The sequence below is a fragment of the Melanotaenia boesemani genome, chromosome 24 (assembly GCF_017639745.1).
Source record: "Melanotaenia boesemani isolate fMelBoe1 chromosome 24, fMelBoe1.pri, whole genome shotgun sequence".
NCBI classification, from domain to species: Eukaryota; Metazoa; Chordata; class Actinopteri; order Atheriniformes; family Melanotaeniidae; genus Melanotaenia; species Melanotaenia boesemani.
In genome coordinates this window covers 24,158,500-24,301,470 of record NC_055705.1, presented here as the reverse complement: position 1 = coordinate 24,301,470, position 142,971 = coordinate 24,158,500, and the positions used below count along the sequence as shown (strand labels likewise).

General features: G+C 46.7%; 6 protein-coding genes and 1 pseudogene across 10 annotated transcripts in view; 3 read left to right on the top strand and 4 right to left on the bottom strand.

The window, feature by feature from the left end:
• Positions 1-8,398: 8,398 nt before the first annotated feature.
• Positions 8,399-23,873, bottom strand: LOC121635530. Its single transcript, XM_041978732.1, has 19 exons — positions 23,709-23,873; positions 20,518-20,881; positions 20,325-20,431; positions 18,546-18,761; positions 18,390-18,464; positions 17,374-17,476; positions 17,152-17,284; positions 16,651-16,897; positions 16,411-16,555; positions 16,233-16,332; positions 16,087-16,149; positions 15,807-16,009; positions 11,421-11,552; positions 10,746-10,933; positions 9,779-9,933; positions 9,460-9,705; positions 9,222-9,384; positions 9,026-9,123; positions 8,399-8,849 (listed from the first exon to the last, which is right to left on the bottom strand). The coding sequence occupies exons 1-18, from the start codon at positions 23,871-23,873 to the stop codon at positions 9,079-9,081; spliced, it is 2,850 nt and encodes a 949-aa protein (XP_041834666.1). The 3' UTR covers positions 8,399-8,849; positions 9,026-9,078.
• Positions 23,874-32,137: 8,264 nt separating this feature from the next.
• Positions 32,138-55,121, bottom strand: LOC121635529 (annotated as a pseudogene).
• On the top strand, positions 54,775-55,502 carry LOC121635528 (collagen alpha-4(IV) chain-like; the record flags this gene model as incomplete). The annotated part of the gene is made up of 2 exons (XM_041978731.1): positions 54,775-55,003; positions 55,402-55,502. Coding segments are annotated over exons 1-2 (330 nt in total), but the record flags the coding sequence as incomplete, so codon positions are not given.
• Positions 55,503-71,718: 16,216 nt separating this feature from the next.
• sumo1 (small ubiquitin like modifier 1) lies at positions 71,719-76,078 on the bottom strand. Its single transcript, XM_041978549.1, has 5 exons — positions 75,942-76,078; positions 75,508-75,582; positions 73,878-73,955; positions 73,736-73,807; positions 71,719-73,339 (listed from the first exon to the last, which is right to left on the bottom strand). The coding sequence occupies exons 1-5, from the start codon at positions 75,951-75,953 to the stop codon at positions 73,271-73,273; spliced, it is 306 nt and encodes a 101-aa protein (XP_041834483.1). The 5' UTR covers positions 75,954-76,078; the 3' UTR covers positions 71,719-73,270.
• Positions 76,079-76,525: 447 nt separating this feature from the next.
• Positions 76,526-97,226, top strand: map3k2 (mitogen-activated protein kinase kinase kinase 2). The gene is made up of 17 exons (XM_041978548.1): positions 76,526-76,908; positions 80,875-80,947; positions 83,601-83,719; positions 83,809-83,849; positions 83,930-84,029; positions 84,147-84,260; positions 85,538-85,634; positions 85,711-85,841; positions 86,626-86,705; positions 86,783-86,847; positions 87,231-87,323; positions 87,404-87,640; positions 87,720-87,868; positions 87,961-88,092; positions 89,645-89,774; positions 89,843-90,020; positions 93,232-97,226. The coding sequence occupies exons 2-17, from the start codon at positions 80,893-80,895 to the stop codon at positions 93,449-93,451; spliced, it is 1,941 nt and encodes a 646-aa protein (XP_041834482.1). The 5' UTR covers positions 76,526-76,908; positions 80,875-80,892; the 3' UTR covers positions 93,452-97,226.
• Positions 97,227-99,654: 2,428 nt separating this feature from the next.
• On the bottom strand, positions 99,655-101,615 carry s100b (S100 calcium binding protein, beta (neural)). The gene is made up of 3 exons (XM_041979039.1): positions 101,491-101,615; positions 101,053-101,244; positions 99,655-100,178 (listed from the first exon to the last, which is right to left on the bottom strand). Exons 2-3 carry the CDS (start codon positions 101,188-101,190, stop codon positions 100,032-100,034), a joined length of 285 nt encoding a protein of 94 aa, XP_041834973.1. The 5' UTR covers positions 101,191-101,244; positions 101,491-101,615; the 3' UTR covers positions 99,655-100,031.
• A 13,388-nt stretch (positions 101,616-115,003) lies between these two features.
• Positions 115,004-142,971, top strand: part of LOC121635874 (SH3 domain-binding protein 4-A-like) — a 42,554-nt gene continuing 14,586 nt past the window's right edge. For 4 of the 5 annotated variants that reach the window (XR_006009558.1, XR_006009559.1, XM_041979241.1 and 1 more), the window contains exons 1-3: positions 115,004-115,262; positions 126,249-126,377; positions 127,211-129,534. Coding sequence is in view for 3 of the 5 variants with exons in the window: in XM_041979241.1 (XP_041835175.1) it covers positions 126,257-126,377; positions 127,211-129,534 (2,445 nt within the window). In the remaining 2 variants the exon portion in view is untranslated. Of the gene's footprint in view, positions 115,263-126,248; positions 126,378-127,210; positions 129,535-130,594; positions 130,770-142,971 lie in introns of those variants that run through there. The other variant, XM_041979243.1, reaches the window with a different exon arrangement.

Here is a 142,971-nt window from a genome sequence, read left to right as displayed (position 1 = left end):
CTATGAGGAATAAACATGGTCTGATCAGGTCGTGTTGTATTTTAGAAACCAGATGTTTCTGAAGCTCCAGAACCAGATAGAAGCTGCAGGTAAAACCTGGATCTGGAGCAGATAACCAGTCCTGAAGTAAACCTCCTAAGTGAGTCTACTGCCAGAGAAGTGGGACCTAACTTTAGAGCGCCATCTGCTGGTTTTTGTACACCAGCCATCCATTAAATGGAGTGAGTCCCTCCCTTTTCCCTTCAGCATGAACAGGTCTGCTGGTCAACATGTCATCAGCAGGTTTTTACCGAATCAGAGTTTAAATGCTCAGTTTATGGAGTTGGACTAAATATGATGTATTATTAAAGCAGGAGGATCCCAGCATCAGGAAGATCTCAGGCCTCAGATGTCGTAAACACGTCTCTGCTTTCAGGCGTCTCCCCTCAGACCCTAAAAACAGCCGTCATCAAGCCACTACTGAAAAGAAAAACCTGGACTCGTCCCTCATGAGCAGCTACAGGTTGATATCAAACCTCCCCTTTCTTAGTCAGGTTCTAGAAAAAGCTGTCTTCCTGCAGCTACACAACTTCCTGACACTAAATAAATGTTCTGATGTCGACCAGTCAGGTTTTCAGCCACACCACAGCACTGAGATGCTCCAGGTAAGTTAAGGAGGAGGACTGAAAAGAAAGCAACCTGAATCAGGTGGATGTGGAGCTTCCCGAGTTCCTGTGGAAATCCTGAGCTCAGATCAGCTGGGACGGTTTTTATGGTATTTCAGGACCTGTGTGTGTGGTTTTACCCTCATAGAGGTGACTGGTGTGTGCATCTCCTTCCTGTTGAAGCGGAGCCTCAAAGTGGACGTTAACTCTCGGACTTGATGGGTTCAGGAAGACCAGAAGCTCCTGGAAACCAGATCCAGCTCCGATCTCTGATCCTCTGCAGAGTTTCTGCTCTAATAATTATTGTTGGTGCTGGATGAAGACCTTTCTGTCCTGCTGGATGCTTTTTAGATTTAAAACAGTTTGAACTCATTTCAGTCTGATTTCTGTGAAGATTCACAATGTTTTTCTGTCTTTTATTTTCTTGTTTCCCACATTTTCTTTTGTCTTTTATGGACCTGGTGGTTTAACTCAGACAGAAAACCTGTGCTTAGTTCAGAGCAGCTTTTCTTTCTCGTGGCTCTGGCTGATTTCTCCTCCTGCAGATGATGCTAATGTAACATGCTGCTGAACCCAGTCCTGTTTTTTACCTGCTAGCTTTTCATTGCTCTGCTTTTAGCTGCAGAAACCCTGAGGAGACTCAGCTGCTGCTTCTATAGAGGCTAAAGGTCTCGGTAGGTTCGGACGTGGCGGCTGAAGCCTCCACCGCCGTGGACCGATGCGGGCATGCTCCTGGCTCCAGATGGTGAAGAACACTTCCTACATGAAGCCATCTAAAAGACATTCAATAAAACTGTGAATAATGAGCTGGAGGTTGTTGCGGTTTGGTTTTTGTCTTTGAATCTGCAGCTTTACACAAAAAGAAAAACCAAAACTCCCCAAAAGCTTCGTGTCCGGCCTCCAGCAGGCCACGAAGGCAGAACGGGGAAAAATATCCAGACCCAGGAGGTAATAATCCAAAATAAAAAAGTCATGTTTAAGTCTGGAAAGCTATAAAACATGCAGGACCGGGTCCCGAGGACCAGGACTGAGAAGCAGGAATAAGGTGGCCATCCAGGCCGACACACCTGCGACCAGCAGAGGAGGCTTTTCTGTGCATGAAGAGGAAATAATCTGTGTAAGAGAGGAGGACTAGAAAAATAAAAACAAGAAGATCTCTGATCAGACCCAACCAGTTCTCCAGACTACCCTCATCCCATGTGGTTTTACTGCAGGAACAGATCTGGATCATCCTACTTTTTTCCATCCAAGTTTTTCACATTTTACAAGTTTTATTCCGACGTTCATCTGAACCAGGGAGACACAGTCCAGGTCCTGGAGGGCCGGAGTCCTGCAGGTTTTAGAGGTTTCCCTGCTGCAGCACATCTCACTGGGATTAACGGTAATTAGGTGAACCTCTACAGGTGGAGGCTGGTGTAGCTTTATAGAACAGAACAGCTCACGTCTTTTTTTCGTTTGATCAAAACCATTTAAAGATCATTGATCCTCATATCTGTGACCTGAAGACGGTCCAGCGTGGATTAATGGACGCGTCCTCAGCCCACATAGCGATGACGTCTCCGTGATGTGCAGAAGGCACAGGAAGCACGTCTGGATGGGAAATGCTAGAAGACCGGCCCTGGAGGACCAGGATGAGGATCGCTGGGCTGGTGTTCATGCATCAACCAGGAGAGCAGCATGTTCTACCAGACTGGCTCGGAGAAGTCCAAACGTGGAGCTGGAGAAGAAACCACCATTTTTCCATTTCCAGCTGCTCCATCAGCCCAGGAAAGAAAGATGAGAAGATGAAACCTGGAGCTCAGCCTGCACTGACGGAGGAATCCTCCATCCAGATTGACTCTCCTGTAAGATTAAAACACTTTGACAGTTTTCCATTTTTCCTTCATTTCCCACTATCCACTGGAAAAGAGAAAATTCCACAACAATCCTGGAAGTCCTGGCAAGAAGCTAAAGATGTGTCCTCTGCTTCTAGAGGGACTCATCAACATGTAGACCAGCTTTATCTCCCGTACATAGTCCAGAAACCAGAATCTGGACGAGACCTTTTGGGCACGACTGATAAAGACGACCAGACTTTTTCTGTGGTTGAAGATGAAGGTTGAAACTTTATTAAAATCCTGGACAGACTGACAAGGGTCAGTGCTTCAGCCGGGCCCTGGAGCGGTCGCTATGGCTTCATTTGTCCACCAGGTGGCACTGCAGCCTTGAAGCTTTGTATTGGAAGCTGATCCTCAGAGCTTCATGAGGCTTCACCTGCCCGCCACAGGTAGACGAGGAGATGTTCTGAGAAGAAGACGAGGAGGAACCGGGTCGGTGGAGACGATGAGGAGGATCTGGTCTGGACCAACAGAAACCAGAGGGTTTAGACTTTGCTGAACAGGAAGCAACAAAGGAGCAAACTACAAAATAAAGCAGGAAGTGAGACAAACAGGAGCAACATGACCAAGTAGAGACACAAACCCTGAAGAACTAAAACCAGAAGCTGGGTCCTGATCCAGGTCTAGTTGGGATTATATTCTGCTTTCCTCTTTGCCGGCAGAAGCTGGAACTTCCATGGCTCGGCAAGGTAGAGCGGTCGTCTTGTAACCCGAGGGTTGCCGGTTCGATCCTCGGCCAAATCGAGTTCATGACGAGGTGTCCTTGGGCAAGACACCGAACCCCTAATTGCTCCTGATGGGTCGTGGTTGAGATCCTTGCATGGCAGCTTCTGCCATCAGTGTGTGAATGTGTGTGTGATGTAAAGCGCTTTATAAATACGGACCATTTACCATGTTCCTGCCCTCAGATGCTCTCCGTTCTCCTTTATTCCAACACAACCTGGTTTAGAGCAGAACTCATTCAGACCTTCGTCGGGACATTTCTCACATTCCTGACGGGACAGCATGGAGGGATGAAATTCCATCTAAAGGTCAGAGAGGAGGTTTCTGGAAATGGGGCTAAATGAGACGTTCAGGGGCTGCAGGACACCTCTGAAGCTGGAACACCTTTTCTCTGAACGCTGGGACGTGTTTACTGGACCTGCAGTATTTTGCCTGCATGCCGACGTCATTCAGATGTGATTAGTTTTGCCTCTAAGCAGAGAATCAGGCTTCAGGCTGGAAGCCAGCTCAGGTCAGACTCTTGGACTGGTTTCCAGCAGCGTCCCCTCAGAGGAAAATGTTCTGGTGGAGCCTCATTTTTAAGCAATGAGTTTCTGAGAAACAAAGGAGCAGCAGAAGCTCTGAGAACCTGCTCAGACGGCATTCCTGGGCTTCTCTGGGAGCCAGGACGTGATGGCTACCTGATACTGAGGACGTCTGCACCGGGACATCCTGGGGGTCCAGGTGTGGTGGGTGGGTGAAGTAGCGCTCTGCTACGTTAAGGACCACAGCTGAAGATAGAGGAGCAGAGCTCCTGGCTTTCCCTGCTACTGGTTTTAATGTTGTGGCTAACTGGTGAACATCCCAGTCCCACTGGTTTTAGTGAACATGTCTGTTTGCCACCAGTCCTCCAGAAGTGGGTCTACAGAGCAGATAACAGCTTACAAGATGTTTGTACGTCACATGTCTGGAAGCTCAGATGGAGCTTAGAAAGCCACCGAATCTGGACGAATGAAAGCAGCCGTTGGATCAAAGCCACAGCTGGTAAACATGCAGGTGTAGTCAGCTGGTTATCATCTTCTTTAACCAACGTCCAGGTCTCCGTCTCCTCTGAAGACCAGTCGGGTCCCAGCAGAGCAGTTGTGTTGAGTCTGAAGCTAAAGCTGCTGTAAATCAGATCTTTTAGTGTTTCTGGAAGAAGGAAACAGAAGGAGGCGCCTCCATGTCTGAACTCCTGCAGCCTGGGCTGTGGTCTTCCAGGGTGTAGAAATATTTCTGCTGTAAAACGTCCGACCACACCTGTCAGCCTGAAGGCACCACCAGGACACGAAGACCAGACTTCTGCTGTTTAGACTATCTGGTGAAGCCATAAAGAGCCGAGTTCAATGATGTCATTATCATCATCATCATCACCATCATCATCATCATCGTCACCGTCATCATTAGTCCATCATCAAATCAAACTTTTTATAGCGCTTTCACATACCAAGAGCTGCTCGAAGTGTTGCCTCGGTCCCCGTCAAGAGACGGCAGCTGAGTTCTGGACCAGCTGTAGATGGCGGAGACGGGTCCATCCCAGAATAAAGGGAGCAGCAGAAGTCCAGAAAAGACAAAAGTGTGAATGAGCCTTTCCAGGGTATCACGAGGAACATAAGGCTTCAGTTTACTAATAAGCCTCTGATGATGAAAACTAGACCGACTACTGCACCGACCTGCTGCACATTTGAGGTTAAAACAAAACCCCAAGATTTTCCAGGGTGGGTAAATGAGTCCAGAGAGCCACCAGCACACCTGCATCCAGCCAGCAGGTCCGTTTTCCCAACAGTTTTCTTTTCATGTATACAGAGGAAGCTCATTTCCACCCATGTTTAACGTCCTGCAAGCAGTACTGTAGCTTCTCTACACATCCACCTCCAGCAGATTTTAGCAGATAAATCTGGATGTCGTCTGCATAACAATGAAATGACACGATGTGTTCTTTAAAAATGGACCCAGAGGAAGTAAATAAGTGAAAATAAAATAGGGAGCCTTGAGGTACCCTGTTTTAAAGTGAAACCTCTGAGGAACTGTCCAAGATGTACAGAAAAACTATTTCTTACTTTGTCATTAACTCCAACAGACTGTTGCAAATGTAGTAATAAAATGTCGTGATCCACCGAATCGAGAGCAGCAGAGAGATCGAGGAGAATTAAAACAGGAGAAGCTCCAGAATCAACAGCTAAAAGGAAACCATGACAAACCCTGAGAAGGCTCTTTCAGTGCTGAGACACGACCTAAAACCAGACTGGAACTTCTCATGGAGGTCATGGTGTTCCAGATGTAACTGAAGACAAACCACCTTCTCTAAAGTCTTAGAAAGAGAAGGCAGAAACTGGCTAAAGTTTGAGAGGAGGTTGGGATCCAAGTATTACGGTATTAGCCGTGTGATGTCTGCTGTGCCTGGGTGAGTCATCTTTTCTTATAAATGGTCTCTGGGGGTGTCTACAGGGGCCAGTCGGCTGTCCCAGGGCATGTGTCACCTGCTGATTGGCTCCTGCTGGACAGCAGCCATTTTGATGTGAACAGTCTTATCCACGCCCAACAAACTGACCCAACACTGGCTACTTGTCTCTGATGCCAATTCAAGCTCCCATGTCACTGGTGCATACAGCATTAAAGATGGCATACTGGTCTGTAACTGGAGGCCTCCCACATCTGGTGGTTTAGACTGGGATTCATTTCAGCAAGTTGTTGCACCCAGCGGAGCTAAGCTTCCTGATTTAAGCGTTTTCTTCCTTCCTTTCTGCAGAATTATTTTTGTATATGCCGTTATCCTTTATTTGCTCTGTTTTGCAAAGCCTTTTTCCTTATTAGGTCATTTACCTGTCTGTCAGGTATGTTCTTTTACTTATTGGTTAAAAACTACAGGTACTCTCATCTGATTGGATGGGGGACTCCTCCTCACATGGACGCAGCTGCAGTAGATCAGCTGATTGATGAGAAAAAAGTTGTCCAGAGGAAAATGGTGCGTCCTGGAACCGAGGATTCGGTTCAGGAGGAGAAAAGGGAACGTGCAAGACGACCAGGGATCAATAAGTCCTGAGTTTTCTTACATCTGACCATCCTGGTGAGTTTAGAGAAAGTTAGCGCTGCTAGCTTAAGTAGCAAGCATGGCTGCCATGTTTCATTTCCACTGGTGTGTGTGTGTGTGTGTGTGTGTGTCACACATGCGCGGATGATTTAGCTGTTATTTAATTAAGGTAGTAGAGGGTATCTTCTACCTCATCGTTTGCCTGTGAGGAGCCACATGCTGCCAGCACGCTGTAAAAAAAAACCTGTTAAAAGTTTACTGTAAAACGTTTCGTTAAAATAGTTTGAATGCTGCTTTCAAAATGTAAAAATGCGATTTTGTAGTTTAAACAGTGATTCAGTTGATCAATGTTGATTGAACTGGATTTTAAAGTAAATTTAATTCATGATTCAAGACTTGGAAGATACTTTTCTGGTTAATTGATCAGAATTAACTGGTCACAGTTTAAAACATTTATCATTCTGTGAAGGTGGAAATCTAGCAAACCTTTGTGTCAAATGCAGATTTGTAACGCTGCATAAGTTCAGCAGTGTGTGAAACTTTGAATGATTTTGAAGATGTACATATTTGTATATAGACATGTTCACGCTGTGTGCTGAATATCAATGCTGTGTGCAATAAGGGAATTTACTGCCATGCAGGCTTTTTTTTAAACCGCCCCCTTCCTGTTGGTGTTGATCTGGATGGACTTTGTGATTTTGGAATCTCTCCACTTTGAGAAGATGGTGAGCCACCCCAGACTCCAGGATTCATCTGCCAAGAAGAGAAAGACCTCACCTTTCCCTGAAGATCCACGGTGTGGTAGGACCTCCCTGGAGCACCCTGGACCTCCCTGGAGCACCCGGGAGCACCCTGGACCTCCCTGGACCACCCTGGACCTCCCCGGAGCACCCTGGACCACACAAACACTGACTGTAGGAAAACAGTCTGACATCAAGCTACTTGATGGGACGTTTTTTGACTTTTGGACTTGAGACACTTGGACAGGTGACTTGACTTCTCTGGGATATTCAGTACCGTTATTGATACGCAGCGTTCTCTTCAAGTCGTCTCTCCGGCCAGCTACTAATCGTTTCACTGTGTCTCGAAGCCAGACTTGGTCCACCGGAGGCTTCATTCAGGCCCCGGTTATTCCAGACATTTCACACTCCCGTTTGCACATTTATGCTGGACATTTGGGAATCTGGAAAACTTATAAGCACATTTTGCTTCTTCTGGCCGGGTTTGAGGTCTGACGTCACCAAACACTGTCGTTCCTGTCACGTCCATCAGGTTAGTGGTAAACCAGATCAAGTTATTCCCTCGGCTTCATTTTAGCTAATTCCCGTGATAGGACCATTTGAACGTATCATACTGGACTGTGTTGGACCACTTCCCAAAACAAAATCAGTCAAATATCTTTGCTGGCATCACTACTAAATGCTGCGGTGCTACCACCCAGACACAAGGAGCTCCTGAACATTTCCGGTGTGAAGTCAGTTAGGAAAGGGCGGGATGAGGGTTGACTCCTCCTCCTTGCTGCATGAGAAGGTGTGCAGGAGTGTCTAGGTTTCAGAGTTGGTGTTTGGACGCAGCTTGGGACGTTATCGGTCCATCACCGCTGCCGGTGGCTGTCTGTTATTTAGGGAGCGACTCCATACGGCATGTTAGACTGCAGTAGTCTTTCTGTTTCCCAGCTTTTACAGGAAATCTGTACAGAGACTTTCAGGTGGGGGACAAGGTGTTAACTCTTCCCCGATTCCTGCTTCGTCCCTTCATGCAACATATTTCTATGGACAACCTGAGTGATACTGACGTTGTTGCCACCCCCGACCGTAGACGACAACCTCGTGTGTTAAAACACTGAAGTCCTATTTTACCGCCATCCCTTCTGCATCCGCCCGCCCGCATAATGAGGTTAATAATCCTGAGAGAAATAAGATTGTTTCTAACATCTATCTGTGCTTCTACAAATAAACAGAAATATGAACAAACACATAAAGAACAAAAACTTCCTTTAATGTAAACACAGTAATAAAAGACGAAATGACTGAAACTTTAACTTCACCACTTTTTTATTCTGTTCATTAAGTTTAATAAGAAAGTCATAACAGCTCAATATCACGACATCACCAGCACCTTCACCAGGTAATCCCACTTTCATAACTTATTATTAAACATCCTTCAAAGTTCATATTTCAGCTTCTCAGTTTCATCTCAAGATTTACATGTTTCTGATGAGGATCTTTGGCATTAGAAGCATCTGCTGCCATTCATCAATAACATCTGCATTACTGTCCTGACAACATCTGGTCTGGCCTTTACTACACGATCAATAAATCCCTACCAAACAGATAATCACTATTACGTAATCGCTGTTTTCAAACCACCGCATTATAATCTGGATTAAGTCCATATCAGAATCATTCCCACCACCAGTTCATCACAACACCTTCATTAATCTCCCATTTTTATATTTAGCCTCCATCTCGTCATCCCAATAATCCATCGCTAATCAAAAATATTGATAAGTGCTTCCAGCAGTTTACAGATCAATAATTTCAGGGGCTGAATCTCCTGAAAAGACAAGAAATAAAATCATAAATATCAGTTGCTGAAAAGATCCATTTCTGGTGGATTGACATGAAATTTCTGATCATTACATCTAATCAACTGATTAATGACTTATTGATCTTTAGCTTTGATCTCAGAGCGAGATTAGCGTCATCCGGTCCATAAACAGTTAAACTTACTTCATCAGACCAGGAGGCGTGGTCAGTCCACCGGGTCCACGTCCTGGTCTGCCTTAATCTCTTCGGCCAGATCTGCGTCTCCTTCTCTGACCGCAGACCTGAGAGAAACCAGACCGGGAAGAGGGTCAGGATCCAGGAACCAGTACGTCCTAAATTCAACACCAGTAGGATTAAATCCTGGATCAGCTGGTCTTACCTTGATGCAGGAGTTTCCCTGTCGGAGACACAGCTCCAGTCTGCAGTGCAGATAGATTCCATCTTCATTCCCAGGAAACTCAAACATGTTGAAAGAGAAGTGGTTGGACGTTCCTGCTCCATTGACGTCCATCTGGACGGTCTGGTCTTTGGTGTTGGGACATCTGCAGGCCACATGATGACGTCAGCGCTAACAGCTTCATGCTAATGGCGGCTAACAAAGACTTGGTTTGTCTTACCCCTGGACGATGAGGTCGTATCTCACGCCTCCATCAGGTGACGGCTGGTTGGTTGACCAGCAGGACTCGATCACCAAGGCAACGGTTTCCTCGTCCAGCCCTTCTGCCATCAGTTCCACCCAGATCCTCTGGTTCAGCCCGATCTCCGAGGTGGGGTCGATGAGCTGCGTGCGGCCGGGGTCGGTGTAAGCGTTCATGATCAGCGTGTAATTCCAGATTCCAGCGACAATGTGCTCAATCACGGTGCTGCAGAGCAGGAATGCACAAGTCAGCTGACCTTGCCGGCTCACCTGTCTTTCACCTGCCGGCCTTCACTCACCTGTCTTTCACTTTGAAGGCCACGGTCTTTATGGCTGGCTTGTCGTAGTAGCAGGAGAAGTCAATGTCAACCTGACTGTGGCGAGAGATGACGCCTTCTGCGGAGCTGTTCCTCGCCATGATGCTGTTCCGGTAAATGACTTGGCTGCTGTTCGTCTGGATGGGACATTCAGAAAAGCAGCAACGACTTGTTGATCGCTTGTCTAGTTATTCTCTCACACAGATTCAATAAAGACAAACACCAAGAATCTTATTTTTCTTTCCATCAGTTCCGACTGGGAAAGCCCCGTTTGTCTCTGAAAGGGACAAAGTCCAGCCTCCATAGATACGGATTCTACCAAAAGGTAGAATATAAACACATGCAACTCACAAGAAAAACATGTTCCCATGCGAAACACACAGGATTCACACGTGGATCTCATGAAAATGTTCCACAACCAAATTTCCACCAAATCTTTCCAGTTTCTACATGTTCCAAATTCCACATGTTCCAAATTCCGCATGCACATTTCACATCTGCTTCACAGATCTTGTGGATCAAAGTGCTCCACATGTTTCTTTTTTTACATGTTCAAAAAACAAACTCGTCATATTTCAAATTTTTACATTTCAAACTTCACACGTGGGACCAGCATGCGTCGCCAGACCAAGCTTCACATGTGCTTTACATACAGATGTGAAAGCACATGTGGAAACAGGGTGCTTGACGTGTTTCACATTAGATCCACCTGTGGAAGAACACGTGCAGGTAAATTTGCATACATGTGCAGAGTTTTTCGCTCCACCTCTGTTTGTGTTGATGGTGATGGGAATGAATGAAAATAAAACTACAAACAGAAAATCACGATCTAGAGGAGCTGGTAATCAAATCAATCAGCTCTAATTTAGAAGATTCCAGATTCCAGGAATGAAATGGAAGTGACCATTGAGAAGAAAGGGTGTGGCTTGTGTGGCTTGGAGATACCTACAATGACCTCCGTCCCACAGCTGTTGTTGAGGCCGAAGCTGAAGGTCACCATGTGGGTCTGCTGGTCCACGAGACCTGGGCAGTTCATGTCAGCCAGTTGTAGCTGGGTGTAGTCGATGCCTTTCTCCTCCAGCAGGCAGCCAGCCAATGAGAGCGTAGCAGAGCTGTGCATGCAGACGGTTGGCTCACCTGGACAGGTAAACTGCTTTAACAGCTCATTCAGATCTGTTAACAGCTGCATTTTCTACTGTTTTACTTTCTGTTTCAGATCTTATGAAACATTTTTCCTCAAATCATTTAGTCCAGATTAGTACAAGACGTCAGAACTTGTCTTGGTTTTAAATCTCTATTTAAGGGCTAAAGTGGTTTATATTTGACCAGTTTAGATGTCAACCATGACTGAAATGCCCATGGACAGAGTTTAATATGTATAAATTTAATGTATAAGTTTCCAAAGAAGAACTTTGGAAAGTCCTTCAAGGATCCTGGAGAACTATTCTGGTAGACTACTAAACTGGGATGAAAAATATTAACCTTAAGCTCCTTAGAAGTGGAAATACTGGATTTAGATGCTGGGACATGTTTTAATAAACCTGGAAGAGTTTAAAGAAAGAACCGGTCTCCTGCTCCGGTCCATGAACAGATCTTTTTTCCGGAATTTTCTGTGTTGCGTTACCTAAAGCGTTTGTGGCTTTGTACTTGGAGGCAAAGTTGGCTCTGCAGAGGCAGCGAGTCTGAGCGTTTTCTATCCCACAGAACTCGTGACGGCTGCAGAAGACGTCCAGGCAGGGAACCGGAGCAGCAGCAGCTGCAAACAAACACATGATGCACATAAAACATCCCGTTTCTCTGCTTTCCCTCATTCTACTGCAGTCAGCTGGAGATTATCCACACATCGGCATCCAACCTACACTGTAAAAAATAAACTGTAAACTTCCTGTAAAAAATACTGCAAGCAAAACCAAAACAGTAAAATTCCATAAAAAACGCCGCTCATATCTTTACCTTTTGTTTTATTTCAGCTTTTTAATGTTTACTGAAATATGTCGCCGTTTATAAAATACTACAGGAAATGGTTTTATTTTGCTATATTGTGGATGATTTTTGTATTTAATCAATATTTAATGTAATAAAAATATCTATCATAAATAAAACATTTTATTTCAGATATATTTTATTGATCCCAGTTGAGAAAACCGCCCTCCGGTTTTCACTCAGCGGGAGCAGTTGGGGGTTGAGGGCCTTGCTCAAGGGCCTACAGTGGTTCCTTCATGTTACCTGTCTAGGAGTTGAACCTCTATATCCACCGCTAGACCGTGTCCATTTAATTTACTAGATAATAAATTCACAGTAGAACAACAAAGTATTAAGTTTTAAACTTGAATTTAGCGATTAAACTATTTTTAATTACATGTAACGAAGATTATGGTAAATATAAAAATCTTTTTAATGTGAAATCATGTTAAATTTCTGTTTGAATATTTTTATTTTCTCATGTTACTTTACATTAGAAATGTTGCTCAGACCTAGAATTAGAGAAAACAGGATGTAAAGCAGGTTTTTTAAGCTTGTTGGAGAACAGATGGGACAGAGTCTGGACTAAAGCCGCTACTAATGAAAGACAGAAGACATGGACCAATGCTGTCCAAGGTCTGTATCTTGAAGGGAATAAAGTCCAGATGGCAGCTGGTGGGTCTCAGTTGCTGAACCGCCGCAGTTGCCGTGGCAACACTGATGGAAGACATCTGAGGCCACCGGAGGACAAACACCTGAAGACGCAGAGCGTACAGTCTGTTCGACTAATGAAGCCTGTTTTATTAACACAGTAGTAAGAAAGTCATTAAGGCAGACGGAAGGATTTATGGCAGAGTGAACGTGTTAGACCCTCGGCTGGTTACAGCTGGTGGAAGTCATATCGGAGAGAGACTGAGACCTGGCCTGGTTAACAGCATTTTGGTAGCCATGGAGAGGGTCCTTCTTCCACCTGCGTCCTACCTGTCTGCAGCACCGTCTCCTCAGTAAAGTTCTTGTTTTATTTCTGTGGGTGACATAGAACAGCACACAGCAAGGGGCTCGCAGGCTTTAGCTAGCAGCCAGACCACCTCCACGACCTGACGCTCGCGGAGATTCTGTGAGGCCCCGCCTCTGTGAGGCAGAAACAAACCGCACCGGGGCTCACTGGGAGGAGCCACTGATAGTGAAGATCCAGGAAGACGCCAAATTCCAGAGGTAATCTATACGAATAACAGCTATGACTCCTCCTCTCTTTCCATGCCTCCTATGATGCTCGTTGCATGGCAACGCCCAGAAAGGCGCCATAGATAGGCTGGCGCAGACTCTAGGAAGGGTGGCGGCATCTTGGCGTGTCCAATGTTAACCTAATCCGGTAAACTGTTCAGCGGGTTGTGGATTCAAACGATCGTATGGCAGTAACAACCAGAGTTGGGAAAGTTCAGTTTCTAAATGAACTAGTTCAGTTCATAGTTCATAACTCAAATCTTTGAAACTAATTTATAAAAATGAACTAGTTCATAGTTTTACAAATGAACTAGTTCATAGTTCTAAAAATGAACTAGTTCTTAGTTTTGAAAATGAACTAGTTCATAGTTCTAAAAATGAAATAGTTCTTAGTTTTGAAAATGAACTAGTTCATAGTTCTGAAAATGAACTAGTTCTTAGTTCTTCAAATTAACTAGTTCATAGTTCTGAAAATGAAGTAGTTCATAGTTTTAAAATGAACTAGTTCATAGTTCTAAAAATGAACTAGATCATAGTTCTAAAAATGAAGTAGTTCATAGTTCTGAAAATGAAGAAGTTCATAGTTCTACAAATGAAGTAGTTCATCGTTCTAAAAATGAACTAGTTCATCATTCTGAAAATGAACTAGTTCATAGTTCTGAAAATAAAGCAGGTCATAGTTCTACAAATGAACCAGTTCACAATTCTACAAATTAACTAGTTCATATTTCTACAAATGAACTAGGCTGGTGTTGCCAGATCTGGTGTTTTTATATATATACCTCTATACTGAGGCCTGTTTACGATGTGTTTTAGCTGGGATTTAGCCTGGAAGGCACCATGGAAATCTGGAACTCTGGAACAAAATTTAGCTGTGAGAGAACACCGTTCACACATGGCAGAATGAGCGCGTATGAGGCTGTAAGACAGAATGTTCAGTTCATGTTCACCCAAAATGTGAACCAGTTCATGAACCATGAACAAACGGACTGCGTGCCATCCACCACCATCCATCTTGGAATGTCCGGCTGCGGTCATCATCCACAACGCCGCCATCTTGGAATGTCCAGCTGCGGTCATCATCCACAACACCGCCATCTTGGAATGTCCGGCTTGCGGTCATCACAACGCCGCCATCTTGGATTGTCCGGCTTGCAGTCATCATCCACAACGCCGCCATCTTGGAATGTCCGGCTGCGGTCATCACTCACAACGCTGCCATCTTGGAATGTCCGGCTTGTGGTCATCATCCACAACGCCGCCATCTTGGAATGTCCGGCTTGCGGTCATCACAATGCTGCCATCTTGGAATGTCCGGCTTGCGGTCATCACAACGCCACCATCTTGGAATGTCCGGCTGCGGTCATCATCCACAACGCTGCCATCTTCGAATGTCTGGCTGCGGTCATCATCCACAACGCTGCCATCTTGGAATGTCCGGCTTGCGGTCATCACAACGCCGCCATCTTGGAATGTCCGGCTGCGATCATCATCCACAACGCTGCCATCTTGGAATGTCCGGCTTGCGGTCATCACAACGCCGCCATCTTGGAATGTCCGGCTGCGATCATCATCCACAACGCTTCCATCTTGGAATGTCTGGCTGCGGTCATCATCCACAACGCCGCCATCTTAGAATGTCCGGCTGCGATCATCATCCACAACGCCGCCATCTTAGAATGTCTGGCTGTGGTCATCATCCACAACGCTGCCATCTTGGAATGTCCGGCTTGCGGTCATCACAACACCGCCATCTTAGAATGTCCGGCTGCGGTCATCATTCACAACGCTGCCATCTTGGAATGTCCGGCTTGCCGTCATCACAACGCCGCCATCTTGGAATGTCCGGCTGCGGTCATCATCCACAACGCCTCCATCTTAGAATGTCCGGCTGCGATCATCATCCACAACGCCGCCATCTTAGAATGTCCGGCTGTGGTCATCATCCACAACGCCGCCATCTTGGAATGTCCGGCTTGCGGTCATCACAACACCGCCATCTTAGAATGTCCGGCTGCGGTCATCATCCACAACGCTGCCATCTTGGAATGTCCGGCTTGCGGTCATCACAACGCTTCCATCTTAGAATGTCCAGCTGCGGTCATCATCCACAACGCTGCCATCTTGGAATGTCCGGCTTGCGGTCATCACAACGCTTCCATCTTGGAATGTCTGGCTGCGGTCATCATCCACAACGCCGCCATCTTAGAATGTCCGGCTGCGGTCATATTTGGTGGATTTTTGTTTGATTGGGACGTTCGCTGCACCTGGTGGTTTGTAACTTAGTTGTTTGAGACATTTTTAAGATTTTAAAACGAACTCTTTCTTTCAGCACCAGAACTGAGAAGATGGGTTCCCGTAAACATGTTTGTTTTCACACTAAACACATCAAACCTGTTCCTGCTTGGATTTGATGTTTTTCAGGGGATTTTAGGTCCAGTGTGTAAATACAGATCAGAATGAAAAAATACCTGTACAATAACGAGAGTTTGAGCTGAAAACAATTCAGCTAAACAAGGCAGGTAAACTGGTTAAAACGGGTTTGGAGATAAAGTTAAAATCTAAACGACCGATTAAACCTGCATGTTAAGGTTAAGTTTTTTTTTTGTTTTTTTTTTTGTAACTAATTCATATAGTTTTTGCAGACTTTCATCCTGGAACAGACGTTGGAACTGGTCTGGGACCAGGAACGGCAGCGCCTTCCAGTGGAGTGACGATGCAGAACTTTTATCATGAACATCCAGGATGAAGTGAGTGATCCACCATGGGACTGGGACAACCTTCATGTTTGACTCTGGTGGACGAGAGGAAAACGTGAACTTACGGCAGCTGAGCGCCGGCCTCCAGTCCCCCAGCTGGACGTTGTCCTGCAGGCTGCAAGACTTGGCGTACGCCTCCAGGAAGCGGCACCTCAGGCCGTCCACCGCCGGGTAGTTGCACAGAGTGGTCTCGCAGGCGGTTATGAAGGGTTCTGGATCAGCATGTTCGTGGCAGGCTGTGAAGGGGGGCTGCCTCATGAGATCACAGCTGTTCAGGAAGAAGGAGAATTTATTAGCGTCCGTCTCTGGAAGAGGTGCAGGATTCAGATGATGCTGAGTGCTTACTGCTGCCTTGTGCTGTTGCAGTCGATGGTGGGATCAACAACGTCGGTGTACTCGGTGTCACATCTAGGAGGTGGAGAAAGAGCAGCAGAGGATGAGAAATGCATGTGGGACGAGTGGAGGCCAGCTGTGTGGTGGAGGAGTCGTACCCGGCCTCGCTGTAGGATGTGGATCTGGCCGCGATCAGGCTGATGTTCAGGCTGGAATCATCTGGGTTTCCACACAAACCCTCCACAGATGGAGGCTTTCCTGATCCGGCACACAAGAGTCCAGATTAAAAGAGCACACACATTTCATCCTGGACCAGCTTGATCTAGTTTCCTTTACCTGCCACATGTGCAGCGCTGCCATCGAAGTAGACGGTGACATTGGCCCCTGGGATGCTGGCGGTGACCCCCGTCTGGTCCTTGGAGAGCTCCACGCCGTGGACCAGTCGAGACGTGGCGTTGAGCTGCAGAACTTCCTCCTCCACCTGCATCACATTAACCACGTTAAAGCAACTTGTCCAGCTAAACCCTTCAGCTAGACCGGACCGGTCTACCTGACAGGATTCCTCATGTACCTCACCTGAACTCTCCCGCCCTGCTCCAGGTAAATGGTCACGTTTGGACCGCTCAGCCACAGAATCAGGTGGTCCAGAAACATCACGTCTCGTCTCCGTTGTTCCCGGAAAGCCGCCAGCAGGTTAAAGGCGGAGTCTCCTCCTGCTGTCATCAGAATGTAAACACACCTGTTGGTGATGGAGTGGACTCTGCTGGAGAAGTCCATGACGGTGGAGCCGATTACAGAGCACACAGAGGGCCGTGGAGCACACCTGGTGGAGAGGGAACACAAGCCTGTCTCATCAAGTGGACTAAAAGAAGTCCTGATCAGCTCTTCATGTTCTGAACTTCCTGCAGGATCGGCTCTGGGAAGCACGTCCAGACATCCCGGTTTTAATCACAGTTTGATCAATGAGCAGCTTGGAGGTGTATTACTGATGAAACACCTCCTCTGTAGATGGATGGGAGCTGAACGTAGCCTCCACCAGCCCGTCCCGATCACACACATTATTCCAGATGTAATTACCCGCCGTTGCTCATGCACATCTCCACGGCTGCACATACGCTGACAACTCCGAGGACCGCTGACTGGTTGCAGACCAGGTTGGAGCAGCTTTCCGGCTGGAACGTCACTGAACCGGATGACAGCACACGGTCTCCTGGGAGATGACAGGAAGTTCAGACAGTCAGGAAAATAAAAGCCTGTTCAGAGACCAGCTTGTTACTTTGCGGTCTGCCTCCATCAGACCTGATCTGCAGCCGCTGACGTCCAGGATGAGGCCGTTCTGCCAGTCAGAGCTTTGAAACGAGTGGGAAAAAAAGCTGTTTATCCCAAAGGTCACAGAAACGTTCTGGGAAAGGAAAGAGCAGCTGGTCAGTCCGAGTTAATGCAGTGACTCTGCTGCAGGAAAACCGGCTGGAAAACGATCGGCCATGAAAACACCATCACACATTTTTACATGCTTCATTTAACCTTGTGGCTCGTTTTAGCTTTTAGCTTCATTAGAGGTAAAAAATGTCTAAAAACTGCCAGAAAAACATGTTCAGAGATTTGACCCTTTTTTCATTTCAAATCTTCCAGTAAACTTCAGTCCTGATCAATAACCAAACGTGTAATTATTCTCATTTTTTAATCTTTTTAAATTTTATTAAGTTATTTTTTATTTAATATTTAATCTGTACTGTTTATCATTCATTATTAGTGAAATATTTTAATAATTTTAATTATTAATTATTATTTTTGGATAATAAATGTGTAGGGCTGCACGGTGGTGTGGTGGTTAGCACCGCGGCCTCACAGCAAGAAGGTCGCCGGTTCGAATCTTGGCTGGGGGGAGGTTCGAACCTTGAGGACGGTGGCCTTTCTGTGTGGAGTTTCTCCCCGTGTATGCGTGGGTTCCCTCCGGGTTCTTCGGCTTCCTCCCACCATCCAAAGACATGCATGATAGGTTAATTGGTTATTCTAAATTCTCCCTGAGAGAGTGTGTGTGAATGGTTGTTTGTCTGTCTGTGTTGGCCCTGTGACAGACTGGTGACCTGTCCAGGTGTACCTGCCTCTCACCTGTTAAAATGCTGGGATAGGCTCCAGCTCACCCGCAACCCGTAATGGACTAAGCAGTTAATAGATAATAAATATTTTTTAAATGAATTCAATTCGATTTGAACTTTTCTTCCTGTATTTATGCTGTTTTAATAAAATAAATGGAGGGTAAACTGATGCGGACACGTGTTGCTATGGTAACAGACTCTGCCCTCCATACTTACGACGGGACTCTCGAAGTTTGTTGCGTTGAGCTGCAGAACTGCCTGTGATCCGAAGTTGTAGAGGGAAACTTGTAACTGGAAAATGAGCAGATGGAACTTTCAGACTTTTAGAAACAGATTTTAAAGCTTCGGCTTTTATTTGGGGGACAGACTCACGTGAGTGCTGTTATCTTGGTCCTGCACTTCCACTTCTACCCAGCAGGGGGAAGCAGACTGGATGTAGGGCAGGGCCGTGTGGACTTGTGATCCAGGATTTGTTGCCTTGGCAACAACTTTTACAGACGCTTGCTGAAGCTGTGGATTCTCCAAGTAGAGGCAGTCTGGACTGGACCCGACCGAGCAAAACGCCAGCTGGGAGGCGTCGTAGGAAACCTGCAGGAGTCACAGGAGGATATTTAGCAGCTCTTCACGCTCCGAGTCCCACCACAGAAATCCAAACCGCACCAAGAATCAAAAGATACAAGGATGAAAGTCTTTGGACTTCAGGCCGCGGTGTCCACGTCCTCCACCTGCTACAGGTTCAGGGCGGCGCTCCGGCCGGAGCTTCCTGAAGTCCGTAGGAAGAAAAATTCCAAACATCTGACCGTTTAAAGGCTGAATAATTAAGATTTTTTCCTTAAAAATAATTTTAATTGTTCTCATTTGCTGCGAGGGATAAAAGGAAGCTTCTCTATAAACAATCTGTCTCTACATCAACAAAGTCTTTGTCAAGTTTTACTCCTTGAAAATAAGAGTTCCGTGCTGGAATAACTTGGGTTCACCATGTTGCTCTTTCCAACTTCCTGGTTCCTTAACCAATCATACGCGACTCCCCATGGTTGCCAAACAACAACAAGGCAGCGTTTGGTATTTTATGTTGGTAAAAGAGTAGCACCGTGCAGGTATGGAAGCTGGTAAAAGAAGCGACCAGAAATAGTTTCAGAAAAACCTAAAAAGTCTCGGCATCCTGCTAAAAAAGCAAACCACTAAAAAACAGAATAAAACGAGGATCAATACTGGAAAATCTTTTGAAAGTTTCCCCTCGACAGGTAAACACCGGAATTTTGCTTAAATTAACCGAAAAGTTTATCTTGATTTACAAATATTTTGTTGTAATTTATTTCTCGGAGCTCATTAAATGAATGTGTGTGACTGTATGGACGTATTAGTGGAGTAAACTGGTGGCCTGTTAGTTTACAACAACAAATGTAATGATGTTTGGGCCAAATGAATACTGTGTTTGTCCTTATAAACTTATTAAATTACTATCAAATTCATTTATTAAGTGAGACTGAGGGAAAACTGCTGCTGTGTGGCATTTCTTTATTAATGTAGCTTTTTTTTACACTCTATTTTATGCTAACGTAAATTAGCGCTAGCATTGCAAAGCATAGCAACTTGGTGTGTGTGAATCATCTTCGCTCCTCATCATGATGTTTGCTGGCGGTTTGTTCTCCGTCCTTCATAGACTGTTTATAAAAGAACCGTCCTCTGACAAACCGGAAACCTACAGAAACTCTCCGAGGAGGAAGAACGCTCTCCGTGTTTTTCCCTTTCGACTGCAGTTCTGATTTGAAACACTAGGTGTCAGTGCTACCTTTTTTCCTTTAAAGGTGACTTTCCAAGTCGGCAGGAATCTCGTTTTAGTTGCAAACGTTCCAGCATCACATGATCTGATGTGGATGTTTCTGCAGGAATGTGAACTGGATCAAAGTTTTAGGTACTTTAGTGATCAACGAGTTAAAAACTTTTTTACTCCAAGAGGGAACGTATGGAAGTGGGAGTTAGAAAAAAAAGCTGGAGAGAGTCCGTAGATCGGAGTCTGGAGATTTTCTGGCTGTAAGTAAAAACATCATTTCGAGAAATCAGCCAGTAAAAGAAGAAGATGGAGTCCAGACTTTATTTTTAGGCTCCGTTTCCAGCCGAGAGCTGGAGGAAAACCAGCATCTCACTCACCTCCATCTCTGAGTATTCACGTCCAAATAAAGTGATGGGACACTGGCTGATGTCCACCTGTCCTGCTCCAACGGCCAGGGCAGACAGGTGGAGGCCAACCTGGCTGGCTGTAGACACAAACAGAAGAGACGGCGTGAGACATGGGGGACGTGTTGATCAGGACTCAGAAAGATTTCCCACTGATGGGGTTTACCTGCCAGTAGGAAGACCAGCTGTCCGGGTTTCAGCATGCTGGAGTCTGCTGGGGACAAACCAACTCGGCAGCAGGAACCACAGAAGAAGAATCTGGATGATGCTCGGCTGCAGGGAATGAGACGTCCAGATGAAGGCGGGAGGACGGAGGAGGATCTGGGTTCCAGCTCTGGCTCTGATGCTCGTGTTGGAGTCGCTCTGCTTTTATGCTGGTCCCCGCCCCTGAAAGACCGGTACCGCAGATCCTTGAACTTGTTGACTTTCCTGAATCTGGCCTTTTGGTGGCTGGACCGGTCGGTCACGACCTGCAGGTCTCCTGGTGAAGCTGCAGGAGAAGCTAGAAGGAGGTCGGTGAGGACACGTCCCTTCAGGACAAACCCTCGCCCACATTGTGATGATTCCTCTGGCTGTTCGGGTTTTCATCTCTTTAGACGCTGATGAACCAGTTTCAGCAGAAAAACTTAGTTTCTCCTCATTTACTAGAAAATCTAGCAAGTGGCTCATTTATTGATTTAACTCTTATTTATTAATGAAATCCTTTTATTATTTAAAAGTTATTTGACTTTATTTTATTCATATAATGAATTTACTGGTTTAAATTGACATTTTATTTGTTTCATGTATTTATTCATAACAAGGTCAAACTTGAATTTTATTCATTCATGTATTAGAAAGTAAAACAAAGAAGAGAATAAAACGTTGGGACACCTTTTTATAGAAAAGGGTGTCCAAACTTTCGAGTGCTTTATTGATGTCACAGAAAAAACAGACGATAAAATAAAGTTTCTCCAGTGATGACGAATAAATTTCACTTGTTTCAAACGAATGAAAATAGATTCAAATTCTACTTCATCCTGAAAACTCTTCATTCATTTATTTTTATTTATTTACCTTTATTGTTTTATGTCTGAGAAAAAAAGATGAAGATGATGAGGATGATGAGGATGATGGTGATGATGGTGATGAGGATGATGAGGATGATGGTGATGATGGTGTTGATGATGAGGATGATGGTGATGATGATGAGGGTGATGATGATGATGGTGATGATGATGATGATAACGACATCATTGAACTCGGCTCTTTATGGCTTCACCAGATAGTCTAAACAGCAGAAGTCTGGTCTTCGTGTCCTGGTGGTGCCTTCAGGCTGACAGGTGTGGTCGGACGTTTTACAGCAGAAATATTTCTACACCCTGGAAGACCACAGCCCAGGCTGCAGGAGTTCAGACATGGAGGCGCCTCCTTCTGTTTCCTTCTTCCAGAAACACTAAAAGATCTGATTTACAGCAGCTTTAGCTTCAGACTCAACACAACTGCTCTGCTGGGACCCGACTGGTCTTCAGAGGAGACGGAGACCTGGACGTTGGTTAAAGAAGATGATAACCAGCTGACTACACCTGCATGTTTACCAGCTGTGGCTTTGATCCAACGGCTGCTTTCATTCGTCCAGATTCGGTGGCTTTCTAAGCTCCATCTGAGCTTCCAGACATGTGACGTACAAACATCTTGTAAGCTGTTATCTGCTCTGTAGACCCACTTCTGGAGGACTGGTGGCAAACAGACATGTTCACTAAAACCAGTGGGACTGGGATGTTCACCAGTTAGCCACAACATTAAAACCAGTAGCAGGGAAAGCCAGGAGCTCTGCTCCTCTATCTTCAGCTGTGGTCCTTAACGTAGCAGAGCGCTACTTCACCCACCCACCACACCTGGACCCCCAGGATTGTCCCGGTGCAGACGTCCTCAGTATCAGGTAGCCATCACGTCCTGGCTCCCAGAGAAGCCCAGGAATGCCGTCTGAGCAGGTTCTCAGAGCTTCTGCTGCTCCTTTGTTTCTCAGAAACTCATTGCTTAAAAATGAGGCTCCACCAGAACATTTTCCTCTGAGGGGACGCTGCTGGAAACCAGTCCAAGAGTCTGACCTGAGCTGGCTTCCAGCCTGAAGCCTGATTCTCTGCTTAGAGGCAAAACTAATCACATCTGAATGACGTCGGCATGCAGGCAAAATACTGCAGGTCCAGTAAACACGTCCCAGCGTTCAGAGAAAAGGTGTTCCAGCTTCAGAGGTGTCCTGCAGCCCCTGAACGTCTCATTTAGCCCCGTTTCCAGAAACCTCCTCTCTGACCTTTAGATGGAATTTCATCCCTCCATGCTGTCCCGTCAGGAATGTGAGAAATGTCCCGACGAAGGTCTGAATGAGTTCTGCTCTAAACCAGGTTGTGTTGGAATAAAGGAGAACGGAGAGCATCTGAGGGCAGGAACATGGTAAATGGTCCGTATTTATAAAGAGCTTTACATCACACACACATTCACACACTGATGGCAGAAGCTGCCATGCAAGGATCTCAACCACGACCCATCAGGAGCAATTAGGGGTTCGGTGTCTTGCCCAAGGACACCTCGTCATGAACTCGATTTGGCCGAGGATCGAACCGGCAACCCTCGGGTTACAAGACGACCGCTCTACCTTGCCGAGCCATGGAAGTTCCAGCTTCTGCCGGCAAAGAGGAAAGCAGAATATAATCCCAACTAGACCTGGATCAGGACCCAGCTTCTGGTTTTTAGTTCTTCAGGGTTTGTGTCTCTACTTGGTCATGTTGCTCCTGTTTGTCTCACTTCCTGCTTTATTTTGTAGTTTGCTCCTTTGTTGCTTCCTGTTCAGCAAAGTCTAAACCCTCTGGTTTCTGTTGGTCCAGACCAGATCCTCCTCATCGTCTCCACCGACCCGGTTCCTCCTCGTCTTCTTCTCAGAACATCTCCTCGTCTACCTGTGGCGGGCAGGTGAAGCCTCATGAAGCTCTGAGGATCAGCTTCCAATACAAAGCTTCAAGGCTGCAGTGCCACCTGGTGGACAAATGAAGCCATAGCGACCGCTCCAGGGCCCGGCTGAAGCACTGACCCTTGTCAGTCTGTCCAGGATTTTAATAAAGTTTCAACCTTCATCTTCAACCACAGAAAAAGTCTGGTCGTCTTTATCAGTCGTGCCCAAAAGGTCTCGTCCAGATTCTGGTTTCTGGACTATGTACGGGAGATAAAGCTGGTCTACATGTTGATGAGTCCCTCTAGAAGCAGAGGACACATCTTTAGCTTCTTGCCAGGACTTCCAGGATTGTTGTGGAATTTTCTCTTTTCCAGTGGATAGTGGGAAATGAAGGAAAATGGAAAACTGTCAAAGTGTTTTAATCTTACAGGAGAGTCGATCTGGATGGAGGATTCCTCCGTCAGTGCAGGCTGAGCTCCAGGTTTCATCTTCTCATCTTTCTTTCCTGGCTGATGGAGCAGCTGGAATGGAAAAATGGTGGTTTCTTCTCCAGCTCCACGTTTGGACTTCTCCGAGCCAGTCTGGTAGAACATGCTGCTCTCCTGGTTGATGCATGAACACCAGCCCAGCGATCCTCATCCTGGTCCTCCAGGGCCGGTCTTCTAGCATTTCCCATCCAGACGTGCTTCCTGTGCCTTCTGCACATCACGGAGACGTCATCGCTATGTGGGCTGAGGACGCGTCCATTAATCCACGCTGGACCGTCTTCAGGTCACAGATATGAGGATCAATGATCTTTAAATGGTTTTGATCAAACGAAAAAAAGACGTGAGCTGTTCTGTTCTATAAAGCTACCCAGCCTCCACCTGTAGAGGTTCACCTAATTACCGTTAATCCCAGTGAGATGTGCTGCAGCAGGGAAACCTCTAAACCTGCAGGACTCCGGCCCTCCAGGACCTGGACTGTGTCTCCCTGGTTCAGATGAACGTCGGAATAAAACTTGTAAAATGTGAAAAACTTGGATGGAAAAAAGTAGGATGATCCAGATCTGTTCCTGCAGTAAAACCACATGGGATGAGGGTAGTCTGGGAGAACTGGTTGGGTCTGATCAGAGATCTTCTTGTTTTTATTTTTCTAGTCCTCCTCTCTTACACAGATTATTTCCTCTTCATGCACAGAAAAGCCTCCTCTGCTGGTCGCAGGTGTGTCGGCCTGGATGGCCACCTTATTCCTGCTTCTCAGTCCTGGTCCTCGGGACCCCGGTCCTGCATGTTTTATAGCTTTCCAGACTTAAACATGACTTTTTATTTTGGATTATTACCTCCTGGGTCTGGATATTGTTGTGGAATTTTTAGTTATCAAAGATCACACACTAAGTGAGAATCGAACAAAGTATTTTTATTAAGAGCTGATCAGCAATGAGAGTCGCACAGTCAAAGGAGTTTGTCTGCGTGAGTCTGGCGAGATACAAGTGAGCTTAGTTAATATACCAGCATGAGCTGATAACATCACAGTAGGAGGGTCATTGTTTTAAATTTCTCACATAGCTGTTAACAAATGTTACGGAGTGAAGGGTGCAAAGGAGGAAGCTCACTAAACTCTCAACATCTGTTGAGGGGATGAGAGAGGGGGGAAGGTGTGAGAAGGAGTTCTTATCTAAATACACAGACATACAAAGTGTAACGTACAAACTATAAGGGTATATGAATAAATTTTCCATTACAATCCACCCCTTTGATTAAAATGCAACATATTAATCACACACAAAGAGAAAATTTACTCAAAGAACTTCAAACCACCATATGGAGAATACAAGAACCACTAGTAAGCCAGTCCCAGAGATCAGTAAGGGCATCATGGATCACAGACAAGTTAACAGATGTATCAGGGACAAAGGCACAACACTGATCTCCAATCAGAGCACAAGTGTCACTTTGTGTAGCTAATAAAGTCAAGAGCCATCCTGTTTTATAGAGACATTTTCTCAAAGCCTAAACTTCCTTTTGCAGCAAACTAAAGCCAGAATCCACTAAAGAGGTTAAATTTTCCAAAGAGATTGATAGATCTTCCACAGCCCAAACCAGTTCCCCAACCCCCCACCAGGGCAAAGCCATCATAAATCCTTTCATCTGTGGAGAGAAGATACCGCGTTTAACAGATGGGGGTGATAAAAAGGGTCAGGAAAAGGCCGTAATGTTTAAACACAACAACTCCTAAGTCTCACTCTGTAGAAAGAGAACAGTCAGGGAATAAATCACAAGAATTTAAGGTGAACGAGTCAGAGCGTTTGGGGCAAGGTGAGGATATACATGAGACAGGAATAATACGCTGACAAACTAGAGTGTCTTAAAGAGAATAGTGCATCTGTCCCATTTCGCTGAAAACAAAGAGGTGGAGAAGAATATGGATTTGTACGATCCCTTAAGCGGAAGACAGTTCTGGATGAAACACAAGTGGAGTTTGTGTTGCTGGAAAACTCAGCTGGCCTCCTCCAGGAGAGGGGACGGCGCTGGTGTGGCCAAGTAATGTTCCTAGGGTGTAATCTATTACCCATGATCAGAGTCCACAAAGTGGTATTCAAAGGGACTGGATATGGAATAAAAACTGATTGAGTGGGTGTGGCATGCGGCACCAGTCCACAAACATAGCAACTGTCATTTGTCAATTTATGAGCAGACATATTGGCAACTTGCCACCAAAGATTTTTCAGTGTGATCATGATGCTGGAGGATGTGGTCATCTCGGCGGTGTCTCTTGAAGGAGGGTGCTTCTGTCCCTTGCAGTCGTCTGGCGGGTTGGGACGAAGCTGGGGTGCGTTGTGTCAGGTGAGGTCCGGTTGGATCCAGGTACCAGAGGAGGGAGGTGACAAGGATGAAGAGGATGACGCACGACCATCCCCTCACGGCAGTCTGGGTGTACTTCATGTTGTCACGTGGAGAATGGACTATCTCACACGGGGCTGACCTCAGGGATTATTCTGCCCTGTGGTTGAGAGGTCAGCTGGAGCTCGGGTTGGTGTACCTTGGAACCTCCTACAGTGGGATGTGTGAATCCACGTGGACCTTTCAGCGACCTTCACTGCTGTATGAGTGACCAACAGGACCTGGAATGGACCCAGCCACCTTTCAAAACGCCAGTGCTTTCTTCTCGTCTCCCGGACCAAGATCCAGTCTCCCGGAACCAAGGAGTGGAGTAGATCTGATGCTGGCGTGGCAGGCCTTCCTTACCCACACTGTGCACCTGTGAAAGAACTTTCTGTTCAAAAGGAATCAGAGATGTTATTGAGAATACCACCTCCCTTTTGTCACATGGTCCACCCCATGTGACAACCTAGTGACCCAAGGGAAGAATGATAAGAAAGGCAGGGTTGTCCATCAGTAGCGCGCACAATACCTGCAGAACCAGAGGTGCATGGTGGAATAGTCAATCTACCAAAAAAAAAAAAAAAAAAAAAACTGATATACATCCCATCTGTGTAAATATGTCGCATTATCCTAGATAAGAGTGAAATTGTACACAAAACATCAAAATTCTTGTATGCTTGAATCCTGAAGTTGCCTGTTCCGGCATCCCCCTGTAAAAACAATCCTCATCAGCATAAGCACATGTGTACATGGTGATATATTCCACTCCACCTGTAAAAGTTTATCCCAAAATGTCATGAGGGTCAAGTCATTTTTGATTTTAAAATGCACATACACATATTTTACAAAAAGAGATGTAGAGTAGACGTCTCCTCCTCCTGTAAACAGATTATCAGACCTTCTTTTCATGACAATAAATGTGTGTAACTGTTAATGGCAGCAGAATTAACAGCGTTATAAAACAGCAATCAGCCTTCTGTGGAAACAATCCTGGATAAGAACCTGCTGGAAGAAAAGTTCATTCAATATCAGTCCATCAGTGGTTTGTCGTCAGGTCAGAGTCAGAAACTTTGTCAAAGTCACGTCAGTAGTTCTGCGCAGAAAGGCCAAATCAGAGCAGGTCAATTTTCCTGCATTCATGAGGATCCTTAAAGTTCATTTTGAAATTGTTTGGAAAACATTAATTGTTTTGGAGATTTTTATTATTAATGCTTTCAACTCCAAGATGATATGGACGTAAACCCAATTAAAATTCTTTTAATGATGTGTCCATCATCAGCCAAATTTGCTCGAGCAGCGCTTTCCTCTTTTAGTCTTTTACAAAACCCTTTTTCATTATTATTATTTGTATAAGAGAATCAGTTTAAAATATCCATGGATATCAGACCAATATGAAACAAGTTTTAATTTTCTTCTGGTATCTCTGGTCATCTTATAGTGCATTTTCCTGTTTTAATGCAGAGCTAACAATGACCTAAACGTAATTTTATCTGCCTCAACATTTGTTGTTTTAGTTTTTTAAGGTTTTCTTTGTTCTACTAAAAGTAATTTGCATACAGTTACATCTGATGACAGTTAATAGAGGAGCTCCTTAATGTAATTTAATTCATACATCAGCATTTTCTTTAGGTCTTAGGAAATTCCCTCTAAGCAATCTATTTTTTGATTCATCTGTTTTCAGACAGATTCAGATTTTTTAGTTTGCTTGACTGAAAATAAATCTATTATGTTTTCAGTTCGTATCGTTAAAACTGTTTCAGATTCAATTCTTGTTTAATATAGATTATAGATACAGTACCAAGAGTACTAAAAACCCTAATCTAAGCCATGTGTGAAAGATAAAAATTTAAAATATCAGGACCCAGAGACACATGAACGGTTTTGGTGCAATTCACGCACTACACTTAAGGTTTTCAGGAAATCAGGGGACTTGCAGTTTGCATCACCACACAGAACCAAGCATGGAAACTGCCATTCAGTATTACATAAATGTACATAAGGATCAGTATGTTGACATTTCCACCTCTGGCAGGAAGGTTTTACTCACTCTCACTACTTCAGCTGTAGCAATGAGAGAGATACCATCTTATCAGATCCCGGGTCAATAGTTAGCCGGTAATCTGGAGAAATATAAATTCATGTGTCAGTGAGTAACCATTAGAATGCATCTGAAGGGATAAAATAAATAAAACATTATTTTCATTTACTCATTTTCTTCTCCTCTATAAATGAGCCGATCAGTGTTGGATAACTGAGGAAAGGTTGTTGCCACCAGCTTGCTAAAGCATGTTCTGTTCTTTCTAAATCATGAAAACAAACAAAACAGGGTTAGTAGCTCATCATGTCATGTTATGTGATGTCAGTAGTAAGCAAGTACTTCGTTGCAGTGAGCTGTGCGTGTATTTGTGCATGTAAATGTGTCTCTAGTTCCAGCTGTGAACGAGTCTTTTGTGTGTGAAATGTCTAGATGTGAAGCTTCTTCTGTTTACTCTTTAACACTTTCTTTCCATAAACGATGTAGATCTGCTTAACTTCATAAAGATTTTGAATGAAATCATTAATTATTTGTGGTAAGAAATCAGAACAATCTCACCATCATTGTTTTAAACTGGTCACATGACTGCTTCCATCCCCGAGTCAGCTCTGCCGTGGATCAAGTCAGACGGCAAACCGCCTTTTGATTTTATGGCCAATGACCCTTTTTTCACCATGTGGATGTTCTCTCTCTGGTCAGTAGAACCGGATGGTTTTTTCAACCTCGGGTCTTCAGCACCCACCTCTTGTTCGCCCCTCAAAGTTCCAGCAGCCACGCCCACCTCGGAGCTGGGACTACAGAGCTCACAGTACGTTTCTTGTCCCAGTTAATCTTCTTGTCCTCTGAACAAAAGCATGATCAGGGTAGACGTCTGTGGAGGATGGTGCCTACCATCCAAAAACAGATGTTTACGCGTCCATCAAACATCTGGTTTCAGTCTCTTTGAAACTAGAAGCAGAGGAACTCTGGTGGTAAATGTTGGATATCAGATGTCTTTGTTTCTTCTCTTGAATCTTGTAGAACATCAGGTGGTGTTGGAGATGTGGGCATCCCGTATCAGTTCGTGGGACATGGTGGTGATAGAAATTTTATATATATATATATACATATAATATATATCGGTGGGTCTCTGCTGACTTTTATCCGGTGGAAGAGCTGAGTCGGGTCAGGTATGCAGCCTGTGAGCTTCATAGGACAGGGTGTCTCCGACGGAGACGGAAGGAAGGAGGAAAAGAAGAAAAAGAAATAGGGTCAATATTTATCCCTACAGAGATTATGCATGTGTCTGAGGAAAGTTGCAAGTGTTTTCTCTCAGAGATTTGACAAAGCTAAAAATAAATCTTCAGTGTGTGTATCTAATTTCCTTTAAGGTAAAAAATTGTTTATGTTTGACAAGTTTTAAAGAACACACAAATTAAGTAGAACGAACACAATAAAATTAAAGCATTGTGATGAAGGGTGTCCTAAGAAAGGACTGAAAGTCTTATAAAAATATTTTTATAAATGCAAATACAAGTCAGCTGATAGACTCAAAAACTATGGTTTTCAAACAATCAGCTTTTACAACCCGAAGGTGTCCTTGTATGTATTAAGTATTCTGGAGCAGAGCAAAAACATTTCCTCAGCCTGATCAGATCATTTTTTCATTATCTGATCTTTTCCAGACGTAATTTTAGCATCTCCTGTCTAATTTAGTTTTACTGTAAAAAGTACCCATTTATTTCTTCATGAGATTTTCTCAATCCTACTTAAAACTGTTAGACAGTGGCTTCATTATTACCGGCAGCGTGTCCTCTCCTGTCTGCTGCTTCGGAATGTGAGGGGAAATCTCCAACCACACACTTTAACACTTTAACTCTTTCGTTATCTTCTTTAGTTATTTTATGAGGTGCACCTATTTGACATTTTCATATATTTATTTTATTACTTATATATATCCTTAAATATTATTGTTTGCCCTTTTATTTATTTATTTATTTTTCCTTTGTTAACATATTGGGGAGTCCCATTTACTCTCCTTCCCCGTTTACAGCTGTGTTTCCCATTATGCAGCTAGGACGTCTCCTGCGGATTTTCTCTCTGTTTTCGGGTTGTCAAACCCAGGCACAAAAATTACTCAAAACGCCTCTTATTACACTGAAGTTTCACTCCAGTGCGGACTAAACTCTACTCTACCGCAGTAGAATAGTGACCTACCTTGCCTCACAAGATAGTGGGACCCCTGCCGAAAAGGAGCAGTAAATGGAGTCCGCTATGAAAACTTCTCACCGTGTGTGATCTGGATGTTGCTCACACGCAGACTTCGTTCTGGATATCAGTGGTGCCTGAACGGAGTCCCTCCACCGTCCCCTGTCGGTTAAGGCTGACCCAGGGCTGAAGTATCCTTCAGGATGCGCAATCACGGGTTCTGGTCCTCCGGTCAGTCACTCAAGATATCCTGTTCGTGGACGCCAAATTGTTGTGGAATTTTTAGTTATCAAGATCACACACTAAGTGAGAATCGAACAAAGTATTTTATTAAGACGCTGATCAGCAATGAGAGTCGCACAGTCAAAGGAGTTTGTCTGCGTGAGTCTGGCGAGATACAAGGGAGCTTAGTTAATATACCAGGCATGAGCTGATAACAATCACAGTAGGAGGTCATTGTTTTTAAATTTCTCACATAGCTGTTAACAAATGTTACGGGAGTGAAGGGTGCAAAGGAGGAAGCTCACTAAACTCTCAACATCTGTTGAGGGGATGAGAGAGGGGGGAAGGGTGTGAGAAGGAGTTCTTATCTAAATACACACGACATACAAAGTGTAACCTACAAACTATAAGGGTTATATGAATAAATTTTCCATTACAATATTTTTCCCGTTCTGCCTTCGTGGCCTGCTGGAGGCCGGACACGAAGCTTTGGGAGTTTTGGTTTTTTTCTTTTGTGTAAAAGCTGCAGATTCAAAGACATAAAACAAACCGCAACAACGCTCCAGCTCATTTATTCACAGTTTTATTGATTGTCTTTTAGGATGGGCTTCATGTAGGAAGTGCTTCTTCATCCATCTGGAGCCAGGAGCATGCCCGCATCGGTCCACTGCGGTGGAGGCATTTTCAGCCGCCACGTCCGAACCTACCGAGACCTTTAGCCTCTATTAGAAGCAGCAGCTGAGTCTCCTCCAGGGTTTCTGCAGCTAAAAGCAGAGCAATGAAAGCTAGCAGGTAAAAAACAGGACTCGGGGTCAGGCATGGCCATGTTACATTAGCATCATCTGCAGGAGGAGAAATCAGGCCAGAGCCACGAGAAAGAAAAGCTACTCTGAACTAAGCACTAGGTTTTCTGTCTGAGGTTAAACCACCAGGTCCATAAAAGACAAAAGAAAATGTGGGAAACAAGAAAATAAAAGACAGAAAAACATTTGTGATCTTCACAGAAATCAGACTGAAATGAGTTCAAACTGTTTTAAATCTAAAAAGCATCCAGCAGGACAGAAAGGTCTTCATCCAGCACCAACACTTAATTATTAGAGCAGAAACTCTGCAGAGGATCAGAGATCGGAGCTGGATCTGGTTTCCAGGAGCTTCTGGTCTTCCTGAACCCATCAAGTCCGAGAGTTAACGTCCACTTTGAGGCTCCGCTTCAACAGCAGGGAGATGCACACACCAGTCACCTCTATGAGGGTTAAAACCACACACACATGTCCTGGAATACATAAAAACCGTCCCAGCTGATCTGAGCTCAGGATTCCACAGGAACTCGGGAGAAGCTCCACATCCACCTGATTCAGGTTGCTTTCTATTCAGGTCCTCCTCTTGGACAAAATCTGTATTAACCAGCTACTTAGAGACAACTAATTCTTGAAATGATTTATGCCATAAGGGACAGTTTCTTGGTATTTTCCTTCCAGAGTCCTCATCCACGAAGTCTGGATGAATAAACCAGAAGCCTGAACCAGGAAAGCTGAACCAGGAAGCTGAATGGCGTAAGTTACCATGTATGAAAGTATAAAAGCTCCGCCTCCGGCCAATCAGATCTCTTGGAAAGTGCCCGCCCATTCCTAGAAGATCCCGTCCACGTTGGTGGTGGCTGGTGAGAGGAGGAGTTTAGAGACAGATGCATCGTTAGGTGAAGGAACGAAGCCTGGTATCTGTGAAGGATGTTTCTGTGCTGGTTCTGGTTCTCGTTTAGCTAACCAGGGCTAATTATAACGCTCACATGGGGCGGAGCCTCCACAGACCTGGGTGGAGATTATGAAGTAAGGAACTGAGGAAGCTCCGCCCGAAATGTCTGGGCCGTAATAATCAGTGATGTCCCATCAATTAATGTCCAATAGTCTCACCAAGTTACGCTTTAACAGAGCCAGCGTCCTTCCTGGCTGTTTGCTACGGCAACACTGATGCTTCAGGCCAGCTTCGTAGTATCCTGAATGTCTGGTACGTCAGCCAGGTAACCGAGATATCCGGGGGGTTAACTACGCTTCCTGGTTCAGGAATCTGATGAGATTAATGGACACATCTGCAGCTGATCTGGATAAAACTGACTCCACCTTTATTTCTCAATAAAACACGTCAGATGGAAGCATTCTCCTCGTGTCCACTGTGGTTGTCCCGTTGTCCTCTGGTTGTCCCGGGTTGGCATGTAGTCTCAGAGAAGTGTCCTCTGCTCCAGCGGCAGACTGGTCCACCAGGCACTTCAGCTGCTCCTCTCCCAGCTTGATCTTGTCTTCCAGCTTTTACGCTGCTCGATGATGAGGGCCGACTTCATCTTGACGAAGTGTCTGTAGTCGTCCAGACTCGCAGCATCAAAGTGGACTCCATGATTCCGGATACCAGCCGTTCCCTACGGTCCAGGTTCTCCTTTAGCTCCTTGGCATCCTCGTGGCTGCCTCATCAGTAGTTACGTTTCTCAGTCAGAGTTCGCTGATGGAAGACAAAACCAGGAATATGATCAACAAGAAACAGCTGATTGCTGCTCAGACACACAGACGTGACCAGAATAGGTGACAAAAATTGACATTATTGGCTTCATTACATTTATTTATTTTCTGATTAGATGTTTAATTCTCTTCTGTAAGTCGTAACTTTATATTAATGAATAAAAAACTGACATGTTTAACAGCCACCTTATGAACTTGTGTGCTCGAGGGTTCAGGTTTAAGGGCTGGGGGGTCATGTTCAGGATCAGGGGTCAGGATCAGGTTCAGGGTTCGGGTTCAGGGCTCGGGGGTTACCTTCTCCTCTGGCGGAGCCTCCACCTCCAGGCTGTTGAGGGCGTTCTCTAACCCGGGCGAGTCTCACCCGACAGCGACAGCAGCAGACTCACCGCCTTGTCCAGGTCACCTACGAACATGCGGAACTTGTCGAGCTGGTTGGGTTGGCAGAGACGCGGACGGTGGCCTCCACGTCGTGGGCCCAGAGCCTCATTGTCGTCCACCGTCCTCCTGCAGACTCTGCCGAGCCTCCCGCAGCACTTCCAAGCTTCCTCGCCAGGCTGGAGATAAGCTGTTGCTGGACAGTGAGGAAGATCATGTCACTGAATGCCAGCAAACCCAGCGTCTCTCCGTCTGAGAGGAATTAAATTCTACCGTTTTACTGACGAGGTCCACGTCCAGCTCGTCCTCAGAGTCCTGCTCCTCCAGCTCCTCCTGCATGTCCTTCATCTTAATGAGGAGCTCGGCTTTGGGAGCTGATGTGTTGTAGTAGGAGGAGCTGGGTACCAGGGAGGCTGCTGCTGAAGCAGAGACCTCCTCTCCTCCACCCTTGATGGACACAAACACAGAGTCAGAGCTCCGGAGGCATCTCAGGCCAAAAACAGGAAAAATGGACTTCTCATATTCATCCTGAAACCTTTCTGATCTGAGACAAGGGTGTGTGGTGTGTGCGTGTGGTTGTGTGGGTGTGTGTACTGTAAGGGGGGTAGTGATGAACTACGGGGGCTGCTGGGGAAGAACTGTCTCTGATTCTGTCTGTGGTGGTTTTAATGCTCCTGTCCAGCTTCCTGGATGGAGGCGGTACTAACAGGGTGTTGCCCGGGTGGGCGGATGCGGCTGCAGTGCATCTGGCCCTCTTCTGGACTCGGGTGGTGTAGATGGAGTCCAGATCTGGTAGACAGCGGCCCACAATCCCCTAACCTGTCCTCACAACCCAGTTCCTCTTGTGGAACCTCCTAACCTACTGCTGGAATTACAAACTTAAACATTTTATAACATCAGGTTTATAGATGCGGTTCTTGGTGGTGTCTTCTAAGATTTAATTTAATAAAACGATTTGCCGGCTGGTGTGAGACCAGTGATCTGCAATGAAAGCCGAGTAAGACAAAGGAGATGGTTGTAGACTTCAGGACGAAGTCACCCCTACCACCCCAGTGAACATCCAGGGAAAAGACATGGACTCTAACAAGTACAACCTGGTTGTGTTCACCTTAACAGTAAACTGGACTGGACCACAGACATCCTGTATAAGAAGGACCAGAGTCAACTCCATCTGCTGAGGAGACTGAGGTCCTTCAGAGTCTGTAGACTCTGTTAAAGGACATTTTATGGTTCTAGTCGTAGCCTTGTCCTCTAGGTCTGCAGGGGAGCAGTTGGTCTGCAGTTGGTCCGGGACACTTATGTATATAAGTATGTCCATAGATATCGATGATATTATCTTTTTTAATATTTCCATAATCCTTCTATAATGCACACTGTGTATGGTGGGGGGGTGTCCCACCTTTTGGTGCTCCTGGGGGGACAAGGTGGGCAGTCTGGACCCTGCAGAGACCCTCCTTGCGCTGCTGGGCCCCCTCCAGGATTTTCTCCTCTGGGGGAAGAGTCCTTCCATCAGGTCCATCGGTGGTCTTCCTGCCCCTCTGGTCCAGGATGTCACCAGAGATTTGTATTTTCCCATGATGTCCCTCGCCAGCTTCTCCTCTTGGCGTCTTCCGCCAGGTGATGGACAACGGCCGACGCCCCAAATCGGGTTGTGGTTCTTTGCACAGCCTGGCGGGTGTAGGCGCTGAAAAGGGACGATGCCGGCCACTTCGGAGCAGGCCCAGAGACGGGGGGCAGGACGGAGGCTCGGTCATGCTGTAGGTGTCGTTGACTTTGAGGCAGGTAGGCTCGGCCCCCCCCGCTCCGAGCTGTCCTCGGCGTGAACAATCCTCACGGGGACTTTCCTCACCAGACTACTCATGTCCATCACCGTCTGGAAGGTCCTCCTCTGATCTGGAGGTGTGAAAACTATTGTCAGGATCAAAGTCATCAATATGTTTATTAATTATTGTTTAATTCTGAGCATCATTTTCTCCACATAATGTCCAGACAGCCCAGAAATGGATGAGTTATAATAAAAATAAAATAATAAAAAAAAATAACATTTTCTTGTGGCATAAAAAAGTATTTTTAATTTCATTCATGTGATGGTCGTTCGATGGAAACATCAAGTTTTTACTGCGGGATAAACCAAACGTCTCATTTTTCATGTGTTTAAATCCACAACGTCTCCAGTTCTGACGGACGACGTCGTCTCCGACCGAGGCCGATCAAGGACGCCAATCGATGGCTTATCAGTCCCTGTCTCCATTGTCATGGTTTCGCCTTGGGGTGTTGAGGGAAGCTTCTCCTGGTGGAACAGAAGAAAGTCTTTAGGTGACAGGAAGTCTGCTTACCGGAGCACCGAGCCATCCCTCGTAGACACGGGGGGTGGTTTGTCCGTCAGCCTCAGAGGACAGAACTGTGGGGACGGAGAGCGTCCTCCATCAGTCCCGGGAAGAGGCAGAGCAGCTGTGGAGGAGAATGAGGGGGATGGGGAGGAAGGTGGTGCTGGCTGCTCCTCTGGAGGAGGGGAGCCGGGTGTGACGGAGGAGATCTGGGAGCTGGGCCGAGGTGACCGGGATGCAGCTGGGAATTCCTGGGAGGATGATGTGGTTTCTGGACCTAAAAGTGGCCTGGGTGGCGTCTGGGCAGTCTGCCTAGAGCTGGAGCTGGGGCTGAGGCTGCAACGGCTGGGGGACAGTGTAGTTTTGGTGGGACTGGCGGTGTCTGGTCTGACTCTGTGGTCTGGAGAAGCCGGGACAGAGACCGGAAGGACCAGCGGTGGGCTGTGGTCAGACCTGCTCTCTGCCTTCATCCTGTAGGTCAGAATAAACAAAAATAAACAAACGTCTTGCATGAGGAAAACATTCCTGGATCTGTTCAGGTCCACCATCCACTCTACCTCCCACTGGGAGGCGGTGCAGAGCCATAAAACACAAGCTTCCAGACAGAAACAGTTTTCTGATGCCCCGTGTCCTCCTCCCTCCTTCCATCTGCAGCTTTTATATGTATTAGTTTTACTGCATCTTTAACGTGTCTGTGAACTGATGTTTCACTGCAAAGAGCAGAAAACGGGTTCTGATGCCACTTTCTGTTGAACAAAGCTGGCTGGAATGAGATGACAGAGGTCCACATGCTGCTGTGGGAGTGTCGCCTCAGAGGGACGAAACCAAAACCAAACACTGAGGATGGATTACATGTCAGCGGAAGCTTCCAGAAGCTGTCTATGAGATGTTTCTACCAGCGCTGACGGTGTTTTACTGCCTTAGTTCTCAGTTCTTTTCCATGTTTTTAAGGTCAAAGCTTCTTTATTTTAACTTTCTGTTTACATAAAGAACGAAATGTGTTCCTCTTAAAGCCCAGGAGAACACAGACAGTAGATGCAAACAAGATAAAAGAAAGAAATAGAAGATACTAAAAACCAGGGTTGGAATTACGGGGGATCTAAGGGGAGCTTGGCCCTGAAAGGCAGAGGATCCCTTAAAGACATTCAGCTGATTCTCGTGTTCAAGCCGATACGAAACGACGCAGGTGATGCGCTCTGCTCCTTCAGCACCATGGACAGCGGCGCTATGTGCCCTATCATGCGTGTGCACTAGGCTCTGCATCTTCACTGCTTTCACGAGTTGATTTGATTACGATGATCTTGTCGAGTTGAACCAACGATACTGCACATTTCCACCTTCTTCATCAAAGAGTACAAGCAGTCAGATCATTATGAACCTTATTTATAATTACGTCAGAAATCAATCTGAACGTCCTGATATTGACAAACATCATAAACATGTAAAAATTATGTCATTTTCAACTTCATTATTGAACTTTATTGTTCCAGAAATCCTTACTGTGATGTTCTGGTGAAGCTGCCCTCTAGTGGTGACATTTCTTGCAGGAGAACAGTGTGTTTTGTCCCTTCAGTCTTTCCGTAGTCAGATCAGACAGAATAATGACGTTAAGATGTTTTCATGTTCTTCTTCATGAAAACATTTGCCTGGAAGTATTCTAGTCAGTTTGTAATTGAACACAGAATATTGTTGAGGTAAACATTTGCTGATGGAAAAGTTGTTTAAGCCCTTTAGTCAGTTTACCGCTAGCCTGCCAACGGTATTAGCTTTAAGCTAACATCGGTATTTACACATTTTTATGTTTAATCTTACATGATTTCACTGAGACAATGAATATATTTCCAGTGGTGTATTTTCTGTATGTCTGCTCAGTTTTACAAGTTTCCTAAGTGACGGTTTTGGATCAGCTGAGCTTTTGCAGCAGCTAGTTCAGCCACACCCGCTAGAGGCGGCAGAATATTTACATTATATTATTATAATCCATGGTGTTGCATCAATGCAGAACTGTCCATGTCCACATCTCAGTGCATTTAGAAACCATTAAATTCAACACCGCTAGTGTGCACGTGACTTGTAAGGCTGCCCCGAAAGCCCCGGTAAATAATCATGAATGAAACATCAGACTTTGGATGCTGAAATGAATCCTGTTCATGAGTCCAAGCAAGAGAAGACGGGAAGAATCTGAGCAGCGCTTCAGAAAAACGCCTCCAGAGTAAAACAAGCTGAAAGACGAGGCTGAAAGCTGGAGCGTCTCACCTTGTTCACGGCAGGTCAGCAAGCTGTGGATTCATTTCAACGTTTTACAAAGATACCGACCAGGCACACACAGGTAAGTGTTCCAGGAAAAACCAGTCCTGTCTCCTCCACTGTAGATAACCGGGAATAATCTAGATTTATGTTGCAGGTGGAGTCCAGGAGGAAACACCAGCTGCAGATGAAGTTAGAACCCCATCAGAAAAGCTCCTGCTCCATGTCGGCACAGATCGACCATTCCAGGAAACTTCCTGGTGTTTCCTCCTTCGTTACCTTGTCTTATTCATTACAAGCCGAACTTTCTGAATCACTTAACAACCAAGTAAAGAAACCATGAGCTCTGTGTGTAATTATTTGGGTGTGTTCTTTAACGCTTTGATGGAAACGTAAATCTCACCTGGCTGAGCTGCTCTGCTGGGACTGAAGATCTCTCCATGGAGACTGGATATTCTGCAAGAAAAAAAACACATGTAGGGTTTCCTGGCCTAACATGGCTCACCACTTCATACATGCAACGTCCTAACTTCCATCTTCTCATGCACATGATTGCTTGCTTGTCATTGGACGAAGGCAGGAGTGATGTAATGCCCTTCTCCCTGATCCAAACATGAATGAACATCTCCTGCCTACCAGGGACATCCAGCTACTGACCTCCAATCCCCCTGAAAGATGAAAGCAGGTGTAGTTTAGCTCACCTGAGTGTAGAAGTCTGCAGATGGGGACGACCTGGACCGCTCGTGGATGCAAACGGTCTTCTCCTCAGCACCTGCATCCAGGATATTCTCTGCTGAGTAATACCTCCCCTGTGTCTTGGTCTCTGGTGATTTTTTCTGTTGATTCCACGTGGCCAGGTAGTCGGCGAAGGTCCCGAGCCTCTGCTGCTCCAGTAAGACCTGATTATGTCCAGGACTCAGGTGACTGGGGTCTCCAGGTGGGGTAGCCTCGTCGCACTCTCTAGACGGGGGTCTGTCTTTGGGTTTGCTTGAGTTGTTGGGGTCTGTGTTCGGGTTTATGGCGTGGCATGACCTCAGCGCAGGCTTGGAAAAGGCCGGTTTGGGCTCCTCTGAGCCTGTTTGGGATTCTCCTTCCACTCCCACCTTATCCATCTTATCAGGCTCTGAGAAGGAGTGCGTCCTCTTCGCCGGGTGGAACCGCCTACGGCCTCGAACGCGATTGTTGGAGCTTCTGAAAGCTGGCATCTCTGGTTCGAGGGGTTCCAAGTCTCGTCTCTGGAAGGAGGTGGCCTGCAACACCCTGGCTTGAGCCTCTTTTAAATGGTCCTTGTAGGTATTAGATGCGGAAGCCTCCATGGAGGGCCACTCTTCAGCCTCCTCGTTCTCTGCGGTCAGTGTTGCGGCGCTGCGACTCTTCTGCAGCTGCGCTCTCTTCTGCTGGATCTCCTTACGGAGTGTGGTGGCGTAACGGTCGCTGCGGCGATTCGCCTTCCCGCTGCTGGTTGTCATGGTTTCACCGGCATCCTGAGGGGGCGTGACGGAGGCGGGAGTAGCTGCTGGTTGCCTCTCAGTTAGACTCTGACTCTCTCGGGCTAAGGAGTGGAGGAGCGGAGTTTTCAGGGGAGATATTCGGTGATCTTCCTGAAGGACCCAGGGGTCCCGGAGCCCTGAAAGGTTAACCTTATGATCACTACTCTGCTGGGACGGAAAGAGTCGTTTTATATCATGAGAGTTTCCTTCGGTTCTCTTTGGATCTTCTGGGCTGTGGCTTCGGAGAGGAACCTCATAGGAATGGTGGTCTAAGTGGAGACCATTCCCAGGATGGGGATTACGCTCCTTAATTTCAGTGTGAGGCACCTGGGACTGAGGTACGGCATACTTTGCCTTAACGTTTGTCTTTAGAGAACTCTGGAACTCACTGCTTCTTAGCCAGTGGGGTTTCTCCATCTCCCCCCTCCAGCCCTCAGTTTTTCCCTGCCTGGCCTGTTGCTCAGCAGTGTGGACCGGATGCTTCCCTGCCAGGCCGTAGTACCTGCTGTGCCCCCTGCTGTCCAGGCCGGGGTTGGCCATGGACGCTGCGGAGTGCCGTACGTGTTTACGGCTGAAGGCGGTGGTGGGCAGATCCTGCAGGCTGCGATAGTAGCTTCCTACGCTCTGAGTCTTGGTTGGGGGAGGCGTCCTGGTCTGCAGGTAGAAGGGGCTTTCGTCGCTGTACTGCCTCTGGTGTGCCGGCAGTGCAGTGTAATGAGACGGTCTGACGTCGCTGCTGGACGAGGAGAATAGCTTGTTTGGGTGGTTCTGGGATCGGAGGCAGGTCCGGTTGCTTTCCGCCAGTTTCTCCAACGATCGGCCGTGGCTCTTTGCCGAACCAGATGGCCTTTCCGAGTAAGGAAACACTTTCGTGGCAGCAAAGCTATCACTGCGGAGTGGGGGAGGCGGCGAAGGAGGAGACTGAGACTTCTTCTCTGGTACCTGCCACACCGGACCGACACTTGGCCTCCCGGCCGTGGGGACCTGAGCTGCAGGCTGCTCTTCAGCTGGTGAGCCATCCCAGCCTCCGTTGCCAAGAGATGTCTGCAGATGCCAAAATCGCTCATCCTGCTGAGATCCGTCATTCTGGACAGCCTTAAAGAAAATGTTTTCAGAGCTGGTGCCTTTCCTCCCAGATCCAGGAGGGCTGGAGCCACTGGAGAAACAGCTGAACCCCGAGTCTCGCTTGTTTCCAGTGAGATGCTCGGCACTGCTGATGTATTTTGGAGGGGACAGTGGAGCCGGGCGGTACGGATGGGAGGGACGCTCCAGCCTCTCCATGCTGCTTACTGGACCTGGATGACAACTTTCCTCAGGCTTCTGGTCCCCGTAAGTAGACAGTTCTTTGGACCTGCCACAATCCAGAAAAAAACAAATCCTGAATAATTCTGCCACATTTTCTCTCTACTGCATGTTTGTGTTTCTGTCTTAGAATAGAAAAACAAACATGATCTAAAGAGATTTTATACTTTTGTATAATTTATTTAATTATTTATATAATGTGGACATTTTATTTTGCAGTCCCATTTTTATTTTGTGTTATAGTCAAATAAAGGGGCGTGGTTATCTCTGTATAGGCGTGGTTATCTGTAACCAATGTTTCCCTGACCGGCCTGCTGCTTCTTCACGGTTGCTGATCTCAGATGAAATAGTGCTTTTTAGGCTTACTTCTGTCATGACGAGTTTTCCTCATTTGCAAGGCCGGGTATGCAGTACAATAGTAATATGTATGTAATACCTGGCAAGTATTTTAATGGACTAATAATATATCACGCACCCCTTGGTCATGACAGACTGACAAGTGCTGGCCTGTCTGCATAATTCACACTTGTTTTATCCTCTTCAGCATGAAAGGACTAAAAACTAATTCCTTCTAGAGGGATGATGCTCTGATCCCAGCGACGCCCTGCAGGAGGTGGTGGACAAGGAAGAAGTAGAAGGTAGGTCAGGAAATGAAGGGTATCTGTGGGCTTTAGTGAATGTTTGTGGAACATCTAGAGAACTCTTCATTTTGACATTGCAGGAGACATTTCCTCTGGGTGTGTGCACCGCGGTCTCAAGAGCTAACCGTGGGAAACACTTTGCTGTGATTGGTCAGTCGAGTTGAGAATTTACAGATGACTTCCTGAAGTGCAGCACAACCCCAGACAGATAACACGCCCCTTCATTTCAATGTAAGAACTGTAAGTAAACGAGCAAAATAAAAGTTCCACATTAAATGAAATGCCATTATAAAACAAGTAATAAAAAATCATCAATGTGTCATTACAAAATAAATTTAAATTTTATCAATTTATTTATATTTATGGGATTGTCTTTAATTTGAGTATTTATTTATTATGAACGAAAACCAAACATCTAACTTATAGAAACTATGTATTAAATCAAAGATCCAACATTTACTGTCCTGGAGGCTGGAATCTGACCTGGAAGGTAGAAATCTGACCTGAATCTGAACTGAATCTGACCTGGAAGCTGGAATCTGACCTGGAAGGTAGAATCTGACCTGGAATCTGACCTGGAAGCTGGAATCTGACCTAGAAGCTGGAATCTGAAATCTGGAATCTGACTGGAATCTGACCTAAAGGTAGAATCTGACCTGGAATCTGGACTCTGACCTGGAAGCTGGACTCTGACCTGGAATATGACCTGGAAGCTGAACCTGGAAGGTAGAATCTGACCTGGAATATGACCTTAGAAGCTGACCTGGAAGGTAGAATCTGCCTGGAAGGTAGAATCTGACGTGGAATCTGACCTGGAAGCTGGAATCTGACCTGGAAGGTAGACTCTGACCTGGAATCTGACCTGGAAGCTGGGATCTGAAATCTGGAATCTGACCTGGAATCCGATATGGAATCTGACTTGGAAGGTAGAATCTGACCTGGAAGGTAGAATCTGACCTAGAATCTGGAATCTGGAATCTGACCTGGAAGGTATAATCTGACCTGGAATCTGAAATCTGACGTAGAATCTGGAATCTGACCTGGAATCTGACTTGGAAGGTAGAATCTTACCTGGAATCTGGAATTTGACCTGGAATCTGACCTGGACGGTAGAATCTGACTTGGAATCTGAACTGGAAGGTAAATTTTGACCAGGAATGTGGAATGTGGCCTGGAATCTGACCTGGAAGGTAGAATCTGACCTGGAATCTGACCTGGAAGCTGGAATCTAAAATCTGTACTGTGAGCTGGAATCTGACCTGGAAGGTAGAATCTAAACTGGAATGTGGAATCTGACCTGGAAGGTAGAATCTGACCTGGAAGATGTTATCTGACCTTGATTCTGGAATCTGACCTGGAAGGTAGAATCTGACCTGGAATCTGGAATCTGACCTGGAATCTGACCTAGAATCTGGAATCTGACCTGGTATCTGACCTAGAAGGTAGAATCTGACCTGAAATCTGGAATCTGACCTGGAATCTGGAATCTGACCTGGTATCTGACCTGGAAGGTATAATCTGACCTGGAATCTGACCTGGACTCTGATCTAGTAGGTAGATTCTGACCTGGAATCTGGAATCTGACCTGGAATCTAACCTGGAATATGACATGGAAGCTGACCTCAAAGGTAGAATCTGACCTGGAAGCTGGAATCTTACCTGGAAGGTAGAATCTGACCTGGAAGCTGGAATCTGGAATCTGACCTGGAGTCTGACCTGGACTCTGACCTTGAGCTGTAGTCTGCCCTGGAAGGTAGAATCTGACCTGCAATCTGGAATCTGACCTGGAATCTGGAATCTGACCTGGAAGCTGGAATCTGAAATCTAGAATCTGACCTGGAAGCTGGAATCTGACCTGGAATATGACATGAAAGCTGACCTCAAAGGTAGAATCTGACCTGGAATCCGGAATCTGACCTGGAAGCTGGAATCTGACCTGGAAGGTAGAATCTGACCTGGAATCTGACCTGGAATCTGGAATGTGATCTGGTATCTGACCTGGAAGGTATAATCTGACCTGGAATCTGACCTGGAATCTGGAATCTGACCTGGAAGGTAGAATCTGACCTGGAATCTGGAATCTGACCTGGAAGCTGACATCTGACCTGGAAGCTGGAATCTGACCTAGAAGCTGACATCTGACCTGGAAGCTGGAATCTGACCTGGAAGCTGACATCTGACCTGGAATCTGGAATCTGACCTGGAATCTAACCTGGAATATGACATGGAAGCTGACCTCAAAGGTAGAATCTGACCTGGAAGCTGGAATCTTACCTGGAAGGTAGAATCTGACCTGGAAGCTGGAATCTGGAATCTGACCTGGATTCTGACCTGGACTCTGACCATGAAGCTGTCGTCTGCCCTGGAAGGTAGAATCTGACCTGGAATCTGGAATCTGACCTGGAATCTGGAATCTGACCTGGAAGCTGGAATCTGAAATCTAGAATCTGACCTGGAAGCTGGAATCTGACCTGGAAGCTGGAATCTGACCTGGAATATGACATGGAAGCTGACCTCAAAGGTAGAATTTGACCTGGAATCCAGAATCTGACCTGGAAGCTGGAATCTGACCTGGAAGGTAGAATCTGATCTGGAAGCTGGAATCTGGAATCTGACCTGGAATCTGACCTAGAATCTGGAATCTGACCTGGTATCTGACCTGGAAGGTAGAATCTGACCTGGAATCTGACCTAGAATCTGGAATCTGACCTGGTATCTGACCTGGAAGGTAGAATCTGACCTGAAATCTGACCTGGAATCTGGAATGTGATCTGGTATCTGACCTGGAAGGTATAATCTGACCTGAAATCTGACCTGGAAGCTGGAATCTGAAATCTAGAATCTGACCTGGAAGCTGGAATCTGACCTGGAAGGTAGAATCTGACCTGGAATCTGGAATCTGACCTGGAAGCTGACATCTGACCTGGAAGCTGGAATCTGACCTGGAAGGTAGAATCTGACCTGGAAGCTAGAATCTGGAATCTGACCTGGACTCTGAACTTGAAGCTGGAATCTGCCCTGGAAGGTAGAATCTGATCTGAAAGCTGGAATCTGACCTGGAAGCTGACCTGGAAGGTAGAATCTGACCTGGAATATGACCTAGAAGCTGACCTGGAAGGTAGAATCTGACCTGGAATCTGACCTGGAAGCTGGAATCTGACCTGGAAGGTAGACTCTGAAATCTGGAATCTGACCTGGAATCCGATCTGGAATCTGACTTGGAAGGTAGAATCTGACCTGGAATCTGACCTGGAAAGTAGAATCTGACCTGGAATCTGGAATCTGACCTGGAAGGTATAATCTGACCTGGAATCTGAAATCTGATGTGGAATCTGGAATCTGACCTGGAAGGTAGAATCTGACCTGGAATGTGGAATCTGACCTGGAATCTGACCTGGACGGCAGAATCTGACCTAGAATCTGGAATCTGACCTGGAAGCTGACATCTGACCTGGAAGCTGGAATCTGACCTGGAAGCTGACATCTGACCTGGAAGCTGACATCTGACCTGGAAGCTGGATTCTGACCTGGAAGGTAAAATCTGACTTGGAAGCTGGAATCTGGAATCTGACCTGGTATCTGACCTGGACTCTGACCTTGGAGCTGGAATCTGACCTGGAAGGTAGAATCTGACTTGGAACCTGGAATCTGACCTGGAAAATGACCTGTAATCTGGAATCTGAAATGGAAGCTGGAATCTGACCTGGAATATGACATGGAAGCTGACCTCAAAGGTAGAATCTGACCTGGAATCCGGAATCTGACCTGGAAGCTGGAATCTGACCTGGAAGGTAGAATCTGATCTGGAAGCTGGAATCTGGAATCTGACCTGGAATCTGACCTAGAATCTGGAATCTGACCTGGTATCTGACCTGGAAGGTAGAATCTGACCTGGAATCTGGAATCTGATCTGGTGTCTGACCTGGAAGGTATAATCTGATCTCGAATCTGATCTGGAATCTGGAATCTGACCTGGAAGCTGGAATCTGAAATCTAGAATCTGACCTGGAAGCTGGAATCTGACCTGGAAGGTAGAATCTGACCTGGACTCTGACCTGGAATATGACCTGGAAGCTGAACTGGAACATAGAATCTGACTTGGAATCTGGACTCTGGCCTGGAATCTGATCTGGAAGGTACAATCTGACCTGGAATCTGACCTGGAAGCTGGAATCTGACCTAGAAGCTGGAATCTGACCTGGAAGGTAAAATCTGACTTGGAAGCTGGAATCTGGAATCTGACCTGGAATCTGACCTGGACTCTGACCTTGGAGCTGGAATCTGACCTGGAAGGTAGAATCTGACTTGGAACCTGGAATCTGACCTGGAAAATGACCTGGAATCTGGAATCTGACCTGGAATCTGACCTGGAAGCTGGAATCTGACCTGGAATATGACATGGAAGCTGACCTCAAAGGTAGAATCTGACCTGGAATCCGGAATCTGACCTGGAAGCTGGAATCTGACCTGGAAGGTAGAATCTGACCTGGAATCTGACCTGGAAGCTGGAATCTGACCTGGAATCTGACCTAGAATCTGGAATCTGACCTGGTATCTGACCTGGAAGGTAGAATCTGACCTGGAATCTGGAATCTGATCTGGTATCTGACCTGGAAGGTATAATCTGACCTGGAATCTGATCTGGAATCTGGAATCTGTCCTGGAAGCTGGAATCTGAAATCTAGAATCTGACCTGGAAGCTGGAATCTGACCTGGAAGGTAGAATCTGACCTGGACTCTGACCTGGAATATGACCTGGAAGCTGAACTGGAACATAGAATCTGACTTGGAATCTGGACTCTGGCCTGGAATCTGATCTGGAAGGTACAATCTGACCTGGAATCTGACCTGGAAGCTGGAATCTGACCTAGAAGCTGGAATCTGAAATCTGGAATCTGACCTGGAATCTGACCTAGAAGGTAGAATCTGACCTGGAAGCTGGACTCTGACCTGGAATATGACCTGGAATCTGACCTGGAAGGTAGAATCTGACCTGGAATCTGGAATCTGATCTGGTATCTGACCTGGAAGGTATAATCTGACCTGGAATCTGATCTGGAATCTGGAATCTGACCTGGAAGGTAGAATCTGAACTGGAATCTGGACTCTGACCTGGAATCTGGAATCTAACCTCGAATCTGACCTGGAAGCTGGAATCTGACCTGGAAGCTGGAAACTACCCTGGAAGGTAGAATCTGATCTGAAAGCTGGAATCTGACCTGGAATCTGACCTGGAAAATGGAATCTGACCTGGAAGCTGGAATATGACTTGGAAGCTGAAATCTGGAATCTGACCTGGAATCTGACATGGACTCTGACCTTGAATCTGGACTCTGACCTGGAATCTAGAATCTAACCTGGAATCTGACCTGGAAGCTGGAATCTGAAATCTAGAATCTGACCTGGACGCTGAATCTGACCTGGAGCTGGAATCTGACCTGGAAGCTGGAATCTGACCTGGAAGCTGACATCTGGACCTGGAAGCTGGAATCTGACCTGGAAGCTGACATCTGACCTGGAAGCTGGAATCTGACCTGGAAGGTAGAATCTGACCTGGAAGCTGGAATCTTACCTGGAAGGTAGAATCTGACCTGGAAGCTGGAATCTGACCTGGAAGCTGACATCTGACCTGGAAGCTGGAATCTGATCTGGAGCTGACTCTGACCTGGAAGCTGGAATCTGACCTGGAAGCTGACATCTGACCTGGAAGGTAGAATCTGACCTGGATCTGGACTCTGACATGGAATCTGGACTCTAACCTGGAATCTGACCTGGAAGCTGGAATCTGAGCTGAAGGTGAATCTGACCTGGAATCTGGACTCTGACCTGGAATCTGGAATCTAACCTGGAATAGTGACCTGGAAAGCTGGAATCTGACCTGAAACTTGAATCTGACCTGGAAGTAGAATCTGACCTGGAAGCTGGAATCTTACCTGGAAGGTAGAATCTGACCTGGAAGCTGGAATCTGGAATCTGACCTGGACTCTGACCTTGAAGCTGGAATCTGACCTGGAATCTGACCTTGAAGCTGGAATCTGACGTGGAATCTGACCTGGAAGCTGGAATCTGACTTGGAAAATGACCTGGGAAAATTATCTGGAAGCTGGAATCTGACCTGGAATCTGACCTTGAAGCTGGAATCTGACATGGAATCTGAAACTCTGAGCTGGAATATGACCTGGAATATGACCTGGAAAATGACCTGGAAGCTGGAATCTGACCTGGAATCTGACCTGGAATCTGACCTGGAAGCTGGAATCTGACTTAGAATCTGACCTGGAAGCTGGAATCTGACTTGGAATCTGACCTGGAAGCTGAAATCTGAGCTGGAATCTGACCTGGAAAATGACCTGGAAGCTGGAATCTGATCTGGAATCTGACCTGGAATCTGACTTGGAAAATGACCCTGGAAAATTAATCTGGAAGCTGGAATCTGACCTGGAATCTGACCTTGAAGCTGGAATCTGACATGGAATCTGAAATCTGAGCTGGAATATGACCTGGAATATGACCTGGAAAATGACCTGGAAGCTGGAATCTGACCTGGAATCTGACCTGGAATCTGACCTTGAAGCTGGAATCTGACTTAGAATCTGACCTGGAAGCTGGAATCTGACTTGGAATCTGACCTGGAAGCTGAAATCTGAGCTGGAAGCCTATTCCGGAGACTGATCATCGTTGCTTCATTATGAATGTTTCTGTCAGTTTTCTGGATGTTTCCTGAACTGTTGCTTAACTCTCGGGGCACCCGTAAGGACCAAACATGTCATTTCTACTTATTCAGTTCAGTATCTCATTCAGTTTAAATGCTAAATGTATAAAACTTTGCAAAAGATTTTTCTTTAATATAATGTTTTTGATCACTTAAGATATGTACAAGACAGACTCTGTGTTTGGAACCTATTGAGTAATATTGACTCCCATTATAACCGCGTATTTTGGATATACTGTTATCCTGACGTACCTAATAAGTTTAAGCCTGTACCTTCAAAATACAGGAAAACAGGTTTTAGGCTGGAAGTTTTTTTCAACTTCCCAACACACCCTAAAAAGTTTCATATAGTCATTCTCCAAACGCTCACACAAATTCTACAGTTGTTTCTATGTTCTACATTTGGCTGCTGCTTTTCCTCTTCCTGATCCTCTTCTTCTCTGGTTTGTTTCTTTCGCTCGGTCACATGTCACTGCATACATTCTGGTCATTTACCGCCCTCCGGGTGGCAGTATAGCTGAGTTTTGTCTCTGAAATGGACATGATTCTCTCTGACATTCCTGATGATGGCACACCACTAATTGTCATGGGAGACATGAACATTCACATTGACAAACCACAGGCAACTGACTTTCTGGCTCTTATCTACTCTTTCAATCTCAAACTGGTTCAGACTCCTCCAACACACAAACGCTGGCAATACTCTTGACTGGTGCTGACCAGAAACTGCTCCACAGCCGACCTGTCTGTCACCCCCACTGCACCTCTCTGACCACTTCCTGGTTAAATTCTCTGTCTTCCTTCCTCATGTCAATCAAGCGGCTCCAAAAATTGGTGTCCTACCGCAGAAACTTGAGATCCCTCAGAACCTACACAGCTGTCTGATGTTTACTCTACCCTCCCTTCCCACTCAGACTTCTCCTTACTGTCTGTTAATGAGGCTACAGAAACACTCTGCTCCTCTCCTCGCCTCCTCTCTGGACAAACTCTGTCCTCTGGTGTCAAAACCAGCCAGACAAAACCCTCCCAGTCCATGGCTCACAGAGGCTACTAAGGGATCACAGAACCGGACTCAGGGCTGCTGAAAGAAAGTGGCGCAAATCAAAGAGCACACTGACTTGTCTGAGTACCAGCAAAACACTTGTAACTTTCACATCCAGCCTAAAGGCGGCCAAGATAGCCTTTTATCAGAACAAGATCCACAATGCTCCCAACACACGACAACTGTTCATGGCGTTTAACTCTCTTCTATCTCCACCACCTGCTCAGCCTCCCACTGTGCTGACTGCAGAAAATGTTTGCTTTCCTACTTCACTGAAAAGGTTGCTACCATCAGTAACCAATTCACTGAGCCTGACCAACTCAGCCTTACCAAACCAGCTACTGGTACCTCACTATGCTCCTTCCGCTCTCTAAATGAGGACGAAGTCTCTAAACTGCTAGTCAGCTCAAAACCCACAACCTGTCCTCTTGATCCTGTTCCCTCTGACATCCTGCAGAGCATTTTACCTACAGTCAAATCTGCAGTAACTCATATTTTCAACTCCTCTCTTAAGTCCGGTGTCTTTCCTTCTGCCTTCAAGCAAGCTCGGGTTACCCCACTGCTGAAGAAACCCACACTCAACCCAGCCCAGGTTGAAAACTACCGGCCGGTCTCACTGCTTCCATTCATGTCTAAATTACTAGAGCGTGCCGTCTTCAGTCAGGTCTCACAGTTCCTCCAAGACAACAACCTGTTAGATCCATATCAGTCTGGATATAAGCAAGGTCACTCTACTGAAACTGCTCTCCTGTCAGTTACTGATTCCCTACGGCTTGCCAGATCCACTGGTCAATCTCAGTCCTTATACTGCTGGACCCTGTCGGCTGCCTTTGACACGGTCAACCATCATATACTGTTCTCCACACTCTTAGAGCTTGGCATCTCAGGATCTGTCCTCTCGTGGTTTACATCCTACCTCACAGGGAGATCATTCAAAGTATCTTGGCGAGGGGGCGTGTCCAGATCACATGGGCTGACAACAGGGGTGCCTCAGGGCTCGGTGCTTGGCCCTCTTCTCTTTTCCCTATACACCTCCTCACTCGGTGCAGTCATTAGCTCTCATGGTTTCTCCTACCACTGCTATGCAGATGACACTCAGCTTTTCCTTTCTTTCCCACCTGATGACACAACCGTCTCAATGCGAATATCAGCATGCCTTGCTGATATCTCTGCATGGATGAAGGATCGCCACCCTTCAGCTAAATCTGTCCAAGACTGAGCTTATTGTCTTCCCAGCCAGTCCTTCTTTACCACCACAGATAAGTGTGCAGCTTGACTCAATCACACTAGTGCCTACATCTTCTACCAGGAATCTTGGTGTCATGGTAGACAACCAGCTGACCTTTAAGGACCATGTTGCCTCGGTTCCCGGTCTTGCCGATTTGCTCTCTACAACATCAGGAGGATCAGACCCTACCTGACTGAACACACGACCCAGCTCCTGGTCCAGGCTCTGGTCATTTCACGCATTGACTACTGCAACTCCTTACTGGCTGGCCTGCCTGCATGCTCAGTTAAACCTCTGCAGATGATCCAGAACGCAGCAGCACGTCTGGTCTTCAACCAGCCCAAAAGAGCTCATGTCACTCCGCTGCTAATTGCTCTTCACTGGCTTCCAGTTGCAGCGCATCAGATTCAAAGCTCTGCTTCTGGCTTACAAAACAATAACCCAAACGGCTCCGGTCCTACCTCCACTCCTTAATCCAGAGCTACACTCCTCTCGAAACTTACGCTCTACCAGTGAAAGACGCCCTAGTGCTCCCACCACAAGGTGGCGCCACATCAGTAGCTAGGACTCTTCTCCTCTGTTGTTCCCCGGTGGTGGAACCATCTACCAAACTCCGTCCGATCCGCAGAGTCCGTATCCACTTTTAAGACCAAGCTAAAGACTCAGTTGTTTAAGGAGCATTTCCACATTTAGCTTAACTAAATGAGTCAGAAAGATTTGTCCAGCTTTTTGGCTCAACCAAGTACTGAAGAAGCTGTGTGCACTTATGCCCAAGATGATATTGTGTGATGAAATCATGCACTTATGCCCAAGTTGATATTATGTGATGAAATCATGCACTTATGACCTACTTGATATTGTGTGATGAAATCGTGATCCTGTATTTAAATAAAATGACTAAAAAAAAAAAAAAAAAAAAAAAAATTATATGCACTGCACTAGCACTACATGACAGAACCTGGGTCCAACTGGACTCAAAAGCGGTCTGACTATCACTTAATTATGACGTCCCATCTTGTTTGAATTCATGCTTGTGTTGTTCTTCCTCTCAAATGTAAGTCGCTTTGGATAAAAGCGTCTGCTAAATGACTGTAGAATAGAATAGAATAGAATAGAATGTCAGCTGCTCAGCGCTGCCCCCATGATTTTCGGTGGCATTGCTCCGTCTTCTGTGTCAAGCGATGAATAGCTAAGCTCCCTGAAATTACGCTCATAATGGACGTTGAAGACGGATGGAACTGTTTGTCCATCTGAGTCATGAGTACTGGTCAGGGGGGCACATCCTTCCACCCTGAGTCCTGGACCCACTTCAGTCCGCTTACTGGCCAAACAGATCCATGGATGACGCCGTCTCCCAGGTGCTGCCCACCATCCTCACCCATCTGGACAAGCACAGGGGACTCTGTAAGGATGCTGTCCATTGACTTTAGTTCAGCTTTTCATTACTACAGTCCCACCACTCTCCACTCCAAGCGCGCTCAGCCTGAGGCTGAACTCCACCGTGTGTGGGTGGGCATCGGGTGTAGCCATGGACAACTCCAGCACCAGAGTGAAGCTCATGGACGACACTGTCGCAGCTGGTTGCATCAACAATGATAATGAGCGGGCGGAGACAGGGGAGGTGTAGAACCTGGCAGAGTGGTGCCATGCTAACACCCTCCTGCTAAATGTAGACACAACTAAGGAGATGATTGCCCACTATGGGAGGAGCCAGCAGAGGAACTACACCCCTCTGAGGATTAATGGGACTCTGATGAAGAGGGGGTGCAGGTTCCATTACCCGGACTCTGCACATAGACAGCCAGGCGAAGAAGGTGAGGCAGCAACATCTGAGGAAGTTCAGAGTCTCTCTGAGGATCATGAGGATGTTCTACACTGGAGCAGCATAGGAACAGAATCATGGAGACCCTCATCATCCGAACAACGGTGTGGTGGATTGGGGGTGGAACTTAAAGAAGGAAAAGAACCAACATTTCTCTTTCTCTCTTTGGACGGGAAACTGCCTCCAGATGACGACAAATGTCATCTTTTTTTTTTTTTACTATAAAGTGGTTTTATCCTGGTGGAAAGAAGTTTTGAGGCCAGACAGCAAAGGATAAGACATGTTTTCTGACTTTTACAAACATAAAGCATAGATCGGGTCTTCTTCTGCCTCTGGTTCGGTGAATCTTGGTCATAGTGAGGTGAAACTTCAGCTGTGGAATCTGTGGGACGTTAACTTCAGAACGTTTAGAGCGACTCCGCTGGATGAAGTCCTGAGTGTTTCCGTCACAGCGTTCCTGGCTGGGATTCTGGGAAGCACCGGATTTTTCTGGTGTTTCAGAAATTATTACTGATTATTAAATGATAAATAAGTAAATGAACTTGGAGTTTTATAAAATATTTATCTGAGAAGGTTTTTAATATTCAAAACAAACAGCTGCTGTTACAGTGAGCTGGAAATGAACCGATATCCAATCATAGTAGGGCTGCTAGGAATCGAATCAATTCAGGAAACGATACCTGCTCAAGAAAAACATAAAGGTTTTCCAAAAAGAGGATCATCAGACTTTCTTCTGTGGATGTAGATATTTGTGAAAAAACCAACTGAATGACGAGAAAAATTAACTGAAATAAGTTAAAGTTGACTGCTTTGAATTGTGGTTCAACAGAACTATTAAAAAACCAAACAAGCATGCTGGGACCCGAACCCGACCTCATCCAGAGCTTATCTCAGCCATAGAGAGAGACACAAGCAGGAAAAGACTTTTTCTGCTTGTACTGTAGGTGGTCCGGAGAACGGAGGTGGGCGCGTCCTTGGACCGGAGGTCGGAGGTGGGCGTGTTATTGGACCGGAAATGGGCACGTCCCTGGACCCGAGGATCGGAGGTGGGCGTGTCCTTGGACTGGAGAACTGAGGTGGGTGTGTTATTGGACCGGAATGGGCACGTCCCTGGGCCAGAGATCGGAGGTAGGAGGCGCGTCCTTGGACCGGAGGTCGGAGGTGAGCGCATCCCTGGACCGAAGATCGGAGGTGGGCGCGTCCTTGGGACAGGAGATCAGAGGCAGGCGCGTCCCTGGGCCAGAGATCGAAGGTGGGAGCGTCCTTGGACCGGAGATGGGCACGTCCCTGGGGCCGGAGATCGGAGGTGGGTGTGTCCTTGAACCGGAGATGGGCGCGTCTCTGGATCGGATATCGGAGGTGGGCGCATTCTTGGATTGGAGATCGGCGTGTGCTCTGGACCTGAGATCGAAGGTGGGCACGTCCCTGGACCGGAGATCGGAGGTGCCATCCAGTGCTTTCTGTCTGCTTTGAGGTGGTCAGAATCTGAAAGTTGAGATGTTTTGCTCATGTTAAAGAATCCATCAGGGATTTAAGGAAAAGCCCCGGATCATCTTCAATCTTGAATCCAGCCTGGATCAAGACAGATGGTGTTCATTGGCAAAAGGGACATAAAAAACTAACTAAATAAAAATACCATAAAACTTTGTATCTGTGATTACGTCTGAAGTTGTTAAGATCTGTAATTTTTATGACTATGACACCGTTTTAGCACCTAAAATGTCATTTTTTTTATCAGTAAATGCACATAAAATAATAACGCCTCAAAAATCCACGTTCTTATCACTTACTGACCCAGTAAGTCAGCTGCACTAACCTCAAATATTTCACTTTGCATCTTACTTCTGGAGATAATAACAATGAAAGACTTGTTACTGGTTCCCCGAGGGAAGGATCAGACATACAGGTTAAAACCAGTGCGTTACCTGAAGGCACCACAGTGAATCTCAGCCTATAAAATCTCACCCTGCTTCATGCTGGGGTTTCCAGATATCTGCTGGGATGGCCTTCCCACCGGCTGCCTCGGACTCCTCTTCTGTCAGCTTGGAGGAATGCCAGGAATGAGGCCGTGAGCCCGGATCGTTTTTCCTACAAAGCAGAGGAGCAACTTTCCACAATCCAGCTAGGTCACCACAGGAAAACCAGTATTCAGCTGGTGTTACAGACTGGTTTTAATTAATCACAAACAGCTGATAATAACATCTCCTGAATTCTTTCTGTTTTTCTTTGGCCTCTAAAATTCCAGATAAAAGCAGCTCATGAATCTGCAGTTGTTTCAATCAGCTGGTCGTGGGCCGAAGGTCAGAACATCACTGATATATGATAACAATAAACATGCAGCGCTGAACAAGAGGAGGAGGAGGTGGAGAAGAACTGGAAGAGGAGAAGAGGAGGAGGTGGAGGAAGAGGAGGAGAAGGAGGAAGAGGAGGTGGAGGAGGAGGTGGAGGAGGACTGGTTGAACGTACCCTCTGAAGCGGTTCTTCCTGGAGAGCATGTTGACAAAAACACATGTTTATTTATTTAGCAGAAAACCAAGACTACCAGGATCACCAGGATTACCAGGACCACCAGGATTACCAGGACCACCAGGACTACCAGGACCACCAGGAATACCAGGACCACCAGGATTACCAGGACCACCAGGATTACTAGGACCACCAGGATTACCAGGACCACCAGGACTACCAGGACTACCAGGACCACCAGGACTACCAGGACCACCAGGATTACCATGACCACCTGGACTATCAGGACTACCAGGATTACCAGGACCACCAGGACCACCATTACAACCAGGACTACCAGGAAACCAGGACTACCAGGATAACCAGGACCACCAGGATTACCAGGACTACCAGGACTGATCACAGCTCCACTACCACCAGGACTACCAGGACCACCAGGACTACCAGGACCACCAGGACTACCAGGATTACCAGGACCACCAGGACCACCAGGATTACTAGGACTACCAGGAAAACCAGGACTACCAGGACTACCAGGATCACCAGGATCACCAGGACCACCAGGACTGATCACAGCTCCACTACCACCAGGACTACCAGGACCATCAGGATTACCAGGACCACCAGGATTACCAGGACCACCGTGACTAGCAGGATTACCAGGGCCACCAGGATTACCAGGACTACCAGGACCACCAGGATTACCAGGACCAACAGGACTACCAGGACCACCAGGACTACGAGGACCACCAGGACTACCATTACAACCAGGACTACCAGGAAAACCAGGACTACCAGGATCACCAGGACCACCAGGATTACCAGGACTACCAGGACTGATCACAGCTCCACTACCACCAGGACTACCAGGACCACCAGGATTACCAGGATCACCAGGTTTACCAGGATCACCAGGACTACCAGGACCAACAGGATTGTCAAGACCACCAGGACTACCAGGATCAGCAGGACTACCAGGATTGATCACAGTTCCACTACCAACAGGATTACCAGGACCACCAGGACTACCAGGATTACCAGGACCACCAGGACTATCAGGACTACCAGGATTACCAAGACTACCAGGACTGATCACAGCTCCACTACCACCAGGATTACCAGGACTACCAGGATTACCAGGACCACCAGGACTACCAGGACTACTAGGATCACCAGGACTACCAGCAAAACCAGGACTACCAGGATTACCAGGATTACCAGGACTACCAGGATTACCAGGACCACCAGGATTGATCACAGCTCCACTACCATCAGGACTACCAGGACCACCAGGACCACCAGGATTACCAGGATTACCATGACCACCAGGACTATCAGGACTACCAGGATTACCAGGACCACCAGGATCACCATTACAACCAGGACTACCAGGAAAACCAGGACTACCAGGATAACCGGGACCACCAGGATTACCAGGACTACCAGGACTGATCACAGCTCCACTACCACCAGGACTACCAGGACCACCAGGATTACCAGGACTACCAGGACTACCAGGACTGCCAGGATCACCAGGACTGCCAGGACCACTAGACGGTACCTCATAGAGCTTCGTAATATCTTGGTGAGGAAGCTTCTGGCTACGTGAACTTCGGTCTCTGACATTGTTGAAGGAGAAACTACATCCACCATTTTAACCCTGATAGGATGAAGAAGAGGAGGATGAGAGAGAGGAAGATGAAGAGGAGGATGTAGAGAGAGGAAGATGAAGAGGAGGATGGTGAGGATGAGGGGGACTTTGTCATCATGAAATAATTTTTCATTTTTATATTCCAGCCGGCTCCCCATTCTAGCCGACTTCCTGATGATATTCCAGCCGACTCCGCTTCCATCTGAGTTGCTGCTAAGATTCCAGCCAGCTTCGATTTTTTTTGTAGCTGCTAAAAGATATTTTTCATCTAATGGGACATCCTGGTTAAATCAACTAAACAAGGATAAGAAAGTTTTCAATTGTGATGAAAAGAAAAGCTGGAACCATTCTGGCTCTGCTTTCTGAAAGCGAAGGAAGCTAAGGAAATCTCTGGGGCTGAGGTCGCTGAGGTGGTTAAAAAGCTCTTCATCGGCAAGGCCCTGGGGAAGGATGAGGTCCAACCGGAGTTCCTTAAGGCTCTGGATGCTGTAGGGCTGTTTTGGCTGGCACGCCTCTGCAGCATCGCATGGACATCGGGGATAGTCCCCCTGGACTGGCAGACTGCGGTGGGGACCGGAGGGTGTGCTCCAACTACAGGGGTATCACACTCCTCAGCCTCCCCGGTAAGGTCTATTCAGGGGTGCTTGAGAGGAGGGTCCGTCGGATAGTTGAACAGATTGAGGAGGAGCAGTGTGGTTTTCGTCCCGGTCATGGAACAGTGGACCAGCTCTACACCCTATTCAGGGTCTTTGAGGGGGCATGGGAGTTTGCCCAACCAATCTACATGTGTTTTGTGGACTTGGAGAAGGCATTCAACCGTGTCCCCCAGGCACTCCTGTGAGGTGTACTCCGGGAGTATGGAGTGCTGGACTCGTTTGTACGAGCTGTCCGGTCCCTGTACGACCGGTGCCAGAGCTTGGTCCGCAATTGCCGGTATATAATCTGAATCGTTTCCAGTGAAGGTTGGACTCCGCCAAGGCTGTCCTCTGTCACCGATTCTGTTCATAGCTTTTATGGACAGAATTTCTAGGTGCAGCTGAGGTGTTGAGGGGATCCGGTTCAGTGGCCTCAGGATTGGGTCTCTGCTCTTTGCGGATGATGTAGTTCTGTTGGCTTCATCGGGACATGATCTTCAGCTCTCACTGGAGCGATTCGCAACCGAGTGTGAAGCAGCTGGGATGAGAATCATCACCTCCAAATCCGAGACCATGGTCCTCAGCCGGAAAAGGGTGGAGTGCTCTTTTCGGTTCTGCAATAGGGTCCTACCCCAAGTGGAGGAGTTCACGTATCTTGGAGTCTTGTTCACGAGTGAGGGAAGGATGGAGGGAGATGGACAGGTGGATCGGTGCAGCGTCTGCAATGACTCTGCATCGGTCTGTCGTGGTGAAGAAGGAGCTGAGCCAAAAAGGCAAAGCTCTCGATTTACCAGTCGATCTATGTTCCTACCCTCACCTATGGTCACGAGCTGTGGGTAGTGACCGAAAGAACAAGATCGTGAATACAAGCGGCCAAAATTAGTTTCCGCCGCAGGGTGGCCGGGCTCTCCCTTAGAGATAGGGTGAGAAGCTCGGTGATCCGGGAGGGGCTCAGAGTAGAACCGCTGCTCCTCCACATCGAGAGGAGCCAGATGAGGTGGCTTGGGCATCTGGTCAGGATGCCTCCTGGATGCCTCCCTGGTGAGGTGTTCCGGGCACCTCCCACCGGAAAGAGGCCCCGGGGAAGATCCAGGACACGCTGAACGGACTACATCTCTCAGCTGGCCTGGGAATGCCTCGGGATTCCTCCGGATGAGCTGGTGAATGTGGCCGGGGAGAGGGAAGTCTGGGTTTCCCTGCTTAGGCAGCTGCCCCCGCGACCCGACTCCCAATAAGCGGAAGAAAATGGATGGATGGACGGACGGATGAGTAGATGGATAGACGGACGGACGGACGGACAGACGGGCGGGCGGGCGGACAGATGGATGGATGAGTAGATGGATGGATGGACTACCTATTCCCACTGGATTAACTAACCCTGTAAACTGGATCCGCTTCTCCTGACGTAACTTCAGACAGGAATGAAAGAAAAGACAGACAGACAGACAGATAGATAGAAAGTAAAACGAAGGGATTATCTCCTCAGGTGGTGGAAAGAGGGAACTTACCAGCGGTCTGACCCTTTGCTCGGTCTGACTGACACACATTCCTCTTCCTCCTCCTCTTCCTCAACACCCCCTCAGACTACATAAAACTGACACCCGGACTCCCTCCAGCCTGGAAGAGACGAGTCCTCTGAGGAATCTGGCAACTCGCTCCTTACACAAACAAATTCCACCTTGTGCTGCTCAGGAGATTTCCTCTGGGATTATGAAGGGGGATTTGAGTCGAGGGGGAGGAGTTATTGTCCTGCCGTCTGTAATCTAGTGTTTGTGCTGTACATTGCTGGGCATGCAGAGCCTGGAGGACAGAGAATGCACCTCCTGAGGAAGGTTAAAAGATTCAGGCTTTAGTGGATGAAAACTTCCTGATATGCTCCAGAGGTCCGGCTCTGACTCGTGGCTCCACCTCTGGAAACTCCAGCCCCCCTGTCAGGAACATGAGGAATGTTTTCAGATGCCAGCCCACGTCAGGCTGCAGGGGGGTGGACAACTCCTCCACACAGGATAGCTGAGCTCTGGTCCAGTAATGAGACAGACCCAGTCCGTTTTTACACTGCCTGTCCAGTAAAGCATCACCAGGTTGAAATCACTGGTAAGAGCCTCCCATTGGAAAACTGAGCTGGAGCGAGTTATTTAACCCGGACTGATGCAGGGAGGATGCTGCTGAATCTTTATCGTAGAACCGGGTTTCTGGTCAGCAGAGACCCAGAGGCTCCAGATGACCAGCAGCTGCTGTTCTGTCTTTGGAGGATGCTGCAACCCGGGTTTCACTGCCCACTAGAGGCCTGCATGTGCACCGCGTGGTTCCTGGTCCTCTTTCCCTCCTGCACGGACAGTTTTCATTCTGCTGTTGTGTAAATGCGTCTTTTTCTTTTACCAAAAATGCAAAGGATGCGTGTTTGCGTGGGAACAGCGTTGTGTAATCAGGGCCTCAAACTGGGTTGAAGTGGCATCTTTCACGACACTCAGGTCACCTTACAGGGACAGAACGACGTAGAATCCATTAAAATACATTAAAACAGGACACAGAAGGACTGCTCACAGGAGTTTAAACAGATCTGAGTTTAGATTTCAAAAGCAAAAATGAATCCGTGTTGCAGAGATCAGAGAAAAATTATGTTTTAAAGTCTAGAAATAGAAACAGAGAGACCAGTTTGTAGATGGCAGGTCAGGTTACCAGGCTGCACGGGTCGGCCTCCAGCGCCATCCACCTGGTGGTCTAGACTGTGCAGGTGAAACGTAGACCCGAAGCAGCTTTTCATTTCCAGATTTGCTCCTCAGGTTTCGGTGAGTAAGAAGTTCATTTCACTGCAGTAATATAATAGAAAACTAACTTCTCTGCTCGGTGTCGTAAAAACACGACCCTGAACTCACCATTTACCTGCCCGTACAGGACTTCTACGTCCAGCCAATCAGACGACATCCCCCCCTCCCTCCAGCTCAGGGAGGACTCATGTTGGTGCTGGACCAGCATCAGGCTAAGGGGCCGATCGGGCCCCACTGAGCCCTGAACGCACCCGACACAATAGAAAGTGCCGGCGTCATCACAGCTGGGCTTATCGGAGCGTCACTGCCCGCCCGGCAACAAAGAGCATGACGTGATGGAGAACAGGAAAAGCAGCAGCTTTCAGGCTGACAACACCTGCAAGAGTTTCAGCAGCACCAAGGTAATCCTGAGCTTTCCTACTGCCTCAAATGCATCGTTAATCTGAGCTAACAGACTCAGATGGGAAAGATGTTCAGGTTTCATCTCTGGAAGTCTGAATCAGAGGAGGTGGAGCAGCGGGAGGCGTCTTCATCTCCACCCTGATTAGTTGTGGTGAAGATCAGCTGATTTCTGACTGACTGTAGTTTAAGAGCAGAAGTCGACGGGTCCTGTTAGACTCTGCTGAGGTGTCTGATTCACCTCCAACACCAGCTTCTATTAAATCCACAGGGAACCAGGTAGGATCCTGTAGAGTCCCCATCCCCACCCTCTCCCACTCATGCACCTAATCCCATCAGAAAGTAAATGACTGGATCAGAACGAGCAGGAAAACACAGATATTGGCAGCAACCTGCTTTCATCAGAAATGGAAAACTGCTGCGTTCTGTGTGGACCTGCATCCCTGAATGTTCAAGCTGAAATCCATTAAAAATGAACATAACCAGCCGACTGCGTAGCTCCTGATCCGCAGCGTCGGTCAGCCGTCAGCTGAAGGAACTGAAGGAACTGAAGTCTGGAAGCTGACAGTAAACCTTCATCAGCCCGAGACGACCGGTGGAAAGAAGCCGCCGGCTAATTCTGCCATATTTACATCTTCATCTCCATTAATACACATCGTAGCTTTAAATGAACAAAGAATAAGAGAAGTAGAAGATGTGTAGAATACCTGGAAGAGGGAATCTTCTCCTACAGGCCAAACATGATCCGAGAGGAAGACGAGCAGATCTGATTCCACTGAAAACCACAGACTGCTGATACAGCCGATCCCACTAAGCACTGTCGACTCACCTAGATGGACCGTACCACTCCTGCAGCTAACAGGGAGGCTCGTCAGGGCCGAAGCAGCTCTGAAAACCACTGGGGGAACTCTCAGAGACAGTTTCAGCATGTCCCTCCTGGTTCCAGCTTCACTGGTTGATCCCTAAACCTCCAGGACTGAACTTCGCCCACATCCACCTGTTGTCCCAGCGCCCTGCCCCCCCATGTTGACTCGGCCGGGTCTGCAGAGCTCAGCTCATGCCTCCGGCTTTCCTGCCAGTAATTAGATTGAAGGCTGTGTTGTTGTTAGCTGGTGCAGAACTCTGACAGGCGGGGCATGGAGGGGAAGGCCTGCAGGACAACAGCTGATATGGTGACATCATCCACACATGGCTGGTGGCAGCCAGGTTACCGCAGGTGATCAGTGGAGCTGAAAAATGATCCTAGTTTTACTTTAAATGTAGGAAAACCAGCACACGGTTAAAGTCTGTCCCCGTCACTGTTCTGGTAGGAAAACAGACACCTGGGCATCGTTTCAGACTCGAACCTGATAGATCAGCTTCAAAGACCAGAGGTAAAAAGTTTCATACTTACTGGTTCATCACGAACCCGCTGGAATCGCTCTGTAAACCGGCTTCCTGGACAGGAACGCACCAACATGTAAAGTTCACATTTACGTTTACTGTCAGTAAAACTTCAAGGGTTTATCAAATCAGAATTACAGGATCAGCCTTCAGTGGACAAAGTGCAGGACCCGGAGAAAACCAGCATCAGGACCCGAACCAGGTCTCGCCCTGCCTGGGCTTTGACCTCTGACCCCTGATGGCCACTCAGTCGTATCAAACCCATGTAGCTGCTGCAGAACAAACTGCACATGAATGACGAGAAGATCTGATGAACAAACTAGAGATGAAAACAATCAGATAAAAGCTCCGCCTCTTTTATGTGCTGCGGTACCTCCGGACCACCAGGGTCAGGGTCTTGTGGCAGCTCTTAACCAGGCGGATGGTCTCCTACGGCGTTCACGCTCACCATCTCATCACCAGGCTGGAGAAGGACGCTGCCGTCCCCCACCCAGGCGGACAGGAAACACACTGAATGTCCTTTAACATCTGCATGACCTCTGCTTCTATTCTCTGCTGTAAAATAACACGGAGGGAGCAGGACCCCCGCTCATAGACTCATAGGTCTCTGTCCAACCTCCAGGTCTCAACGGAGAACCCGTGTAGGCTGCAACCTCCAGTTCTCCACGGAGAACCCGTGTAGGCTGCAACCTTCAGGTCTCCACGGAGAATCCGTGAAGGCTGCAACCTCCCGGTCTCCACGGTGAACCCGTGTAGGCTGCAACCTCCCGGTCTCCACGGTGAACCCGTGTAGGCTGCAACCTCCAGGTCTCCACGGTGAACCCGTGTAGGCTGCAACCTCCAGGTCTCCACGGTGAACCCGTAAAGGCTGCAACCTCCCGGTCTCCACAGTGAACCTGTGTAGGCTGCAACTGGATGCTCTGATTAATGTTTAACGCCTGTAATCTGAGGAGCTTCATGCAGACGAGGAGCATATAAGCTGCAGGCATTTTCCAGACAAACATCAGGACATTTATTCTGCTTCTGGCAGGACTGGAAAGCTCAGATCAGAGCTGAGTTCTGGCTTCCAGACTGAAGAGGAACATTCCAGACACGGAGACTGTAAATCCTGCAGTGCATCTATTAGACCAGATGTTTCCAACATTTCCTGAAACCTGAGGGAAATAAAAGCCACGTACCTTGTGATGACATCCTCTTCATCCTCTTCCTCCTCCTGCTTCCTGGCCACCTCCTTCCACCACCTCATCCTGTCTGCTGAGGCCTTCAGATGGTCTCTGTCGTGTGGAGCAACCATGATGCCTCAGCTCCACCAGCCTACATCGACTGGCTCCGCCAGCCTACATCCAGGAACCCTGCAACTCATTTCATTCATCATGTGGGACCAGGATGAAGGTCTGCAGCTTCATTAAAACTGATTATTGATCAGTAATGTCTTGCATTTAACCTTTTAATGGAAATATTTGCTTTGTCTCTACAAATAACATGATTTAGTAACAAATCCACTCGTATGATTTGATTTTTGCTGTAAACCATCTCCAGACCAGCTGAAAATCTTCTCCAGACCAGTTCTTTGCTCTGGCCACCCTGGATGGCCGGTGCCTGGCGGGTCGACGGCTGCTGATCTTTGCCCACCAGGCCTTGTGCCCCATGACCACGGAGGGCTCTTGGTGGGACCTTCCTCTGCCGTCCTCTGGGTGGGTCCGGGGTGGTCTTCGTGGTGGGGGGGCTTGGATTGGTGATCCAGGATTGGTGTTGATGGTCCGGGTCTCTGGGCCGCCCTAGTCTGCCTCTAGCCTCCGTAGAGGCGTGGCTTCATCTCTGATCCTCCTCTTCCTCATCCTCTGCATGCTGACTCAGCACTGAGGTGTCCAGTGTGTTTACACACTAACAGATGCTTTGGTTCAGGTGTGTGTGTTTCTGGTTCTTTGGTTGTTGTTGTGATACATGTTGTTGCTGTCTTGGTTATTTTTTAGGAACTCCTGATGATTGTCTGCTTAGTTTACCTGTAAAAGCTGTAGGAAATTCTCTGTTGTGTTTCTGTACAGGTGTAGCAGCTGCTTGTCTGCTGTTAGGTTGGACTGAAGCTTGTTGCTTCTATCTGCTGGATCTTTGTCTCCTCTTCCTTTCTTCTACTTTCCTTTTTACTTTTCTCTATTACTGTCCTTCGGTCAGGTCCAGCAAGATTACATAAATTCCATAATTCAAAATAAATAAATCAGATTATCAAGAGGAGCCCTATACCCATGAAGTTCCTCTTGGCAAAGCACATGTGTTTGGCACAACACAGCAGCCAGACCATCATTCTGCCGCCACCGTGCTGGACAGGACAAGGTAGAAAAAAAAAAAAGCATGTAAGTTTTCACAAACTCGCCCTTATCGTACGGCTAGGATGCTAATGCTATTTTGCTAGCAGTAAGGTAGCTGCCTTTCACTGCTGCATCACTAACCTCACGTCTCCGGGTAAAATCAGACTGTTGTTTCCTCAGACCTCCTAACAGCTCAGTTATCTTCTCTCTTGTCCTCGGAAACTGTTGTACTTTTCACCCTGATGAGTCTCAGCAGCACCAACTCCTTTTGCACTGCGCTGCATACGTACACAGCGTGCAGGTTTCACCTCGGTGAATAATAGGAAGTTCTCCATTTTCTTGGAAAATTCTATGTTCTGTGTCCACTTTTCTTCTTTTTGACATTTTCTTCAGTAATGCTGTTGCTACACAAAGTACTCATACCTGCAAAAAAGCTAAGGAGTGGACAAAACTCATGAATGGAGCTGCGGTGCTCTGCTGCCATCTGCTGCCTAGCTGAAGTCTCAACTAGCTTAACCACTCTGCTGTTTTCACCCAGTGAGACCTCTGGTGGACAAACAGGGAATTGCGGTTGCTTGTATTGTAGACAAATGCAGGAACCGTCACAATCATCCTGCAGGCCAGATTGGACCCTCTGGCAGGCCAGTTCCGGGCCATGGGCCGTACCTTTGTCCTCCCTGATCTGAAGCATGTAGCAGGTATTTCTCTTTATTTTGAAGCTTTGAACCTCTCTATGAGCTATGATCCATTAGAAAGATGTTTTTTTTATTCTGCCTCCGTGTGTCTAGTTTGGCCATCGACGTCTTGTCTGAGCCAGATAATTATAAATGGATGAAATTCAACCTCCATTTTTATGTTTTTAGTAAGGATTTCTTCCAAAGTTGTAACTACAGGAATTTTAATGATTTATTTTTGATAGAGAACCTGTATCTGTAGGTATTAATAAGTGTTTGTTTGGAATATTATATTTCTGGGATATTTCCTAAAAATCCATTAAAACCTCTTCCTTATATGAGTCGGATATCTTGTCTCCTATTTGCCCAGAGTTTGAACCCAGTATCCAGCAGCCTGGTTTACATGATGCCCCAAACTGGACTAAACTGTGAGAGCAGGATTAATATTTTCATGTTTCTTTGCAGGTTGCCATACCTTGGCCATATTTAATATAACAGGATGATCTGTAGTCTTTTCTGACATTTTAAATCAGCTCAATAGAAACATAAATGAACAGGTGCTTCTACCTACGATGTATTATTGTCACCAGAAAAATAAAATCCCAAGGTGTTATGCTGCAAGAAGGTTTGGCCTCTTCACCTCCGCCGTGTCAAAGGAGCGCTGTAACCAGGATCAACGAAGGTCTAGAACGATGAGTGATGCCCGTCTTTCTGCACATCCATGTACAGCCATGTGAAAGTGTTTGTCCTTCCTGGTTTCTTATTTCTTTATGTTTGTCACACTTAAATGTTTCAGATCATCAAACTAATTTAAATATTAGTCAAAAACAACACCAGTAAACACAAAATGCAGCTTTTAAATAAAAAAAAATATGAAAAAAATAATAACCTATGTGGCTGTGTGTAGAAAGGTGATTAAACCATAACTGTGGTTTATCACACCTGAGTTCAGGTTCTCTAGCCCCGCCCAGGCCTGGTTCCTGCCACACCTGCTGTCAGTCCAGAACCACAAGAGGACCTTCCTGACAAAGTCAGGGAGAACAAAAGAGGAAAGGCTGATGGATTTCCAGGGTACTAAGGACTGTGAGAGAGGGGAGGAGGTTTACAGGACCCAGGACACACAATGGGGTCATCAGGACTAAGACTGTGACGTAGGTGGCTTACCTGTACATGACAAAAAACATGATACGGGTCGGTGTGTGTACTGCAGCCAAGATGAAACCACTGAACATGTAATAAATCACTGCAGCATAATATGAAAGGAAAGGCTAACGTTGGACATCCCAGGTATTTAAAGGCTCAGGAGACCGTTCTACGTAAAACGGCTGATTAGAATATAGAGGACAGAGTTTTCATGTCCTGTCCACACAGTAGGTGGCGCCACATCTCTACGTTGTTTGCCAACCACCAATAAACTGCAGAAGAAGAAGAAGAGATCCAAAGCGATTCAGGAACAAATGAGAAAGAAAGTAACTGACAACTATCAGCCTGGAAAAGGTTATAAAGTTGTTTCTAAAGCTTCGGGACTCCAGTGAACCACAGGAAGCCCTAAACATGGAACAGTGGAGAACCTTCCCAGTGAGAGCCTAAAACATGGAACCGTGGAGAACTTTCCCAGTTAGAACCTAAAACATGGAACCGTGGAGACCTTCCAGTGAGAGCCTAAAACATGGAACCGTGGAGAACCTTCCCGGCCAGACCCTAAAACATGGAACCATGGAGAACTTTCCCAGTGAGAACCTAAAACATGGAACCGTGGAGAACTTTCCCAGTGAGAACCTAAAACATGGAACCGTGGAGGACTTTCCTAGTGAGAGCCCTAAACATGGAACCATGGAGAACTTTCCCAGTGAGAGCCCTAAACATGGAACCGTGGAGAACCTTCCCAGCGAGACCCTAAAACATGGAACCGTGGAGAACTTTCCCAGTGAGAACCTAAAAGATGGAACCATGGAGAACTTTCCCAGTGAGAGCCCTAAACATGGAACCGTGGAGAACTTTCCCAGTGAAAGCCTAATACATGGAACCGTGGAGAACTTTCCCAGTGAGAACCTAAAAGATGGAACCATGGAGAACTTTCCCAGTGAGAGCCCTAAACATGGAACCGTGGAGAACCTTCCCGGCGAGACCCTAAAACATGGAACCGTGGAAAACCTTCCCGGCGAGACCCTAAAACATGGAACCGTGGAGAACTTTCCCAGTGAGAACCTAAAACATGGAACCGTGGAGAACTTTCCCAGTGAGAACCTAAAACATGGAACCGTGGAGAACTTTCCCAGTAAGAACCTAAAACATGGAACCGTGGAGAACTTTCCCAGTAAGAACCTAAAACATGGAACCATGGAGAACTTTCCCAGTGAGAGCCCTAAACATGGAACCGTGGAGAACTTTCCCAGTAAGAACCTAAAACATGGAACCGTGGAGAACTTTCCCAGTGAGAACCTAAAACATGGAACCGTGGAGAACTTTCCCAGTAAGAACCTAAAACATGGAACTGTGGAGAACTTTCCCAGTAAGAACCTAAAACATGGAACCATGGAGAACTTTCCCAGTGAGAGCCTAAAACATGGAACCGTGGAGAACTTTCCCAGTAAGAACCTAAAACATGGAACCATGGAGAACTTTCCAGTGAGAGCCTAATACATGGAACCGTGGAGAACTTTCCCAGTGAGAACCTAGAACATGAAAACCGTGGAGAACTTTCCCAGTGAGAACCTAGAACATGGAACTGTGGAGAACTTTCCCAGTGAGAACCTAGAACATGGAACCGTGGAGAACTTTCCCATTAAGAACCTAAAACATGGAACCGTGGAGAACTTTCCCAGTAAGAACCTAAAACATGGAACCATGGAGAACTTTCCCAGTGAGAGCCTAATACATGGAACCGTGGAGAACTTTCCCAGTGAGAACCTAGAACATGAAACCGTGGAGAACTTTCCCAGTGAGAACCTAGAACATGGAACTATGGAGAACTTTCCCAGTGAGAACCTAGAAAATAGAACCGTGGAGAACTTTTCCAGTGAGAACCTTAAACATGGAACCGTGGAGAACTTTCCCAGTGAGAACCTAAAACATGGAACCGTGGAGAACTTTCACAGTGAGAGCCCAAAACATGGAACCATGGAGAACTTTCCCAGGAGCGGCCGACCAACCAAATCACCCCAGGAGCTCAGCAACGACTCATCCAAGAGAACACAAAAGACTCCCCAACATCATCCAGAGACCTGCAGGCTTCACTGGCCTCAGTAAAGGTCAGTGTTTATGACCCACCATCAGGACTAGACTGGACAAACATGGCCGCCATGGCAGAGGTCCAAGAAGAAAACCACAGCTGAGCAAAAATAACATTAAGGCTCGTCTCCAGTTAGCCAGAAAACATCAGCTGAACTTTCTGGAAGGTGTGTCCCAATACATCTGGAGTAAGAAGAGAAGAAGAGCATCATACTAGCAGTAGAACACAGTGCTGGTAGTGTGATGGTCTGGGCCTGCTCTGCTGCTTATGGAAGACTTGCTGTGATAAATGGAAGCATGAATTCTGCTTCTACCAGACAGTCCTGAAGGAGAAGGTCCGGCCATCTGTTCATGACCTAAAGCTGAAACAGGACCACGATCCCAAACACACCAGCAGGTCCTCCTCTGATTGGCTGAAGACTCTGAAGGGGCCTAGTCAAAGTTCTGACCTGAATCCTACTGAGATGCTGTGGTTTGACCTTAAAAAGGCGCTTCATGCTGGAAAACCCTCGGATGTGGCTGAATGCCAGCAGTTCTGCAGTGATGCTGGTCCCCAGGTCCTCCACAGCGAGTTATCGCAGACACCTGACTGAAGCTGCTGACGGTGGCCCAGCCAGGTGTTCGGCTGAGAGGCATCACTGGTCCACACAGGGCCATGCAGGGTTGGAGCTTTTTCCCTACATAATAAAAATCTGCATTTTGTCTTTACTGTTGTTTCTGACTAATATTTAAATTTGCTTGATGAGCTGAAACATTTTAATGTGACCAACATTCTATTCTATTCTATTCTATTTTACAGGCATTTAGCAGACGCTTTTATCCAAAGTGACTTACATTTGAGAGGAAGAACAACACAAGCATGAATTCAAACAAGATGGACGTCGTCATTATAGTGATAGTCAGACTGCTGGAGTCCAGGTGGACCAGGTGCTGTCATGTAGAGCTAGAGGCAGTGCTAATTTTTATTTAGTTTTTTTATTTTTTATAGTTTTTTTGTTTAAATACAAGATCATGATTTCATCAAACAACATCATCTTGGGTATAAGTGCAGCAGCTTCTTCAGTACTTGGTTGAGCCAAAGATCTGGACAAATCTTTCTAACTCATTCTGAGTAGAAGAGTTAAGCTAAGTGTGGAAATGCTCCTTAAACAACTGAGTCTTTAGCTTGCTTTTAAAAGTGGATAAGGACTCTGCGGATCGGACGGAGTTTGGTAGATGGTTCCACCACCGGGGAACAACAGAGGAGAAGAGTCTAGCTACTGATGTGGCGCCACCTTGTGGTGGGAGCACTAGGCGTCTTTCACTGGCAGAGCGTAACTGTGGAGAGGGAGTGTAGCTCTGGATTAAGGAGTGGAGGTAGACCGGAGCCGTTTGGGTTATTGTTTTGTAAGCCAGAAGCAGAGCTTTGAATCTGATGCGCTGCAACTGGAAGCCAGTGGAGAGCGATTAGCAGCGGAGTGACATGAGCTCTTTTGGGCTGGTTGAAGACCAGACGTGCTGCTGCGTTCTGGATCATCTGCAGAGGTTTAACTGAGCATGCAGGCAGGCCAGCCAGTAAGGAGTTGCAGTAGCCAATGCGTGAAATGACCAGAGCCTGGACCAGGAGCTGGACCGTGTGTTCAGTCAGGTAGCGTCTGATCCTCCTGATGTTGTAGAGAGCAAACCGGCAAGACCGGGAGACCGAGGCAACATGGTCCTTAAAGGTCAGCTGGTTGTCTACCATGACACCAAGATTCCTGGTAGAAGACGTAGGCACAAGCGTGATGGAGTCAAGCTGCACGCTTATCTGTGGCGGTAAGGAAGGATTGGCTAGAAAGTCAATAAGCTCGGTCTTGGACAGATTTAGCTAAAGGTGGCGATCCTTCATCCATGCGGAGATATCAGCAACATGCTGATATTCACATTGAGACGTTGTGTCGTCAGGTGGGAAAGAAAGGAAAAGCTGAGTGTCATCTGCATAGCAGTGGTAGGAGAAACCATGAGAGCTAATGACTGCACCGAGTGAGGAGGTGTATAGTGAAAAGAGAAGACGGCCAAGCACCGAGCCCTGAGGCACCCCTGTTGTCAGCCCATGTGATCTGGACACGCCCCCTCGCCAAGATATTCTGAAGGATCTTCCTGTGAGGTAGGACTTAAACCACGAGAAGGACAGATCCTGAGATGCCAAGCTCCGAGAGTTTGGAGAACAGTATATGATGGTTGAGCGTGTCTAAGGCAGCAGACAGGTCCAGCAGTATAAGGACTGAGGATTGACCAGCGGATCTGGCAACCCGTAGGGAATCAGTAACTGACAGGAGAGCAGTTTCAGTAGAGCGGCCTTGTCTATAGCCAGACTGATATGGATCTAACAGGTTGTTCTCTTGGAGGAACTGTGAGACCTGACTGAAGACGGCACGCTCTAGTAGTGTAGACATGAGTGGAAGCAGTGAGACCGGCCGGTAGTTTCCAACCTGGGCTGGGTTGAGTGTGGGTTTCTTTAGCATGCAGGAACATGCAGGAAAATAAGAAACCAGGAAGGATAAACAGCTTCACACCGCTGTACTGAGTCAAGTACAGGTTCGTAGTTTATAGATATCTTTTGTAAATGAGGTACTATTGTAATATCCAGATAGGTGAAATCAGAAGGAAGCTTGAAGGAGGTGATATGTTGGCTGGAATTTTCTCCTTTATTTTCACTGAGCATCAGCAGTGCACATTTTAAAGCATGATGTTTAGATCCAGAAATAGTACCAAATGCACCTGTCAGGTCTAGCAGTGCAGGTACAGACGCATGTAATTTCTTTTAAGAAAGAAAGAAGAATTTGCCAGATGTTTACTGAGGGTTTTTGTGTGTATTTATTAAGCTGATAGGGTGCATATTCTCACATTTAGGGCTATTTTTCCAGGTTTTGGAAGCAGGATAATCAGAGTAATAGAATCAGGAAGGTGGCGGTTGGAGACCGTCTGGTCCTTCAGTACACTGATAGCTGTACACATTTCAGCTGCTCTAACATATTTCTACTTTCCTCAGGAAGTTTAGAACGGTAAGTTGATCTAAGAACCTGGCCTCTGCCTCAGCGTTGTTCTGTGATTTATGGAGCCGTTTATTTCCACTGGATCAATAACGATGTTCCGTTTGCATCTTCCATGCTTGGAATTATCCTCTCTGCTGTTGTTTAATAAGCCATGCAAAGACTTAGACTGAATTATGATCCAGGTTATATTTGGCTGTTATATTGAGTTCTTAATACTAGTAGCTGTCTGTGTAGGTCATTGTTGCTCCGCCCTTCTGGAAAGATCTTCATGTATTTTAATTTGAAGTTCCAACGTCCTTGTTTTTTTCCTGAACCTCTCCTGATCGTCTACTTGTGTAACTCATAATTTGACCCCTAATAAATGCCTTACAGGCTCCTTGTTGCGGCAGGTCTGAGACGTCTTCGTCTCTAAAGGTGTTTGTTGGGTAGAACTTTACTCTGGATCTCCAGCTGGTGGCTCCACATCTAGAGTCAGAACTGCTGCTTCCTCGCTGCTTCTGCTGAATATCTTTATGTCCTCGAGGGACAGGACAACGTTCTCATAGCTCCGTGTCTCCACTTTGAGCTCCTCTATAAAATGATGCAGCAGTCCTCTGGATTTATCCTGATCCGTCGGTACTTGGATCCGAGACACGACTGAAACCCCCAGCAGGAATTTATTTCCCCTGATAGTGTTAGGAAAAATAAAAGTTGTGTCGGCACAACTCTGGTTCAGGAACCAGTTTAATCCAGAAGGAAACTGGTCTGGTACCAGGACTGGACCGGAGAACTGTCTACCTGGACCAGTTTAGGAGATTCCGATAGGTTCGGAATGCTGGGAAGGAAAATCCCCAGAAATGAATTCAGATAAGAGTTTAAGGAAAACCTCAACACTTCATTTTTTTTCTTAAATATTTTATTCAAAAAAAAAAAAAAAAAAAAAAAAGCAAAAAGTTCATCTCCAGACTTTCAAACCATCTGCATCAGCGTTCTTCAGTCCGGCACCTCGGATCAGACCTCCGGGTCCGGAGGTTCCCATCTGAACCTTCCGCAGCCGTCTGGCTTTGTTTAGAAAAGTCCGATCGTTTCCACCCGTGTCCAGATCTGGGAGGAAATCTGGATCTCAGGTCAGTCGCCGGGCATCCTGCTTCTGTTCCCGTCTCATCTGCTGAGGAACTTTATGCCCTGAACACATTTACACTTTTATCCCGGGAAGAAGCAGCTCGTCAGATCCAGACAGAAACCCACCGCCGCCACCCGAAAGCCTGGAGCAGGAATCAGAGACGACGCGGCGCATCTTTCCGACACGCCGACACCGAACATGTTCGCCAGAACGTTAATCCGCCAAGAGAAGCTTTAGGAAGACTCCCGGGGTTCTCCCCTGGTCCCGGTCCTCCGGCTTCCACCCACCATATAAAGACAAGCTAGGCTAACTGGTCTCTGGAGATTCTCCCTAGAAGTGACTCTGTCCCTCTGTGTTGGACCGGACACCTGTCCAGGTGTCCAGGTGTCCTGCGTTGGACCAGAGACCTGTCCAGGTGTCCTGTCTAGGTGTACCTGCCTCTCACCTGCTAACTGCTGGTATAGACTCCCAGACTAGACTAGACTAGACTCCGGTTTCTCTGCGACCCTGAACTGGACGAAGCGATAAAAGATGGATGGAGGAATCATTGGTGCAGTTCCTCAAACATGGATGCTGGAAAGGATTGGGATCATCAGGAACAGACGTGGACCCGGACTCGCTGTCCGGTTTACAGGCTGACCGTCGGAGCTGGATAGCGGCCAGACGGTGGGAAACTAAAACCCCCGATTTGTTTAAAAGAGAGTGAGTAAAAGTGTTAAATGAGCCAATCCCGTCGCACTAGTCTGCAAACGTCTGGGTAGAATAAAAGATTTTACCAGCACACAGACCAGGTGCTTGTACCAGGTGGAAACCTGCTCCCTTCATTTCCACTGAGCGGTCAAAGCTCCCGTCCGTTTCCAGCCTTTTCCAGACTTTTCCCTACTCTATGAGCCAAACTGGGAAAAATAAAAGTTTATTTCTACGTGTCATCAGTTTCTAACATCACTGATTAAAACAGAACGACTGCTGAAAACCCACAAGATTCACTGTGGACATCTGATCTGTGGACCCTGAGCGGAAAGTTTAAGTTTATTTTAACTTAAATTCTCCCAGAAAAAACTGGATCAGAGCAGGATCGGTTCTGGGTGACCCCCTTACTGTAGACCAGGTTCTAGCCAGACTCATTATTTACCTCCACTGACAATAAAAACAGAGCTTGTGTGTGTGACCGTGACTGGATGCTGTTGCTGGACGACATGATCGTCCCAGAAAGCCGCCGTCCGGATCCTGCCCCTGACTCGACCCAAACGGACTCCATTTTGATCCAGATGGTTTGAAACTGAATAAAAATACACATGTACAAAAATAAAAAATAGGACAAGAAATAAAAAAAAAAAAAAGGTTGCGAAGCGTCGGAGATTTAATCGTTCCAAAGTCCGCCGGTCTGTTCTTGATACACCTCGATGACGTCCTCGTCCTCCATCCCCAGCTGGCAACGACACCACAGACACCACATTCAGTTCCAACAATCATCACCACACACCTGCAGCACCGTTTCCTCTGAGCCAGGGACCCGAGGGAGCATTCACACCAGCGTCCTGATCCCAGTCCTGATCCGTCTGCTAGGATCCGCTCCACGGATCAAAGACAGGAAGGAAGGCATTGTGGGTAAACGTAACGATACACTCCCCAAACGGTACCGAGTCCCCACCGAAGCTTCTGTAGGACCGGGTCTGGACTGTCCTGCTGTGAATGCGTCCTCAGGTGAAGGTTGACTGCAGATTTACCATGAAAACAAGCTGAGCAGCTCTTCACACGGCAGGAACAAACCTGGCCAACATGTCCCTGAGTAGAAGCTAAGCAGAGGACAAGGAGACAGGATTACCTCTTTTGGAGTTTGGTTGTCTGCGATTCTCTGTCCCTCGAACAGAAACCTTAACGTGCTGGCTGGGACGCCCTGAAACACAACGAAGAAAGCTCATCCTGGTTGTCCGCGGTAACGCAGGTCTAACCTGGCTGTGTCCTACCTGTCTCTGGCTGTAGGACTCTTTCAGCTTCTTTAGATGTGTCGTCATTTTCACCTTGAAGTGGATTTCACTGCTGTCCTGCAGCCGGAAAGACAAAGAGACGAGACATTCAGCTGCTTGCAGTTTAACTTTATCACATCAACTCATCCTGGTGGAAGAAGTTCAGGAAAAAGCAGGAACGCGGATTCCGATTGGAATTAAAACCAAACATCATTTTCTATCATTAAACCGCTTCACACCATCTATTAACTGATCGAGAACTTCATTTATGGCTCTAATCAGGGGTCTGGCTGAGCTTCAGCAGCATCCAGGCTGCGTTCAGGTGAGGAAACACCTGAAACAACCAGCAGCTGCACAGCTTAAAACTATGGACTGAACAGAACCAGGACGGAGCCATGACGGCCATCTGGTGCAGGTTTGTATTTATTTAGTACTACACCTACCAAAACAAACCAGTACCTGCTGGACCTCCTCCATCTCTGAGGCATCGTCTCTAGAAGCTTCACCACCAGATTTATTTCCTCCTGATGTTGATGGAGACTCCGCCCACTGAACAAAGCCTCTCCAGCACATCCCAGAGATGCTCCACGGGGTTCAGGTCTGGACTCCGCGGTCCATCCATGATGTCTCCTGAACCACTCTTTCACAGTCTGAGCCCCATGAATCCTGGCATCCCTAACCCTAACCCTTCTTCATGGCTCCAGAGTCCAGTCTTTATGCTGCCTAGCAACCTGAAGCCTTTTTCTCCGGTTAGCCTCACTGGTTAGTGGTTTTCTTCTGGCTCCACAGCTGTTCAGTCCCTTGAGTTCCTTCACACTGTTCATGTGGAAATGTTCGAACTTTCACTATTAAACATGGTCCTGAGCTCTACTGCTGTTTTTCTTCCATCTGACCACCGATCACCATCATTCAGGATGTTTTTCTGACCACGTTTCTTCCTGGAAGACGGTGCTTCCCACCATACTTCCAGCTTTAATGATGGTTGGTTCTGAACCCGGTTCTAGTTTCTGCATCTCCTGAGATGTTTTCTCTGCTAGGTGCAGATGATCCGACCCTTCTGGACCAGACTACGACCACGGATGTGTCATGAGAAGCTGCTGGTTGATCGGTGGGGAAAACTAACTTGATGCAGCTGGAAGATGATCCCTGCAGGAAGCATCCGGCAGGAGGCTCCCACCTGTTAGCGGAGTTAAATCCAGGTGGCCAGCCAGCGCATCTACTGACAAAATAATACGGTGAATATTTAATAATAAGTACTCCCTTTTAATATGGAAACAAACATACGGTAATGAGTAGGAAAAGTTTGACTTCTGCCTCCTCCTTTCAGACCACAGCCACCTGAAGCAGAAATCCGGACATTTTACACGCTTGTTTGGTTGTTATTGAACTGTGATTCTCGTTTTTCCTTTACTTTTACTACATTAAAACATCTTAATAAACTAAGCTAAAAAATTAGTCTGAGGTTGTTTTTTAGAAACATTGCACCTGCTTCCAAAAGTTTCAGATGGACTGAATCAGCTAAGAGGAAAATGGTTTCCTATTATATTCAAGCAGAAATAACCAGTAAAAGCCATCATGTTAGCCAAAAACTGCCCAGTAACACATCAAAATATTCTTATTTTAAACACACCTGACCAATCACTTTTAATTTGATGTACTCTCCATCCTTCTTGTCGCCTCCGTCTTGACTGGAAGGTTTCGTCTCCTAAAAACAAACAAACAAACAAACAAACATGTTTGTTTACCAACGAGACCTTAAAACAGCAGTACACGGAGCAAACACATGAAGAATGTTTAAGTTTCCAGTAAAATCTCTGATATCTGATGTTTAGGCATCACAGTCCTCCTGATGATCTAAAGCCAACTTTACCAGGTAAGTAAAAGCAGAGCTAACAGGTTAAAAGAAGAGCTGGGAGTTCAGGGCCTGAAGCTTCAGCAGCTAGCAGCTAGCAGCTAGCATGGACGATAAGCACAGAGCAGCTAGCGGCCACGAAAACGCAAACTAATCCGGTTTCACGTCATCCTGACAGAAAACATCACGCGCTCTTCAAAGCTCGTGTTTACCGTGTCTGACATGGTGCTCCTGGCTGGGCTGAAGACAATTTCCTCACAATAGATGTAGCGATGGCTTTCAGTCGCAGCTATGGTTTGATATGAGGAGAAGGCGACATTAACCGGAAGTGTCCTAAAGGATACTTCAAAACAAGACTTACTCTAGTGTGTGTGTGTGTGTGTGTGTGTGTGTGTGTGTGTGTGTATCATTATTATAATATAATTAATACAATTCAGCCAACACCTGGCTTTATTTTAATGAGATCAGATGTAGTTTTGTAAAAATGGCAGTTATGTCTTGCAGATGTGTTTTTTGCAACAAACTGTAATAATAATAATATTTTAAACAAGATAAAAAATATTACCTGTGAACATCAATACACAGAAGTTTAGATTTAGATCTTTTTCTTCTTTTGAAAATTTGACTAATTTTTCACTTTTCTCTGACATTTGTGGTTTTTTTCCGACTCCAACGACGTTTGGAGACGTTTCATGTCCGGCATCAATAAAGCTTCCGCTTTATTCTTGTCAACATAAAATGCTAAATACAACTTTTCCCTTCAATGATGCATTTTGTGCTTTTATTTTATTCTAAAACCCAAAAAACTTCCGGCAACGTTTTTTTAAATGCGAACTTGACGCATCTGAGGGTCAACAGCGAGCGAAGCTACTGTCAACCGCGGTGTAAAGTACTACAAAATGAAAGCCGAAGATTGAATAGATTGTTTACTTTTGTGCCCCTCGGACTCGGATAAACAGCTCCAGACAAACATTTATCTGGACATTTTTCCTATTGGAAGGACTCAGTGGGCTAAACCGACAACCATCGGGCCTCGTCGTCGTGGCCCAGCAGGACTCGAGTGAAGTTGGGAGCTGACGTCCAAACTTCTGCTTCCTCCAGCGGCTCTCTGCGGGGCCCGGGGCTCCTATCTCCGGCCCTGTGGATGAGGAAGTGAATACAGATCTAAATAACCCACAGGTAAGGCATCAGGGACGACATAAATCGCTTCGGATTGTTGATATGTTCGTTCAGTTGTCGCTTTTTACGCTCGTGCAGAGCAGACGAACGTTGATTAGCTGTGCAGCTAGCAGTTAACTTTAGCATTAGCCTAGCTTGACAACTTCCCTGGCCTGACAGTTAGCTTAGCAACCAACTCTCGACAGGCATTATTCACTTAGCTTTCCAAATCTTCTCTGGGTGTGTCGCTTAACGTGTTTTTGGCTTAAATGTCGATATGACAAATAAACCTTAAAGTATATTTGACACACTATTTGATCCAGATTTGGCTAGCAACAGTTGTTAGCTTCCAGGAGCTGCTTGATAAACAAGTTAACTTAAAGCTAGCTAATTATCTGCTTAATGTTGTCCCGGTGTTGTTGGTGTCAGCTCTGCTGTGAAGGGTGATGGGTTGGTAGTTGAAGTGCTCTTTAACAGCACAGAGGACAACGTTGTCTGCTAGAAACGCTTGGCTAATGTTAATTATTCAGGTCTCTTATCAGCGTGATGAATTGTCAGATTTTACGTCACTGATCAGTCAGTGGTGATAATTAACACATTGTGTGATATTAATGGCTACCAGTGACTTTTTTTGGTTTTGGTTTGTTGTATCTGCACCCAGGTCTTCCTAGTCATTTCTCAGTACAGAACTGCTATGAATGACTTCTCTGTGGTTAAAGCTTGGGGACTGTTCAATTCCAGACTTTAATTTTATTACTCATATATGACCGTGTGACTTTATCCAGCTTAAAAATGTCTAAATCCTCCAGCACAGGGCCCGCAGAACTGCAGAGATGGTTTATAGAAAGAGACAGGGGCGGATGCTGATGAAAGATCTGGGAGTGTATTTTGTGGATCTGTGTATGCTGGAGCTGAAACAACAAAACCAAAGCAGCACTACTTAAACATAAATTTAGACCCCCTTTCTTCTGACAAGCAGATCTCTTCAGGACTCGGTCCCCACAGTAACAAGCAGTAAAAAGCTTTAACATCACAGCCAGCCAGAGGATGAGGGGGCGAACAAAGTAAATAAGTAGGGTGTCCCTGTGCAGTGATTCCTCGTAAGTGCTTTAAATCCGGATCTTCTGCAGTCTCGTCCTATTGTTCTGATGCAGGTTGTGTCTCTGGGCTGCTGTCATCATTTGCCAAGTTGCTATGTTCTCCTCAGTTTGTGTGTTTTGTCGGTTTGTTGGTCATCTGCTGGACGCCGTGACATATGCACTTGGTCACCAGGGATGGCGTTTTGATTGACCGGTGAAGAATCAAGCCCATTGGCTGTACAAAGAAGCCAAAACAAGTTGTTTTGATGGAGACGGGGCCCCGTTTTAACAAGCCACCCTGGATAGGATGCTTTTGTTGTGCTGATCTGTTTTTGTTCTGAATCGATCATCCCGTTCTATAAATGTTTTATTAATCCCCCTCCTTTAAAATCATTGATGATTAAACTTTATTTATTTTAGTACAACATGCTATAATGTTGTTGAAGGTTGCCATGACAATATGACTGCCATCTGCCATCAATAAAATTTAATGCAGCTTTGATGTTTATCTGGGTTCTGAGCTGTGATTGGTGGATTATCTGGGTTCTGAGCTGTGATTGGTGGATTGTCTGGGTTCTGAGCTATGATTGGTGGATTGTCTGGGTTCTGAGCTGTGATTGGTGGATTGTCTGGGTTCCGAGCTGTGATTGGTGGATTGTCTGGGTTCCGAGCTGTGATTGGTGGATTGTCTGGGTTCTGAGCTGTGATTGATGGATTGTCTGGGTTCTGAGCTATGATTGGTGGATTGTCTGGGTTCTGAGCTGTGATTGGTGGATTGTCTGGGTTCCGAGCTGTGATTGGTGGATTGTCTGGGTTCCGAGCTGTGATTGGTGGATTGTCTGGGTTCCGAGCTGTGATTGGTGGATTGTCTGGGTTCCGAGCTGTGATTGGTGGATTGTCTGGGTTCCGAGCTGTGATTGGTGGATTGTCTGGGTTCCGAGCTGTGATTGGTGGATTGTCTGGGTTCCGAGCTGTGATTGGTGGATTGTCTGGGTTCCGAGCTGTGATTGGTGGATTGTCTGGGTTCTGAGCTGTGTTTGGTGGATTGTCTGGGTTCTGAGCTGTGATTGGTGGATTGTCTGGGTTCTGAGCTGTGATTTAGGCCTGGACGAAATGGGAAAAACATCTATTTGTGATTTTTCTGACTAGTATTGTGATTTAATCTTTAAATTCCAGTTACTGTCCAGTGTTGATGCAGAAATATATGTTCTATATGAGATGAAGGAGGATAATACAACATGTAAACATGAGCTGCTCTATGTTCTAATGTTCACAGCTCCTCATCTGTCTATGTGAGTTCTGGATCACGTAATCCGGCTTACTTTTACCCCGGTTGTTCAAAGCAAAACAGGATTGGATCACCCTGATCCAGAATCCCGTTTTTCAGAATCACGTAATCCGGATTTCCAGCATGTAGATCAGTGTGTGCTGCCGGTGATGTGAAGAACAGCAGGTAGAAGACGGTTTGCATGCTTTACAAGTGAAACCACCGGGAGCATGTAACATCATACGTGCATGTATTGTCCTGCTAACATGGCAACCAGGTGGACTGTCCCTCTCTGTGACGTGTTAATGACGCACCTGAGCCCGTGTGGAGGTACCGGACCAACAGATGGGACGTGTAGTGATGAATAACAGGACAACTGAATATTTAATTTGTGTTTGTTATTGGATTTGTTTGGGGGTTTATTTCATGGGGACATGATGATGTCATGTTTTTATTTTTACTTTTTCTTTTTTACCGTTTTATTTTACTACGCTGAAGGACTTAATAGGAGCCTGTCTCTATGTTAACTACTTATCACAGTAACGGTTAAGTCAGGTGTAAAATACAAATATCAGCATGTTTACCGAATAAAGAGTTCTATTATTTGATGAGCTGTTAGGTTGTACTGCAGTTTCTTTCTGAAATCCACCTGGTAATCCTGCCCTCTGCTGGGATCAGGATAATCCTGTTTTTTTGGATCAAAGTTATCCAAACTGAGGGTTTTATTCCGATAACAGCCAGGATTGGATTACGTGTTCCAAGTGGATTTCTGAATCCGGATTTCCGTTTTGAACAACGCATTTTCAAGATTTGATCCAATCCGATAACTGAAATCCGCTAGGATTACGTTTGAACAACCGGCCCCAGGCGATGACATGCCAGCCATGCAGGACGGCTGCTCTTGTCCTCCAAGGTTGTAGCACCGGCATAACACCAGACAACCAACTGTAGCAGCTGGCTGGTGATAGGTTGAAGGGTGTTGCTTCTATCTACCGGATCTTTGTCTCCTCTTCCTTTTTCCTACTCCTCATTATTCTCCTTTTTCTCTCCCATCTGGTCAGGTCCAGCAAAATTACATGAATTCCATAATTCAAAATAAGATTTAAAAATCCTGCCTATGTTCCAGCTTCCCGGCGACCCTTAACTGGACGAAGTGGTACAGATAATGAATGAATTGGGGAAAAAATAATAATAATCAGCCTTTTACCCATAAAGCTCCTCTTGGCAAAGCCAATTTGTTTGGCACCACACATCAGCCAGACCACCATTCTGCCGCCACCATGCTGGACAGGACACGGAAGGGAAATAAAAGGAGGCCGGTATCTTAGCTGAGATATTACATTGTGAAGTTAGGTGAAGATGAGGAGGCAGGATGGTTTTACTGAGTCAGTGCATACATAAAACGGTCTCCTAGGCAACAGGTTTATTTATGAAGACAAGCTGGTGCTTTACATTAAATGTGGAAGTCGCTACAGCGAGAAGCAGAAGTGGAACAGGAGAAACAAAACTAGAAAGAATAAAGGAAGAGAAAACATTTATAACTGTAGAAATTTGTATTTATTGTTGTTGTGATTCCAGGTGTGACCGTCTTCATGTTTTCTAGCCTGTTTCCATCTGAGCTCGTCCTCTTTGCTGTTGCAGGAGGAAGGGACCTCTTTGATGGGGGAGTCCTCTTTCCTGGCCTCCTGGGTCAATCACCGTGCCATGATGATGGGTACGTATATATGCACGTGCACGTTGACATGGTCTCACCATTACAGGCTCCAGAGTGCAAACACTGCACATGTGACCTGAAACCGGCGCAGCTAACATGTCTCAGGTCTAGTTGGAGACCTGATCAGCAGGTGTGCACTGTGTTGGTTTGATGATACGAGTGGTTGTAAGACGTGGAATCTGCTCATATGAGGGTTTGATCCTCTTTCCCTTCCAGACTTTTTCATGGTCTCTGAACCACATGAAGAAGAAAACCTGGAATGGATGTCGGCAGAAAAGCAGAGGGGCCATTTTTATTTTTTATTTATGAGGACAGAGACAGAAGATGTTAATACACACTGATGTCAAACTTCAGCTGCTGGCTAGTTTCCATCTGTTGTTCTTTGACAACATTGTTCATTTACAGTCAAAAGTATTTTTATTGCTAATCCATTATTATGAAACAGATTACACCAGTCAATAAAATGAGCAATCAGAATTATAAAGTGCAAACTGTAGTGTGTTACTTATACAGATGATACATGGTTACACACCTGTTTAAAACCCGTTTCCATGTTTCTCTTGATAACAGACAGTGTTTACATCACATTTCCATTCAAAATGTTTTCCTTTTGCACAGTTAAAGAAAAAACTATCTCTGTGCAGTGAAACTTTGCAATGACCCACCCAGGTGTGCAGGTTCTCCTCACAAGACCAGAAAACGCAACACGAGAAGTGTTATGCGTCAACCGCTAGTTATCTGGTAGCATGTTAGCATGCAGGCATAACCGTTAACTAGACACAGGTTCTGCGGCTAACTGCTGCTGCAGCTAACTAGTGCTGTGGCCACCTGCTGCTGCGGCTAACTAGTGCTGCGGCTAACTAGTGCTGCGGCTAACTAGTGCTGCGGCCACCTGCTGCTGCGGCTAACTAGTGCTGCGGCCACCTGCTGCTGCGGCCACCTGCTGCTGCGGCTAACTAGTGCTGTGGCCACCTGCTGCTGCGGCTAACTAGTGCTGCGGCTAACTAGTGCTGTGGCCACCTGCTGCTGCGGCTAACTGCTGCTGCGGCTACATGCTGCTGCGGCCAACTAGTGCTGCGGCCAACTAGTGCTGCGGCCAACTAGTGCTGCTGCCACCTGCTGCTGCGGCCACCTGCTGCTGCGGCCACCTGCTGCTGCGGCTAACTAGTGCTGCGGCCACCTGCTGCTGCGGCCAACTGCTGCTGCGGCCAACTGCTGCTGCGGCTACCTGCTGCTGCGGCCAACTAGTGTTGCAGCCAACTAGTGTTGCGGCCAACTGCTGCTGCGGCCAACTGCTGCTGCGGCCACCTGCTGCTGCGGCTACCTGCTGCTGCGGCCAACTAGTGTTGCGGCCAGCTAGTGTTGCGGCCAACTGCTGCTGCGGCCAACTGCTGCTGTGGCCAACTAGTGTTGCGGCCAACTGCTGTTGCGGCCAACTGCTGCTGCGGCCAACTGCTGCTGCGGCCAACTGCTGCTGCGGCTACCTGCTGCTGCGGCCAACTAGTGTTGCGGCCAACTAGTGTTGCGGCCAACTGCTGCTGCGGCCAACTGCTGCTGCGGCTAACTAGTGTTGCGGCCAACTAGTGTTGCGGCCAACTAGTGTTGCGGCCAACTAGTGTTGCGGCCAACTAGTGTTGCGGCCAACTAGTGTTGCGGCCAACTAGTGTTGCGGCCAACTAGTGTTGCGGCCAACTGCTGCTGCGGCCAACTAGTGTTGCGGCCAACTGCTGCTGTGGCCAACTGCTGCTGCGGCCAACTAGTGTTGCGGCCAACTAGTGTTGCGGCCAACTGCTGCTGCGGCTACCTGCTGCTGCGGCCAACTAGTGTTGCGGCCAACTGCTGTTGCGGCCAACTGCTGCTGCGGCTACCTGCTGCTGCGGCCAACTAGTGTTGTGGCCAACTGCTGCTGCGGCCAACTGCTGCTGCGGCCAACTAGTGTTGCGGCCAACTAGTGTTGCGGCCAACTGCTGCTGCGGCTACCTGCTGCTGCGGCCAACTAGTGTTGCGGCCAACTGCTGTTGCAGCCAACTGCTGCTGCGGCTACCTGCTGCTGCGGCCAACTAGTGTTGCGGCCACCTGCTGCTGCGGCAGACAAGTACATCTCCCAAAAAAGATGCAGGGCTGACTCTGTTTTTAAACCTTTACTTAAACTGTAGAACTAAGCAGACATACAGAAAATACACCAGTGTCTCACTGGAAATACTTAATTTTTTTTCAATGAAAACACGTAACCTTACACATCAAAATGTAAAAACACTGATAAATTAGCTTAAAGCTAACTTCTATGGAAAATACAGTTGGAAGGCTAGCGGTTAGCATGCACGGACTGACTAATGGGATTAAAACAACTTTGTCCATCAGCAAACATTTACCTCAACAATATTCTGTGTTCACAAACTGACTAGAATACTTACAGGCTTAACTTCAATATTCTGTCTGAACTGACTACAGAAAGACTGTATTAGCTTAGCTTGAAGGAGAAGTTACTTGTTATGCAGATTTTTTTAGTCTTGAAGTGTGAGCTTTTTTCCAGAGTAGTGCATGAATCTGCTGCTGGTAGAAACGAAGACGAATCTGCCCAGCTGACTTTATTTTCTTCAGTAAGATTAAAATGAAAGCTTGTTGTGTGATGCTAAATGGTGTGATTGGACAGATGAGCAGGAGGCCCTGAACTCGATCATGCAGGACTTGGCCGAACTGCACCGCTCCAGCCGTCCTGCCTCCTTCCTGTCAGACCTGGTAAAACCCAAAGCCTCCTCACCCAAGAACCAGGTAACCGTCCCGGACTCTGAAGGTGGACATGATGTGGAGAAACACTCTTTTCTGCTGTCTGAGTCTGAATTAAATTTTCTTTCCTCTAGAATGATGTGAGAGTGAAGTTCGAGTTCAGAGGGGAGAAGAGGTAAGTTTTTATTCTGGTTCATGACATTAACATGGTCTTTGCAGACCGGCAGCCTTCCTGAGCCCTCTTCCTCCCTGCAGGATCTTACAGTTCCCTCGACCCGTCAAGCTGGAAGACTTGAGAGACAAAGCTAAAGTGGCTTTTGGTCAGACGATGGACCTTCACTACACAAACAATGAGGTACAAAGCTGGATGTCTTCTCAGGCTGGAACAACACCAATCTTTCCTGGACTGATGTCCACTGAAATACTAAAAAAAAAGTGATATTAATGCCATAGTTGCTGTTGCTTCTTGCAGTTGGTGATTCCACTGACCACCCAGGATGACCTGGACAAGGCTGTAGAGCTGCTGGATCGTAGTGTTCACATGAAGAGCCTGAAGATCCTCCTGGTGCTTCAGGTCTCCTCTCAGGTCTGCATCCTCGTCAGTCACACTTTAGTCATTTAACAGTCCAGCAGAGATGCCAGTGCAGTTAGTTGACAGCAGGAAGCAGCACTGCTAGCATGTAGCATAGCAACATGACTAGCAGGAAGCAGCAATGCTAGCATGTAGCATAGCCACATGACTAGTAGGAAGCAGCAATGCTAGCATGCAGCATAACAACATGACTAGCAGGAAGCAGCAATGCTAACATATAGCATAGCAACATGACTAGCAGGAAGCAGAAATGCTAGCATGTAGCATAGCGACATGACTAGCAGGAACCAGAAATGCTAGCATGTAACATAGCGATATGACTAGCAGGAAGCAGCACTGCTAGCATGTAGCATAGCAACATGACTAGCAGGAAGCAGCAATGCTAGCATGTAGCATAGCAACATCACTAGCAGGAAGCAGAAATGCTAGCATGTAGCATAGCAACATGACTAGCAGGAAGCAGCAATGCTAACATATAGCATAGCAACATGACTAGCAGGAAGCAGAAATGCTAGCATGTAGCATAGCAACGTGACTAGCAGGAAGCAGAAATGCTAGCATGTAGCATAGCAACATGACTAGCAGGAAGCAGAAATGCTAGCATGTAGCATAGCAACATGACTAGCAGGAAGCAGCAATGCTAGCATGTAGCATAGCGACATGACTAGCAGGAAGCAGCAATGCTAGCATGTAGCATAGCAACATGACTAGCAGGAAGCAGCAATGCTAACATATAGCATAGCAACATGACTAGCAGGAAGCAGAAATGCTAGCATGTAGCATAGCAACGTGACTAGCAGGAAGCAGAAATGCTAGCATGTAGCATAGCAACGTGACTAGCAGGAAGCAGAAATGCTAGCATGTAGCATAGCAACATGACTAGCAGGAAGCAGAAATGCTAGCATGTAGCATAGCAACATGACTAGCAGGAAGCAGCAATGCTAGCATGTAGCATAGCAACATGGTGGGAGAAACTTGGCTAAAAGACTCCACCAAGCTAACTAAACCCCAGCAGTTCTGTGGGAATGTAGAAACCAGGAGAGCATCTCTGTCCAATTTAGAGCTTCTGATCATTTCTCCACACAAACCAGGAGTCACATGACAGCAGAGATTCTGCTGGTTCCAGAGACGTCTGTCTCATCACGGTGGGACAGAGACTCTGGAGCTAGCAGCCAGAACCAGAAACCAGGTCTTACTGCTGCTGGTTTGTGATGAAAAGTTTACTTCCAGCTCTACAAACTCTACTGATGTGTTCTGTCTCGTTTATCCAGAACTCGTCCTCTAATATGGATCTCTTACCATCCCAAGAGGAGCTGGACAACACAGGATTCAGGGTCACAGACAAGAAGAGCATGCTGGCTTTAATCGGTGAATAATGAGTCCAGATCAAACCGTACTTCAGCTGTTCAGCTGAGTTCTAACTCTGCTCTCCATTTGACCTCAGGATCCCATTCGACCGACCGCAGCTCTCCGCCTCCAGGATACATTCCCGATGCTCTCCAGCAGGTGGCGAGGAACGGCTCCTTCACCAGCATTAACAGTGAGGGGGAGTTCATTCCCGAGAGCATGGACCAGGTACCGAGACGCTGGGGAGGTTTTCCCCTCATGCAGGAAGATTTCTACTGTTAAAGAAAAACTTCATAAATACACAAGATAATAACAGACTGGAATAAAGAGTTACTAATGCATAAATGATGGTAAATAGTATAAACTCATACATTACTAATGATAGAACATATAAATGTGAATACGTTAATAATACTGATATTAAAAAAGATCCGTGATAGTAGATATAAAAATAATATAATAATATGAGAGTAAATACATAAATAATAATAAATTATATGAAAATGAGTACACCAATGGTGGATAAAGTAAATGATGTGTAGAATGATAGTAGGTAGTATGATTTTATTTTTCTGTTGTTAGGAAACCAGCATTTAGCAGGTTTAACCATTTAGACGCCATTCAGTAGCTTTTAGTAGCTCTGGTTTTTACAGTTTCTAGGAAAGCTTCAAGGATTTTATATAAGTTAATTTAGAATTTAATCCAGCAGATTAAGGTATAGCTCCGCCCCTACTTTCTGCGTAACTCCACCCACTGCTGAATTTTAAAAAAGGCCAACCGTTTTTTTTTGGGTCATCTGCAGCAATAAAATCATTTCTTACTCTTCACCTGCCGCTGTAACAAACGGAGGCGTATGAACGTTTCAGTGGGTTTATGCAGAAGGAAGTGGTCCTGTTCTAGTTACCGGATCTCCCCTTATGGTCACATTCTACGTTATCCACCAGAACCGTGATCAGACAGATGTGGGCCGATCAGAGATGGTCCTGCATATAAATTTCTGCCTGTCCTCCAGATGCTGGACCCGCTGTCTATGAGCAGTCCGGAGAACTCGGCGTCTGGAAGCTGTCCCTCGTTGGACAGTCCTCTGGACAGGTGAGGACACTGCTGATGGCATCCTGGACGAACCTAGAACCCACCTCAGATTAATAAAGTTTCCTTTGTCTTGTCAGTGACTACCCGAAGTCCAGGATGCCCCGAGCACAAAGTTACCCCGACAACCACCAGGACTTTCCAGGTACAGTTTATACACAGTGGAGCTTTGAAAACCCCTGGCCCCCGGCCCCTGGCAGGGCCCCCTGACCGAATGCTTTACAGGCTAATTCCGGTCCTCCAGTAGCACTGCCCTGCATGTTTTAGATGTTTTCCTGCTCCAGCATACTGGATTCAGATTAATGGACCTCCTGGTTGTTAGAACTGGGTGTGGACAGTAAAGTGTGGAAGTACCTTAAACATGCGGGTCGTGGTTCTGAAGCACCGCTGCCATGGATGCTGCAGTATATTCTTCCTCCACCAGGAATGGTGATGATCTTGTCTTCAAACCTCTCCTCAACCCATCCACCTGTGGCCAGCTTCCGTTTTGTCCCTTCATCACGACTCCTCCTTTTTTTTCCTCTGCAGAGTACGACATCCCAGTGTTCGAGAAGTCGGGAAAAGGAGGAACGTATCCTCGCAGATACGGCGTTCCCTTTGGTCTTCAGGATTATACCGACGGTGAGCACTGCTTTCTCTGACACCCGTTCAGCTTGGCTGTGGCTGCGATGGGTCCTCACTCTCTCTGACTGAACCCGTAGGAAGGAAGACCTTCCCCCGTGCTCGACGGACGCAGGTTCACGGCTTCCGCTCGCCGGTCAGCTTCAGCCCCACGGAGCAGTCGCCCAGCACCAGCAGTGGCAGCAGCATCTTCACCCCCGACTTGGAGGAGGCTCCCGGGCCCACCAGGAGGCGGAGGGGCAGCGACATTGAGCCCAGCTCCAACCCTGCCACCGCTCCAACTCTCTCCGTCATGGACATCAGTCCACCCAGCCGCTGTGAGTCCCCCTGTCTGAAAACAGAGCCAACGTAGGACGTCATGATTCCCTGTTGATGGGGTCTGCTGTGTCTCTGCAGCTCCTCGAGCTCCAACCAACTGGAGGCTGGGCAAGCTTCTGGGTCAGGGAGCCTTCGGTCGGGTTTTCCTGTGTTACGACGCTGATACCGGACGGGAACTGGCCGTCAAGCAGGTCCAGTTTGATCCAGAGAGTCCAGAGACCAGTAAGGTGAGTGTCCAGTTGGGTTCACTATCGACTGTTTTTCATGTTGATGCTGTGTTGGAGTTTGGTTTTAATGCCCCCCCGCCCAACTCCTGTAGGAGGTGAGTGCATTAGAGTGTGAAATCCAGCTCCTGAAGAACTTGTGTCACGAGCGAATCGTCCAATACTATGGCTGCCTGCGGGACACCATGGAGCGAACTCTGTCCATCTTCATGGAGTACATGCCTGGAGTGAGTCTGGCTTTTATACAGTCATTCAGGTTTTACTCAGCACCTGGGTCTGGGTCAGGGAGGGGCAAAGTTGGTCCTGGAAGACCACGGTCACGCCAGATATAGTCAACTTTTGGGTTTATAAAAACCAAACTTGGCGGCAGAATGTTCCTACCTCCACAGCGTACGTATAAAATCTGGGAAAACAGGAAATTGCAACACCAACAGTCCAGAAAAAAATCAAGGAGATGAGGTGGAGAGTCTGCTGCCGACATCAGTAAAAGAAGATGCTGAACGGAAGCTTTGGTCATTTCTTCTGAGATTCAGCTGAGAGGGACAGACTAGAGGTCTGATGCTACGCTTATGAAACACACAAGAGGTGGATTTCCTTTATTTATTTATTCATTCATTCATCCTTACACTATCCTTTTTTAATTGTTGTCCCAATTTCCGTCAAGACCGTCTCCATTTCCTGCAGCTCCTTCTCCATCTGGTTAATAGCGGTGATGGTTCCCTCTGCACCTGCAGGACTTCTTCTGAGGACACGGCTGCTGTGGTGGTGGGTGGAGTCTCTGGCCTCACCCTCTCCACCCACAGCTGTAGCCCCGCCCACCCAGGTGGAGCACCCAGGAACTAGAAAGAAATATTATTTACCACTAAATAAGCTGATACCAGTCTCAGATGTATCTGTACATATTTATACATTAAAACCAACGACCACATTACCAACATCATTACTGTCATCTAGCAGCTTTTCTCCACTACCATCTACTGTGTCTATGAACTTCGGTCTCCCTCATGGCAGACGGATGTTCTACCGACGTTCTACCGATTTCCATCCCGACGTTCCGACTCCTCTGGCGTTTCTTCCTTCTGACACTGTGATGACAGCGTCTCCACCTGCTGCCACTATTCTCTCTTTCTGACACCAGTAACGTCCACGCCGTGTCCACCAGTTACACATTTTTACCTTTTCCAGCGTGGTCCATCAGGATCTCTGTCTCACACCCCAAAAAGTTCCACTTGTTCCCTGTTTTTCCCTCATGGAAATGATGTGATGAATATGTATTACAGGCGTCAACCTGACCTTTTATAGCCACCATGTGGGCGGGGCAAGGCGTTCCTTCACCTGCACCGCTTTAGAGTTGATTCTGGTTTCTAAACGGAAACAGGTGGAGGACGTGCGTGCGCACGCTTTTAAAAATGTGGAAGTAGAAGTGCGCCGCATTTGCTTTTTCCTTGTGGACGCCACCTGTGGTTTGCTGTGCTACGCTCAGTTTTATACACGCCCCTGGTCCTGGTGTTTTGCTTCAGTACACCTGAACCACAGTTATAGGTTAACATATTTAGACAGAACTTGGCTGTTGAAGAGAGACATTTATTGAGAATCAGGCGTGTTGTAGAAACATCTGAAACCTGCAGGACTGTGGCCCTCCAGGACCAGCTTTGCCCTCCCTTGTCTAGGTTCAGATGGTCTAAGTGGTCACTCTCAGGACCATTTGTCAGACATTATTCAGCTGGGCTGCTACCACTCATGATATATTCCTTTCACTTCTCCATGTTGGTCTCTCAGGGCTCCATTAAGGACCAACTTAAGTCGTACGGAGCGCTGACGGAAAACGTGACACGCCGCTACACCCGGCAGATCCTGGAGGGGGTCTCCTACCTGCACAGCAACATGATCGTCCACAGGGACATCAAAGGTGGGTTTTATTAGAGATTTAAGCTGGAGACAGTGAAACAGGAAGCTGAGTGACTGTTTCGTCCTCAGGAGCCAACATCCTACGGGACTCGGTTGGAAACGTGAAGCTGGGAGACTTTGGGGCCAGCAGGCGGCTGCAGACCATCTGTTTGTCAGGGACGGGCATCAAGTCGGTCACGGGAACCCCCTATTGGATGAGTCCGGAGGTGATCAGCGGAGAGGGGTACGGAAGGAAGGCTGACATCTGGTGAGGAAACTGATCCAACCGGCTTCAGTGTTCCTGTAAGCTGCTGGGGAGGGAGTGGGCCATCATACCACGAGCCCAGTTTAGGGTCATACCAGGATCCTGATTAAGAGTCATACCAGGGGTCCCTGTAGGTTAACCCTCAGAGGTCTGAGTCTGGGATGGCCATTTTTAAATACTCTTGGTTTTATCTTTACATGTTGTGAAAACCAAGTCCGCCATGTTTGGTGTCCTAGTTTTCAGAACAACCTCAGTACATGATCTGATCATTACTGTTGCTACTTTCACCAACTTTATTACCATCTTGGGCTAAAATAAAAACACAAAACTCATAAAATCTATAACAGGAGTGTTTCCATCTTCACCTTCCTGTGAAAGTTTAGAAAAAGATGGTTTTTGTCTGATTTCAGCAGGATGAAGAAACCTGTTGTCCCACATGTTTGCTGTGTGATCACCTGGATGTGAGATCCAATCATAAAGTGAAAATGGAGGCGGTGTGGTGGAAACCAGATCAATAACATCAAACTGTTCATTTTTACTACAAAGACAAAGTAGAAACCTGTTCTAGAAGAAACTTCAGTGTTTTGGCTACAGGTTGCATCATGAAGCCATTCATATCTCAACATTTACACGTGTTTACATGTCACGTAAGAACATAGGATTTGTGTTTACATGACACGTTAGAACATAGAAGGATTCACGTTTAAACGTCACGTTAGAACAAAGAAGGGCTCGCTTTTACATGTCACGTTAGAACATAGAAGGATTCGTGTTTACATGACACGTTAGAACATAGAAGGATTCGCGTTTACATGTCACGTTAGAACATAGAAGGATTCATGTTTACATGTCACGTTAGAACATAGAAGGATTCGCGTTTACGTGTCACGTTAGAACATAGAAGGATTCGTGTTTACATGTCACGTTAGAACATAGAAGGATTCGCGTTTACGTGTCACGTTAGAACATAGAAGGATTCGTGTTTACATGTCACATTAGAACATAGAAGGATTCGCGTTTACATGTCACGTTAGAACATAGAAGGATTCGTGTTTACATGTCACGTTAGAACATAGGATTCGTGTTTACATATCACGTTAGAACATAGAAGGATTCGTGTTTACATGTCACGTGAGAACATAGAAGGATTCATGTTTACATGTCACGTTAGAACATAGGATTCGTGTTTACATGTCACGTTAGAACATAGAAGGATTCGTGTTTACATGTCACGTTAGAACATAGGATTCGTGTTTACATGTCACGTTAGAACATAGGATTCGTGTTTACATGTCACGTTAGAACATAGAAGGATTCGCGTTTACATGTCACGTTAGAACATAGAAGGATTCGTGTTTACATGTCACGTTAGAACATAGGATTCGTGTTTACATGTCACGTTAGAACAGGATTCGTGTTTACATGTCACGTTAGAACATAGAAGGATTCGTGTTTACATGTCACGTTAGAACATAGAAGGATTCGTGTTTACATGTCACGTTAGAACATAGAAGGATTCGTGTTTACATGTCACGTGAGAACATAGAAGGATTCGTGTTTACATGTCACGTTAGAACATAGAAGGATTCGCGTTTACATGTCACGTTAGAACATAGAAGGATTCGCGTTTAAACGTCACGTTAGAACATAGAAGGATTCGCGTTTACATGTCACGTTAGAACATAGAAGGATTCGTGTTTACATGTCACGTTAGAACATAGGATTCGTGTTTACATGTCACGTTAGAACATAGGATTCGTGTTTACATGTCACGTTAGAACATAGGATTCGTGTTTACATGTCACGTTAGAACATAGAAGGATTCGTGTTTACATGTCACGTGAGAACATAGAAGGATTCGTGTTTACATGTCACGTTAGAACATAGAAGGATTCGTGTTTACATGTCACGTTAGAACATAGAAGGATTCGCGTTTAAACGTCACGTTAGAACATAGAAGGATTCGTGTTTACATGTCACGTTAGAACATAGGATTTGTGTTTACATGTCACGTTAGAACATAGAAGAATTCGTGTTTACATGTCACGTTAGAACATAGGATTCGTGTTTACATGTCACGTTAGAACATAGAAGGATTCGTGTTTACATGTCACGTTAGAACATAGAAGGATTCGTGTTTACATGACACGTGAGAACATAGAAGGATTCGTGTTTACATGTCACGTTAGAACATAGAAGGATTCGTGTTTACATGTCACGTTAGAACATAGAAGGGTTCGCGTTTAAACGTCACGTTAGAACATAGAAGGATTCGTGTTTACATGTCACGTTAGAACATAGAGGGATTCATGTTTACATGTCACGTTAGAACATAGGATTCGTGTTTACATGTCACGTTAGAACATAGAAGGATTCGTGTTTACATGTCACGTGAGAACATAGAAGGATTCGTGTTTACATGTCACGTGAGAACATAGAAGGATTCGTGTTTACATGTCACGTTAGAACATAGAAGGATTCGTGTTTACATGTCACGTTAGAACATAGAAGGATTCATGTTTACATGTCACGTTAGAACATAGAAGGATTCGTGTTTACACGTCACGTTAGAACATAGAAGAATTTGCGTTTAAACGTCTCGTTAGAACATAGAAGGATTCATGTTTACATGTCACGTTAGAACATAGAAGGATTCGTGTTTACACGTCACGTTAGAACATAGAAGAATTTGCGTTTAAACGTCTCGTTAGAACATAGGATTCATGTTTACATGTCACGTTAGAACATAGAAGGATTCATGTTTACATGTCACGTTAGAACATAGAAGGATTCGTGTTTACACGTCACGTTAGAACATAGAAGAATTTGCGTTTAAACGTCTCGTTAGAACATAGGATTCATGTTTACATGTCACGTTAGAACATAGAAGGATTCGTGTTTACACGTCACGTTAGAACATAGAAGGATTCGTGTTTACACGTCACGTTAGAACATAGAAGAATTTGCGTTTAAACGTCTCGTTAGAACATAGGATTCATGTTTACATGTCACGTTAGAACATAGAAGGATTCGTGTTTACACGTCACGTTAGAACATAGAAGGATTCGTGTTTACACGTCACGTTAGAACATAGAAGGGCTCGCGTTGGTCTGACGGGTTTCTTCTTGGCACTAAAGCTGAAATTGAAGTATTTCTGCATGTGCTGTAATCAGAGACGTCGATGGACTGATTTAAATCTCTGTTTTGTCTTCAGGAGTGTCGGCTGCACCGTGGTGGAGATGCTGACACAACGGCCCCCCTGGGCGGAGTTTGAGGCCATGGCGGCCATTTTTAAAATTGCCACCCAGCCCACAAACCCTGTTCTCCCCGCCCACGTGTCGGACCACTGCCGAGAGTTCCTCAAGAGGATTTTTGTGGAGACCAGGCAGCGTCCATCTGCAGATGAGCTCCTGAGACACATCTTCGTCCATTAACCTGAAAACTGCCAGATATGGCCTTACCTGGAAGGGTGCCCCGCCCCCCTTTACCACATTTGACCAGAACAGACTGAGTGAAGGTTTTCAGGGGGGACATACTTGCTCTCCTGTCTCTGTTTATCTGAGACGTCCATAGATGACATGACTTTTATTTTCCTCCGCTACGTGCACCTTAATTTGTGACAGTGGAGGAGTGGAGCTCTTCCTCCTGAAGACTCGCTGGAAAAATGTCTCCTGTTTTACGTCTGTCCTCAGACCTTCCAGAGCATCTCAATGTCCCCATCTTGCTATCCCTGTTCCACTTTCCCAATACCTCTTACTCTACCCCCCATTCCCCACCCCCGCCAACCAACTGATCCGACCCTAGAATGTAACCTGCCAAAACCCAGAGCAGCAGCGACAACCTGGACCCGCTGCTATAGATGAACCTGCAGACCCCCTCCCACCAGGAAGTTTAACTCCCCTGCTTCATCTTCGTCTCACCTTCCCTCCTCTTCTGTCTCGGACTAAGCCGTGTGCCTTTTCTGTTTATAAACACACTATAGAAACTGGTCTGGAGCCGGTCTGGAACCAATCTGGAACCGGTCTGGAGCCAGTCTTGGTATCAGTCTGGAACTCGTTTGGAACCAGTCTGGAACCAGTCTAGAGCCAACTTGGTATCAGTCTGGAACTCATCTGGAACCAGTCTAGAACCAATTTAGAGCCAGACTTGGTATCAGTCTGGAACAAGTCTGGAGCCAAACTTGGTATCAGTCTAGAACCAATCTGGAGCCGGACTTGGTATCAGTCTCAAAACCGTCTGGAGCCAGACATGGTATCAGTCTTGAACCAATCTGGAGCTGGACTTGGTATCAGTCTGGAACTCATCTGGAGCCAGTCTGGAGCCGGACTTGGTATCAGTCTAGAACCAGTCTGGAGCCGGACTTGGTATCAGTCTGGAACTCGTCTGGAACTGGTCTGGAGCCAGACTTGGTATCAGTCTGGAGCCGGTCTGGAACCAGTCTGGAGCCAGACTTGGTATCAGTCTGGAACTCGTCTGGAACCGGTCTGGAGCCAGACTTGGTATCAGTCTGGAACCGGTCTGGAGCCGGACTTGGTATCAGTCTGGAACCGGTCTGGAGCCAGGCCTGTTATTAGTCTGGAGCCGGACTTGGTATCAGTCTGGAACCGGTCTGGACTTGTGGTTGCTTTCACGCTTACTCTGCCTTCTCACCGTTAGCCCCGACCAGCTGATCTCAGCTCAGCGGTTGTTTATGCCTTTTCTCTACCAGAACTCTGATCTTACAGGATCCTGGGATCTCTGGATCAGAAGGATCCTTCTGATTCCGGCTCAGTTCAGTCAGCTTGTTCTCCGGCTGCTCCTGCTGGGGACCAAATATTTGCATCTGTCTAAATGAAGAAGAGTTGGTGGAACTGCTGCAGCTCATCACATGTTCTTCTGCTCCTTCTTCTCGGTGACGGTCAGATCGTCCTCTCACGTCTGTGAGTCGGTTTGTCCTCCAGCAGTCAAACACGTTTCCAGGCTTAAACCTGGGTCCTGTCGTCCTTTCTGGTCTTCAGATGAACATCTGGAGCTTGTAGATGTTGAGCCTGCTCAGAAAGCTGCAGACGTTCAGAGGAAGATGGACTCTGGCTCTGGATCTTCTCCTTCCCTTCTTCTCCTGGAGAGAAACGTGATGAGCTGCTGCATCCAACCTTCTCCTGCCTTGGCTTCATTTTCTGGCCTTGCGCAGTCCCACAGGTTCGATTCCCACTTAGGGTTACAGGACCCATTAACGTCAGTGTTGCAGTCATTTTCCAGCCAAAGGAAACTTCCAGATAAACTTGTCACTTTAGCCAAACATCTCCACAACTTTCCCTCTCAGAAGACGGCACCTTCACCCTCTGCAAGCAGATATTTCTGGATGTTTCCCATCAGCTCTGCGTGTTTGGACCCTCGTACCATGCGGCCTGTACTATGAAGCAGGACCTGCAGCCAGAACCTTGGGGAAAATCCTCCAAGTCTGAGTAGATGTGACATATCCAGCTTGTTGAACGTGTGCTTTCTGGAGGTTTTAGAGATGCTTACGAGATGCAACAAATGAAATGAAACTTTATTTGTAAAGCCTTTCATGCCAAAGGCAACAAAGTGCTTTACAAGATAAAACTAACATAAAACCTTACATCCAAAATACACAACATAGCAATTAAAAAAGACTTATTATAGTCTCCTCACACACACACATACACACACACACACAAAGCAGTCCACCCATATCCACAGAGGCCATCGCCATAGCAACCACCCAGATCAGGGCAGGTTGGGGTGCCTTTAAATTCCCTCTGATTCAAGTCCACATATTTAAGTTGAAGGTGACGTTAACAGCTGAAGGAAGATGATTGTGCAGGAGGCCCTCAGTAGAAAAACCCTCCCAACGGCGGGTCGGCAGGTCCTCTCTGGCTCGGAAATAAAGAAACATAAAAAAGACGTTAAAAATAAGCCGATGTTGAGACAATGTTGAGGTTTTAGCCGTCTGGTCTGAATTCAGCCTCAGCCTGCTACACGTTAGCCTTCCAGCATCTGTTGCCATGGTAACGAGTCTGCATCACACACCTGGATCCGTGTGTAATCCTGCTTCATAGTCCAGGCCGGTCGCGACGTCATGCTGTTGTTCTCAGCTGAAGTTTTCCAGAAACATCTTCCCTTCACCTGCAGGTGGGGGAGGAGTTCTGCTTCTCAAGGTACAATCAGCAGATGTTATTGGCTCTTTGTAGGAGGTAGAAGATCTGTAGCGGTACAAACTATTTTAGCCTTTTTATTATTTTATTCGGGCCTAAATGAGGAAATTTCTGCGCGATGCTTCGTTGAAAACTGGTTTAGGTACGAGGACGCTTCCTTGCTGCTGATTGGCCGCTCGGCATCACAAGGCGTCCCTGGTTGCACCTTTGAAGACGACAGGAAGTGAAGGCACTTAAAGGACAGCTTCGTTGCTCTGTGGTAAAGCCGTCGGCGGATCCACGCTGGTTGTGGAAACGCCACCGTGTGTCTGAACCAAGCTACGAGGAGGAGATGGCGGCTCGCGGTGGACTGTCTGGTACAGCTGGAAACCACGACCAGGATGCACTATCCACCACTCCCACGGTTCTCCGCCGCCTCGCCGGCCGTCGCAGCTCCCTCACGTTTTCTTTGCACATTTTAAGGACTTTTTCTGTTGGCCTGTATGTGTGTGTGCATGTGTGTGTGTGGTGCAGGTAGTTAACTGAATGTAACGTGTTCTTTTACCTGTCAGCTGGACGAACCTTCGCTCCGGTACGGATCACCTGTAGGTGTGTTCGGCTGCAGCTGCCACGTCCGTGTGTGTGTGTGTGTGTGTGTGTGAGAGAGAGAGTGCGGTTGTAAACGTGCATTGTGACTGTAGGAGGCGAGAACTTTAACGATGAAAAATGTGTAGAAATATGTAAAATAAAAATTCTCCTTTTTTAATTTAATTCCTCTTCTATCCGACATGTCTTCAGTCTGTGATGTAAAAGAAGCCATGTTTATAATTCAGATTGGTTTGTGACCAATATGTCTGTTTATATCAGATCTGTATATCAGTGGTACGCATAATTTTTTTAATATATTTTTTATTTTCTTTTTTTTATGGGAGATTTTATGCATGGTTGGGTCCTGAGAGACGCAGCGGTGCCAATGAATGGGGCTGTTTTTGGCAAAATTCTGGAGTATTGCAACAGCTGTGTTCATAATTACAACAATTATGACTGATGGAAATAATAAAAGATATTTATTTCATCTCCAGACCTCCTGTCTTAGACAGATCTGCCATAAGGTGGCCTGATGATGCCGTCATTCATAAATACAATGAAACACAATCAACATTCAGTCATGACACACACACTCCATACACAGTGCAGAATGTGCCGTATGTGTATTATGACTCGTTCGTTGCAGGAGGAGCACCTGCAGGAAGACACACTGTTAAATCATAAAGGTAAAAAATGACGCGTGTGTGTGTGTGCATGTACATGTATCAGTGCTAGATATGAGGGATGAGTTGTATTAAGTGATTATGCTAAAGCAACTGCACTCCCTACTGCATTCTGAGCCGTACCGACCTGAACCGTACAGACCTGAGCCGTACAGACCTGAGCCTTACCGACCTGAGCCGTACCGACCTGAGCCTTACCGACCTGAGCCGTACAGACCTGAGCCTTACCAACCTGAGCCTTACCGACCTGAGCCGTACAGACCTGAGCCTTACCGACCTGAGCCGTACAGACCTGAGCCGTACCGACCTGAACCGTACAGACCTGAGCCTTACCGACCTGAGCCGTACAGACCTGAGCCGTACCGACCTGAGCCGTACAGACCTGAATCGTACCGACCTGAGCCTTACCGACCTGAATCGTACCGACCTGAGCCGTACCGACCTGAGCCGTACAGACCTGAGCCGTACCGACCTGAACCGTACAGACCTGAGCCTTACCGACCTGAGCCGTACAGACCTGAGCCTTACCGACCTGAGCCGTACAGACCTGAGCCTTACCGACCTGAGCCGTACAGACCTGAACCGTACAGACCTGAGCCTTACCGACCTGAGCCGTACAGACCTGAGCCGTACCGACCTGAGCCGTACAGACCTGAATCGTACCGACCTGAGCCTTACCGACCTGAATCGTACCGACCTGAGCCTTACCAACCTGAGCCGTACCGACCTGAGCCGTACCGACCTGAGCCGTACAGACCTGAGCCGTACCGACCTGAACCGTACAGACCTGAGCCTTACCGACCTGAGCCGTACAGACCTGAGCCTTACCGACCTGAGCCTTACCGACCTGAGCCGTACAGACCTGAGCCTTACCGACCTGAGCCGTACCGACCTGAACCGTACAGACCTGAGCCTTACCGACCTGAGCCGTACCGACCTGAGCCGTACAGACCTGAATCGTACCGACCTGAGCCTTACCGACCTGAATCGTACCGACCTGAGCCTTACCAACCTGAATCGTACCGATCTGAGCCGTACCGACCTGAGCCGTACCGACCTGAATCGTACCGACCTGAGCCGTACCGACCTGAATCGTACCGATCTGAGCCGTACAGACCTGAATCGTACTGATCTGAGCCATACCGACCTGAACCGTACCGACCTGAGCCGTACAGACCTGAATCATACCGATCTGAGCCGTACCGACCGGAACCGTACCGATCTGAGCCGTACAGACCTGAATCATACCGATCTGAGCCGTACAGACCTGAGCCGTACCGATCTGAGCCGTACCGACCTGAACCGTACCGATCTGAGCCGTACAGACCTGAGCCGTACCGATCTGAGCCGTACCGACCTGAACCGTACCGATCTGAGCCGTACAGACCTGAACCGTACCGATCTGAGCCGTACAGACCTGAATCGTACAGACCTGAGCCGTACAGACCTGAATCGTACAGACCTGAGCCGTACAGACCTGAATCGTACAGACCTGAGCCGTACCGACCTGAGCCGTACAGACCTGAGCCGTACCGACCTGAGCCTTACCGACCTGAGCCGTACAGACCTGAATCGTACCGACCTGAGCCTTACCGACCTGAGCCGTACAGACCTGAATCGTACCGACCTGAGCCTTACCGACCTGAATCGTACCGACCTGAGCCTTACCGACCTGAATCGTACCGATCTGAGCCGTACAGACCTGAATCGTACCGATCTGGGCCGTACAGACCTGAATCGTACCGATCTGAGCCGTACAGACCTGAATCGTACCGATCTGAGCCGTACCGACCTGAGCCGTACAGACCTGAATCATACCGATCTGAGCCGTACCGACCTGAACCGTACCGATCTGAGCCGTACAGACCTGAATCGTACCGATCTGAGCCGTACCGATCTGAGCCGTACCGACCTGAGCCGTACAGACCTGAATCGTACCGATCTGAGCCGTACCGACCTGAGCCGTACAGACCTGAATCATACCGATCTGAGCCGTACCGACCTGAATCGTACCGACCTGAACAGAAGTGGTGGACACGTGAACAGCCATTTAAATGACAGCACGTTAATCATCTTGGGAAAACTCTGAAGGCTTTCAGGTCCTTCTATAAGCCAGTAAGAGGTTTCTATTAGCTGATAGTCTAAAACTTTATTTAAACACAGGGAAGTTGTTGGATTTGGAAGCCAGCAGGTAGAGATGATTAACTTGAAAGCAGCCAAGTCAAACTGGAATGTTTTAGATATTTTCTTTTATTTCAGAGAAACAGAAGTCAGCAGCCTACAGACACCTCCCATCCTAGAAGCTGGTCATCACCTTAAAAAGCTGCAGCCTGCTTCATTACAGATGCAGGAGACGGAAGGAAAACTTCACCCACCCGTCAGACTGCCTGCCTGAATTACTGGTTTCCAGCGTTGCTACCATCACATGATTTACTTTAACTGGTAACTACTTAGTAAGTAGCTGCTTTATTAGCAGCTTCAAAGTAATGTAGATATCTAGGGTCACAGAGGAAATAACTTGTAACTCCAGCTACTGGTTGGACTGTTTCCACCCTGCTGCTCGCCATCACCACACGTCTTTTTCCTTTCCAGCAGCTTCCCCCTCGTCCTCACTCGTCCTCGTGCTCAAAGAACTCGTGGCAACAGATGGTAACCATGGAGACGAATGTCATGAACTCCTGGAAGCTGCACTCTGAATCGCAGTCGGCGTCCAGGCTGTCCATCAGGCTGTCCAGCGTGGACTGGTCCTTAACGTGCTGCGGGGGGGGGGGGGGGGGGGGGGGGGTCGAGTTCAGGTCAGGACATAAACAACAACTGGTCCTAAACAATCATGTCCTAAACCAGGGCTACTCAATTCGGTCCTACAAGGGCGGCAATCCAGCAGGTTTTCCATGTATCCCTGCACCAACACACCTGAGTCAAATTAATGCGTCATTGTGTAGAACCTGATTGGCTGTTAGAGCCACCTAATTTGACTCTGGTGTGTTGGTGCAGGGATACATGGAAAACCTGCTGGATTGCGGCCCTCGTAGGACCAAATTGAGTAGCCCTGTCCTAAACCATCAGTTCTATATATATATATATATATATAAGCAGGTTGTGTATATGTATGTATATATATACACAACTTGCTCATCACTGGACTAAAAACAAAGTTAGGTAAGTACAACAGAAAAAGTTCAGGTATTTTGTCTCACAGCCAGAATCCTGCTGAGTACCAACCGGTGGTCTGCAGGGAAGATGCTTCACATGTACCAAAACAAAATAAATGTGTAAAGATGTAATAAGAAAATGTGTTTTTACACATATACTGTAAAACCTAGAACAAGATATCATCCCAGTTACCTGCTTCTCTCTTCCCTGTGACAAGGCTCGGTTCGGTAATTGGTGCATTGCTGCCACCTGCTGGTCTGAGTTTGTCAACCAAAATGTTTCCAAGAGCCTGAGTTGTCAAAACATCGGTTCCTCTGTTACATTTTCTTAATCCCACACGCCCCCCTGTCATGTTGCTGCGCCCCCCCAGGGAGGCCCATCCCCCAGTTTGAGAACCACCATCCTAAACAAACAAGCTGTCGTCCCCGTGTTCGGATGAAAACCCTGTAAACGTACAGGATCTTCGGTCGGACTCACCGCCATCAGATCCGGCAGCTCGTCCTGAAGCAGGTTTTTCAGCTCACTCTTCTTCAGCTTGTATTTATCTCCTTCTCTCTCTGAATACTTCTGAAATACTGCGATGATGGTTGCCATGGAGGTCTCTAGGTCGGTCATTATGGTCTGTAGGTGTGTGACTTCCCGGTGGAGTTTCTAAATATCAGTGTGAATCCTAAAATGAAGGAAAATGACATTTATTTGTGACTTTTTGTCATCTTTAAATGCAGTCAGTGTTATTTTAGGCATCCATAAATAAGCATCAGCCTCTCAAGAGGAAAAGTTCATCAGCAAAGCTGTAAAAAAAAAGTCTGATATCATACGTAGTAAATCTGTTTCAGCCCAGATAACAGTGTTCTAGTTAATGAACCAATAAAGCCTGGATTTATCCCCCTAAGAGACAGAGGCTGGTATTCTTACCGTCGTGCACCAACAGGCAGAAGTTTTCCAGGGAGCAGAGGCTGGCGACGGTCTACAGGCTTTATCCTGCAGCAGTTTGTGGGTGGTGGTGATGTAGGAGGGCCTGTCAGTCCAAGTGCAGACCAATCCGGTTCGTTCGCCTGCTCTCACTCCACTGCAGTCCTGCACAAACCAACTCTGACTAAATGTCCGTTTTATGGCAGATTCAACAGCAGACCAGCAGCTCCACTCTGAAGTAAATATTTTAAAAAGAGCCGGGTCTTCACCTGGACAACCGGAAAATGTCCTGCTCAGTCTGACTCAAACCGGTAGGATGCAGAGGAAGACACCTGAAGCTCATTCTCATTTCAACTCTCCTGAAACTTGGCCTCCATTCACCTCCAGTTTCTTTATGTGAAAACAGATTCATTAAAGTCTATGAGCTGATTTCTACATAAAACAGTTTCAAAATATGCAAAGATTCAATGTTTGCAATCTCTGATGGCCTTTCCTTCCAATCTCTAAAGCTCCAAGTCAGAATTTCCCATTTCCTGTTGGTAAGAAGTCAAAACGTGGAGCCCGCAGTCTTAGCGTTAGCTTCAAATGTGGGAGCCCGCAGTCTTAGCGTTAGCTTCTAACATGGGAGCCCGCAGTCTTAGCATTAGCTTCTAATGTGGGAGCCCGCAGTCTTAGCGTTAGCTTCAAATGTGGGAGCCCGCAGTCTTAGCGTTAGCTTCAAATGTGGGAGCCCGCAGTCTTAGCGTCAGCTTCTAACGTGGGAGCCCTCAGTCTTAGCTTTAGCTTCTAATGTGGGAGCCCGCAGTCTTAGCGTTAGCTTCTAACGTGGGAGCCCTCAGTCTTAGCGTTAGCTTCTAATGTGGGAGCCCGCAGTCTTAGCGTTAGCTTCAAATGTGGGAGCCCGCAGTCTTAGCGTTAGCTTCTAATGTGGGAGCCCGCAGTCTTAGCGTTAGCTTCAAATGTGGGAGCCCGCAGTCTTAGCGTTAGCTTCTAACGTGCGAGCCCGCAGTCTTAGCGTTAGCTTCTAACGTGGGAGCCCGCAGTCTTAGCGTTAGCTTCTAACGTGGGAGCCCTCAGTCTTAGCGTTAGCTTCTAACGTGGGAGCCCTCAGTCTTAGCGTTAGCTTCTAACGTGGGAGCCCTCAGTCTTAGCGTTAGCTTGTAACGTGGGAGCCCTCAGTCTTAGCGTTAGCTTCTAACGTGGGAGCCCTCAGTCTTAGCGTTAGCTTCTAACATGGGAGCCCGCAGTCTTAGCGTTAGCTTCAAATTTGGGAGCCCGCAGTCTTAGCGTTAGCTTCTAACGTGGGAGCCCGCAGTCTTAGCGTTAGCTTCTAATGTGGGAGCCCGCAGTCTTAGCGTTAGCTTCAAACGTGGGAGCCCGCAGTCTTAGCGTTAGCTTCTAACGTGGGAGCCCTCAGTCTTAGCGTTAGCTTCTAACGTGGGAGCCCGCAGTCTTAGCGTTAGCTTCAAATGTGCGAGCCAGCAGTCTTAGCGTTAGCTTCTAACGTGGGAGCCCGCAGTCTTAGCGTTAGCTTCTAATGTGGGAGCCCGCAGTCTTAGCGTTAGCTTTAAATGTGGGAGCCCGCAGTCTTAGCGTTAGCTTCTAACGTGGGAGCCCTCAGTCTTAGCGTTAGCTTCTAACGTGGGAGCCCGCAGTTTTAGCGTTAGCTTCAAATGTGCGAGCCCGCAGTCTTAGCGTTAGCTTCTAACGTGGGAGCCCGCAGTCTTAGCGTTAGCTTCTAATGTGGGAGCCCTCAGTCTTAGCGTTAGCTTCTAACGTGGGAGCCCGCAGTCTTAGCGTTAGCTTCTAACATGGGAGCCCGCAGTCTTAGCGTTAGCTTCTAATGTGGGAGCCCGCAGTCTTAGCGTTAGCTTCTAATGTGGGAGCCTGCAGACTTAGCATTAGCTGCTAATATGAGTGCCTATAGTCTGAGCTTTAGCTGCTAATGTGAGAGCCTGTGGTCTTAAGGTGGGCTTGTATAAGGTTGGTTACGACATTACTGCCGTATGCTCTGCATAGCCCTGCTGAAGCTCGACATGCTCCTCTTCCAGACCTGAAGCCTTTGGTTTGTGATTATTATTGTGGATTTTTTGGAGCTTCTTGTGCGGATTTGTGTGGTAACTGCGGAAAAGAATCCACAACACGACACCTTAAGCCTATACTCACCAGCAACGTCTGCACTGGCCCTACCGTACGCCAACCCTATTCCCGAGATCTTGTAGATCACGTAGTGTAATCTAATCATCAGAAATCAGATTAACACTTAGATTTCTCCCAAACTTCTGATGTCTTCCTGCATGTAGACCTGTTTATCAGATTTACTTACTTTACTATATCTGAGCATGTACAAAAAACGATCACTTCCGTCTTTTAACATCTTCCATTTAAAAGACGAAGTCCGAATATAAACCAAGAAATACATTCGTATTTAGTCTACTTAGCAGCTTATTAGCTCCCATGTTAGCAGCTAATGCTAAATCTCTTCTGGTGTTTTTTTTTTTATTTATTTATTCATCTTATTTTAATGATTTCTTCAATTTATTTACTATTATTTAATTATTTAATTTTCAAATTTGATTAAATTTATTTTTGTGAATTTGTTCAACATTAAATATTTTAATCTTTATTTCTTTTCCTGTTTTTAAGTAGTTGTAAATAAATTCGAACATTAAAGGGTTAACACACCTCGACTTCTCTAGATTTCATTTTAGAACTTCTTCACTGGTTTATTGTAATAAACGTCGTTTTGGATCTGATCAGTCCGAACTGCTGCTGACCGGTCAGTTTGATAATCAGAATATTGATTAAACTTAATATAATATATAATCCTAAAATGTGCCACCCAGCTACAGATGTAGGAATGATGAATGAGAAGAGCTGTAAAAGTAGACAACAGCTTCCTCTGTGCTCATGCTTGATGGTGTTTGATCCTCTTCGATCTGGTTCTGCTGGCTGTGTTTAAGCCTCTGCTGGACCACAAAGGCTGTTTTGGAGGAAGCATCTGGCCGTGCATGTCAATGAGACCCGCCAGACGGGGGCACCCGACGGCCCACGGAGAGCCCAGAAAGGCTGTGTCTTCTGCAGCCAAGCAGGCCGAGGTCGACCACGTACAGCCAAGATTCCTCGGCAGGGGTCAGTACACAGAGTCTAAATAACCAGGATCAGCTCTAAATATACAGGATCAGCTGCATCCTGGTGCCAAAGCTCCATCTGATGATCATGTTGAGCGGGTATGTTTCATACACCCTCAGCGTTCTGACCTCATCACATGACCGGGCTCATCCCAGACCTACTCGCCGCCTGCTTTGGGGAACAGAGGCTCTTTGTTTGATGAGAAATGTTCGGCTGCAGACTGAGTCTTTGTTGGGAAACGGGACCAGACACCAAACCTGCTGGAACCAGGCGGCATCGTTCATCAGTCCGACTGATTCATGCTGTCAGATCCAGACCTGCTCTCTGCACCGAGAAGAAAAACTCACACAGTGTTTTCATAGAAAATTCCTCCTTAAGTCCAGATTTTGTACAACTGACTTTATTTATTTATTAGTTTGTTTGTTTGTTTATTAATTATTCATTGTGGGTTTATTTTGTTTAGGAATGAAACTTCCTTCTTTCCTTTCTCTTGCAAAACCTAGAAACTCCTGCACACTCCTCCAGCCTTCCTTTCTTTACATGCATCAATTTACTGCAACATGTTCCACCATGAATCTAAATCCCGCATCTGAGTCAGAACTAGGTCCAGTTCTAAGGGTCCTAAAGTGAATATTTTTTATTGTTCATCCCTCTCTGAATCTCTTAGAGAAGCTTTTCTGTCTGGAGAGGATCCGTCCCTCCATCTGTCCGGTCCAGGTCCGGGTTCTGGGGAGGATCCGTCCCTCCGTCTGTCCGGTCCAGGTCCGGGTTCTGTGGAGGATCTGTCCCTCCGTCTGTCCGGTCCAGGTCCGGGTTCTGGGGAGGATCAGTCCCTCTGTCTGTGGAGACGGAGTCAGACCTCTGATCCAGACCCCTGACTTCTGACCTCTGACCCTTGACGTCTGATATTCATCCTGTAAGCCAGGAGGTTCCTCAGTGGTGACAAAGAATTTCTAAAAAAAAATTACATTTCTTTTCATTACACTAACTTACCTTTAGAGGGCAGCAGTGTCCTATGACTTCTCCACTCCCTGCGTCACACACATCCTCATAAAATACCTCATGAAGCGAACCACCATAAAAAAATGACATCATTTCATCATCTACACCAACACTTTTTCAGCCAAGTAGTCCCTGAACTAGGGTCAGTTTAGTTCAGGTTCCACATTTAATCTGGTCTCCTGTGGGTCAGACCAGTAAGAAAAGCAGCATATTTACCCAGAAATATGACGTCCCTGAATCAGCAGGAAGTTTGTGTGGATGTGGGATGAACTGATGTCCCTGAACGCAGAGGAAGTTTGTGTGGATGTGGGATGAACTGATGTCTCTGAACGCAGCAGGAAGTCGGTGTGGATGTGCGATGAACTGATGTCCCTGAATGCAGCACAAAGTCGGTGTGGACGTGGGATGAACTGATGCTCCTGAACGCAGCAGGAAGTGGGTGTGGACGTGGGATGAACTGCTATCCCTGAACGCAGCACAAAGTTGGTGTGGAAGTGGGATGAACTGCTATCCCTGAACGCAGCACAAAGTTGGTGTGGACATGGGATGAACTGATGCTCCTGAATGCAGCAGGAAGTTTGTGTGGATGTGGGATGAACTGATGTCCCTGAACACAGCAGGAAGTTTGTGTGGACGTCATCCATCATCATTGAAACAGCTAAAATGGATTTGATGTCTAGAAACTGAAATATTGGAAAGTGGATTATTGATGATATGAGGTCCATATGGAGACCAGAAGAACTGGTTCCCTCCCAGCAGGAGATCTGGATCTGGCGGATCGTGGCGGCTGGATCGTAGGAGATGATTTATTTTGAAACTGGTCCGGTACTGGGAGGGGACTGGAAAGGGAGTGGAAATGTGTTTCCTCAAATCCATTGATTTGGACTTGACAAAAACAAAGTTGTTTAAAAAACTTTATTAATCCCAAAATGAAGACAATAATTCTGTGAGCTGAACATTAAACTAAAGATTTCTGTTTATTCCCAACAAATGTGAAACTGGGATGTGAATCCTTCATCGCCATGGTGACCTCAAACATGCCAGCAAGCGCTGGTTTGCAGCTGTAGATTGGCCATCTCATGTTGCATCTTCCTCCCGCCTTATCCCATAATCCTCTGCTGCTCACACTCTCACCCATCCCCCACACCGATCGGATTAAAGGCTCTGGGATCACAAACCTTGCTGGCCTACATGTCCACTTCCTCCTCCCAGGTCAGGTTCATTAAACTGAGGAGGAAATAAACAGAATGACTGAATGAAGGTCAGCAGCCAACTACAGCGAAGCTCTTCAGTCTCACAAGATGCAGAAAACTTTTAAAGACATGAATCCTACCATTTATTTAAAGGAATTAAACGGTGCTTCATATAAAGTAGAAACCAAGCATCCAGGTTTCCAGCCTCCGTCTCTGGTCTGATTTCCAGGATAAACTTGAATTTAAAATAGTACAACTATTAAAGAGCCAACATTAAAATCAGCGTGATGGATACCAGGAAGCAGGACTTTAATCGTCTGATGCAGAAATAAAAAAAAACAGCCACATTTTTCTCACATTTTACCTCTATAGACACGTACAGCCATGCTTCTCTTTATTTTTCATCTTTTTTATATTTTATGATTCCTCTAACTGGAAAGGATGATAGACCAAAGGTTGTTCCATATCTTACAATGAGAGTTTCCACATGGCTGCAAGGCTCTGGAGTCTTCCTCTGTCTGGAGTCTTCCTCTGTCTGGAGTCTTTCTCTGTCTGGAGTCTTCCTCTGTCTGGAGTCTTTCTCTGTCTGGAGTCTTCCTCTGTCTGGAGTCTTCCTCTGGTTTAGGTCTTCCTCAGGTTTGGGTCTTTCCCTGGTTTAGGTCTTCTTCTGTCTGGGGCCTTCCTTGGGTTGTGGTCTTCCTCTGGTTGTGGTCTTCTTCTTATTTTCACTATTCTCCTTTTGTCTGTCACCTCCGTTCAGGTCCAGCAAGATTATATCAATTCCATAATTCAAAATAAATAAATAGGATAAACAAATTAATGATAATAATAATTAGGACTGTCAAAAAGAAGACTTTAACGGCGGTACCTAATTTATGTCGTTAACTGCGTTAATATTTTAACTTATTTTAACTTGTGCGCGGCATGACAAGCCCCATTCATCCGTCTTTTCTCTGTTATGACGGCGGGACGTGGAGGCGTCTGGAGGTGAGCCGGACGGGTCTATGGATGGATTTGAGAATAAAAAGAACATTAATGGAGCACATGGAGGATCTCTGTGGAGGATCTCTGTGGAGGATCTCTGTGGATGATGGTGGTGCATCTTTTTACTGTGATATTACGCATGTCCAGCAGGACGGAGGGATACCTGAGATGACGTGCTGCTGAAAGATGGGATGTTTTCTGTTCCAAAAGGATGAGAGATACCGCGTAAGAAACTAGCAGGGTCAGGTCTAAGTAGCCCACAATGTCCCGAGATGCCAGAACTGCCCTTTCAGCGGCTGCCACAGCCCTCAAGCATGCGGGTAACCCCACTACCACTGGGTCGAGCTTAGCAGAGTAGTACCCCACAGGCCCACCCACGTTTTTCATCTACAACCTGTACAAAAGGCTTACCAGGATCTGGAAGTCCACGCACTGGGCCCGTCTGTAGAGCGAGTTTTAGACCCACAAAGGCCTACTCCGGTTCGCTGAGCAGAGGGAGGCAGATCCTTCCCGTAGGTCAGAGCATTCAGGGAGGCCGCGAGCAGAGAATAATTAGGTATGAAATTACGACAGTATGATGTCATACCAAGGAAAGAGCGAAGCCGCTTCTTCGTTGGGGGGCGAGGGATGTTCTGAATGGCAGAAACACGCTTTGGTGAGAGGGAATGCTACTGCAGAGATCACATGACCCAAGAACGTGACCTTTTCTTGAACAAACTAGTTTTTTTAAACTTACTTTGTGACCCTGAGAGGATAGATGGTGAAGTAGGGCCACCGTTGCTTCCTCACATTGTTCCGTGGTGGGGGCGGAGATAAGCAGGTCATCCACGTAGGTCACGAGTGAAGAGCCGACAGGGAGGGTCAGGGGGTACAAGCTGTTCTGAAGAGCTGCATGGAAGATGGTTGGAGCCTCACAGTAACCCTGACACATTCGCGTAAATGTCCAACTTTTCCCCAAGAACTCAAATGCAAACCAAAACCTGCTGTCAGGGTCAATGTCAGTGCTGTAGAAAGCGTCCTTTAGATCGACTACAGACCAGAAGCAGGCATCTGGAGGGATTTGAGAAAGGATGGTGTTTGGATTAGGAACAGGAACGGCGGCGTTCCCAGCCTTCAAGTCCTGAACAAAACGCCAATCCTCCGGCTCCCCGGAACCGGAGGGTTTCTGAACTGGAAATATTGACAGGAGGACCTGGACATTCCACAATTATACCAGCATTTGTGAGCGATTGAAACACTGGCATAATTTCCCGAATCGCTTCTGGTTTTAAAGGATATTGTTTTTGACACGGTCTGAAGTCCGAAAGAGGATAATGACCACCGTATGGACAGTTCTTACTCAGGGCGACATCATGCGGGCCCTTAGCCCTGCCAAGGCTGGGATGTTAGTAAATCTGCTGTTGACGGACAGTTATCACCGGGACGAAGCTGGACCGTCCTCTCGCAGCGTACAGTCGAATGAAATGGTTTTTTCAAAAGCCTGCAGGCGTCTGGAAAACAAAACAGAAGGATCCTCACACCATGGCTCCCAGTCATTCCCACACATACATGCAGCCACCAGTCGTTCAGCATCCCACCTTCCCCCTCTGTCATCACGCCGGCCATCAGCCAGCGTGAAATGAAGCGTGGGCGAACATGCACCCAAAATATTTCTCTGAGACTCTGACAGGGAGACCACCAGAGCCAGACCATGGTCGTAGTGGTCAGATCTTTGTTTGTTCCCAGCACAGTTCAAAGTCTGGATCAGGACCATGTGAAGTGTTTGCTGTGCAGCGCAACTCTGAAGCTGGTAAAACGTGAGACTGAGGCAGAGTTTTTGTGCCTCAGCCACCAGCTGATCAGACAGTTCTCCAGCTGGAAGTTTCCACCCGTACACGTAAGTTAGCGATTGGGGTGAAACTTGCACTGCAGTCGTGACGCCGTCTGTTCGGGTTCTAACTTTGACACGGCCACTGTCTGACGTGAGACTAATGTTTAGAAAACACATCAGATCTCACCCCAAAAGATTTCGGGGACACATTTATGATTAGAGGAAAGAGTTTAAAACTGAACCTGATTCAGTGCGACATGAGGTTTGGTCCCTCGTTCCTTCACAGGTTGGCCTGATGCAGATAAAGAATGAATGAAATGACCACTTAGCTTTGGCTGTTCATCAAAGTCAGAGGCCTTCAGGTTCGATGCCGTAGCTCCAGAGTCCACCAGAAAGGTCGCCGTCTTCCCAGTAGCGTGAGTGTCAAAACTGTCCTTATAAGCCTCGGAAGTCAAATGGACGTAAGCCCCGTCGGGTCTCCGTGCGAGTTTAGCCTCCAACACATCAACAGCAGAAAAACTCGGGTCAGAGTCAAACACGTCAGCAGTGTTAACACAAGTAGCAGCTCTTCATCACCAGAGGCCGGAAAACAGAAAACCGGCAGAATGCTGCTGTTTGGGTGTGTGTGCGTCTATTTTAACCCTCTCAGGAAAACGTCCAGCCAACCCGACCCGTCCCCAGTCCACCTGAAGGAGTGGCAGGAGCCCGTTGAGCCGGCCGGGGACAGTTTCTCCATCAGTGTCCCTGTCACTGTCCACATCGGAAACACCGCTCAATGTCCCTTCGATTGGGAAAATCTCTCCTTCCACGCCTCCCTCCATCCCTGCCACGTCCTCGATATCCACCATCTACTGTCCTCCATCTACTCTGTCCTCCATCTACTCTGTCCTCCATCTGCTCTGTCCCCCATCTACTGTCCTCCATCTACTATCCTCCAACTACTCTGTCCCCCATCTACTGTCCTCTGTCAACTGTCCTCCAACTACTCTGTCCTCCATCTACTGCCCTTCAACTACTCTGTCCTCCAACTACTGTCCTCTATCTACTCTGTCCTCCATCTACTCTGTCCTCTATCTACTCTGTCCTCCATCTACTGTCCTCCATCTACTCTGTCCTCCATCTGCTCTGTCCTTCATCTGCTCTGTCCCCCATCTACTGTCCTCCATCTACTATCCTCCAACTACTCTGTCCCCCATCTACTGTCCTCTGTCAACTGTCCTCCAACTACTCTGTCCTCCATCTACTGCCCTCCATCTACTATCCTCCAACTACTCTGTCCCCCATCTACTGTCCTCTGTCAACTGTCCTCCAACTACTCTGTCCTCCATCTACTGCCCTTCAACTACTCTGTCCTCCAACTACTGTCCTCTATCTACTCTGTCCTCCATCTACTCTGTCCTCTATCTACTCTGTCCTCCATCTACTGTCCTCCATCTACTCTGTCCTCCATCTGCTCTGTCCTTCATCTGCTCTGTCCCCCATCTACTGTCCTCCATCTACTATCCTCCAACTACTCTGTCCTCCAACTACTGTCCTCTATCTACTCTGTCCTCCATCTACTGTCCTCCATCTACTCTGTCCCCCATCTACTCTGTCCTCCATCTGCTCTGTCCCCCATCTACTCTGTCCCCCATCTACTGTCCTCCATCTACTATCCTCCAACTACTCTGTCCCCCATCTACTGTCCTCTGTCAACTGTCCTCCAACTACTCTGTCCTCCATCTACTGCCCTTCAACTACTCTGTCCTCCAACTACTGTCCTCTATCTACTCTGTCCTCCATCTACTCTGTCCTCTATCTACTCTGTCCTCCATCTACTGTCCTCCATCTACTCTGTCCTCCATCTGCTCTGTCCTTCATCTGCTCTGTCCTCCATCTGCTCTGTCCTCCATCTACTGTCCTCCATCTACTGTCCTCCATCTGCTCTGTCCTCCATCTACTGTCCTCCATCTACTCTGTCCTCCATCTACTCTGTCCTCCATCTACTGTCCTCCATCTACTCTGTCCTCCATCTACTGTCCTCCATCTACTCTGACCTCCATCTACTGTCCTCCAACTACTCTGTCCTCCACCTACTGCCCTTCAACTACTCTGTCCTCCAACTACTGTCCTCTATCTACTCTGTCCTCCGTCAACTGTCCTCCATCTACTCTGTCCTCCATCTACTGCCCTTCAACTACTCTGTCCTCCATCTACTGTCCTCCATCTACTCTGTCCTCCAACTACTGTCCTCCATCTACTCTGTCCTCCATCTACTGTCCTCCAACTACTCTGTCCTCCATCTACTGTCCTCCAACTACTCTGTCCTTCAACTACTCTGTCCTCCATGTGCTCTGTCCTCCATCTGCTCTGTCCTCCATCTACTCTGTCCTCCATCTACTGTCCTCCATCTACTCTGTCCTCCAACTACTTTGTCCTTCAACTACTCTGTCCTCCATGTGCTCTGTCCTCCATCCACTGTCCTCCATCAACTGTCCTCCAACTACTCTGTCCTCCATCTACTTCCCTTCAACTACTCTGTCCTCCATCTACTGTCCTCCATCTACTCTGTCCCCCATCTACTGTCCACCATCTACTCTGTCCTCCATTCGCTCTGTCCTCCATCTACTGTCCTCCAACTACTCTGTCCTCCATTCGCTCTGTCCTCCATCTACTGTCCTCCAACTACTCTGTCCTCCATCTGCTCTGTCCCCCATCTACTCTGTCCCCCATCTACTGTCCTCCATCTACTATCCTCCAACTACTCTGTCCCCCATCTACTGTCCTCCGTCAACTGTCCTCCAACTACTCTGTCCTCCATCTACTGTCCTCCATCTACTCTGTCCGTCATCTACTGTCCTCCAACTACTCTGTCCTCCATCTACTGTCCTCCATCTACTCTGTCCGTCATCTACTGTCCTCCATCTACTGTCCTCCATCTACTCTGTCCCCCATCTACTGTCCACCATCTACTCTGTCCTCCATTCGCTCTGTCCTCCATCTACTGTCCTCCAACTACTCTGTCCGTCATCTACTGTCCTCCATCTACTGTCCTCCATCTACTCTGTCCCCCATCTACTGTCCACCATCTACTCTGTCCTCCATTCGCTCTGTCCTCCATCTACTGTCCTCCATCTACTCTGTCCCCCATCTACTGTCCACCATCTACTCTGTCCTCCATTCGCTCTGTCCTCCATCTACTGTCCTCCATCTACTCTGTCCTCCATTCGCTCTGTCCTCCATCTACTGTCCTCCAACTACTCTGTCCTCCATCTGCTCTGTCCCCCATCTACTCTGTCCCCCATCTACTGTCCTCCATCTACTATCCTCCAACTACTCTGTCCCCCATCTACTGTCCTCCGTCAACTGTCCTCCAACTACTCTGTCCTCCATCTACTGTCCTCCATCTACTCTGTCCGTCATCTACTGTCCTCCAACTACTCTGTCCTCCATCTACTGTCCTCCATCTACTCTGTCCGTCATCTACTGTCCTCCATCTACTGTCCTCCATCTACTCTGTCCCCCATCTACTGTCCACCATCTACTCTGTCCTCCATTCGCTCTGTCCTCCATCTACTGTCCTCCAACTACTCTGTCCTCCATCTACTGTCCTCCATCTACTCTGTCCTCCATTCGCTCTGTCCTCCATCTACTGTCCTCCAACTACTCTGTCCTCCATCTGCTCTGTCCCCCATCTACTCTGTCCCCCATCTACTGTCCTCCATCTACTATCCTCCAACTACTCTGTCCCCCATCTACTGTCCTCCGTCAACTGTCCTCCAACTACTCTGTCCTCCATCTACTGTCCTCCATCTACTCTGTCCGTCATCTACTGTCCTCCAACTACTCTGTCCTCCATCTACTGTCCTCCATCTACTCTGTCCGTCATCTACTGTCCTCCAACTACTCTGTCCTCCATCTACTGTCCTCCATCTACTCTGTCCGTCATCTACTGTCCTCCATCTTCTGTCCTCCGTCTACTCTGTCCTCCATCTACTGATTTGCTCCATCTCTTTTTGGGGTTCTGTCTCAGGCTTTTGACTCAGTTTTTTTGTTCTCTCTTGGTTTTACAGGTTTCTTCAGCTCTGCTATGTGAGCACGATGCTCAGCAACCTGCTTCTTTAGATCATTTGTAGGAGCAGAGGAGGCATCAGAAGACTCTGAACCTGGTGGCGTATTTTCAGCGCATTAGGTCTGCAAGTGTGATGTAACTTTTGTCGTGGTGGTACCTTGATGTTGCTTCATTCTTGTTGCTTTTCCAGCCTGTTTATCCTCCTCAGTACGAAGACAAGCAACTCGACAAAACATGGAGGATCTTTATTTGTTGCTCAAGCTGCAAGTTGTTTATAAATGAACTTTCCCAGCAGCCGGGTCATCCTGAAGAAGGCTTCAGCTAATGAGATGAGTTGGACTGTGAGGCTGTCTCAGTAGTTTTACTATGACACGCTGCACTCCAGCTGCGGAGTCAGCGGAGACCCAGAGGTTACCTGCTGCAGATGACCAGCAGCTGGCTCGTAGCGCTTCTGTTAGGAAACTGCAACCCGGGTGTGCTGTTGGGGTTTTGCTGCCCACTAGAGGCCTGGATGGGTACTACATGGTTTCTGGCCTCTGCGTTTCTCCTGCACGGACACTTTTCTTTTGTCTAAATGTTTCCAAAACGCAAAGGAAAAATCTTTACGTGGAAACAGTGGTGTGTAAACAAGACCAAAGTGTGTTTCCACGTCTCATTTGCACCACAAACTCATAACTCACATGTCATCATTACTGCCTCCACAGACACCTTTATGTTTTTATTAGCACATTCAGTGCAGTGTTTCAGGAATTCATTTTTCCGGTTTATACCTTTTTATTGATAATGGAAACATATTCAGTCTGGAGCAGAGAAATGAGGGTCCATCAGCAAAGAGAGGCGCAACTATTAATCTGTAATCTGAATACTTTTGATATATTTGTCTGATTTCTGCTAAATTCTAATTCACTATTTACATTTTTCAGAATTTGTACTTTTTGTCTCATTTTTGTTACTTTTTGTTTTTAAAATTTTGAATTTTTGTCAGTTTGTCAGTTTTGACCCAAATTTAATTTAATGTAAAATTCTTTCAGTGATTAATTCCATTTAATATTTCTGGTTTCTTGTTTACACATTGACATCTAAGTAAAGGTATTTAAAGCCTTTTGAACTGTGTAGACATACTATAGAAGTTTTACTGTTTACATTGTTTTGTATTTTTATTTCACTATTTTGACTTTTGTCTCATTATTCTGTCTTTTAACAGACTTCTTTCTGAAACTTTATTTAAACTTGTTTGCGTTTCCACCTTGACGTAAAAGCTTAGCAGAGAGAAATTTTACTTCTATCAGTGCGTGCTGACGTGCCTGTGTGGAGGCCCCGCCCCTGATCGTGACGTCACGCGCTCTCTCCATCAGCGCGTCTCGTCCAGTCCTCCGTGAGACCGGATCTGTGACGGACGTCCCCTCGCCGTCAGAAACTTCTCAGACCGGAAACCAGCTGCTTGGTGTTTTTCCTGCTTCTACTTTTCGCTTTCTACCTGGACACAAATGACTCGAGAAAAAGCGATAAAAAGAGGGAAGAGCGCCGCGCGGATCTCCATCAGCTCCCGTCCTCACCTTCCTCCCGGTCCGCGCGGACTCTGAGCGCGTGCTTCCCGCCGGAGGTGAGTTTAAAGTCCGTGTTGTTCCTCCAGGGTGGACCAGCAGCGACCAGGCTCCACGTTTCCTTCCTTCCTCCCTGTCAGAAGTTCAAAAATAAAAAGATGAAAAAATGAACGAGCTGATCAACAGTGCGTGTTACCGCGCGCGTGCACATGTCTCCTTAGTCCTGCCAATAAGGTCACTGGATAAGCTGAAAATCCCTCTAAGAGGACTTTCCAGGGTCAGACCTTTGTTTTGTTCTTCATCCTCCTCTTCCTCTCTGTCTCGTCTTCCTCGACCTCTCTGTCTCATCCTCCTCTACCTCTCTGTCTCATCTTCCTCTTCCTCTCTGTCTCATCTTCCTCTACCTCTCTGTCTCATCCTCCTCTACCTCTCTGTCTCATCTTCCTCTACCTCTCTGTCTCATCCTCCTCTACCTCTCTGTCTCATCCTCCTCTACCTCTCTGTCTCGTCTTCCTCTACCTCTCTGTCTCATCCTCCTCTACCTCTCTGTCTCATCTTCCTCTCTGTCTCGTCTTCCTCTACCTCTCTGTCTCATCCTCCTCTACCTCTCTGTCTCATCCTCCTCTTCCTCTCTGTCTCATCTTCCTCTACCTCTCTGTCTCATCTTCCTCTACCTCTCTGTCTCATCCTCCTCTACCTCTCTGTCTCATCCTCCTCTTCCTCTCTGTCTCATCTTCCTCTTCCTCTCTGTCTCATCCTCCTCTACCTCTCTGTCTCATCCTCCTCTACCTCTCTGTCTCATCTTTCTCTTCCTCTCTGTCTCGTCTTCCTCTACCTCTCTGTCTCATCTTCCTCTACCTCTCTGTCTCGTCTTCCTCTACATCTCTGTCTCATCCTCCTCTACCTCTCTGTCTCATCCTCCTCTTCCTCTCTGTCTCATCCTCCTCTACCTCTCTGTCTCATCTTCCTCTTCCTCTCTGTCTCATCCTACTCTACCTCTCTGTCTCATCCTCCTCTACCTCTCTGTCTCATCATCCTCTTGCTCTCTGTCTCATCCTCCTCTACCTCTCTGTCTCGTCTTCCTCTACCTCTCTGTCTCATCCTCCTCTACCTCTCTGTCTCATCTTCCTCTCTGTCTCGTCTTCCTCTACCTCTCTGTCTCATCCTCCTCTACCTCTCTGTCTCGTCTTCCTCTACCTCTCTGTCTCATCCTCCTCTACCTCTCTGTCTCATCTTCCTCTTCCTCTCTGTCTCGTCTTCCTCTACCTCTCTGTCTCATCCTCCTCTACCTCTCTGTCTCATCCTCCTCTACCTCTCTGTCTCATCTTCCTCTTCCTCTCTGTCTCATCCTCCTCTACCTCTCTGTCTCGTCTTCCTCTACCTCTCTGTCTCATCCTCCTCTACCTCTCTGTCTCATCTTCCTCTTCCTCTCTGTCTCGTCTTCCTCTACCTCTCTGTCTCATCCTCCTCTACCTCTCTGTCTCATCCTCCTCTACTTCTCTGTCTCATCCTCCTCTACCTCTCTGTCTCATCCTCCTCTACCTCTCTGTCTCATCTTCCTCTTCCTCTCTGTCTCGTCTTCCTCTACCTCTCTGTCTCATCCTCCTCTACCTCTCTGTCTCATCTTCCTCTACCTCTCTGTCTCATCCTCCTCTACCTCTCTGTCTCATCCTCCTCTACCTCTCTGTCTCATCTTCCTCTCTGTCTCGTCTTCCTCTACCTCTCTGTCTCATCCTCCTCTACCTCTCTGTCTCGTCTTCCTCTACCTCTCTGTCTCATCCTCCTCTACCTCTCTGTCTCATCTTCCTCTTCCTCTCTGTCTCGTCTTCCTCTACCTCTCTGTCTCATCCTCCTCTACCTCTCTGTCTCATCCTCCTCTACCTCTCTGTCTCATCTTCCTCTTCCTCTCTGTCTCATCCTCCTCTACCTCTCTGTCTCGTCTTCCTCTACCTCTCTGTCTCATCCTCCTCTACCTCTCTGTCTCGTCTTCCTCTTCCTCTCTGTCTCGTCTTCCTCTTCCTCTCTGTCTCGTCTTCCTCTACCTCTCTGTCTCATCCTCCTCTACCTCTCTGTCTCATCCTCCTCTACCTCTCTGTCTCATCCTCCTCTACCTCTCTGTCTCATCTTCCTCTTCCTCTCTGTCTCGTCTTCCTCTACCTCTCTGTCTCATCCTCCTCTACCTCTCTGTCTCATCTTCCTCTTCCTCTCTGTCTCATCTTCCTCTACCTCTCTGTCTCATCCTCCTCTACCTCTCTGTCTCATCCTCCTCTACCTCTCTGTCTCATCTTCCTCTTCCTCTTCTCAGGGATAACAATGTTTCCTCTTCAGCCCTGTATGGGGCAGATTTGTGTTTTTATTCTCTCCATCTCCTCCTGCCTTCACCTCTTCCATCTCTTGATTTAAACCTGATTTTCTTTCTTTCCACTATTTTGTTTTAATTACAATAAAAACACTTTAAAGTCCCTAAACAGCAGTTTGTGTCACACTGAGAAAATCAACATTTTTATTTTGATCGCAAACAATTTCACTTCTTTTTATTCTGTTAATGTAATCAGTTCATTTGTTGTATAAGTTCATTTTCACTTTTGAATCTTTTTCCTTTTTCCTGATTCTTTCCTGTATTTATTTTGCTTTTATATGATTGTAAATAACTTCAGGCATTAATGGGTTGAAACCCGACAGAAACAATGTGGAAATCTTTATAAAAACACAGATCAGTTCAGGAATGTCTGACATGACGAGAAGTTGCTGAAGCCAATTCTAGATGCTTCATCCTGGAAACTGGAGGCTAATTTTCATACTCAAAGTTGTTTCCATCTTTAAATTTTTCTGTTTTTCAAGTACATGATCTGTTAATGATTAGCTTGGAGACGGAAAACAGACACTCGGACTCGGCTCTTATTTACCTGGAGCTCATCCTGCAGGCTGGAGGTGCTTCGTAACGGCTGCATTTCCCCCCTGCAGGTCAGAGATGAGCACAGCTTTCTGTGGGAGCTTGTTCTTCTGGGATCAGGACGTTTCCTTTGCACTTCAACTAATTTCTTACTTATCTTCAACCTGAAAGCTGCACTGATTTTTTCTTTTACTTTTTGGTTACCGTGAATCTGTAAACCTCGGGACGAAGGGGCAAAGGTTGCAGAGGATGTTTGGTTTCTTCTCTAGATGAGATCAAGACTCGGTGTTGCGTCTCAGAGGACAATCCTCACAATTAAAGCTTAAACTGCTGATTACAGCCGAGCAGTTCCCTCCCTCATTTTTAATCTGATGTGGCAGTGTGCAAACCTCCAAGGTCGTCTTTTACCCCGAGTTTTGCAGTTTCTCCTGAGACTCCCGTCCTCCTGGTGCACCTGTCTCTTGGTCAGAACTGAATCAAAATGTCTGTTTCCTGCAGAGGCGGGCTGTCACATTCAGGTTCAGTCATCTGCAGCTCAGAAGAGGCCAAGTTGGAGGTTTTATCCCGTTCAGGAGGCGATCCTGCATCTACAGCTGAGATTAAAAGTCTTAAACCGCTTCACATTTCTTTACATGATGAAAGAAACAACTGATTTCTGTGCAAACGTAAGCGTAGTCACAGAATTTGAGCCATAAACAGAGTCCAGTTATAACAAGACTGGATGTTCACCCTTTTCCTTGGTCCCCATCGAGGTTCGGGTCCTGGGGAGGATAAGTCCCATAGGCACATTGAGGTCCGGATCCTGGAGAGGATAAGTCCCACAGTCAGGCACATTGAGGTCCGGATCCTGGAGAGGATAAGTCCCACAGTCAGGCACATCGAGGTCCGGGTTCTGGGGAGGATACGTCCCACAGTCGGGCACATCGAGGTACAGGTTCTGGGGAGGTTTTGCACTTTTTCTGCAGTTTTGTTTTTCAGGTTTGTGCAAACGCTGCTGCTCCAGTCGCTCTGCGTCTCTGCACTCTGTCCTTTTTACTTTTTAAGAGCCATGAAAGTGGTGAAGGGAAAGTATGAACTGGTTCTGAAAAGCAGATCGGAGCAGGACCTCCTCCAACCAGGTGGCTGACAGGTGATAGGAAGGATTTATATGCAGGGTGTGTCTAGAAAAGTTCTGATGAGGGTGTCAGGTAGGGACTCTGACCAGGAAAAGGGGGGCAACAATGAGAAATCTTTTATTTTTTTAAATAAAAATGAGCCGATTTAAGCCATCATCAGATCAGCGTTGATGTAGAGCGACATAGAGGAGCATTACAGGCTGCGTTCACCTGAGGTTTACCTAAAGCGTAGGTTAGGTTAACTTTGGAAAAGCATGTTTGTTGGTCAGCTTTCTGCTTTATTCGGACTTTACTTTCACATGTTCTCTGTGAATTAGGTGTAAATGGAATTGACATATTAGCCGCTGCTGGGTGGGATTCAGGTCTCCTCCATCCTCCAATCTCCTGCGATGGAAGGATGACGAACTCTGCTGGCTCATGGCTGCTGGAAGCAGTTATTATAGAAACATCCATCTTGGGATTAGGACCGACAGACTCTTGGCTAATTAAACTTTCCACTCCCCGATGTGCTTCCTGCTTCTCGGCTCTCTCACGCCAACTGAAATGAGTTAATAATGCACCAGCGTGGATGTGTTTGTAGTTTAAAGAGAGGCTAACCTGCAGCAGCTTCCTGCAGAGCTGCTGAAAGCTGCTTCTTCTGCCTCAGTAGCGCAAATATGAGGTGAAACAGAAGTAGAAGGTGACCACTTTCATCCAACATCAACTTCCACTTTCTTCTCGGTCGTATTGATGTTCATCTCCATCTCCTCCAACATTTAATCTTACAGCAGGTGACTTATTGATTGCAGCTCACTAAGGGCTTATTTTCCCCAGGAAAAAAAAAAACAGGAAAATTAAATGTCAGTTCAGAGAAGTTTTGAGCTCTTGTGTGAACAGAAGCAGCCATAAAACTCCACTTCTTTTATGCATCTCCATCCCTATGAGAATACCTCAGCTTTCCTTTCTGCCAAAGACACAAACCAGAGGGTGTCTTCTCAGAAAGATGGACCTCAGTTCAGGAAACAACCTGCTGGAGTCCAGCTGGCTCAGACCTGAATAGATCATGCTTCACTGATGGTTTGATCCACTGCTGTGTCTCTTTACATTCACCCTCACCTTAGTGCCACAAATCTCAGAGTGGGAATTTTCTATCATCCACTGTGAAACAGTGGCAGCCGACCTCAGAAGCTTCAGTTTATCAGCTGATCGTAATGAACTCGCCGTCTATCCACTCACATTAATAATGTTTCGTTTTCCCCGACAGAGACTTATGGAGCACATGTGATCCACATTTCATGCAGACGTACTTCACATGTGCAAACACCCCCACCTGTTCACCAGCTGGGGGCGGAGACTGAAAGAACCAGATCATTGAGACAAGCGGCTGAAATGTGTTTCCTCCTCAGGGTGTTTGAGCTCTCCTTTAGAGATAGGACGAGAAGCTCGGTGATCCAGGAGGAGCCAGATGTATCAGACATCTGTTCAGGATGCCTCCTCATTGGTGAGGTGTTCCGTGCACAACCTACAGGGAGAAGACACAGGATATGCTGGACGGACTACATCTTTCAGCAGGCCTGGGAACACCTTGGGATCCCCATGGATAAGCTGGTCAGGGTCTGGGCTTCCTTGCTTAAGGCTGGGATATACTTGCTGTGAAGGAAAGTGTGCACGTCAACGCTCCGCCTTCTTTGTCTAAATACGTGCTGCAAACGACGGAAGCACAGCAGAAATGCTAAATACTGGAGGTCACCACTAGGGGCAGTACACAGCACCTGGACTCTGAAATAGTGAAAAGGTCGAGCTACAGGTCACACTGTATTTCCAGGGCATCAAACCCAGAAACGTTTCCAGAGAGCTTGTTATGTTCATGCGCTTGTTTTCATGAGCGTCTAGCGTTCAAGTCAATGTTGTAACTTGCACACGCGTCACGTTACATGTCCTACATGCCAGTGGATGGACGGCCAGATGGATGGATGGATGGATGGATGGATGGACGGACGGACGGATGGATGGATGGATGGACGGACGGACGGACGGACGGACGGATGGATGGATGGATGGACGGACGGACGGACGGATGGATGGATGGTGATGAAAACAAACTGACTAAGAGGTGTAACACAAAAAGTACTGCAGCGTTCTGGACTAACTGCAGATGTCTGATGGACTTTTTAGGGAGACCTGTGAGGACAGCATTACAGTAGTCCAGTCTACTAAAGATAAATGTGGACCAGTTTTTCTAAATCATGCTGAGTCATCATTCCTTTAATCCTCCAGATGTTCTTTAAGTGATAACAGGCCGACTTCACAGCTGTCTTAATATAACTGCTAAAATCCAGGTCTGAGTCCAGGACTACTCCCAGGTCTGACTCCAGGACTATTTCTAGGTCTGAGTCCAGGACTACTCCCAGGTTTTTGGTTTGGTTGGTAGTTTTGAACTTTGCTGTTTGAAACTGAGAACTGACTTTTACTCTTTCTTCCTTTGGCTCCAAAATCTATTATTTCAGTTTAGTCTTCATTTAACTGAAGGAAGTTCTGGCCCATCCGATCTTTAATCTGATCCATGCAGGTGATCAGAGTCTGGATCGGACTGTGGTCTCCTGGTAAGATGGTTATGTAGATGTGTGTGTCATCAATGTAACTGTGGTAACATGTTTAGTTGTTTCCATAATGTGAGCGAGTGGCAGCATGTAGATGTTGAACAGCAGTGGCTCCAGGATGGAGCCTTGGGGAACTCCACAGGTTATTTTGGTTCGCTCAGATTTATAGTTACTTAAAGACACAAAGTAGTCCCTGTCTTTTAAACAGGACTCTAACCAGTTAACTACAGAGCCAGAAAGTCCGACCCAGTTTTCCAGCCGGTCTAGTGAGATGTTCTGGTCGACCATGTCAAATGCAGCACTTAGATCCAGCAGTACCAGGACTGAAATGTTCCTGCTATCTGTTATCAGGCGGATGTCATAAAAGACCTGAACTAGAGCATCTCAGTGCTGTGGTGTGGCTGAAAACCTGACTGGTCGACATCAGAACAGGTATTTAGTGTCAGGAAGTTGTGTAGCTGCAGGAAGACAGTTTTTTCTAGAACCTGACTAAGAAAAGGGAGGTTTGATATCGGCCTGTAGCTGCTCATGAGGGACGAGTCCAGGTTTTTCTTTTTCAGTAGCGGCTTGATGACGGCTGTTTTTAGGGTCTGAGGGAAGACGCCTGAAAGCAGAGACGTGTTTACAACCTGGAAGATATCTAAGGCCATGCATCCTGAAACATTCTTAAAAACCCGGTTGGCAGGGCGTCAAGACAGCAAGTGGTGGTTTTCAGATGGACAAGGATCTCATCCAGGTTATTAGGACTAACTGGAGAAAAGTGTGTCCTGGTGTTCATGTCTCTGAGTGGACACAAGGACATATGTCCTCCCCTGGCATGGAAGCACTGACTGACTGCCTGGTTTTCAGGATGCAGTCAGTAAAGAACCAAGTAAACTCATTCCAGGCCCAGTTGGATTGAAGTTCTGGGGTTACTGACCCAGCATTTGTTTCCATCCTGGTGGAGGAAGAGGAGGTGGTGGATGTAGTGATCTAGTGTCCATCCATCCATCCATTTTCTGTCGGGTCGTGGGGGCAGCTGCCTAAGCAGGGAAACCTAGACTTCTCTCTCCCCGGCCACATTTACCAGCTCATCTGGAGGGATCCCGAGGCATTCCCAGGCCAGCCGAGAAATGTAGTCCGTCCAGCGTGTCCTGGGGCCTTTTTCCGGTGGGACATGCCTCGAACACTTCACCTCGATGTGGAGGAACAGCAACTCTACTCTGAGCCCCTCCTGGATCACCGAGCTTCTCACCCTATCTCTAAGGGAGAGCCCGGCCACCCTGCGGAGAAAACTCATGTCGGCTGTTTGTATTCGCGATCTTGTTCTTTCGGTCACTACCCACAGCTCATGGCCATAGGTGAGGGTAGGAACGTAGATCAACCAGTACATTGAGAGCTTTACCTTTTGGCTCAGCTCCTTCTTCACCACGACAGACCGATACAGAGTCTGCATCACTGCAGACGCCGCACCGATCCACCTGTCCATCTCCCGCTCCATCCTTGCCTCACTCGCGAACAAGACTCCAAGATACGTGAACTCCTCCACTTGGGGCAGGACCCTATTGCAGACCCGGAGACAGCACTCCACCCTTTTCCGGCTGAGGACCATGGTCTCAGACTTGGAGGTGATGATTCTCATCCCAGCCGCTTCACACTCGGCTGCGAATCGCTCCAGTGAGAGCTGAAGATCACAGCCCGATGAAGCCAACAGAACTACATCATCCGCAAAGAGCAGAGACCCAATCCTGAGGCCACCGAACCGGATCCCCTCAACACCTCGGCTGCGCCTAGAAATTCTGTCCATAAAAGTTATGAACAGAATCAGTGACAGATGGCAGCCTTGGCAGAGTCCAACCCTCACTGGAAACGATTCTGATTTAATGCTGGCGATGCGGAACAAGCTCTGATACCGGTCGTACAGGGACCGGACAGTTCGTACAAGCGGGTCCGGCACTCCATACTCCCGGAGTACCCCCCACAGGAGTCCCCGGGGGACACGGTCGAATGCCTTCTCAAAGTCAACTCAAAGACACTGAAGAGGGTGTAGAGCTGGTCCACTGTTCCACGACCGGGATGAAAACCACACTGCTCCTCCTCAATCCTTCGTTCGACTATCCGACGGACCCTCCTCTCCAGCACCCCTGAATAGACCTTACCGGGGAGGCTGAGGAGTGTGATCCCCCTGTAGGTGGAGCACACCCTCCGTTCCCCTTTTCTGAAGAGGGGTACCACCACCCCAGTCTGCCAGTCCAGGGGAACTGTCCCCGATGTCCACGCAATGCGGCAGAGGTGTGTCAGCCAAGACAGCACTACAGCATCCGGAGCCTTATGGAACTCTGGGTGGACCTCATCCAGCCCCGGGGCCTTGCCACCGAGGAGCTTTTTAACCACCTTAGCGACCTCAGCCCCAGAGATAGGAGAGTCAGCACCAGCTACCCCAGACTCTGCTTCCTCATTGGAAGACGTGTTGGTGGGATTGAGAAGGTCTTCGAAGTATTCCCTCCACCGCCTCACAACGTCCAGAGTCGAGGTCAGCAGCCCCCCATCCCCACTGTACACAGTGTTGGCGGAGCACTGTTTTCCCCTCCTGAGCCGCCGGATGGTGGACCAGAATCTCCTCGAAGCCTTCCGGAAGTCATTCTCCATGGCCTCTCCAAACTCCTCCCATGCCCGAGTTTTTGTCTTAGCCACCGCCGAAGCTGCGCTCCGCTTAGCTCGCCGATACCCATCAGCTGCTTCTGGAGTCCCACAGGCTTCAGAGCTCAAGCCGTGTGTCGAGGTGAGTCCAATTATATCTAGCTGGAACCGCTCAACCTCTCGCACCAGCTCAGGCTCCTTCCCCGCCAGAGAGGTGACATTCCACGTCTCAACAACTAGCTTTTGCAGCCGAGGATCAGACCGCCAGGGTCCCCACCTCTGGCAGCCGCCCAGCTCACACTGCACCCGACCCCTATGGCCCCTCCCGCAGGTGGTGAGCCCACAGGAGGAGAGGCCCACGTCACCCTTTCGGGCTGAGCCCGACCGGGCCACATGGGCAAAGGCCCGGCCACCAAGCGCTCGCCTCCGTGCCCCACCTCCAGGCCTGGCTCTAGAGGGGGGCCCCGGTGACCCACGTCCGGGCAAGGGAAACCTTGGTCCTTGTTTTCTCATCATCATAGGGGTGATTTGAGCTGCACTTCGTCTGGTCCCTCCCCTAGACACCTGTTTGCCATGGGTGACCCTACCAGGGGCATGAGCCCCAGACAACAAAGCCGCTAGGATCGTCAGGACATGCAAACTCCTCCACCACGATAAGGTGGCGGCTCAGGGAGGAGGTTGATCTAGTGTCATTGAACATTAATAATGTTTAGATAAAATATTATTTTTAATCTGTCACATAACTGGGTGTGTAAATGGCTTATTGTTTTTGTTCTGTGATTTTCTTTTTTCATTTTAATATGCATTCATTTATACTATGTAAAGCACTTTGTGTTGCCTTTGCATGAAAAGCGCTTTATAAATAAAATTTGATTTGATTTGATTTGATTTGATCAATATAAAATATTAATTATTACTATTAATATGTATAAACCTGGGGCACCACCAAGCTTTTTCTCTTAATGGAAACATGGAAAATTAAAATTAATAATTAAATAAATTCATTTATTCAACAGAATCAAATCAAATCAGTATTTAATTACGTAAGTTCTTTATTCCAACTGACAAAAACATGATTCAAAGGAAAGAAATGACAAACCACGACTAGTTAAATAAAACAATAATGAAGCTGTGATCAGGGCTGCAACGATTAGCCAACGTAGTCGACTATAAAAATAATTGACAAAGAATTTAACTGTCGACAATTGTTGGCAAAAAAAAGAACAAAGAAAAAAAAAGAAAGCTACAGAGTGAGACTTCATCTGCAAAAAAGAATGAAGCCTAAGTTGTGGTTTCTGTATTTCTGCCGATGGAGGCCGAATGGATTGTTTTAATGATCGAGGTGGTGAGAAAATATGTAAATATCAACAACCCACGTGGTATTTAAAGACACGCACACCGCCGCGTGTACAACCCCGCCCTGCCGCGGTCAGCTGTTCATTGCACAAAACACACAGCCCCCCTGCAGTAACCCCGCCCCATCGCGGACCAAGGTTCTCATGGAGTATGAATTGACTGGACCAAAACAAACCTTGTTCTTGTTCTTGCAGTCTCAACAACAAAGTTCTCGCTTCTCGCAGAGTATGTAACAAGCTTTAGCGTACAGCTTGATGTCGTCTATGTAGAGGAGGTGACTGATGGTGGCCCCATTCCTGAGTCGGTAGCCATAGCCAGTCTTGTTGATCAACTGGCTGAGGGGGTTCAGGTCTACATAGAACAGCAGCAGGGGCAGAGCATCTCCTTGGTGTGTATGTGTATATATATATATATATATATATTTATATATATAACAAGAAACCGTCATCCTTATGGTCATTATGGCTTTTATTTTTCCTTTAGATTAAAAGATGTCTGCCCATCGAATCATCCGAGTGAACAACAACCACATCCTCCCTCGCTGTAAGTCTGAGGGGACCCTCATCGACGTCAGTGAGGGGGTCGCCGGAGCCAGTTTCAGCGATGTTAAAGGTCAGTGCTTTTCATGTTTTACCAGACCAGACCAGACCATACCATGCAACGTGGTGGGCCGAACTTCTGTACAATTAAAAACACAGACACAACTTAAAAACAAGATTAAAGCAACTAATAACACTGAGAACAGCTAAATGTCTCTGTCATTACCTCAGTCTGAGTTGAAGGCCGGGAATAAACATGTTTTAAAGGAAGCCGGCTGACGTGCTATGGAAGTTCATTTAACGTGTTAGGACCCAGAACAGAAGAAGCATGATCTCGTCTGATCAGCTGACCTGAGGCAGTGCGAAGGGATATATGGCTGCAGTGATTTAGACAAATAAGCAGGAGCGTGGGCATTAAAAGATTTAGAAAGAAAAGGATTTTAAAATGGATTTGCCATTGAGGTGAGGCTAGAACCGGGTGTGATGTACTCTGGCTTCTTTGTACCTCTTAAAATCAGGAACCGCTGGAAGTCTTGCTTCGCAGGTCTGGCTAACTCCTGCCAGAAGTGAGATTTATTGCTCATTAAGTGAGATTGCAAATGCTGTTAATCATTTTCAGGCTCTTCACTTTGTTGTTTCTCCTCTGTTTACATACTCTATAAACAGTAGTTCATTTGTTTGTGCATAATTTAAAGAACATGGTTGAATTCAGATGACAACAACCTAACTTTCTTATTATTTAGGGGAGTTTTGTTGGGTCTGCCATCATCCTAGACTTGAGTAACCTGAACTATAATCCATTTAGACACAAACTTCAACATGTGGTGACCTGCTCCACTGGATCTGTTGAACTAAAAGGAAAACACTGTAAACTCCACAAACAGCTGTGCTCTCCCTCCTTTTCAGTGCCTTCTCCCAGTGCCTTACGACTGGACACCCTAGCCTCATATGGAACTGCACAGGAAGTGGTTGCTATTAAGGATTACTGCCCAAACAGCTTTACTACACTCAAATTCTCCAAAGGGGATCGCCTGTACGTGCTGGACACATCGGGTGGAGAGTGGTGGTATGCCCACAACAACACAGAGATGGGGTACATCCCAGCTGCTTACGTCCAGCCAATCAACTTCAGGAACTCCTCTCTGAGCGACAGCGGCATGATCGACAGCCTTGGTGATGGGTATGACGAGGGGTCGAAGGAGTTTTCAGGTCTGGGCGAGTGGGTGGGGATGAGCCTGAAGCCCTCGGCCATTTACAACGCCGGTCCTTTCTCTGTGAATCCCTTTATCTGCTCGCTGGATCAAAACTCAGCAGATCTGATTCTCTTTGAATCTCTGACATCAACGTCATCTTGCTCCAACTTTAACTCGGGTACAGTCGTGAGCAACGGCTTCAGCAGCAGCCATATTAACAGTATCAATCCCGCCAGCCCAAACCAAGAAGCTGTACCGAACCTGCACAGAGAGCATCCGTTTTTTAAGAGCAAACGTTCCCACAGTCTGTCAGAGCTCTCCGTCCTGCAGGCGCAGTCCAACCCAACCCTACCGTCATCTGGATTCTTCACCGGCCTCAAGGCACCCTCGCCAGAGCAGTTCCAGAGCAGAGAGGACTTCAGGACCGCATGGCTGAACCACAGAAAGCTAGCCCGGTCTTGCCATGACCTGGACTCATTGGGCCAGAGTCCTGGGTGGGGCCAGACTCAGCCGGTGGAAACCAACATCGTTTGCATGTTGGACTATAACGGAGGGGTTGTTCAGCTTCCAGACACCTACATCAGCGTGCACATCCCTGAAGGCCATGTCAGTAACGGAGACCACCAGCAGATCTCCATGAAAGCCTTACTAGACCCCCCTTTGGAGCTTAACAATGGCCACTGTTCTACTGTAAGCCCCGTGGTGGAGATCAAGCTCAGCAACATGGAGACTAAGTCGTTCGTAACTCTGGAGATTAAAGTTTCCATCACTGTGACGAGTCCCCACTCTGCAGAGGTGCTTTGTGTTAGAAGTGATTGTAAGGAAGGGCCGTACACCCCCATTCCTAATGCCTACATTTACAAAGATACAGTCCAGGTCCAGTTGGACAGTCTGGAGCCCTGTATGTACATAGCTGTAGTGGTTCAGTCCCAGTACCTCACCCACAATATGAGTGTCTGGGACCACGTCCAGAGGAAAGTCACTCTGGGTGTTTACGGGCCCAAGCACATCCACCCCTCATTCAAGACAGTGGTGGCCATGTTTGGGCATGACTGCGCACCCAAAACCTTACTGGTTAACGAACTGGGCCATCAGGCCAGCTCAACTCTGCCGGTGTCCCTCCAGCTGTGGGGGAAGCACCAGTTTGTGTTGGGATTCCCTCAGGACTTGCAGATTGGATTGTACTCCAACATGTCCAACTACCAAGTGAAGGCGAGCGATGGCACGGCGGTGATTCGGGGATTTCAGGTCAAACTGGGGAAGGTCAGTCGGCTGCTGTTCATGATCACATCCCAGAACGCTGCTAGCATCTCAGACTTCACTCTCAGGGTCCAGGTGAAGGACGGCCTTGGCTGCATCCTTACCCAGTTCTGTGTTCAAACGCCACAACCGCCACCAAAAACTGGAGCAAGGCTGGCGGGTCAGAGGAGGTTTCTGAAAAAGAAGGAGGTGGAAAAGATTGTCCTGTCACCACTGGCTGTTACGTCCAAGTATCCAAGGTTTCAGGATCGGTGTATTACCAGCTTGAAGTTTGGGAAGCTGATCAAAACGGTGATCAGGCAGCACAAGAGCACATATCTATTGGAGTACAAGAAGGGGGATGTGATTGCTTTGCTCAGTGAGGAGAAAATCAAACTCCGAGGGCAGCTACGGACCAAGGAGTGGTATATCGGATACTATCAGGGGAAGATGGGGCTTGTTCACGCCAAGAATGTGTTGGTTCTGGGTAAAGTCAAGCCCATTTATTGGTGTGGGCCGGACCTAACAACCACATTGCTGCTGGAGCAGATCCTGAAGCCTTGCAAGTTTCTCACGTATATCTACGCCACAGTGAGGACGGTTTTAATGGAGAATGTGGATAACTGGAGGACATTTGCGGATGCTCTTGGATATGGGAATTTGCCGCTGAATTATTTTTGTCGGACTGAACTAGACCATGAACCAGAAAAAGTGGCTTCAGTTTTGGAGAAGCTGAAAGAGGAGTGTACTAACATGGAGAACAAGGAGAGGAAGTCCTTCCAACGGGAACTCGTGATGGTAAGATGACATTACAGTATCACTCAATATGTAATATTTTCTTCTTTGTGGCTTAAACTTTGCTTTGTTGACTCTGGTTCTTTTATGTTTTCATAATGGTCTTTAAAAATCTATCTTTTGTCATCATCAGCGTCTCAGGAGCGGTAGCATGTAGCTCTGTGGGGTAAATGTGATGGATAGCTACCCTTTAGCTGATCTACAGAAGTTTCCAGACAATTCTATCCCATCCAGGAGGTTTACAATCCAGCTACTAAATGTAGTTTTATTCAGAGACTCTATCTGGTAAATCCACAATGATCCATGATAACAGCATTATTTATCACATTTCACCATAAAAACATCACCATCACTACTATGTTGCTAAGAGACCTCTATTTAGACCTGGACATGATGATGAAGCCACTTCCTGTCAGACTTTCCACCGATCAGAGAGCTTAGATTGACGGTAACGTCCAATCAGGAGCAGCCAAAGATCAACCAGTGAGCAGAAAGTTCTATGTGTGTGTGAAAAGAAGAAAAATAATGCTCCTCTATGGCTGGAATAAAGCCAAGAAGACGTTTCTGATGCACGGTGGCGCCACAAAGCAGCTCCCCCTAAAGGCTCACTTCGGCTTCCTTGATGAATAAAAAGCGTCTGTTTCAGATGTTTCTGCCCTTTTACAATCACCTTATACACCGGAGGGCAGATCCCCTCGGACTTCTAGTGTTTTCAGACTTTTTAATGTCCTGGTTTGTGTCGATGCTAAATGGAAACCTGTCACCTGTCGGTGCTGCTGGATGAGAGCTGTTGGCAGGAATTATTTATTCTGAGTCCAGGACACTGATATGCATGATGAATAAATGATGGCGGCTCACTGCGACTCATTTAGTAGGTTAGCTCGAGTTTGTACAGGTAAGATCCGAATTTCAGTTCTAGCTTTAATTCTACAGCTAAAACAGTTTCATGTAAATGTTTCTCTGTGGGAAAAATCATAAAACACACATTATAAGCTACACGTGGCCGACAAAGATAAATCAGTCTAACATGAGCTTTTATGCTTTAATGTCTGTTTTCTGACAGAAATGAACTGTTCGCTGAAGTTCTTCATCACCTTATGCTCTAAAGTAGAAGCAGACGTGACGTTGTACAAACATCAGTTTCATCAAGAATTAAATCAGAAATCAATCTAACAAACACAAATATTTATGTATATTCTGCATGATTAACCCCCTGATGACTGTTGTCACATTGTCAAACTGGTTCTGATTTAATTTCTTATTTATTAATCGATTTATTCTTGTTTATTCACTATTGTGTATGATTTATTTCTATTTTTGTTAGGAAATTATTTAATATGTAAATGTACTTCATTTTATTCCAGTGTTTTTATTTATTTTCCTTAGTTTTTTTTTCTGAATTTATCTTGTTTTTATATAATTGTAAATAAATTCAGCCGTAATGGAGTTAAAGTCAAGACATCCTGTTCGACCAGAGCCAGAGAAAAAAAAATAACAATAAATAAATAAAATAAAGAAGAGTGAATAGAATGAAAAACAATTTATCAAATAAATTAATAAGTAAATAAATAAAAATATATAATTAAAAATTAATGCATAAATATGAGTTAATAAGTAGAAATTGATGAATAAAATAAATAGATAAAATAAAAAGAAAATTAAAAAGAAAAAAAAAACAAATTATAGTAATGACAATAAAAATGAATAAATATAAAAAAGAACAAATATAAACATATAAATAATTGTAATGAAAACAAAAAGTAATAAATAAACAAAATTAAAAGGAAACATCTAAATAAAAGTTAATAAATAAGAGAAAAATAAAATTTGAACAGACTGGAAGCTGTTTGTAGCAAAGCACTGGTTTCCAGTTCGCCCTGTAAACTGGCTTTACTGGGCTGGAGGGGATTTGTTGCAGCTGTGGTGAAGCTGGAAGCCGGGACCAGTTTACTTACAAGATGTTTGCAGAGCTTTAAATTTACTATTTTCATGGGAAACTTTTATTTTTTTAAGGTTTAAATCAGTCCCAGGAGACGAAGATCCTGCGGGATCATCCTTTCAGCAGAAGGGCAGCGCTGCGGAAAACCTTCACTTTGTCGTAGAAAAGTCTGTATTTTACATCCAGGTGTTTTCTGACGTAAGAACTGTCTACAGTGGGAAGGTTGGGGTTAATAACGCTTATTTATCGGCCTGACGGACATCAGTTCCCATTCCTCCTGCTTTAAACAGTCCTTTTTAATTGGCTGAAATAAAATAGTTTACTATCAGGACTAGAGCCAGGGAGAAAAACCTCCATCAGCTCCAGAACCAGGGAGAAAAACCTCCATCAGCTCCAGAACCAGGGAGGAAAACCTCCATCAGCTCCAGAACCAGGAGAAAAACCTCCATCAGCTCCAGAACCAGGGGGAAAAACCCCCATCAGCTCCAGAACCATGGAGAAAAACCTCCATTAGCTCCAGAACCAGGGAGAAAAACCTCCATCAGCTCCAGAACCAGGGAGAAAAACCTCCATCAGGTCCAGAACCATGGAGAAAAACCTCCATCAGCTCCAGAACCAGGGAGAAAAAACTCCATCAGCTCCAGAACCAGGGAGAAAAACCTCCATCAGCTCCAGAACCATGGAGAAAAACCTTCATCAGGTTCAGAACCAGGGACAAAAACCTCCATCAGCTCCAGAACCGGGGACAAAAACCTCCATCAGCTCCAGAACCGGGGAGACAAACCTCCATCAGCTCCAGAACCAGGGAGAAAAACCTCCATCAGGTCCAGAATCAGGGAGAAAAACCTCCATCAGCTCCAGAACCGGGGACAAAAACCTCCATCAGCTCCAGAACCAGAAAGGTAAACCTCCATCAGGTCCAAAATCAGGGAGAAAAACCTCCATCAGCTCCAGAACCAGGGAGAAAAACCTCCATCAGCTCCAGAACCAGGGAGAAAAACCTCCATCAGCTCCAGAACCAGGAGAAAAACCTCCATCAGCTCCAGAACCAGGAGAAAAACCTCCATCAGCTCCAGAACCAGGGGGAAAAACCCCCATCAGCTCCAGAACCATGGAGAAAAACCTCCATCAGCTCCAGAACCAGGGAGAAAAACCTCCATCAGCTCCAGAACCAGGGAGAAAAACCTACATCAGCTCCAGAACCATGGAGAAAAACCTCCATCAGCTCCAGAACCAGGGAGAAAAAACTCCATCAGCTCCAGAACCAGGAAGAAAGACCTACATCAGCTCCAGAACCATGGAGAAAAACCTCCATCAGGTTCAGAACCAGACACAAAAACCTCCATCAGCTCCAGAACCGGGGACAAAAACCTCCATCAGCTCCAGAACCGGGGAGACAAACCTCCATCAGCTCCAGAACCAGGGAGAAAAACCTCCATCAGGTCCAGAATCAGGGAGAAAAACCTCCATCAGCTCCAGAACCGGGGACAAAAACCGCCATCAGCTCCAGAACCAGAAAGGAAAACCTCCATCAGGTCCAAAATCAGGGAGAAAAACCTCCATTAGCTCCAGAACCAGGGAGAAAAACCTCCATCAGCTCCAGAACCAGGGAGAAAAACCTCCATCAGCTCCAGAACCAGGGAGAAAAAACTCCATCAGCTCCAGAACCAGGGAGAAAAACCTCCATCAGCTCCAGAACCAGGGAGAAAAACCTCCATCAGGTCCAGAACCAGGGAGAAAAACCTCCATCAGCTCCAGAACCATGAGGAAAAACCTCCATCAGCTCCAGAACCAGGGAGAAAAAACTCCATCAGCTCCAGAACCATGGAGAAAAACCTCCATCAGCTCCAGAACCAGGGAGAAAAAACTCCATCAGGTCCAGAACCAGGGAGAAAAACCTCCATTAGCTCCAGAACCAGGGAGAAAAACGTCCATCAACTCCAGAACCAGGGAGAAAAACCTCCATCAGCTCCAGAACCAGGGAGAAAAACCTCCATCAGCTCCAGAATCAGGGAGAAAAACCTCCATCAGCTCCAGAACCAGGGAGAAAAAACTCCATTAGGTTCAGAACCAGGGACAAAAACCTCCATCAGCTCCAGAACCGGGGACAAAAACCTCCATCAGCTCCAGAACCGGGCAGACAAACCTCCATCAGCTCCAGAACCAGGGAGAAAAACCTCCATCAGGTCCAGAATCAGGGAGAAAAACCTCCATCAGCTCCAGAACCGGGGACAAAAACCTCCATCAGCTCCAGAACCAGAAAGGAAAACCTCCATCAGGTCCAAAATCAGGGAGAAAAACCTCCATTAGCTCCAGAACCAGAGAGAAAAACCTCCATCAGCTCCAGAACCAGGGAGAAAAACCTCCATCAGCTCCAGAACCAGGGAGAAAAACCTCCATTAGCTCCAGAACCATGGAGAGAAACCTCCATCAGCTGCAGAACCAGGGAGAAAAAACTCCATCAGCTCCAGAACCAGGGAGAAAAACCTCCATCAGCTCCAGAACCACAGAGAAAAACCTCCATCAGCTCCAGAACCAGGGAGAAAAAACTCCATCAGGTCCAGAACCAGGGAGAAAAACCTCCATCAGCTCCAGAACCAGGGAGAAAAACCTCCATCAACTCCAGAACCAGGGAGAAAAACCTCCATCAGCTCCAGAACCAGGGAGAAAAACCTCCATCAGGTCCAGAATCAGGGAGAAAAAACTCCATCAGGTCCAGAACCAGGGAGAAAAAACTCCATCAGGTTCAGAACCAGGGACAAAAACCTCCATCAGCTCCAGAACCAGGGAGAAAAACCTCCATCAGCTCCAGAACCGGGGAGACAAACCTCCATCAGCTCCAGAACCAGGGAGAAAAACCTCCATCAGCTCCAGAATCAGGGAGAAAAACCTCCATCAGCTCCAGAACCGGGGACAAGAACCTCCATCAGCTCCAGAACCAGAAATGAAAACCTCCATCATGTCCAGAACCAGGAAGGAAAACCTCCATCAGGATCAGAACCATTGAGAAAAACTTCCATCAGGTCCAGAACCAGAAAAGGAAAACCTCCATCAGGACCAAAACCAGGGAGAAAAACCTCCATTAGCTCCAGAACCAGGGAGAAAAACCTCCATCAGGTCCAGAACCAGGGAGAAAAACCTCCATCAGGTCCAGAATCAGGGAGACAAAACTCCATCAGCTCCAGAACCAGGGAGAAAAAACTCCATCAGGTCCAGAACTAGGGAGAAAAACCTCCATCAGGTCCAGAACCAGGAAGGAAAACCTCCATCAGGATCAAAACCAGGGAGAAAAACTTCCATCAGGTCCAGAACCAGAAAAGGACAACCTCCATCAGGACTAAAACCAGGTAGAAAAACCTCCATCAGTTCCAGAACCAGGGAGAAAAACCTCCATCAGCTCCAGAACCAGGGAGAAAAACCTCCATCAGCTCCAGAACAGGGGAGAAAAACCTCCATCAGGTCCAGAACCGGGGAGAAAAAACTCCATCAGCTCCAGAACCAGGGAGAAAAACCTCCATCAGGTCCAGAATCAGGGAGAAAAAACTCCATCAGGTCCAGAACCGGGGAGAAAAACCTCCATCAGCTCCAGATCCAGGGACAAAAACCTCCATCAGCTCCAGAACCGGGGAGAAAAACCTCCATCAGCTCCAGAACCAGGGAGAAAAACCTCCATCAGCTCCAGAAACGGGGACAAAAACCTCCATCAGCTCCAGAACCAGGGAGAAAAACCTCCATCAGATCCAGAACCAGGGAGAAAAACCTCCATCAGGTCCAGAACCAGGGAGGAAATCATCCATCAGGACTAGAACCAGGAAGGAAAACCTCCATCAGGACCAGAACCAGGGGGAAAACCTCCATCCAGACCAAAACCAGGAAGGAAAACCTCCATCAGGACCAGAACCAGGGAGGAAAACCTCCATCAGGTCCAGAACCAGGGAGGAAAACCTCCATCAGGACCAGAACCAGGGAGAAAAACCTCTATCCGGACCAAAACCAGGAAGGAAAACCTCCATCAGGTCCAGAACCAGGAAGGAAAACCTCCACGAGGACCAGAACCAGGGAGGAAATCATCCATCAGGACCAGAATCAGGGAGAAAAACCTCCACCAGAACCAGGGAGGAAAACCTCCATCAGGACCAGAACCAGGGAGGAAAACCTCCATCAGGTCCAGAACCAGAGAGGAAAACCTCCATCAGGACCAGAATCAGGGAGAAAAACCTCTATCCGGACCAAAACCAGGAAGGAAAACCTCCATCAGGTCCAGAACCAGGAAGGAAAACCTCCATGAGGACCAGAACCAGGGAGGAAATCATCCATCAGGACCAGAACCAGGGAGAAAAACCTCCATCAGGTCCAGAACCAGGGAGAAAAACCTTCAGAGTTTGATTTGACATAATTGTCATGTATGTGTTTGTGTGGACTTATTTTCATTGAACAGCAGCAGAAAACAAAGCTCTGCTAATCTTCTCCTGTGTGACCACACGTGTTGAGCTAAGCTCTTTAAGACGTATTTGGTTAATGGAGGAGGCTGACTGAGCAGGACCACCGAGTCCACTTAGTAAATCATAGAGACACTAGAAAGGCAGCAGGTTGAAGACTAAAAGCTTGTATTTTTCAGAGACTATTTTTTAGTCATTTGCTCTGCGGACAGCCTGAAACATTTCAAATGAAAGTCATCAGCGGAGCAGCTCCAGTTTCAGGGTTTATGGCGACTACCCCCCTTCAACCAGCCACAGGTGTTTCCATGTGAAAAATGAGCCAGCATTGATCAGGACGGACTTCAGGGCGCATGGGGTATCCGACACCACCTCGGCGCATCTTTTAAAAGCTTGTATCCAGTTACAACAGCTGGAGGACAAAATAAGAGAGCTTTGAGTGTGGTTTAATAATGGAGGCAAGGAAAACCATCCTTCCTTCATCTAAAACCATCCTTCCTCCGTCTAAAACCATCCTTCCTTCGTCTAAAACCATCCTTCCTCCATCTAAAACCATCCTTCATCTAAAACCATCCTTCCCCCATCTAAAACCCTCCTTCCCCCATCTAAAACCATCCTTGCCCCATTTAAAACCATCCTTTCTCCATCTAAAACCCTCCTTCCTCCGTCTAAAACCCTCCTTCCTCCGTCTAAAACCATCCTTCATCCATCTAAAACCATCCTTCCTTCATCTAAAACCATCCTTCCCCCATCTAAAACCATCCTTCATCTAAAACCATCCTTCCTTCGTCTAAAACCATCCTTCCTCCATCTACAACCATCCTTCCTTCGTCTAAAACCATCCTTCCTCCATCTAAAACCATCCTTCCTCCATCTACAACCCTCCTTCCTCCGTCTAAAACCATCCTTCCTTCGTCTAAAACCATCCTTCCTTCATCTAAAACCATCCTTCCCCCATTTAAAACCATCCTTCCTCCATCTAAAACCATCCTTCATCCATCTAAAACCATCCTTCCTTCATCTAAAACCATCCTTCCCCCATTTAAAACCATCCTTCCTCCATCTAAAACCATCCTTCCTTCATCTAAAACCATCCTTCCTTCGTCTAAAACCATCCTTCCTCCGTCTAAAACCATCCTTCCTTCGTCTAAAACCATCCTTCCTCCGTCTAAAACCATCCTTCCTTCGTCTAAAACCATCCTTCCTCCATCTAAAACCATCCTTCATCTAAAACCATCCTTCCCCCATCTAAAACCCTCCTTCCCCCATCTAAAACCATCCTTGCCCCATTTAAAACCATCCTTTCTCCATCTAAAACCCTCCTTCCTCCGTCTAAAACCCTCCTTCCTCCGTCTAAAACCATCCTTCCTCCATCTAAAACCATCCTTCATCTAAAACCATCCTTCCCCCATCTAAAACCCTCCTTCCCCCATCTAAAACCATCCTTGCCCCATTTAAAACCATCCTTTCTCCATCTAAAACCCTCCTTCCTCTGTCTAAAACCCTCCTTCCTCCGTCTAAAACCATCCTTCCTCCATCTAAAACCATCCTTCCTCCATCTAAAACCATCCTTCCTTCATCTAAAACCATCCTTCCTCCATCTAAAACCATCCTTCCTTTATCTAAAACCATCCTTCCTTCATCTAAAACCATCCTTCCTTCATCTAAAACCATCCTTACCCCATTTAAAACCACCTTTCATCTAAAACCATCCTTCATCCATCTAAAATCATCCTTCCTTCGTCTAAAGCCATCCTTCCTCCATCTAAAACCATCCTTCCTCCATCTAAAACCATCCTTCCTTCATCTAAAACCATCCTTACCCCATTTAAAACCACCTTTCATCTAAAACCATCCTTCCTCCATCTAAAACCATCCTTCCTCCATCTAAAACCATCCTTCCCCCATCTAAAACCATCCTTCATCTAAAACCATCCTTCCTCCATTTAAAACCATCCTTCCTTCATCTAAAACCATCCTTCCTCCATCTAAAACCCTCCTTCCTCCATCTAAAACCATCCTTCCTCCATCTAAAACCATCCTTCCTCCATCTAAAACCATCCTTCCTTCATCTAAAACCATCCTTCCTTCGTCTAAAACATCCTTCCTTCGTCTAAAACCATCCTTCATCTAAAACTATCCTTCCTCCATCTAAAACCATCCTTCATCTAAAACCATCCTTCCTTCGTCTAAAACCCTCCTTCCCCCATCTAAAACCATCCTTGCCCCATTTAAAACCATCCTTTCTCCATCTAAAACCCTCCTTCCTCCGTCTAAAACCCTCCTTCCTCCGTCTAAAACCATCCTTCCTCCATCTAAAACCATCCTTCATCTAAAACCATCCTTCCCCCATCTAAAACCCTCCTTCCCCCATCTAAAACCATCCTTGCCCCATTTCAAACCATCCTTTCTCCATCTAAAACCCTCCTTCCTCTGTCTAAAACCCTCCTTCCTCCGTCTAAAACCATCCTTCCTCCATCTAAAACCATCCTTCCTCCATCTAAAACCATCCTTCCTTCATCTAAAACCATCCTTCCTCCATCTAAAACCATCCTTCCTTTATCTAAAACCATCCTTCCTTCATCTAAAACCATCCTTCCTCCATCTAAAACCATCCTTCCTTTATCTAAAACCATCCTTCCTCCATCTAAAACCATCCTTCCTTCATCTAAAACCATCCTTACCCCATTTAAAACCACCTTTCATCTAAAACCATCCTTCATCCATCTAAAATCATCCTTCCTTCGTCTAAAGCCATCCTTCCTCCATCTAAAACCATCCTTCCTCCATCTAAAACCATCCTTCCTTCATCTAAAACCATCCTTACCCCATTTAAAACCACCTTTCATCTAAAACCATCCTTCCTCCATCTAAAACCATCCTTCCTCCATCTAAAACCATCCTTCCCCCATCTAAAACCATCCTTCATCTAAAACCATCCTTCCTCCACTTAAAACCATCCTTCCTTCATCTAAAACCATCCTTCCTCCATCTAAAACCCTCCTTCCTCCATCTAAAACCATCCTTCCTCCATCTAAAACCATCCTTCCTCCATCTAAAACCATCCTTCCTTCATCTAAAACCATCTTTCCTTCGTCTAAAACATCCTTCCTTCGTCTAAAACCATCCTTCATCTAAAACTATCCTTCCTCCATCTAAAACCATCCTTCATCTAAAACCATCCTTCCTTCGTCTAAAACCCTCCTTCCCCCATCTAAAACCATCCTTGCCCCATTTAAAACCATCCTTTCTCCATCTAAAACCCTCCTTCCTCCGTCTAAAACCCTCCTTCCTCCGTCTAAAACCATCCTTCCTCCATCTAAAACCATCCTTCATCTAAAACCATCCTTCCCCCATCTAAAACCCTCCTTCCCCCATCTAAAACCATCCTTGCCCCATTTAAAACCATCCTTTCTCCATCTAAAACCCTCCTTCCTCTGTCTAAAACCCTCCTTCCTCCGTCTAAAACCATCCTTCCTCCATCTAAAACCATCCTTCCTCCATCTAAAACCATCCTTCCTTCATCTACAACCATCCTTCCTCCATCTAAAACCATCCTTCCTTTATCTAAAACCATCCTTCCTTCATCTAAAACCATCCTTCCTCCATCTAAAACCATCCTTCCTTTATCTAAAACCATCCTTCCTCTATCTAAAACCATCCTTCCTTCATCTAAAACCATCCTTCCTCCATCTAAAACCATCCTTCCTTTATCTAAAACCATCCTTCCTTCATCTAAAACCATCCTTCCTCCATCTAAAACCATCCTTCCTTTATCTAAAACCATCCTTCCTCCATCTAAAACCATCCTTCCTTCATCTAAAACCATCCTTACCCCATTTAAAACCACCTTTCATCTAAAACCATCCTTCATCCATCTAAAATCATCCTTCCTTCGTCTAAAGCCATCCTTCCTCCATCTAAAACCATCCTTCCTCCATCTAAAACCATCCTTCCTTCATCTAAAACCATCCTTACCCCATTTAAAACCACCTTTCATCTAAAACCATCCTTCCTCCATCTAAAACCATCCTTCCTCCATCTAAAACCATCCTTCCCCCATCTAAAACCATCCTTCATCTAAAACCATCCTTCCTCCATTTAAAACCATCCTTCCTTCATCTAAAACCATCCTTCCTCCATCTAAAACCCTCCTTCCTCCGTCTAAAACCATCCTTCCTCCATCTAAAACCATCCTTCCTCCATCTAAAACCATCCTTCCTTCATCTAAAACCATCCTTCCTTCGTCTAAAACATCCTTCCTTCGTCTAAAACCATCCTTCATCTAAAACTATCCTTCCTCCATCTAAAACCATCCTTCATCTAAAACCATCCTTCCTTCGTCTAAAACATCCTTCCTCCGTCTAAAACCATCCTTCCTCCATCTAAAACCATCCTTCCTTCGTCTAAAACCATCCTTCCTCCATCTAAAACCATCCTTCCTTCGTCTAAAACCATCCTTCCTCCATCTAAAACCATCCTTCATCTAAAACCATCCTTCCTCCATCTAAAACCATCCTTCATCTAAAACCATCCTTCCTTTATCTTAAACCATCCTTCCTTCATCTAAAACCATCCTTCCCCCATTTAAAACCATCCTTCCTCCATTTAAAACCATCCTTCCTCCATCTAAAACCATCCTTCATCTAAAACCATCCTTCCTCCATTTAAAACCATTCTTCCTTCATCTGAAACCATCCTTCCTCCATCTAAAACCATCCTTCATCCATCTAAAATCATCCTTCCTCCATCTAAAACCCTCCTTCCTCCATCTACAACCATCCTTCCTCCATCTAAAACCAGCCTTCCTCCATCTAAAACCAGCCTTCCTTTGTCTAAAACCATCCTTCCTTCGTCTAAAACCATCCTTCCTTCGTCTAAAACCATCCTTCCTTCGTCTAAAACCATCCTTCCTTCGTCTAAAACCATCCTTCCTTCATCTAAAACCATCCTTCCCCCATTTAAAACCATCCTTCCTCCATCTAAAACCATCTTTCATCCATCTAAAACCATCCTTCCTTCATCTAAAACCATCCTTCCCCCATTTAAAACCATCCTTCCTCCATCTAAAACCATCCTTCCTTCATCTAAAACCATCCTTCCTTCGTCTAAAACCATCCTTCCTCCGTCTAAAACCATCCTTCCTTCGTCTAAAACCATCCTTCCTCCGTCTAAAACCATCCTTCCTTCGTCTAAAACCATCCTTCCTCCATCTAAAACCATCCTTCATCTAAAACCATCCTTCCCCCATCTAAAACCCTCCTTCCCCCATCTAAAACCATCCTTGCCCCATTTAAAACCATCCTTTCTCCATCTAAAACCCTCCTTCCTCCGTCTAAAACCCTCCTTCCTCCGTCTAAAACCAGCCTTCCTCCATCTAAAACCATCCTTCATCTAAAACCATCCTTCCCCCATCTAAAACCCTCCTTCCCCCATCTAAAACCATCCTTGCCCCATTTAAAACCATCCTTTCTCCATCTAAAACCCTCCTTCCTCTGTCTAAAACCCTCCTTCCTCCGTCTAAAACCATCCTTCCTCCATCTAAAACCATCCTTCCTCCATCTAAAACCATCCTTCCTTCATCTAAAACCATCCTTCCTCCATCTAAAACCATCCTTCCTTTATCTAAAACCATCCTTCCTTCATCTAAAACCATCCTTCCTCCATCTAAAACCATCCTTCCTTTATCTAAAACCATCCTTCCTCCATCTAAAACCATCCTTCATCTAAAACCATCCTTACCCCATTTAAAACCACCTTTCATCTAAAACCATCCTTCATCCATCTAAAATCATCCTTCCTTCGTCTAAAGCCATCCTTCCTCCATCTAAAACCATCCTTCCTCCATCTAAAACCATCCTTCCTTCATCTAAAACCATCCTTACCCCATTTAAAACCACCTTTCATCTAAAACCATCCTTCCTCCATCTAAAACCATCCTTCCTCCATCTAAAACCATCCTTCCCCCATCTAAAACCATCCTTCCTCCATCTAAAACCATCCTTCCTCCATCTAAAACCATCCTTCCTTCATCTAAAACCATCCTTCCTTCGTCTAAAACATCCTTCCTTCGTCTAAAACCATCCTTCATCTAAAACTATCCTTCCTCCATCTAAAACCATCCTTCATCTAAAACCATCCTTCCTTCGTCTAAAACATCCTTCCTCCGTCTAAAACCATCCTTCCTCCATCTAAAACCATCCTTCCTTCGTCTAAAACCATCCTTCCTCCATCTAAAACCATCCTTCCTTCGTCTAAAACCATCCTTCCTCCATCTAAAACCATCCTTCATCCATCTAAAATCATCCTTCCTCCATCTAAAACCCTCCTTCCTCCATCTACAACCATCCTTCCTCCATCTACAACCATCCTTCCTCCATCTAAAACCAGCCTTCCTCCATCTAAAACCATCCTTCCTTTGTCTAAAACCATCCTTCCTTCGTCTAAAACCATCCTTCCTTCGTCTAAAACCATCCTTCCTTCGTCTAAAACCATCCTTCCTTCGTCTAAAACCATCCTTCCTTCATCTAAAACCATCCTTCCCCCATTTAAAACCATCCTTCCTCCATCTAAAACCATCCTTCATCCATCTAAAACCATCCTTCCTTCATCTAAAACCATCCTTCCCCCATTTAAAACCATCCTTCCTCCATCTAAAACCATCCTTCCTTCATCTAAAACCATCCTTCCTTCGTCTAAAACCATCCTTCCTCCGTCTAAAACCATCCTTCCTTCGTCTAAAACCATCCTTCCTCCGTCTAAAACCATCCTTCCTTCGTCTAAAACCATCCTTCCTCCATCTAAAACCATCCTTCATCTAAAACCATCCTTCCCCCATCTAAAACCCTCCTTCCCCCATCTAAAACCATCCTTGCCCCATTTAAAACCATCCTTTCTCCATCTAAAACCCTCCTTCCTCCGTCTAAAACCCTCCTTCCTCCGTCTAAAACCAGCCTTCCTCCATCTAAAACCATCCTTCATCTAAAACCATCCTTCCCCCATCTAAAACCCTCCTTCCCCCATCTAAAACCATCCTTGCCCCATTTAAAACCATCCTTTCTCCAT

Coding starts and splice junctions, on each gene's coding strand:
- sumo1 (XM_041978549.1), bottom strand. Junction 73,956..75,507: donor AATTAAAAGTGATTGGTCAG/GTGTGTTTAAAA, acceptor TTCCGGCTGCAG/GACAGCAGTGAAATCCACTT. Junction 73,340..73,735: donor ACAACCAAACTCCAAAAGAG/GTAATCCTGTCT, acceptor TGTCGTTGCCAG/CTGGGGATGGAGGACGAGGA.
- s100b (XM_041979039.1), bottom strand. CDS start 101,190: ATGACCGACCTAGAGACCTCCATGGCAACCATCATCGCAGTATTTCAG. Junction 100,179..101,052: donor AGCTGCCGGATCTGATGGCG/GTGAGTCCGACC, acceptor CCCCCCCCGCAG/CACGTTAAGGACCAGTCCAC.
- LOC121635530 (XM_041978732.1), bottom strand. CDS start 23,873: ATGTTCTACCAGACTGGCTCGGAGAAGTCCAAACGTGGAGCTGGAGAA. Junction 18,762..20,324: donor GTGAATACTCAGAGATGGAG/GTGAGTGAGATG, acceptor TGACTCCTGCAG/GTTTCCTACGACGCCTCCCA. Junction 16,010..16,086: donor TGCAACAGCACAAGGCAGCA/GTAAGCACTCAG, acceptor CTTCCTGAACAG/CTGTGATCTCATGAGGCAGC.
- map3k2 (XM_041978548.1), top strand. CDS start 80,893: ATGGGGGAGTCCTCTTTCCTGGCCTCCTGGGTCAATCACCGTGCCATG. Junction 83,720..83,808: donor CCTCCTCACCCAAGAACCAG/GTAACCGTCCCG, acceptor TCTTTCCTCTAG/AATGATGTGAGAGTGAAGTT. Junction 85,635..85,710: donor GAGCATGCTGGCTTTAATCG/GTGAATAATGAG, acceptor ATTTGACCTCAG/GATCCCATTCGACCGACCGC.